The following is a 144,179-nucleotide window of genomic DNA, read 5'->3' as shown; positions in this document are numbered from 1 at the left end:
AAGATAAAAAAATTAAGGGATGAATGAAACACTAAGATAAATTAATAGAGTATTGTATATACTAAATTTAATTAAAAATTGAAAACTGAACCGTATGTATGTACCTTGAACTCTGGAACCTTGAATCAATATAAGATAAAAAAAAGGTAAGTAAGAAAAGGGAAAACAAATAATAGGGGAAGATAAAATTTCAGTAAACGTTTACTTGTTTCTGCTTCAAACCTGATCCAGCGACGTAGTTGCCAAGCTCAGTGCTTCAGAAGGATACCACTTCCAGAGAGACGTACTGGAAAAAGTCTGTCAGAAAAAGCAAGCCAGAAAAATGCTTCGTAGAAAAATCCTCGTATAAAAGAAAAATCCTGGTCCAAAAAAAAGTTCTGGTCTCAAAGCCTGGTCTTAAAAGCCTGGTCCAAAAAAAAAAGCCCTTGCTGGGCTTCACAAAAAATCTAGTTTTTTTTCTAATAGATGGATGTTCAAATTGCTGGATTCAGAAAGCAGAAATTACTGGAACAGGTGGTGGTTTTAAGTTCCTCTTCCCAAGAAAATCGACGATGACAAAGAAATAAATCAAAAGGCTTTCCCAGCCACGAGCAGATTAAAATCCCGTATAAAACGGCTCAGAGATACTTTTAAAAGGTAAGGTACAACTCAAACAGCAAAAGTATCCCTTATAGTTCTAGTCAGTGATTATCCCCAACAAACGGGTAAAACAGGAAAATTCCAACAAATTACACTGAGTAAAACACCTGCTTTGAAGCTGAAGGGAAAAATGGGAAACCTACATCGATCAGATAGAGTTCCGCTCCGAAGAAATTTGACTTATACTGCAAAGTTGCAATTTAATATTCTGGGAATTTAGAAACATTGCCAAAATAAACATTACTTAGAATTAAAAGTAAATTCCGATAACCATTCAAACACAAACATACCAAACCTTATGCCGGTGACGATGCATACACAATATTACGGAAAGGATGTCGATTATGCAATCAATAATTATCAGAAAATACAAACATCAGAACCTAAAGGAAGTACTGCCCAACCTGACAACAGCGTGTGTGCGCCGAATTCACGCATCTCAACTGATCTGAGCAATTAAAATATAAATGACATTATTAATAATAATTGTTAACCCTACAATTTGCAGAAAATAAACAAATGATAAATTTCAAAAAATATGCAGGTAAATAACTTCATTTTGAGCTCTATAATGAAATATATGATCAAATAATATTTTAGAGACAATCCACACTTGATAGGAAATCTTCTAAGATAATACAAGGGCAAGCAGTACCGCAGAACTACTAGAAATTACGGCAAATAGGCTAACATTCAGAAACATAAACAAGTCCAGAAATTAAAGGTAATATTTTGGTGAATTTGATTATATTAGCATTAGATAATAAATTTTAATTATATTTTAGATTACTGATTGATTACTGACTTGAGATATGGCATGGAAAGCAAAATAAATTAAGCAAAGGAGAGTAAGAAAGATAATGAAATATAGCTGTAATGAATATTTGTTTATAAAAATTAAATGCAATAAATTTATTTATCAGCATAAATAAGAGTTTGATCTAACTTGTAAGAAAAATTGGTATATATTTTTAAACCTAGTTAAAGCTAAATTTGGACTGTTACAAATGTTTCCTATTTTTTGCATACCGTTTCCATTTTGTGTCAAGAAACAGAGACAGGATTATTAGAAAGATTACCTAAAATGTGTCCAAAAATGCTACTTGGGTGACCCGTCTTTTTCTCCGCTACTTTCATTTAAACACCCTGTACTACAAGATGTCATAAAAGATAACAGCTTTTATTTTTGAATTTCGATTCAGAGAGAAGCACATCGTGTACTCAAAACCAATATTTATTGAATAATTTACAGTGTTTTGGAAATAAAACAGTGACCTGCTTTTCCTTTTTTTACTAGTAGGCGTTGGTCATTAAAATTCACATATTTTTAGGCAAAAAAAGAATTTGTTAAAGGCTTAATTTTACAATAAACTTCTCACATGGCCAATTTATGCAGGTATACGATTTATTCGGGTTTCAATTAAAATCCATCATTACTGTTATACAAATCGATTTTAAATATTTAATAGTTATGGTAAAACTACTTTCATTTTAATCAAAAATACAGGGTGTTTTAAGAACCAAGTTAAAAACAACCAAGAGAAAAACAGCATCAAGTTTTCAGTTTCCACAAGTTATACAATATGGATTTTTTTGTATTATCTAGTTTTAAAAACGCCGTTATTCTAAAATATATAGATTATTAATAAAGAAGTGAACTATCAGAAAAAATGAAGTTGTAAATATAGAAATTGCTGCTTTCTCATTTTGGGAGAGCTAAAAATTTAAAATATGCCAAAAATTCAGTATAAAGTGGTCTTATTTCAAAAAGTGCTCAGTATAGATTACCCACGTCTAGTTTGCTTGGAAATGACGGTCGATGACAGTCCCCCTATGATTTAATATATAAATTAAGAGTCATCTTTATTTCCAAGCCATCTCTCATGCCATTTTTTTAATCATATTTTTTTTTTGGTTCTGAATTTATGGCAAATCCACTCAAGGAAAGAATATGCACGATGGTCCTAATTGTATTAGGGAAACTTCGACAGAATATTCTGCAGATAAAAATAAGTAAAAAAGTTCGTATAAATTTTTGTCCTAAAATGCTTCATTTTGGAGATACAGAATATTTGGATAATGATGACAGGTACTGATAAATGTGATTCCAAATAGATCTACAACCATTACTTGGAGCGATTTTTACCAATAGACCTTTTTTTACCTAAAGAACGTTGTAAATGTATATTTGTTTACTCAGTAGTTTTATGCAGGTACGGACGAAAAGTTATTACTCTACCAAACCAAAAAAAATCAAATTTCTCATGCCAAAAAACTACTAGACACCAATTTTCATCCAAATATCGACGTTAGTTCAGAAATTATACATAAAAAAATCGTGAAAAAATCTAGATAAAATGAAACTTCTAAACCCTGTATAACTCAAATTACTGCAGAATATGCTGCCGACCCTGTATACAACAACTATTAAAAAAAAATCAATGTTGGTTTAAACGATATTTGAATTTTATTGTATATTTGTGATTTTTTTAATGAATTCATATATCCTAGAAATGATTGGAATGAGAATTTCAAATAGATGATATGTCATTTTTTTTTGGAATACTCGAGGGAATACTGGTTCTTGTTAAATTTTCGTTTCTTTTTATTTTTTTTAATCAGCAAATACAATCCGTTAAAACATTAATGGCAAGTATATTGTTCATTCTGATATATGTTCAAGATTACAGTGGAATGGAGAAAATTTTAGGTAAATGAAAGGTATAGGTACTTACCGAAAAATAATAATATATTATAAACAAATACACAACGCCAAAGTTTAATACACTAAACTAGTTTGCTAATTTTTTTATAACTAAATAAATGCAATCACTGACAATCTCCTTTTATACTTTACTTCTTATAAAATTTTTGTAACTATTTATAGCTTTATTTACTGGAAAAATAATCATTTTTGCAAGAATGTTTGTTTATAGGAACAGATATGACATTATTAATAATACCAACAAAGCGTTTGTTTGTGCAAAAGAAAACGTTTAATTACATTTAAATGTAGGTTTTTAATTTGGTATTTCTAAGTCTGTTATCTTCCTGGGTTTTTTCAGTTACAAAATCAAATATAACGCTCTTGGAATAGCTTCGTGTTATGGATTTTTTGATTTGTTGCGGTAATATGAATTAAGATTAAACAATAAAATCTTTATGACAAATATGAAAAATTATAACGAGTAATGGGGGGGCATAATTGAATTAATCTACGACAATGTCATTATGACACATTTAAAATTGTCATTTGGATGTCATTATGGCTTTCATAATAGCACTAGTGCTATTATGAATTCATAATAACACGCAAATTTTAAAATAAGAAACAAGCAAAAAAAGGTACCTAAACACGTTTATTTATTGTAAACATTAATTATAATATCAGTACAATTGGTTAAATTAATTCCAGACGATGACAGGTGAGTTGAATTTTTAGAAAGTAAATTTATTGAGTGCTTGAACTTGTTGTATATAAATATATACTTGTTGTATATAAAATATACTGAGTGCTTGAACTTGTTGAAGACCCATCATTGCCAGAAATGTTACCCAAAATATTACATGACACTTTTTTCTTATTTTCTTTGGAATTTTCTATATAGCTCTCTGCCACTGTAATAGAGCGCCAACCACCATGTCTTTTAACAGTTAATAAATCCACTCCTGAATCTGCAAGCAACGACGCAGAAGATCTACGGAAACAATGTCCAGTGTATTGTTGTGGATTTGGAAGACTTAGGAACAATGCTACTTTATACGGCATTTTCCCTAAAGTATTAGTGCCAACGGGTTGCTTAACACATTTTCCATTTCTGTACCCCACAAAAAATCGAGTATGCTCTGTGTTGCTTGGCCGCATAGCTATATATCTTCGAACCATTTCCACCATATTTATTCCGTTCGTTATAAAAAAAATCTCGTGATATTTTTGTTCATAAATGGAATAATGACATGAATTTCATTGTCCTTCATCTTTAACATTTTGCAGCTGCAGATTTGTCAACTCGATAAGTCGGCAGGCTCCCGCAAGTCCCACTATCAATGAAACTTTTGTCAGGAAATAAGTTTTATCATCGCCTTCCAACAAAAAACGAGTTATGTCTTATTTTCTTAAAATTCTCGATTTTTTTGAGCGAAATCCTTCCGAATCCCGATTTTCTTTTTAGAAATGCAATTAAACACTTACTAATATCTGTATTTTTCTTCACTGATATAACTGAACGTAGCATGGAATAATATACCCAATAGCCTTCCTATGTTTTGAAAGATGTTCAAAATATGCCAGGAGAACCTTTTCATTACTACTATTCTTGATTGATTCTTCCTTTCCCTTTACACCAGTCTTCAAGTTTTACATAGGCTTGCTCGTACGTTTATCTTGATTTTTCGGGAAGTAGGGAATCGACAACGTTTTGCGCAATGCCTTCAATATCCGAAGAGACACTTTCAGAATCAGAATCACCCATATTAATATTATTTTTTTGCTTTTTGCTAAAACTGAACATTTAACACAAAATTGAACATAAATAATTATTTACTCAATTGAGTTGTCAAAGTCAAAATAGAAACAATCAACAAGCACGGTTGCCACGGCGTCGACTAATATGGGCACCTGATAATTTTGAATTTTAATTTTTATGTATATCCAAATCTCTTATCCAAATCTCTTTGGGTCGTCCCTCGTGTCGCGTCGTAGATTAAATTTTGAATAATACACGTTCGATACGAAGGCGTTTCATTATGATGTTCGTATCGAACTTGTATCATTAATAACTATTATAGAACTGTAGTGTAAACAAATATGCGTGTATCTGACAGATGTTTAAACAATCAAAGCATAATACAACACATTATACCTAATCAAATTAGTAGTAGGTAACACTATAATGAAGAAAATTCACTCGGTTAATTCAATTAGCATATCTTGTAGAACTTTTGGGGTGCTATTCAGAACTCTATTCGGAACTATTCTTTATTTTTTTTACTTAGAAAATAAATTTTGACTGCGCAGGATGTAACTTGATTTTTGTGCCTTAACTTGGTTAATATAATCTGGGGACAGGGAAGCGCCCCCCGGCAAGTCGAGCACAGCCGTACCATCCTTTTCCCGATGACATTAGCGGCCCTTTTCACCACCCTGTAAGTTTGTCGTGGATAAAGCATGAATATTAATTTTTACTAAACATGAGGACATATTACAGCTGGTTGTAATAAACCAAAATTTCCTTATTTCCGACATTATCATCAATTCTTTCACAAAAAGTTGAGAGATCTCACGTGTCAGTTTATTTTATTTAGTTTCTATTTAAGCACTTATTAAACAATTTTGTTATAAATTCTTAGTATCAATATTAGATATTTTTATTTCTGTAATAATTATAATGACTTAGCAATTGCACGATATTATATTCTACTAATTAAAAAAATATTCTGCAGTGACACTGTTTAGATTTACTTAGTAATCGTACACAGGGTGGCCCATCGAAAACGTTCCGCACGGCATAACGGCTAGGGTATTCTTTTTTCAAAAAATCCCAAAAAACACGTCGATTTTGTATGTGAGGGGGACAAATTTTGCCCCAAAAATGATTGCAAAATCATTTTTCGCCTCGTTTTTGAAAATCGGTCCAGTCATTGAGAAAATATGAAGGATTGAAATTAGAAAAGTTTATTTAAACATTTATCAGAGTAAATGATAAGGATAAATTCCTTCTACCAATTTGAGTTTTTTTCTTATTATTTCTAGATGTTTACGCATTTTTTCACTTGCCACAAGGTTGAACGATCAAGTGCGGTACTTGCTAGATAGCTGTTCTGTGATTTGTGCGTTGAAGTTCTTACTTGAAGCTCTTAATACTGACCTACAATAGAATTTCCAAAAATACCAGCCCACACGTTCAATTTCTGAGGGTTTTGTGTGTGCATCTCGTTAAATAACCTGGGGTTGTCCTCAGCCCAGTACCGACAGTTGTGCCGATTAACTACATCGTTCAAAAACAAAGTACACTCATCCGAAAAACACACATTAAATAGGATATTATTATCATTCGCCACTCGTTCACTCATAGTTTCACAAAATTGCAAGCGACGATCAAAATTGTCTTCGTTGAGCTCTTGTACCAACTGAATTTTGTACGTGTGGAACTTGTGTTTTTTTAATATCCTTTGGACGATTCACGCCGGTCTTATTGGCTAATTTTCTTGTACTCAGCGTACTATCCATGGCAACTTGGCCCAATACGAATACCTCCATAGCTTCATTTACTACAGTACTACCCTTATTTCAATCCTTCATATTTTCTCAATGACTCGACCGATTTTCAAAAACGAAGCCGGAAAGTATAGAGAATAGAAAGCCCTTTTCATTGCGGTATCACTTGACCCCCTTTCCATTTGAAAAAAATTGGGGGATGCCACCCTCGCTTAGAGGGTTGAAGATTTTGCAATCATTTTTGGGCCAAAAATTGTCCCCGTCACAAGCAAAATTGACGTGTTTTTGAATTTTCTGAAAAAAATTACCCTGGCCGTTATGCCTTGCGGAACGTTTTGATGGGCCACCCTGTATTTATTATACAGGGTCGCTTTTATGTATGGAAACGGTCGATTATTAGGTAAAATATAGGAGGTAAATTAAGGTAAAATATAGGAGGTAATTAAAAATAAGGACAGAAAAATGTATAAGGGTGAGTTTCCTAGGATGTTCTCTATTGGTATCTCGGAAACTACTGGAGATAGAGAGTCGGTTAAATGGGGAAAAGAATTGCAGTTTTGTGGGATCATAAATATGCGCCTTTCAGATTTTTGAAAAAATTCATGGCTTACTAGATATTTCGAAAGAAACAAATTTCGGCTATTTTAAAAATTGTCCCTAATTCCATTATAAGCTATTTTAGACAAAAAGTTTTCAGATAAAAGTTGTAGATAATCATATCTTTAATGAGCCTGTATCCTCCGTTTTTTCTAAAGCCTGTCATTTTTGACATATGACACAAACATATGTTTTTTTAAATGGAAACCATAGTTGGCTATGACTTCATAAAAAGCGCCATTTTTTAGGCTTTTTAGTGATATAAGCAACAATATCGCTTCTTCGAAAAATTACTGTTATAGCCAATTCTTATCATTTTTGAACAATTTCACTTAGTTAGCCATGGAAACAAGTTCAATCGCCGTTGCTCTCAGAAATGTGAAGCTGTAACATCCAAACTTATTTATGTTATAATTATACAAACGCAGGGATTGAGATAGAGGTAGACTAATTGCATGGGCCTCCTCGATCACCTGACCCCTCAATTTTAGAATTTTTTATGCGGTATAGTTAACAATAAGGTTTCCAAAAGAAATTATGAATTAAGAGTGGCACTCGAAGTAGCGGTACGAGAAAAATTTAATCCTTGTCTATAAGGGGTTAATTAAGTCGACCGGTCCTTCTGTGAGACTAGGTAGTAATTCAGTTTTAAAAAGATTCAACTTAAAACAATGGCGGATTTTTGAACATTTTCTAAAATATCTTAAAGTGTATGTAGTGATATTATTTTTTTAAGTTTTATTTTGTGTAATGTAAATTGTAAAGAACCGTTTAGTAATATATTCTAATTTAAGTTATAAATCACAACAGAACAAGAATACCATGCAAATCTAAGTGAAATTAGCCAAGAAAGATAAGAATCGGCTATAAAGAAATGTAGTTTTTCTAACAAGTCTTGAAAACCGTTTTCTAAAAAACGTAACATTCATCGGTCAACGTATCCTCGAAAATGTATGGCCAAGAAAAGTTGAACCAATAATTCTACACGCTTTTCTTCATTTGAAAAATTCATATTTACAATTTTTGTTTATTTTAATTTACAAAGTTTGGATTTGACAGCTTCACATTTATGAGAGCAAAGACGATTAAACTTGTTTCCATGGCTAACTAAGTGAAATTGTTTAAAAATGATAAGAATTGGCTTTAACTCGGTAATTTTTCGAAGAAAACGTTTTATAGCTTATATCGCTGAAAAGCTTAAAAAATGGCGCTTTTTATGAAGTCATGGCCAACTATAGTTTCTATTTAAAAAAAAAACATATGTTTGTGTCATATGTCAAAAATGACAGGCTTTAGAAAAAAACGGAGGAAACAGTCTCATTAAGGATGTGATTGTCTACAACTTTTATCTGAAAACTTTTTGTCTAAAATAGCTTACAACGGAATTAGGGACAATTTTTAAAATACCCCACAATACTGCGATTCTTTCCCCATTTAACCGATTCTCTATAGTAAGTTTCCGAGATACCCATAGAGAACATCGTAAGAAACTCACCCTGTATAGAGTGCAAATAGCCATACCTACCATAATGACCTAGACGCAGAATTTATCACATTATTGTCTTTTTCTGCTTTCTGTTATCTGAAATACATTGGTACTTTAAAACGTCTTTAAAAAAAATAAGGTGTGTTTTTCGGCTCGGAAACATCTGGGTTAAAAGATAAACGCTTCTTCGGCATCATCGGCAGGTCAGATCGGTTCCCACAGACGGCAACTTTCACTTCCACATGACATTTTCGTGACTGTGCCGTCCCGTTTTCACCATTCAGTCTTCTTTTTTCCGATGGACTTCTCATCAATGAATTTATAAAATGTGGAGTTTGAAGCAGAGTGCAAAAAAATCGTTTAACCCTTAACTGGCGTGGTGAATGTTTCTAACGCTTATGGCGTGGTCGGACGGACCCCAATTTTTTTTAGTTTAAAATACATGATGAAGAAATTTTATAAAAAGCTTGTTATTTTAACACTGTTTACAATATATTCAAACTTGTGAACAAACAATTTTTAATTAATTTTCAACAAATTAATGAGAACAGACACAAAAATAAAGTAAAACGCATTTTTTAGGAATTTTTGACAACAGAAATATAACTTGGCTAAGAAACCCATAGAAATTAAAAACATATATTTTATGATTTTACCGTGTTATTAAAAGTATAAACAACTGAAATGTTAAGCTAAAGTAATAAACATAAATTATTTTCAACAAAACTGCAAACCTTGAATGTACATAACTTTTTCAAATACAGTTCATGCTAATATAGGATCTGCATTTGCCGCATATGGATCGTGCACATTTGATTCATTAGGTTTTGGTTTTTTGTCATTTGTTCATTGACATATGGTTGCCATATACCACATCTCTTTCTTTTCTGGTATTGATTATTCAATTTTCTCTCTTCTATAAGTAAGAGATTCAGAATCGTAGTTATGGTTACTCTTCGGAGAAAAATCAATGTCTCGATGGTCTTCATCTCACTTAAGCCTGTTTAAGTTCATCAAACCACTCAATTAATGTTTCCTCAAAATTAGCCTCCCAGTGAGGCCCACTTTTTAGACTACCCACCATCCTAATAATGTAACATTCTTGGCGTGGTGGTGCCACACAGACCCCAATGAAACTTTAGCCCCCGCTGGTAGGAACAATACTTGATAAAATCAAGTGCGCCTTTAACAGTTGCATATTGGTACCCTAAGTTAAAGGTAAATGGCGCGGCGAGGCCTAATTCTTAAACGCAAACATTTTACAGAGGTTCAAATAGTATTTGGGGTCCGCTGGACCCCACCACGCCAGTTGAGGGTTAAAAAAACAAACAAAATGAAAATCGATTTTTTATGTTAATCAGATTTTTTCTGTTTTAATCGGATTTTTTTTAATTTAATCAATTTTCTATTTAAAGTCCTATCCTAATTGGCTAAATCTTCGTAAATCTGCCAAATATTAATAATATTAACATTTCTACGGCGCGTGTCTTTTTTCCACATCGGTTACCGATATATTTTATTTTGTAAGCTTTGCCGATGTCTCTATTACTGTAAAAAAAATCGACCGCTTATATCAAACGGATTTTTTTGGACATAGTCATGACTGTCTTAACCTTCATAAGACACCGTTAATTTTTCAAACTAGAAAGACACCCTGGGGTCATGCAGACCCATGCAGATTATTTATAGGTTTTGGAGGTCAAAAAATATATCCTAAAAAAGTATGTATTAGATAACACCTTAACTAACAAAAAACAACAATTTCTTATATTTTTAAATCCAACATTATTTTTTTTAGACTTTTATTCCAGTGGTGTTTTCACGCTGCGAGCCTGTCCTTTAGGACCTGGCATAATGGATACAATATTCCTTGTTGGACGTCTTCCTCTACTTTCATGATGTTCAGTTCTCCATTCATAGCCATTTTTACCTTTCAGTATTGCAGATCTATTCGTAGAAGGCTGTTTTTCTTGCATATCCATATCACTTGACTCACTTCCTGATTCCAGCTGCTCTTCCTCTAGAGGCTGTTCTACTTGCATTTCTTCATCACTCTGCTCACTATCTGACACCTACTGTTCTTTCAAATAATCTGAATCCTCGTCCGTGTAATTGTCACCAAAAAAAAATCATCCTCTTCGTTTTCCTCTTCTAAAAGAACTTTATTCATTTCTTCCTCGAGCTCTTTTTCTGTCATAGGGCGCTTGCTGCCAAAAGAACTGCTGGCTTGATCCATGTTATTTTTTTTTCTGAGATATAGCCAAGTAATAAATAACAATCACGAAAACTGATGAAAAGTACTCACCAAATAGAAATTATGTAAAGTAGTAACAACTTTCACTACTAATAAATATGTAACGTCAAAGACACCTTGGGGTCAAGCGGACCCCACAGACATTTTATCTTACTGTTGAAAGTCAACTAATTCAAATATCAACGAACGCTGCCGGCGGCATGTGGATAACATGCAAACTTAAATTTACACGAGAGGGCAGCACATTTTGTCGCTTTATTTCAAATTTGTTTACAGTAATATAAAGCCTGGGGTATATGCGACCCCACAGTGTCTTACGAAGGTTAAGTTGAGAATAAAATTAGTAACATCTAATGTTCAAAGTGCAAAGTACTTATTGTAGAACAAATTGGCGGTAGAAATTTGGAAAGAAGTAGAAGATAAATTAGGGAAAGCAGAAGCTAGCTTGACCAACATTCAGCTGTTTCAAAAAAGATATATGCCCACTTGCACCGTTTGTATAAACTTTGTTTAAAGGCTAAACAGTGATTAACTATACATATTTTATTATAGTTAATCACTGTTTAGCCTTTAAACAAAGTTTATACAAACGGTGCAAGTGGGCAATAGTCTGTCCAACGACAAGATCCTTGACAGTGATAGATGTGTCTGTCATTTTATTTTCAAATTAGTTTATTTTATTTTACAAAGAATTAAGTTGGTACAATTGGAACGCATAGCAGAAAATTAATATATTTAAAATTTGAGTGACAAGTGATTACCCAACTAGCAAATATAGTTCCCAGTCCTTTTTAAAATGTCACTGCCCCTAAAGTATAGTTCCTAGACCCAATCTGCCACTTAAAATGTTACTCTATAAGGAATAGTCACTTTGAAGTATATTTCGAGAGTGACCGGTTAGTCCCTACCTACCATAAAAGTGGAAAATAAACACCCCTGATTGCAATCGCAAACATGTAATTTAAAGAAGTGGTTGGAACTACCCGAATCTTCGAATATGACACCATAAAAGACCAAAAACTTTATAGTAACTTTTCAAAGTAGGGGTTACCAACAAGTGCTACCATAATGCCTCCATTAAGTTTTTGTTACTTTATAGTAACAATTTAAGTTACGGGGTAGTCGCGGCCACAACACCTAGTTACTTCTAATTTATAGTAGCATTGAAAGTAGCAAAATGGTTACTGCTACCTTCCTAGGTCACTATAAAGTAGCCGTCGCACATCCATTGCCACTAAAAAGTCACGGGGGTCAAAAACGGCTACTTTATAGTGACCGTAACTTAATATACCCTAATAAATATAATTGCGTCAGATTGCATAGTGTGCTGCTCTGTTTTAATGTTTTCTTTTACTTGCTTTTAAGCTGTATTAAAATTTTGTAAAATCCCTAAGGTGAATAAAAAGAAATTTAGAATATCTAGTACTTTCTATCGAAGAATTAAACAAAATGAATCACTGCGAGCCGATGCATCAACATCAGAAACAAAAACTACATCTTTCTATAGTCCTACTGATGAACATCATAAATCAGTTAGTGACTGAGACATTTTTGAAGCTGTTTCTGTAGATGAGTGTAGTGTTAGTTCATCTGAAACTGAATCTCAGAGGAGAACTAATTTGAGAACCAATAACAATATGAAACAAGAGCTAAAAGAGTGGGCGTTAAAATACTCTATACCTCTTGTAGCTCTGAATAATATAGAAACACTTATAATAGAAAATGCACAATAAATAAAAAATAACTTCAAAGGACAAGGCGGAACGTTATAGTGGCACCAATGGAATGTATAGTCGCCACCACCACGATCAGTGTAGCAACGCTCCAATTAAGTGGTAATTTGGTGGCGCAGGGAACATTCTTGGAAAAATCACTTTATGGTTCCAAAGAATCGTTGACCATGTAGTTCCAAAAAAGTTATTGTTTCTATAAAGTCGCCTTTGGATAGCTACAATTGTCACTTTATCAATCCGAAGATTTTAAAGGTTCAAACGGGTAGGGTTGGCCTAATATGTTATTGTTCCCGGTACTTTGTGGAAGCATATGGGACTATACAGTATTTTTCGGATTAAACGGCCATATTTTTTTCATGAATTTTTAGACGAACAGCCAAATGGCTCAAACATTATGCGTTTTTAAGCTAAATATACCTAGATTAAAGCTTTTTTCTTTAGTTATTTTGTTATTTCTGACGGTGGACTAATATTTTAAAATTTGACCCCGGTTTCAAGCAAATTATTATTATTTTTTAATTACAAACATGAGTTTTTATTGCAAATAATATAATAATTTGAAATATTTTGAGAGGCGCTCGAAAATTTTGTTATATAAACCCACTATTTTATTCAGTAAAGTTGATTGCGTTCTAGAATTTACCTAAAAAAGGCGTTAAAATCGCACGGTAAATAACAAATTAAATAACGAAAAAATAATAATGGCTTCCATAATTATTTTCCATCATGACATTTATTTTTATGAAATGTGAAATTGCATGAAGAGGTCGCTGCGAATAAAGTTCAACAGTTTAACGAAAGTTCCACATGTCGGTGGCTAACACTTGGCTGCCACGAACCCGCGACTAGGCAGTTTCGTAACGGATAAGTCGCATTCACCAGTAGGCTACTTTATAGTAACACATCATAGTAACTCTTTAGTGGCAAAACTACCCAAGACACTACCCGGCTACTCAAAATCTTTCCCCATTTTGGTCGCAGTTACTTAGCCGCTACGAATATACGACGTAGCCGCCGATGGTAACCGCCCACTTTGTAGTGGCTTTGATAGTGGCAGTTACGTATCTGCCACTATAAATGCTAGTTGGGTACTTCAAAATATTGTGAAAAAAACTGTATAAAATTGAAAAAAATATAATCGAGTTATTTTATTAAAAACAATTAAGGAGGGAACGCACTAGGCGGTCGCGGTCTTGGCCGAGCTAAGCTGAGCTGGTCTCGATCTAAACAAAAATTAGTCGCATTTCGTAGTTCCAACAGCTCTGCTCACGGTCACTTTTGTTTATACAAAATGAGTTCTATGGAAGAGGTCTTTTTTTGGCTCTTCTGTTTGAAGAAGATTGTCTTTTCTTTGCTGATTGGCCAAACTAAACCAAATCACCATGCACACAAAACGAATGAAAAACTAAAAACAGTCTCGGGATCGTACAGGTTAATGTAGGCACAATGTTGCCGAATATAGACGATAGCATGGTACGCGATCAAAGAAAAACGCGCATTTGGCGTTCCCGACCACGTCTCGATCGTATCGCAGTCTCCCGAGATTCTTTCAAAAAGATCGGAGAAGAGCGCGTTGCGAGCGAGGCTAGCCTCCGAACACCAAGTACAAATGCATGTGTTATAAAGCAAAGAAAATATTGTTACGGATTCCGTGGGTCCACTAATTTAAACTCACGATAAAATACTTAACGAATTTATTTTCTCACTTTATACACAATTACTAACTTATAACACACAACAAACTAACTATTTATAAGATTCCTTCACCAAATTGTCCGATTTTCAATTTCCACGCGGTATATTCAAACCTCAAAAACTGTCTCAGTTGTCGATGGCTCCGGCTTATATACTCTATTGACTGCTTCTCGAAATTTCCCCAATTCTCGGAAAGCGTACTTCTTCATACCAGACAATTCTATTGTCTGATTCCCTTACTTCTCGACTTGACTAAAAGATGGCGCCTGAAAAGTCTTTTTAATTTCTGGCGGATACGTTGCGGTTGTGCAGGCAACCAGTAATACATTTTTAATTTCTGGCGGATAGGCCATTTTTCTTGACATTGCCCCTTCTCAAATTTGATCGTCCCGATCAAGGTTTCCTGTCTGATATCTCTTCAATCGATCAGATGAACTACTTTCATCTTACTTCTAGGGCTGCGTTGAATCCGGTACACAACATCATTTATCCTCTTGATGACTGTATAAGGACCTTCCCATGCTGGAGTTAACTTTGGGGACCTCCCTTTCTTGCGCTGTGGGTTATATAACCATACCATATCGTCCTGTTGAAATCCCGTAGAATTAGCTCTGAGGTCGTAACGAGCTTTCATCCGGTCACTGGCTAGCGTAATCTTACTTCTCACGGCCTTATGAATTCCCAATAACCTTTCCTTCAGTTCATCCGCGTAGTCCTCTACGTTCGTGGTGCTGTCGTCTGGTGATCCGAACACCAAGTCACAAGGCAACCGTAATTCTCGACCAAATAAAATCTTCGATGGTGAAAGTCCGGTGGTGTTGTGAACTGCACTTCTATATGCCATTAGGAATAGTGGTATATGCTGATCCCAATCTCTTTGATGTTCATCCACCATTTTCGAAGATGTTCTTCAATGGTCTTATTGAATTTCTCGACCATCCCATCAGACTGCGGATGTAAAGCTGTTGTCCTAGTCTTGTGAATACCAAGCAGACCACACATCTTCTGGAACAGTTTTGACTCGAAGTTCCTTCCTTGGTCAGTGTGAAGCTCTAAAGGAATTCCAAATCTACTGAAGACATTATTGACCAATACCTCAGCTACAGTCGATGCTTCTTGGTTTGGAATGGCAAAAACTTCTGGCCATTTACTGAAATAATCCATCGCCACTAAAACGTACTTGTTGCCCTTGTTGCCCGTGGGCCTGCAATGTAAACAGCGATTCTTTCGAATGGCAGTCCAACATTATATTGTTTCATTTTTCCCCTAGATCGAGTGCTTGGTCCTTGGCTGGCTGCACAAATTTTACATTGTCGACACTATTTCTTGACATCTTCGCAATAATCCACCCAGTAAAAGCGATCTCTCAGCTTGCTCAAGGTCTTGTTTACCCCAAGATGGGCTCCAGATTTACCACCGTGAATTTCTTCCAATACCTGGGTAACTTTCTTCCTTGGTACCAGTAACTGAGTTGTTACTGTGCTGCCATCCGCACTTTCCCATGTGCGCTTTAACAATCCATTCTCAATAACCAGTGAATTCCACTGAGCCCAGAGAGCTTTGAAAACGAGCCCTCTGTTTGAATATCCTGCCACGGTGGTCTCTCGCCGTTACCTTCCTTGAGCCGTAGTATTGCTCCGATGTCTGGATCTTCCATTTGATCTTTCCTCAATTGTGTCGTCGTCCACTGTTCATCGGTTCCAAGTTTAAAACTCCTTATCATGACAGTGCCTTCACGTTGTTCCGTTTTACAGCAGTGCTTACAATCGGTTTGACAGGGTCTTCTGGATAAACCGTCTGCGTTACCATGCATTTTTCCAGCACGATGTTGGATGGTAAAGTGATACTGTTGGAGCTTCTCGAGCCATCGTGCTATTTGACCTTCAGGTTGTTTCATCTCCATAAGCCACTTGAGAGCCGCATGATCTGTCCTAATTAAAAATTCTTGGCCGTACAGATATTTATGAAAATGATCAACTGCCTTCACAATTGCTAGCAGCTCCTTCCGGGTAACGCAGTAATTCCTTTCTGGTTTGGATAGAACTCGACTGTAATATTCTATCACTCGTTCTTCGCCATCTTGCACTTGTGATAGCACTGCACCTATGCCGATATTGCTGGCGTCGGTATCCAGGATATACCTCCCTTGTTGTTGCGGGTAGGCTAAATAGGACTTGAACATAAAGCCGCCTTAAGTCTTCCAAAGGCTACATCACAATCGGTGTTCCATTCGTAGCCGACTTCATCACCTGTAAGTCTATGTAAGGGTGCAGCTATATTGGCAAATCCCTTGACAAATCTTCTGTAATAGGTGCATAAACCCAGAAAACTTCTAAGTTCATGTTTGTCGCGAGGTTTAGGCCAATCCTTGATCGCAGCGATTTTCTTCTGGTCGGTGTAAATTCCGTCTGCCGAGACTACATGACCCAAGAATTCCACTTGTCGCTGGAATAAGCTACACTTCTTCGGGTTCAAGTACAGGTGAGCATTCCGTATGCGGCCAAAGACTTCTTCTAAATTTCGCAAATGCTCCTCAAAATTCTTCCCATAACCAATACATCGTCGAGGTAAACCAAGCACGTTTTCCAAGTTAATCCTCTTAACACCACCTCCATGAGACGTTCGAAAGTGGCTGGAGCATTGCATAATCCAAACGGCATGACCTTGAATTGGTATAGTCCGTTTCCTGTAGAAAAAGCCGTCTTTTCTTTGTCTTCCTCGTCCAGACCAACTTGCCAGTATCCACTCTTTAAGTCGAGAGTGGAGAACCAGCACGAACCTGCCAGTGTGGTTAACGTGTCGTCTATACGTGGCAGTGGGTAGCTGTCCTTCTTAGTGACGTCATTGAGCTTCCGATAGTCCACGCAGAATCGTGTACTACCATCTTTCTTCGTCACCAAAACAACAGGAGATGACCATGGACTCGATGATTCTTCGATAACTCCATCTTCTAGCATCTTATCTACCATTGTCTCCATTTCTTGTTGTTTGGAAAGGGGCACCCTTCTAGGACGTTGTCGAATCGGCTGAGCATGACCAGTATTAATCCGGTGCTTCACAAAATCCGTTCTTCCACTGTTGTTCTTCTCAAAAAATACCGCCATGCTTTAGCAGGAACTGCTTGGCCTTCTGTTTCTCCTCAGGTGTTAGGTGATCCCATGGCTGTTCTAGATGTTTTAGTGTTTCTTGGGATGCCTTTTGTGTAACAGCTGACGAAACTTCATCACATCGGGTGACACTTCTTACAGGTTCGCAGATGGCTATCTTGTCACCTTTTTGAATCTTGACACAATTCGGGAAAACATTCGCAATTCTGATCGGTATATTCTTGTCAGTGTTCACCAACGACTTTCCTACTAAGTACCTATCTTGTTTGTTGTCGCTACTTTGTACCAGTCCAACACAGCACCCAGCGATTTTCTCCACTTTACCGAATACGATTTTCTCGGTATTACCAGGTATCACCACAGTTTCCGCTGATCTTACATCCATTCTTCCTGGTCCTCGTCTGGAGATAACATGAACTCTTCATTTCCAATATTTAAGATATTTCTCTGGTGATCGAACGAAAATCCATGTTGACGAATCACATCCATGCCCAAGATGAAGTCATCTTCAATATCTGCCACTAAAACGCTATGCTGGAACTTCAAATTTCCTAACTTCAGTTCGACGATAGCCTCTCCGTACAACGGCCATTTCCCCCGTAACTGTACGTAAACACACTCTTCTTCTCAGAGGCACCAGCTTCAATCCTTGCACTGAGTTAGCCCGCACCAACGAAACCATAGCGCCAGTGTCCACTGTCATTCGGATTCCCTTTCCATTGACTTTCCCGTCGATCACCAAACTGTCAGCGGTTCTTCCTAGATTTCTAATGGAAAAAATCCTTGGGGCTCTGTTCTCCCCAGTCAATACTCGCCCCTTAGTATTGACTGATTTTAGTTTTCCTGGTGCCTACGTTCTCTGGATGGTGAACGGGATCGCATTTGAACGCGGCAATACCGTTTAATGTGGCCATTCCTGCCACCTCTAAAGCACCTTATGTCCTGGAATCTTCTCTGGTTTTCTGTCTGGGTGTTGCTGACTCCCTTGTTTATTAGTAGCTCACATAGTTTGTCGACTTTCTTACACATCTCCTCCAAACCTCTGTGAGTGTTTTCGGGCTGTTCCTCGACCGCTACCGATCTTATCTTCGGTCTAGGGATGGCGCTAAAAGCAGCTTCGATTTCCAGCGCCCTGACCAGTGCTTCGCTGCTGGTAGAAAATCGGGATATTTGCAGCGCCCTCTCTAATTCGTTGTCCCTCAGTCCGCTGATAAAGCACTGAGCAGCGAGTTCCTCCCTAAATCCTTCCGGTGCTTCTGGATATGCCAGGTGTACCAGCCGACGTAAGTCTGCTTCAAATTCCTGCAGACTCTCTCCGGACCTCTGCAGGCGTGTCTTGATCTGGGCCTGGTAAAGTTGGCGTCGATGTTGGTCGCCATATCTTCTGTCCAGTGCAGCAACCAATGTTTCGTATTCCTGCTGTTGGGCTGCAGGAATAGTTTGTAGCAATTCCAGGGCAGGGCCACGCAGCGCGATGACGAGTGCCGCTGCTGTTGGGCTGCAGGAATAGTTTGTAGCAATTCAGGGCAGGGCCACGCAGCGCGATGACGAGTGCCGCTGCTTTCTCCTGGTCAGTCCATCCATTGGCAGCAGCCGCTGCTTCAAACTGGCGGTGGTACATCGTCCAGGTGGTTTGTCCATCGTAGGTCGGGGCCTTGAGGTTCGCAGTTCCATGAACGCCAGGTGTCCTTACTTGTACCTTGGTTTTCTGTAGGTCCATCTCCAATCTTTCTATCTTCTGCTGAAGGCGTTCCTCAAGATCTTCTACGGTTTCTTGAAGGTGGATTTCTTGCCTTCTTTCTAGTTCTTCAAAGTTCTTCTTAAGACGGTTTTGATCTTCTTGTCTTTCTTTCTGGCGGTGTGTCTCTATATCTTCTAAAATTCCCTCCATTCATTCTTCAGACGGATTTCTAAATTGCCTAAAATTTCTCAAGCCGGCCCTGCTCTTCTTGTTTTTCTTGTTGTCGTTGTAATTTTTCCTCTTCCTTATCTTTACGTAGTCTTTCTTGTTCTTCTTGTTTTCTTTGTTGTCGTTGAATTTTCAAATCTTCAAAATTTTTGTCAAGCCGGTCCTGTTCTTCTTGACGGCGTAATTTTTCTACTTCTTTTTCTTCTGCTTTCTCTCTTCTCATATTCTCCATAAAATCGCCCAATAATTTGCTTACTTCTTCCATTTTCCTCGCTTGTTCTCTCGTACCAACCATAAAAATACTCTGATTCGGTCTAAAAATCTTCCAATCCACTTAATTTCTCCTTAAAATCCTCTTGAATCCCACTTCTGACACCAATTGTTACGGATTCCGTGGGTCCACTAATTTAAACTCACGATAAAATACTTAACGAATTTATTTTCTCACTTTATACACAATTACTAACTTATAACACACAACAAACTAACTATTTATAAGATTCCTTCACCAAATTGTCCGATTTTCAATTTCCACGCGGTATATTCAAACCTCAAAACTGTCTCAGTTGTCGATGGCTCCGGCTTATATACTCTATTGACTGCTTCTCGAAATTTCCCAATTCTCGGAAAGCGTACTTCTTCATACCAGACAATTCTATTGTCTGATTCCCTTACTTCTCGACTTGACTAAAAGATGGCGCCTGAAAAAGTCTTTTAATTTCTGGCGGATACGTTGCGGTTGTGCAGGCAACCAGTAATACATTTTTAATTTCTGGCGGATAGGCCATTTTTCTTGACAATATCTTCACTGAGCGCGATCGCGACTAGCTCGGTCTGCGATGGGACGCGACCGCGACCGCCTAGTGCGTTCCCTCCTTTAGAGTATGTGTTGATACAAAACGAGCAAGGGTTTATTTAAAAAACAAATACCACATACCAAAAAAGACATAAAAAAGATTTCCGGTTTTCAAGCTCAAGCAACTTGCTGCATTTATTCTTACATTTATCAATATAATTATTCGATGTGATTATTATTTACCTATCCTGTGTATTTTACAGACACTCCAGTGTTACATTTTACAGACACTCCAGTTTTTGGTATCATATACAAGATATTATACAAACTCTATTTGTGGCTAATACATCTCTCTGGCCATAATCTCTGTCAAACTGTCTCTGGCGGTCTCTGGGCACCGAATATTAACTGAAAACTGTGGCCTGGGTCAACACTTAATTAGTATTAAGAAAACACGAAACACACATAATAACACAGTCCAAAATGTAAAATATTTATCATTTCTGTTTGACATAATTTGACACAAAATTATAACCTAAAAATTGGCAAGAGTTTGACAACTCTCAAAAATCTTAAGACGAGTTCACAAGCATCGGCGTCCATTTGTCGTTCATCTTTCTGTCAAACCAATAATATTGAAATATGATGTGTCATTTTTGAAATAAACCAATAAAAGTGGTTAAAAACAAGAGATAACGCATGACGGATTTATATATAAACCCATCGATAGTTAATTTAAAAAATATTAGAAACTTTTTTAGTTAAATAAATGGATTGTTATGGACGTCATCTTCTTTTTTTCTGTCATCGTCTGTCGAAATCTCACCTTAGAAAAAAAAACAGAGTATACCTATAAAACAGTCTTAACACCATCATATTTTTGCCATTGATTATATATAGTCCTCGGGAATAAAAATATAACCTGACATCAGAAGAAACTAGTTCTCCACTTTGTAATGAAATGTATTCGAATACCGGCGCTCTGACACTTCACAATTTAAAAATAAATCTCTGTCATTTAGAAGAATGGATTCACACGAAATAACTTCAAAAATCGGTCCAACATTTTAATAGATGAATAGGGGGCATTCCATGGGAATGGGACAATTAGGTTAACTGGACTGTAATACAAAAATAATATTGAAATCCTAACTATCTGGTATAGTTTAGAACAAATAATAGGAAGTTTTATTTAGGACCATATTTGTTAAAACGAAAGGAAAAGATATTACCCATTTTTTTCACCATTTTTTGGCAAGAATCTCAACTCCGAAGCTGCCATCAGCCACGTTTTTACAGCAGTAATTATATGTTATGCTTAAATTTTAAATTGTACATAATTGTCAATAAGAGTAATAAAAAATAAATACTTTCTTATATATTTACACTCACAAAATAGTTTAAAACAAGCTATTGTACATATAGAAAATTTAGCTAGAAATTTGCCACCGAGCTTTGTGGTCAACACCGAGGCACTTCAAAAAAGCCGTTAAAGACATCAAATGCAGGCAAACCCCACTTTTTTACACCTGTAAGAAAGAAGCGATTCAATCAGTTGATATAGATTTGCTAATGGAAGAGCACGTTTCTTAGTCCCAAAATATTTTGTGTAACGTTCTGTGGTTAAAAAGGTAGGCGTATGTTTAATGATAATCAACACCGAGTCTCATATTAAAAACACACTTTTTAAAATTAATTCAAGTTTATTGTCTCCATATGCATACATATAACATGTAGATAATCACCTATATTTGTAATAGATATATCATTTAGAATATAATATTTATAATTCGAAAAGTATTAAAATATCAACTCCGAGGCATTCAACTCCGAGTCTCAGAGTATCTCGGAGTTGACTGGTGTTCTCGGAGTTGATGAAATCGACTTTAAATTAAGCTTTTGCGCTCGCTGAATTTTAAAAATGTGTATTTTTAATCAGTTAAAAAAAAGAAACGCATCAAACCGAAGAAGAAAAACGGAAACGAAAATTGGAGCTACAGCGACTTCCTCGGATAAAAATAAAGCATAATGTAGAAGAACAAGTTGAAGATAAATTAAAGACAAAGATGGAAGAAAAGAGTAGAATTGGGCAAAAATTATAAAACTAGCAATCTTTCAAGAAGGGACCAGAAAGCTAAAACAGTTCTTTGGGTATAAAGTTCAAAAAAATATATAGAAAAAATAGTAAAGCGAAATGCAGAAGAACGCCGTTTTATGGAAGAAATATACAAATGTATAGACAAAAAAATTGGATCTAACTCCTATATTTTGAAGAAGAAACGATCGATGTATTGGAAATGGTTAATGAAAACGGAAGTTGTTTTAATTGGCGGGAAAGAAAAGTTATGTAAAAGAATACAAAATCTGAAGTGTCTAAGAAAGAATTTCTATCTTCCCTTATCTGTGTTGAGTTGCCTAAATTCTTTCCCAGCTCACTTATGGCTCTTACATGGTCTTACTTGGAGAACAACTTACTCCTCAGAACATGACATAAAATAGGATTATTTTTACAGGCAACAAAGGTTACGGGTAAACATATCAGAAGGCAGGTCAACTCCGAAGTCGACCCGGTGTTGACTATTATTTTACTGTTCGTTTATTTGATTACATTTTAGTCATTCTAAATTCTAACTACTAAAATTTCATTATAAAAACGTATTTTAAATAAAATATACATAATATTTAATTTTACGAGTAATAAACAAGCAGTTGTCAACTCCGAGGCAAGCCAACTTTTTTATGTCAAAGTTTTAAAAAAATATTAGTAATTGATCGCTGCTGAATAGTACACCATGTCATTAAGGGTCACATCTATCATACGAGTGAATTTAAGAATTATTATTTGTTTCTTTTTTTTAATTTTGCTCTGACTTGAAATTGTCCCATATCTGTGGATTGCCCCATAGGTATTAAGTGGATATATGTGTTATATGTTATATCTTCCACAATTATTATTTTTTTAATTTTTCAATTTATTAAAGTATTTAAACGTTACAACAGCAAGTGCAACTTTGTATTTGATGAATAGATATAGAGTATATTAATTTTGAACCTTGGTACGTCTGATGTCGAGGATGGAGAGCTGGCCTCTGTGGAGCCGTCTCAGATACTGGCTTTTCTTAATGCCCTGAGACTGTATGATGAGTTATAACTCGCTATAACTCAAGAAAGGGGAACACACAATAGATCTATAAGGTCGCGTAATTAACTCCCCTCCTAAACATTCTACATTCTACATATTTAATTTTTTATAGGAATACTTTTCTATAGCTTTATAGGAAAAGTTTTTTTATAACTTTTACAGTTATTTTTCGATGTATCATAAGTTTTTAAACAAGTTGATTTTTTTTATTTAAATCCATGATTAAAATAAAAAAATCCGTTGATTTAAATTACGATTTAAATCATTGCACCCTGGTTTGAATACCCTTCTTGCTTTGAACTTATTAAAATTGTACATATTTTTTTAATTTTAGGAATCTATTTTTTCCGCAGTATTAGCATTCCAATACTGGCCAACTAAAATTCCAAATAAAATATCTCGAATAAAAACGCAGAAGCCGATATGGATAAATAATTGACTTGTCAATAACCATTGATTTGTGTTGACCAAACTTATAAAAGCAAAATGATTTGGGTTATCTAAAAAATGTTTGGTTTGGTTTGGTTTTATTTAGATAAACCGACCAGACCAAACCACACACAGACTTAATATAATCCGGTTTCAAGATCTGTCGACATCATTGTTGTATTTTCATGATCTATATAGGGTGCTACAAATTCGAGGTACGAGCATTGGTATCCCTTAATAGATACGAAGATAGTTAAATTGGGGCAAAGTTGCGCCTGGGATGTTCACAAAGATGCTATCAAGAAAGTTTTAAAAATTTCAAGAATTGCTGAGTTTTTTGGAAAAAAACGGATTTTTTTGAAAATCAATTTTTACTTTTTCCTATCGTTACTTTTTAGAAAATCAAAAGACTAATTGCACATTCTCATAGCCACTTTATTAGGGCTATCTGATAGTATTTTTATATTTTCAAATTAGCTGATAATTTGTGAGATACTCAGATCAACTTAATTTTTTTAAATACCGACCTGCATTTTTTATATCAAGTTTTGAAAGAACTCTGTCTCCTGAGTACAATGATATGTCATACTTTATACTTGTTTTTGTTTTGGGTACCTTAACAAAACTATTTAATTTTAATTTCAAGTCCGGCTCTGTTTTTTTAAATTATTTGATCTGATTATATTCATCGCAACAATATTGATTAGCGCTAATTAATATTGAATAAGGAAATCGAGCCATCTGAAAGATTCAAATAAATAATATCCAGGTCAGCAATTTAAAGATATTATTTTTAACTTTTTTTACTGTGAATTTGAAATCTGAGCATAATATTAATCGTGGTTATTATAAATAAATGAACTTCTATAAACTAGTTTCTAATGCTCTACTTGTTCGAAATGGTTACCACCCTTCCTATATTGCACATATTTATTATTCGTTCAATTTTATTTATAGCTCTTTGAATATATCTTCTTCTTATACTTCCGAATGCATTATTACTCTTTATTGTAAATGTTGAAAAATATTGATTTCACTTTTACAAATGACATCACTGCACTAATAGTCACATAAAGCGCACGTAATTAATAAAACAATGACTAAATAATGCACAATTTACATCCACGAGTACACCGAAAAGGAAAAAATTGACCAGACAGGTAAGTATACTTTCGGATAATGTCGGTTTAGTAGATAAGTGACATTGTAACGATTAAAATTTTGAATAATATAGTGCGTCGCACATTGGTTCAGATTCAAAAAAATCGACGCATAGGGATCAAGAAAAAAATTTGGAAAATTTCAACAATGATATTATTTTCAACAGATGATGGGTCCATTTATTCAAATTTATCACGGTCCACTTTTTAATCGTAATAAAAAAGCGTACAGGAATGTTGTTTTCGTTAGATTTTGTAGTTTAAATATATCAGTTATTTGCTGATAATGGTTTAGTGTTGCTAATATATTTTGGTTCTTAGTTCAGAGACTTGGAAATAAATTAAATTATGATGGTTTTTGAAGATCAAGGTAAGGTACTTTTCAAGAGAATTTTATTAACTTAAATATTTTTTTATGAAGCTAGTAGTTATCTCAAACATAGCAGAGCGTTATTTTGAAAAAAGTTAAACTTTGAAATTGCGTATCTTTAGAACTCCGCAGATCTCCGCTTTCGTATTTTATAATTTTTAAAAGGTATTATACCAAGTTTAATTTACCACAAGTATCTTACCCCAAGAGACCTCGAGGTAGATGATATATAAATTAGAATTTTAAATTGACGGATAGTCTGATTTTTGTTCCATAGATAATATCTTAAATTATTATACTAATATTTTTTGGGTAACTCTGGAGTGGCAAAAGTGTAACTATAGAGACTCACATGTTCCTCCCGTACTCAATTCCTTTTATTTTTAGGAACAATAAGCCGCAGATAAATATGTGAGAGGTATTTGAAAATGGGTTTTAATAATATGTCAGAAGCGGATATTATTGATGAAATTATTTCATTTTTGTGTAATAATAATATTCCTAACATATTATCGAAAAAAAAGCAGACTGAAAATTTTGTTTAAAAATGGTCAGAAAAGTGGAGGAAATGTAATTATACTTGGAGCAGTTTTATTTCCAACAATTGTCTCTGGCTGAATAAAAATTTACTTCAAATGGAAGAGAATCAATCTTTTCATGACCCTAGCCCTTCAAGAAGAATTTTTTTTCAGAATTGTCCCAAAAAAAATAAAGAGACCAAAGGTATATTGCCAAGGAATTAATTTATAATATCTTACACAAAAAAAAACATGTTTTTTTATCTACATAATGCTGCAAATATTGCAGTATTGCTTTTAATTAATGGCATAGATTAAAAATCAATCTATTTCTAGAAGTTAGAGATTCTTACACCTCGGAAGTTCTGGCATATGCTACAGTTTCTAATTTAAGGAAGGAACATAAAAATGAGACGGCAAAAGCAGTCCAACTAGGGTTTGAATTTCCAGAGAAAGTAGTCGCCACTAAAAATAGGTGAAGATTTACCCGCAGATGGCACTCATATGGCAACAGAATATTATTGTCAATCAGATAGTGAAGAAGACCTAGAATAAAGTGGTGGACAATCATGTCATGAAGAAAATGAGTTTGAAGACTCCATTTAACGCATATTGCAATTTATGTTTTTTTCTTTAATTTAGACCAGATAACCTAATGGGTGTTCTTTTTTTGACTAGGTTCGAAGCATTTTTCAAACCTTCTTAAAACTATAATTTTTGAATAATATTCATAGAAAATCCCCTTTTTTTAATATTTTTATACTAAACAAACATAGTCTGAAATATATTTTGTTTGTTCCTTGGACTATCTTTGTCATGTTAATATAAATCCGCCATTAAACCTAATTAGTCTAGAATTTGTAATAAAATTAAAAATATCCTATGCGCCACTTTTTGGCAATCTGAGCCACTGTGCGTCGGGCATCTGTAGCTCCTAGAATAAAAAACTTGAGAATTTTGTTTAAGTGCAAACCTAAAGTACGTACTAATATGTATTTCAGAATAATATTTTAACTGGGTGATTCAAAAAAGTGTGGATCGGATGACTTTTTTTTAAATGGAACACCGGTTTTATATACCATTGAAACAGCCATATGAAATAAGACTGTGTGTATCTGCAAAACCGTTAAAAATTTTGAAATTCTTTAAATACAAAAAAATGTTCATTTTTTATCTCTCCATCTAATAAAAAAATAATATACAAGGTGTTCCAGAAAGCAAAATTATTTTATATTTTAAAAAGTTTGGTGTATAATTTTAAACACCCTGTATGATTCACGATTAACATAATTAGAGAAAAGTTAAGCCATAGACCCTCAAAAGTAAATACCTGATATACTCTTGGTTTTAGGATAGTTCTTGTATTATTAATAATTTTTTTAAAGAAAGGCTGAAAAATATATATTTTTTATTTATTTATTAATATCTCTGAAACTATCGAAATACATTTACTCATATCGTAGGATTATATAAAGTGGCCTGAAAAGAAGCCAAAAATGTAATATTATACAGGGTGTTCCATTTAAAATAATAATTCCGATCCACTCACACTTTTTTGAGCCACCCTATATAAGTTAAAATGTTTTCCTAAAATACATCCTCGTGCATACTTTAGGTTTGGAGTTAAACAAAATTTTCTAGGAGATACAGATGCACGATGCACTATTGGCGGACTATTAACCACTCCGGGTACCTACAAAATCCGGATATATCCGGGTAAATCCGGACGTATGAAAACTGTAAGCACAAATAATATAATAAAATAAAACTTTTTTAATAGATTAGACCGAGTAAATTAATAAAATGACAGTTATATTAAATGTAGGGTTACATCAATTAATCCACGGAATAATGGGACACCCCGTATAATGTATACATTAAATTTTTCGAATACATTTTTCTTCAGCTTAACAATGCAATACAATGTATTATAAGGTGTCTGATTTGTTTACTTCATGCTAAATACCAAAGTTATTCACTCGGTCAAGACCGCGTTCTTGAACTTGTCTTGATTTCTCTCTTCGTTTCATTCAGATGCGGATATTAAATCCAATATGACCGACCCCAACACAACTCTTTATATGATTTCTCTCTGTTGGATTCTCTCCTTCTACAGCCTGTGCGTCCGTCGCCTCACCTCGAAAATTCTTTATAAATCTAACTCGTTTTCTCCTTCGACCTTTGGTAAGTAGCTAATGTCCTAAATTACGTACGTGGGTAATTTGCATTTGAAGAACTTATAAATTCTTTTACTGATTAAGGTTATCGAAAATAGATATAAAGTTTTGGAAGATTTTACTTTAACTTAATTGAGTTGAAAATACTGTGTCCTTTCGTGTGTTTTGTTGGGTCTCTCTTTTATATTAACTTAACTATTTTTTTATGAAATATCGTTTTAAAACTGTATTATTTTATTTATTTTAATTTAACCAGACAAATTTGCTTCCCATCTTGTTTTCCTAATAACCTACAATGAAAATGAATTTGTAGAGTTTAGATAACACAAAAAAAGTCTGCTAAAATGTAGGGGGTCAGAAAATGCAACAATTTCAAATTTGTCCTATGTCTATTTCAGAAACTAAGAGGGCTAGGACAAATCTGTGTGTAGCATCTTTTATTTCCTAAAAAAGTAACGCCGTGATGTAAAAACGCATCTTTGTATCGCTACTCTTAAGGGAGTAACCCCGTAAAACACACGAAAGTGAGACACCCTGCACACTGTAGTATAACTATGTTACACGGTAAGATTGAACAGGAATTTAATATCTAATAATAAAATATAGTCATTATTCTAAATTACATACAAAATTCGCATATCTGTAAATCAATGGTTTATATCTTTTCATTTTATCACACCATTGAATATGTTAAGGTATGATACATTTATACTACTTTAAATTATCCTTAAAGTCATATTGTAATATGTTTAGATCAATATCTTGTGACATAATTGCCACAAATTAACACTCTGTTAAAGCCCCATACTCACACTTCGCTACTTCCTCGCCTTACTTCCTCGCATTACTTCGTCCAAAAATCTTATATTTACTATGGGAAATGTAGATTTTATGCGACTGTGTGTTCCTTCGTTCCTTGGCAAAACGCTCCTTCGTCCGTTTACTTCCTCGAAACGCTCCTTCCCCGTACTGTCGGTTTTTGGACAAAGTAGCAAAGGAATTATCACGAACACAAAAAAATATTAAAATATATAAATCGATATTGGATTTCATTCGTAGTTGATTTCTTGATTTGGCAGTACGTCTGTACAGGGTGTCCCATTTTCGTGTGTTTTGCAGGGTTTCTCGTTTATGAGTCGAGATACAAAGATGCGGTTTTCACATTACGCTGTTACTTTTTTATGAAACTAAAGATGCTACATACAGATATGTCCCAGCTCTCTTACTTCCTAAAATAAAGGGCGAATCTGAAATTATTGCATTTTTCGATGCCCTTTGTATCATAACTTATCGAAAAGGTGAAAACGGTCTCCCGTACAGTTTTTCACGTAGAATGCAGTGACGTAACTATTTCTTCGTTGGAATCTGTCTTTTTTTAAATTGACTAAAACCGAGACTAAAACTTATATGTTTTTTTAAATAGGATATTTTGTATATTATTTTATTTTCCTTGTTACGAGCTTTCTAAAATACTTATTTTCATAAACGGGGTAAAAATGCATTATTTAACTTTATTACATAGTCGGCCGGTTTAAATTAGGTAATCAAAACAATCAACTAATTTATTCGATGTAAAATGTTGGTTATTGGCATGTTATTTAAAAGCAGCACAAGTTCAGTTTCAGTGTAGTTTATCAAAATATCACGATGCAAAGCAACATTATCTGGTAAAATTAAGTTAAATAAAATAAGAGCCGTTTAGCAGTTTAGCAGTACCTAAATAAATAAATATAGAGTATATTATAACAAAAAGGCAAATAAAATAAAAAATAATATATAGAGTGTCCTGTTTAAAAAAAAAAGATTATAAGTTTGAGTCATTTTTCGAAATAGACAGCTCCCAACGAAGAACCATTTTCGTCACTGCCATTCTACCTGAAAAACGAGACACGGGCGGTGGGTAAGTACTCAATAGATAGAGCAAAACAAAATCAGGGTATCCGGTATATACCTGTACATTTAGATTAACAGTCTAATTTTATAAAAGGTATTTCCAACGACCGCATAGTAAATACTTGGTATAATACCAGTAATATCAGAAATACGAGTATATCTACAATATTTCTTATATATATTGTAGATATTATATATTGGTATATTTCTATTCCCGGTATTATAAAGGGTATTTACTATGCTGTCGTCGGAAACTTCTTTTATTAAAATTAGGATGTTGATCTAAATCTACAGGTATATACATATATAACCAGATTTTATTTATCTACAAATTGGGTACTTACCCATTGCCCATTACTGACCCTTTTCACCTTTTCGATAAGTTATAAGATAATCGAGATACAAAGGTTATCGGAAAATGCAAAAATTTCTACTAATTGAAAAATAAAAAGTAAAAGAAAGAAATAAGAAATAACTTTGAACTAAGAAGGCTAGAATAAATATGTGTGTAGCATATTTAGTTTCATAATAAGTAGAACAATGATGTGAAAACAGCATCTTTATATCTCAACTCATAAACCAGAAACCCCATAAAACACACAAAAATGGGACAGCCTGTACATCTAGCAATCGCCAGTCGATATAAAAATAATTCACACACAATAGTCTAAAAAATGCATGAAAAAAACAATATTGTCTTCATATTTGTGAAAAAATGCATGTCCATATTTATGTAATCGTAGCGACAAAAATAAAAAATAGAAATAGTGTGCATGATGCCTTTACAAAAATATCTGAAGAAATGGGGATTGACATCATTAACGTTTAATTAGTATGTCATATTTCATGGTTTCGATATAAATTACATAATAAACCTTACTCTATTGTTGACTCGCCTTGTACATTAATACTGATATACCTTGTACATGACACTGAAATATTCGGATTTATTAAAAAAAATATATATTATTAAAATTCAATTTTTATTTTTGACACGACAAAGAATTCCAGTTTTATGAAATAAAAATTATGCGCCTTTCGGATTTTTTAAAAATTTTAGAGGTTACTAGATATTTCGTATTAAACATGTAGCTGCTATATTAAAAATATTTTGTGGCGTGTTGTTGCGTAATTGACTAATTTCCAAGCATCGAATGGACGAAGGAAGGAAGCGAAGGGACGAAGGAACGCGAGGAAGTAACGCGAGGAAGTAAGGCGAGGAAGGAGCGAAGTGTGAGTATGGGGCTTTAAAGATTTTAGCTCTGAAATGTAATATCTATATAATTATATTATAGCTTTATTAACTTTTTTTATATACTGTTTTCTTAACGTTCTATTTAATAGTTTAAAATAATATACCGGGTGTGTCTCAAAAGTGGCTCACCCCTATAACTTCTTTATTCATTGAGATAAAAAAAAACGAGATTTGGTATGTTAATATATATGACATAAATTAGGATTGATTGACGTATTGAAATGTTTTCAGTCACTTCCTGCTTCAGTGGAAATAACTACAACTTTTGATTTTTAAATGACACCCTCGTTATTTTTTTACTTTATTTGATAGAAAATGACACTCTGGATAGAATGACATATCATAATAATATGTCAACTTTTGACATATTCGCATATGATTTATTCTTGGATTTATTTGAAACTGTAACATTTAGTTCATAACGACAAATTGACTCGAAATACCAAGTGTGTGGTACCAAATTGTTCGTAAAAAAATGCTTTTTCTAAATATGCTAATGAGCCACCCTCGTTTCATTTGAAAAAATTGAGATATGACTAAAAATACGATTTGGGCATTTTTAATCAGCCAGGGTAAAACACTAAAAACATTAGACGATCAAATCTATTTTTACAAGGCTCCTTGATTACAAATTAGTGTTTTTAATACAATCATGGCACTCTAAATTGAAATTTAAAATACAATTTTTTTAAACAAAATTGTCAAAATTTTACATACGAGATATCATTCTATTCAAAGTGTCATTTTCTATCGAATAAATTAGAAATATACCGAGGGTGCCATTTAAAAATCAAAAGTTGTAGTCATTTCCGATGAAACAGGAAGTGACCAACTACAATTGAATGCGTCAATCAATCCTAATTTATGTCATATACTAACATACCAAATCTCGTTTTTTTATCTGAAAAAATAAAAGTATAGTTAAGTTATAGGGGTGATCCACTTATTAGACGCACCCGGTGTACCTACTATTAACGGCCAGTAATAAAGTATATTTTAAAAGAATTATTTCTTTCATCCTGTAACCGATAACTGGGTAACTGAATAGGTCATAATTAATATCATACGAGAAAAAAAAATATTTTAACTGACGAGGCCGTGTTTTGGCATTTAGGCATAACTTTTAATTCTAAACAACTTTTCCTAACTTCCGACAGTTTGCTGATTTTTTTGAAATAAGGGTACTTTACTCTTGTGCAATTTTTATATTTTTTGTCCTACCTTGTATACTATTTGACTTTTAACCATTATAAATCCACCTAATATGATTATCGAACATGCACCAACTTTTCGCAATATTAGAATTTTTGTAGTGCAATAAATAAAAAAATCCCATATTTTGCACACTAAAATGACCACACATAATAAATGTTAAACATAGTGGAGATTGATCAACTCTGTACAAAAGTAAAACCGTCGTGAAAATTCTGAAAAAAATCATTTCACTCGACCTACGTCGTTAAAGATCCGACCAAAGTATACCAGAAAGAGTTGCAAGAAAGACAAGAAGAAAAAACTGGTCAGTGATGATCTCTCCACTTTCTCCGAGCCGAAGACAGGTGATAAAATCCTGTATGTATGTCGTCACAATTGGAGGTTATCGGCTACGCGCACCAGTCAACCTAAATAGATCTTGGCGAGATGATATTTTTTTAGATAAGTGAGATCGCTGATGATCTTATATTATTTTTATGTCAGTCTATTAAAATAAAGACAAATTGGATGTTCTGACATAGATCTATTCAAAAAGGGAAACAAAAATGTAGAAATATGTGTAACGCTCAGTAATCAGCTTAAATAAAGCTGAAACTATTGTCTATACCTCTGTGGCGTGTTTATTTCTTGACAAAAGCCTAGATAATTCGCACACAGAAATATAATTTAAAAAATAAAACCATTATATTATATGTCTCCGCTTGTCATTTTCTTTTTAATCGTATTAAATTTATTTTACCAACAAAAAACGCGTATTGTTTCACAGTGTATGTACTCTATAAAACCCCCGTCGTTCCTTAAACATTTTACATTCTACCACACAATAGATAAAAAAATTCGGCTCAACTTTCGTTTAGCTGAAATCTGTTATATAAAAAATGACTTTATATATATATACAGGGTGTTTCAAAACAAATGCGAAAAACTTTAGGGTTAGCTTATTCCTTGTTCAAAATAAAGGGTAGTTTGCTTTATAAACGTTGGCTCAAAAGTCAACCATTAGGGAGATATCGCGGTACAAAGATGGCGGAAAAATAATGTTTTTATTTTTTATCTTGAAAACGAAAAGAGATAGACTAATGAAATTTTATGGAACCATTACTGTTATGAAAATACACTTTCTGGTAATTTTTTCACTTTTTTAAAATGAGTGGAAGGGGATGAAATTAACTACCCCTATCATTCTTGTTAACGAAATTTAAAGAAAAATCTTATCAAACACATGCAAACGCTTTAATTTGGATAGTTTAGTTTGTTTAGAAACTTTTTTATCTGTTGTGTTCTTTTGATAAAACTCGCCGATTTGAAATTAAAAAATAAAATGTAAAGCATTACATGTCAGGACAAAGAACATTTTTAGATTAAGAATCTAGTGATAATAACGATAATAATAATCATCTAGATAATAACGTATTGCAGTAGAGTAATGTCAAATAAAATAATATTAGGAACATCCTAAAAAGTAACAGCGGCCGACTAGATTCTTTATCAGAAAATGTTTTTTGTCCTGACATGTAATGCTTTACATTTTATTTTTTGATTTCAAATCGGTGAGTTTTATCAAAAAAATACAAGAGATAAAAAAGTTTCTAAACAAACTAAACTATCCAAATTAATTTTCTTGCATGTGTTTAATAAGATTTTTCTTTAAATTTCGTTAACAAGAATGATAGGGGTAGTTTATTTCAACCCCTTCCACTCATTTTAAAAAAGTGAAAAAATGACTAGAAAGTGTGTTTTCATAACAGTAATGCTTCCATAAAATTTTATTAGTCTATCTCTTTTCGTTTTCAAGATAAAAAATAAAAACATTATTTTTCCGCCATCTTTGTACCGCGATATCTCCCTAATGGTTGACTTTTGACCCAACATTTATGAAGCAAACTACCCTTTATTTTGAACAAGGAATCGCCCCCTGAAGTTTTTCGCATTTGTTTTGAAACACCCTGTATATGTATATGCGTTCTAGAAGGCGTTAGGAGTACAAATATACAAAAATTTTCCTGCGGAAATGCGTCATTTTCATTTTTCGGACTTTAGTATAGCCGAAATCTGTTACATCAAAACTAGTTTTCGGGGTGTATTTTTGACATTTTTCTAAACATAAAAACACAAAAATGTGTCTGCAGAAATTTTTTATTTTTATTTTACATATAAAATTGCGTTGACTTTAGAATAGCCGAAATCAGTTACATGAAAAATGAACTTATATTTGTTTTACACGAGCCTTTACGAGCAAAGAAATACAAAAAAATTCCTCCGGAAATGTGTCAATGTCATTTTGTGCACTTTGTTTTTCATATATTTTTCAGTTTAGAAGCTTACGGGACATGGTTTAGAAGCTTACGGGATGAGGAATAACAATTCTCGTAGAATAGATAATATGGGTTCCTCTAAGTAAATAATGTTGCATTTATACTTGTTTTTTATTAAAGCTTTACGTAAATAGGGCTGATTCAAAAGAAAGAATCATTGGATCACGCAGTTTTCTTTTATATTTTAATAATTAACTGTGATTTTGCAAAAAATATTAGATTGGTTAGCATTTGGGTTGCTTTGATTAGCTTTTCTTTGTGGAGGGTGTTAATCTGTGGGTTTTATATTTTAAAAATTAACTGTGATTTTGTAAAAATATTATTAGATTGGTTAGCATTTTAGACAATTTTAAATGATTTTTTTTTGGTTCAAAAGTGCTTCATCCTAGGATTTTTTTCTTTTAAACTGTTCTATAAGCATACGACTGTCTGCCAAAAAACTGTGCCAACCTCCCCGGCTATTCCGCACATTATTTCTTTTGGTGTTTTTATGGTGGAAAATATGTCTAAAATTCAACAGAACAACTAGCGTAAATGTAGCTGATTTCGGCTATTCTAAAGTCAGAACATTTTTTATATAAAATGAAAATAAAAAGTTTCCCCACATTTTTTTTATGTTTTTATAATCGGCAATAGGTATGTCTAAAATTTAATACAAACATTGATATAAATGTAACAGATTTCGGCTATTCTAAAGTCAGAGCATTTTTTCTAAACAGTGCATATTCTAAAGTCTATTAAATTTCCTCAGAAAATGGATACAGTTTATTTCCGCATGAAAATTTTCAATTCGCGTATGCTTCTAAAAGGCAAAAATATATTTATTTTTTATATTACTGATTTCACCTATTCTAAAGTCTAATAAATTTCCTTAGAAAATGAAAATTTTTGTGTTTATATGTTCAGAAAAATTTTAAGAATAAAACGCAAAATGTATTTTTTTATAGCAGATTTCAGTTATTCTAAAGTGCGAAATTTGGAAATTACGCATTTCCGCAGGAAAATTTGTGTTTTCCGTGGTTCACAGTAGCTTTTTAAAGACAATTTTTTTTTCTAATAACTGATTTCAGCTAAACGAAAGTTGACCTAAAAATTCTAAAAGCCTTAGTTTTTTTTCTTAAATTTATATAGATGCCTGTGACATATTAGTCAATAATACCAATTTAGATCTTTTTGTATGAAAATATAATTAAATTGATTCTCTATATAATAAAGATAGAAGTAAATAATATTTTATAAAACTTTATCTGCTGTGTTTGTTCATATCCTTTACAATTAAGAATCTTCTAAATTGTTGAACTCGTTTGATCCAATTTGACAAATTTATTATCTTTAACCTCTGTATCTCTCGTAGTTTCCGATATTGTAATCATTACCATGGAATTTGGGATTCCCTGTTTGCTCATAATTGGACGTTACTTGAGAGTTTCAGACATTAATAATGATATTTAAAATACAATACATACATAAAATAATGAACACTTACTTATTAAACTATTGTAGGTAAATCTAAGTAAACTGTTATAAATAATAATATCCATAAACTAATGTCGACTTTGAAAATAGTTACTAACTGTCACTAGAAAATTGCCATGGCGACACCAGCCATCTTGATTGCAATTTTATTTAAAAATCGCTTTTTATTCAAAATCTGAGCTAGATAGGTATAGGACACCCTAATATAGTTTGAAAGAGCATTTGAATTTGCTTCTGTTTATTTTAATAAATATAATAATTTAACATTTAAAATCACGAGGTTTTATATAAAATAAATCCTTAAAATAGATCAGCAATGTTTGATACCCCTGTATAAATTTAAGGAAGCAATGCCATTTTTCAGTAAAGCTTATTTCTTTACGTTTAAACTCAGCACAAGGATTAATTCTGAAAAGTAGTGTACAGGGTATTAATAATCTATTCTATTGTAGCATGCAAATTTAATTATCTTTAAATATCTCAAAAACCAAAGATTTTAAACATATTTAACACTTATGTTATATTGCCACCCTGGATATATGTCTTTTACATGTTTTCACATTAACAACAACATGGTAATTAGAATTATCTATATTAATCTAAAAATATAAATATAAGCGATACCAATTAAACTTTTACCCCCGGTGTTTTCAGGTATAGATAGCGCGTTATAATCCGTCAGATATATTTTATTTGATGGATAGCAGAAAAAAGTGTATCTTCACCTATAGATGCCAATATCTATTAGATAAAATAACCTTAACCATCAGATACCTTATTTAGGACCTGAACTGCCAAATATCGCTTTATTTGTCGGATAAAAATTTGACACATGAGGAGATTTTGATTTAATTTAATAAAATTGCTTAACATATCCTAAGACATTGTTACTATTGTAGTTTTCGTTTGTTTCAATAAATTCGATTTTAGATTATTTCGAAAAGATTTGGTGCAAAAAACTATTGTTGCTGGTGCCGGACTTTATAGGGACTGTTACAAAATAAAAAGAGCCTCTGTTAGAGCATCAGAACGAAGAGAATGCATTAAGTCAGGATAATAGTGATGAAATATGTACAATTACCGAGTAAAAATATAACTCAACGGCAATTTATACAAAATAAATTATTTTACTTAAATCGCTTCAATTAAAAACCATTACGTATTTAATAAAGCTCTAAAGTAGGTAAAAAATAAATGAAACTTTTTAAATCAAACTATTTATTTCATTTTTAATTCTCATATCTTAATTCATTAATATTACAACAGGAACCTTAGAAAACCTGTTATTCAATTCACATTTGCTTTTATTTCTTTTGTGTTACAATTTTAAGTTAATTTCTTGCACTATGTACCTTATACTTTATAAATCTCTTCTTCATGCTGTTTTTAAGTAACTCTCTAGCTAAACCTTTTTGAAACACCTCCTTTGAATACCAGTTAGTTCAACTTTTTTACTGTTAAAAGATTTATTAATATCAACTTTGTTTACACAATATTTTTCCTTTATTTTTTCCTGTTTTTTTTTGAAGTTCCATCACTTTGAGTTCTTAAAAATAAAAGTAATATGACAAAATTGTTTTATATTTTTTTTTTTTTAATTTATAAAATTATTATAATGTGCTCTTAATTTATTATTAATCAAGACAAAAGTATATCTAAAATCATCTACATATACAAAATGCTAATGTTTATCTGTGTCGTCTCTACTGAAGTATCGACTTGCTCTAGAAAGTTGTTTTTTACTAAAAGATAGCTAATTGGCTCTTCTAAAAACTGTCGTCGCCGGATTTTTTGTTTTTCATTTAATTAAAAAAAAATAACAAGTATTCTTTTTCCTGTTGTCGCTGTCGTGGCGGATGCGCCAGGCTTCAACTAGTACACCAATAAATGAGGAAATAAAACCGCAGTACTGGTCTTTGGGGTTATATACTTATTCTCAATCTTGCTTTTCTAAAGAAAAATAATATAAGTACATTTATCTATTTTATAAAATAAAAACTCACCGTAATTACTATCATCGATGCTATCCTACCTATTTCTTTATTATGAGAAGCCCTACAACAATACATATTTGTTATTACAACAGCCTTATGCTATTTTTTACAACAACCTTATGCAATTTTTTTACCAGATTTTGGTTTTAGGATTTATCTATAAATCTCGATCTGCTTGCACTTCACCAGTTTCTTCCATATTTTCTATTATCAATTTATTGTACTAAAATGTTAATATAATAAATATAACAGTAATATCATATAATTAAATTATAAATTAAGTACTTACACATACTTTTTTTCTTGTTTTAATTTCTTATAAACCGCATTCCATCAACAGATCTATTTCACAACTACTGTTGAAACTGATTACCTTTTTCCATAAAGGTAAAATTAATTAACGTATACCATAATAGAACTGGTCAGAGTTGAACAAAAAATATATTTTAGTTGAAATTTATTGTTTTTATTTTCATTGTGACGATCTTTTGACAACTGAATAATAACCTCACTTTTTAATCTAACGATTTGAAATTCCCAGTTTTTGTCTCTGTTTGTTGCATAAACTTTTCATATATAACCATCTCAATTTCAGAGATCTTATATTGGCAACACTTTCTCTACGGAGTGTCTAACGGTCCGTAGGCGGCCCGTCCTCCAAATTGTTATCTTTTGGATTATTTTGTATGAAGATACCCAAATGTTATATCCTATAGATAGCAGGCTCTAGATTGTTTATCTTTTAGATAGTTATTTGTTAGATAAAAGCTATTTATCTATAACTGAAAACACCGAGCCTTAGTTACGTAATCGAGGGCGCGATTTTTGAAATTTATTGTTTTGGTTTGCGCTAAACTTAGCGCTTCTTCCTTATCCAAACATAGTAAAACGTAGTAGAGAAGTCCTCTAAAACTTTGCTATTTAAATATGTCCTTTATTTTTATTAAACATGATCAAAATGTTGAAAAATACACGTTTATAATTAATAATCCATATACATACATATACATATATAAAAGCTCAAAGGTTTTTTTTGTTACATCCATCCCGCCAAAACCACTTCACTAATCTTGATGATTCTTTTTTAAATGGAAGGTATATATGTCTAGATTTGTTATGAAGTATTATTAAATTGTTTAATGGCTAATTCTTTGTGTAAAACGACTAAATACTAAAACATACCTCAAAAACACCTACACACAATACCTCCAAAAATAAATTATTTGTCATTGTCATTGGTGTGTCAGTTAGATTATACATATATCAAGTGTTTAGAAATTTTAGCGGTCAGTTATACAGCCAGCTTTAGATATATACATAAATATTAGCACAAAGGTTTTCGTTTTAATGACATTAGTGATTAGTGAATTAGTTATGCAAAGCGATTTTAGGAAATTCATTAGATTGAAGAATTATGTCGAACAATTTTTTGTATGAAAATTCCTTACTATCTTGTCTAGAAGAATGAAATTCTACAAAAAGAATTAGAAGAGATTTTTGAAATCCATCAACAAAATGGGTAAAGTTAGTAAGTAAAAATTTATATAAACTATATACCTTTGTGACCTCTGGATTATACACATAAAAATTTGCACAAAGGATCATTAAAAAGACATGAGTTAATTATTTGGGCATAGCGAGTTTATAAAATTCATACCCTTATGGAGTAGAATAGGGAATGAAAGTTTACTGTACGAAAATGCATTAATATAGTTCTTCATCTAGAAGTATAAAACTTTATACAAGGGTTTATTTAGTGACATCAATAACATGATCAAAATATTTTTTCTACAAACCATCCTTCTAGGAATAAGAAATAACGTATAAAGAAAGTATTAGTGCTCTGGAAAAATTAAAAAAATCATGGGAGTATATCAAGAAAAGTGGCAATTGAAAATTTCAAATATTCAATTGAAAACTTTATATTAAAAACTTTAAGCTATTTATTTTAGTAATACAGTTTATATGGGACCATAAATAGGGTTCTATCCATAGATAATTATTCTATCCATAGGTAAATAGCCATTTCACCATTTATTATTTTCGAGAAATTTCCTTTTTTCAGATTTTGCAAAATTTCGACTTTTGTTCGAGTTCTAAAACACCCTATACATAACTAAGAAATAACAAACCGCCACAGAAGACCGCCATCCATTCTCTATCCAAACATAATTAGTTTCAGTCAATGGAAGTAGTTGAATGAGTGAAGCCAATGTAAATTTGAAAAAAAGCGTTAAAAAACAAGATTTCAAAATCATTTTGGGGCCAAAATTGAACTTTTTTGAAATATTTTGATTTCAATAACTTCTTAGTCATATACAGTGGATGAAAAAATAAAAAACGGTTTTTAAATTTTCGGATCTTTTAAATGCATAATAATATTTAAAGAGAATTAAAATGCTCTTGAAATTGGCCTATTGACGGCTCTTTATAAATTTTAAGTAAAAAATGTGTAATAAGTCAAAAATAACAATATCGATTTTTTTGAAAGGATATACAGGGCGAGTCTTAAATAAGTGCAAATATTTTTAGCGGTAGTATATTTTGACTCCAGAAACACGATTTTTTCGCGAAATTTTTTTTTGCAAATTTGGAAATTTTTGAAAAAAATTTTGGATTTTTTTTAGCTTTTAGTTCCCGAAAAGATATATAAGCAAGATATATAAGCTTTTTTTAATTTTTAAAGTAAAATAACTCTTTTTTTTTTGGAGTTATTTGAAAAACGGTAAAAAGGAAATATGTTTCTTTTATCGAGATCTACCAGCCCCGAAAATATTTGCACTTATTCAAGACTCGCCCTTTATAATATCCAAAAAATTGACAATTGCTAACTTTCGTATGAAATACGAGTAGCTCTAAAACTCTTAAAAACTTAGTTTAAATAGTTTCGAAAGGCTCTCACTAGCTCCATCTATAAAGAGGTAAGCAATCAATTAAATCAATGCATGAACGATTCGAGATGGAACGCGAACGTAGTCGCGGGAAAAAACTAGTATATAATAATACTTCTTACAAAAAATTACTTATAAAAAAGTTATAGAGAATTTCTGTACGAGAAAAAAATAAAATAATTAAATATATTCGGAAAATATTGGGAAAAAATATTTGATGAAATGTTTGAACAGTGACAGTCATTTTAATTCAATACCTAGTATTTGTTTTTACTATTATTTTTTATCTTTTTGTTCAAATTCCTTTCTCTCTTTGTATGGACACTCTACAGGGTGGGTCTTAAATAAGTGTAAATATTTTTAGGGGTGGTATATTTTGACCCCAGAAACACTCATGTGAAATTGTATATAATTGTAAAATAAAAACACTAAATCAACACAATACACCAAAACACTTTTACTTTTACATTGGACGCGCGTTTCGCTAACCATGTTAGCATCATCAGCAAATTATTAGAAACTATTATATATATATATATATATATATATATATATATATATATATATATATATATATATATATATATATATAGTTTATAATCATCTGCTGATGATGCTAACATGGTTAGCGAAAGGCACGTCCAGTGTAAAAGTAAAAGTGTTTTGGTGTATTGTGGTGATTTAGTGTTTTTATTTTGCTGTGTAACACAAAAGGTTCCAACCCTCAACTGTAATATATAATTGTATATATTTTTTTTTAATTTTCAGTTAGAAAAACATACTAACTTCATAATAATATAACGAGGAGGTATTAGGCAGTAGGTTAATTTTACAAGAAAGAAACCCCAGAAAAAATCGAGTGGTTCTCAAAATTTAGCTAAAATTGTATAATTGTATATATTTTTTTTTAATTTTCAGTCGTAAGTTAATTTTACAAGAAAGAAAACCCAGGAAAAATTGAGTGGTTCCCAAAATTTAGCTAAAAAAATATTATTTTTTTAATTTTCAAACTATAATAACTCTTTTGAAGTTATTTTGAACTTATTTGAAAATCAGTAAATAGTATATTATAATTAAATTAACTAGGTATATGTTTTTTTATAGAGATCCATCAATAATGAAAATATTTGCCCTTATTTTAGACTCACCCTGTAAACATTTTATCAATATTTAAAGTAAGATTCTTATAATAAAAAACTATTTGCAAATTTTTCAAAACAGGTTTCTGAAACATTTTTTTAATACATGTGTTGCTATGGAAGTCCCGAACGGAAATAATATTTCTACGGCAATTTCTAAAATTTAATTATAACTTAAGAATCAGACATGTTTGTTATGAAAAAAATATTTCCATTCCTGCCATCTTCTTGTATGACTACTTCTTAATATTATTCAGTTTTGAACATCTACCTATTATAGCATCTCCTCAATCTATCATCTACTATTATTACAGGTAATTTATTTTCTCTAAAAAATTTATTAATTATTAATATTATAATTTATATAAATTATTAACTACTTCTAAACATCCTTATAATACTCTTATCTTATTTTAACTAGAAATTTTTATATACTTTATATATTTGTAGTACGTAAAAACTATGTATTTTTTCTAATTTACAAACTTAACTCTACAGGATGTTTCTTAATAACATACTAAATATTCAAAAGGGTAATTCTTGTACATATTTTAAGAAAAAAACTTCATTTTGATGAATGTCCTAAACATGTTGTCTGTTGTTAGGATGGAAAATATAATAACTTTGGTAGGAGAGTTTTATAGAGACGAAAAAAAGACATATATAAAGATCTTTTAGTAAGATGCTATAGGGTGTTCAAAATATATTTCTCAACTGTTATTTATAATTAAAAAATGTATATATCTTAACCTTTCCTATAACTTTTATTTTTAACATTTTATTACAAACTTTGAAACAAATGAGATAGTGGACTTTACCCTATAGTTGACTCACTCTGTACATCAAAAAGGCATTTTTGATTCATAGAAGACGTGAATTAAAGTGTTATAAAGATATCTAAAATATCATCCTAATCATGAAATAAAATAAAATGACATACATTCATACAGGGTGAGTTTTCTACGATGTTCTCTATGGCTATCTCGGAAACTATTGGAGATAGAGAGTCGGTTAAATGGGGAAAGAATTGCAGTTTTATGGGGTCATAAATATGCGCCTTCCAGATTTTTGGAAAAGTTCATGGCTTACTAGATATTTCGAAGAAAACAAATTTTGGCTATTTTAAAAATCGTCCCTAATTCCATTATAATCTATTTTAGACAAAAAGTTTTCAGATAAAAGTTGTAGATAATCACATCCCTAATGAGTTTTTATTCTCTGATTTTCTCTAAAGCCTGTCATTTTTGACATATGACACAAATATATGTTTTTTTAAATGGAAACCATAGTTGGCCATGACTTCATAAAAAGCGCCATTTTTTAAGCTTTTCAGCGATATAGGCTATAATATGTTTTTTTTCAAAAAATTACTGAGTTATAGCCAATTCTTATCTTTCTTGCCTAATTTCACTTAGTTGCCATGGTGTTCTTATTTTGTTATGATTTATAACTTATAAAAAGACAAAATATATTATTAAACGGCTCTTTAAAATTTACATTACACCAACTAAAACTTATAAAAATAATATCACTACATACACTTTAAGTTATTTTACATAAATGCATCTTTTTAAAACTGAATTTGTAGCTATTTTCACAGAACGACCGGTCGACTTAATTAAACTTTTCCTGTACCGCCTCTTCGAGTGCTTCCCTTAATTCATAAGTTCTTTTGTAAACCTTGTTGTTAACCATACCACATAAAAAAATCTAAAATGGATATGTCAGGTGATCGAGGAGGCCTATGCAATTGATATACCTCACCTTATCCCTGAGTTTGCATAATTATGATATAAACAATTTTTTAACATTTCTTTCATTGTGGGGTGGGGAGGGGGTCATAATAAAGGGAAAGACATGTTGAAACCACTCCATTAATGCGCGAGTATCTAAATTTAACGTTTCACATGTCTTGAAAACCATTCTCTAAAAAACGTAAGTAACGTTCACCGGCAACGTATCCTCGAAACTGTATGGCCCAGAAAAGTTGAACCAATAATATTACACGCTTTTCTTCATTTGAAAAATTCATATTTAGAATTTTTGTTTATTTTAATTTACAAAGATTGGATGTGACAGTTTTACATTTCTGAGAGCGACGATTGAACTTGTTTCCATGACTAACTAAATGAAATTAGTCAAGAAAGATAATAATTGGCTATAACTCAGTAATTTTGTGAAAAAAAAACATATTATAGCTTATATCGCCGAAAAAAAAATGGCGCTTTTTATGAAGTCATAGCCAATTATGGATTCCATTTAAAAAAAAATATGTTTGTGTCATATGTCAAAAATAACAGGCATTAGGAAAAATCGGAGAACGCAAACTCATTAGGGATGTGATTATCTACAACTTTTATCTGAAAACCTTTTGTCTAAAATAGATTTTGATGGAATTAGGGACAATTTTATAAATAGCCAAAATTTGTTTTTTTCGAAATATCTAGTAAGCCAAGAATATTTTTAAAAATCTGAAAGGCGCATATTTACGACCTCAAAAAACTACAATTCTTTTCCCATTTAACCGTCTCTCTATCTCCAGTAGTTTTCGAAATACCCATAGAGAACATCGTAGGAAACTCACCCTGTGTGTAATATTTTTCATAGGATAGGCCCAAGAACCATTCCCTTAAATATTAACGTCAAGTCATTAAGGAACACCCTCGATTATATTTACTATAGTAATTAACTGTTATACTATTACGTTTCGTATATAACGTTGGCATTTGCATCCGCAGGTAGCTGTGCTCTATAGGTTATCGTTTGGGGTTCCTGGCTCAAACTCCTGTGCCAACCTCCTCCACCTCCACCTCCACCACCATATCCCCCTCCACCACTTGACGGATGTTTGCCGTAGTCACCTCCCCCGCCGCTGCTGGTGGCGTAGATGATTTTGATTTTTTTCTCTCCTTTATCGTCGCCTTTATCTCCGCCTCCCATCTTCATCTTCTTCAGGATCATGATGGCAGATAGGAGCAAAGACATCTTGGACATCATCATGGCTGCCATTGCCATAACACCCATCTAAATTGTGGAAAAATTATATGATTTTTATTCGATATTCACACTCTTACCCAAGTAGCAAATTTTATTTTATAAAGGCTGTATAAACAGCTATGTGATCATTTTTATAGGATATCTCAATTCATATAACGTGCTATAAGACCGTAATATGATAGCTTTACAACCAAAAAAGGCCCATTTTTATACAACCGTTTAGTAGTATAGAAGTTCTATAAAAAAGATATACAACTCTTATGCAACTATTTTACACAGCCTCATATAACTATTATAAAACTAGTTTTATTGTGTATTACGTGGTCACATCTAAGAAACAGAACAATAAAAACATTTGATTATTTAGCGAGGTAAAAGAGAATTTTATTTTTTACCGAAGAATATTAGGAGCAAATTATATTTCAAGCCTGTCGTAAAATGAATCTAGAGGATGTAGATTGTTAAAAAGGAGACTTTACTCGACAATGAAAATAGCGGGTAGAGCCAGAAGGTACAACAAATATGTAATATAAAAAATCATTAATAGGGTTTGAAAAGTAGGGACAATTTTTGTTGCGCCGAAAATTTTACTGGTAGATTATAGGTATGTATTTGGCAAAAAGTTAAAGCGCTTTAATTTCGATTAAGGTTTACGTATAAACAATAAAACAATAAAATAAAATAAAATTTTCAAAAATTCTTGTTTTTAATTTAATTAAACACTTTATTACTGTATGTGGGAATCTTATCACAAAATAGTTCTCAAAAATAACATTTTAAAATTTATTTTGATGTTTTTAATTTTGCTTCATATAATGGCGGCCATAGGCCACACAAAAATTCTGCCTTAAACATGGCGAATTATAATGCAACCATTTTATTATAAATGAATCCCTTAAATAAATCTTTGTTATAAAATAAAACGGTATAGGATAAATATCTATGATTACGCAGAATTTCCAGGCACTATAGAACTATTTTGGACATATTCAGATTTGTGACAAATAGATATTGCCAAATCTCATTTGATTAGTATTTAAACTAACAAACATGATTAGATTTTCATGGATTCATGCATGCCCGACGAGTGAGTGGCAACCTAAGGACTTTGAAAATCAACAATAAAACATTACTACAGTAAAACTTTTACATCAACTTGGCAACAATGTTTTGAAGAAGCCAGACAACCCGAGATATTTTGGCTTTTGGGAACCCAGGGAATTCTCAGGATTATTTGCCGTAATTTCGAGGAGTTTTTTCTTACATGCTCTTTATAACTACCACTGCGTTTGTTAACTTTTTTCCAACTTTGTCCAGAATTCATAATAGCTGTGATTGATTAAACTCGTACGTAGATATTACTACAACAATAACAAAATAAATAATTAGGTAGACCATTTAATTTAAAATGAGGTTATATTATACATTACCAGTTCTATAATACAGATATTACAGCGAATTTATTTTGTTAATCACATTTTATCATATAAGGCTATATAACTGGTGTTGTATACAGCACCGTAGTTTAACGCAATAAAACATTCTATCATACAACGTAATACAACTTTAATAAGACAAGTTTAAGTAACTATTATATGATCTTGTGACTACTAGTTATATGAATATTATAGAACTCTTTCATGGTGGGTATAAGAGTCTAATAAAATAATATGTTTGTTATCATATAGCATTGCCTTATTAAGTGTTATATCACACTAAAAGAAATTATCGTTTAATGCGGTATAGGATACGTTGTAAAAACCACTAGAAAATAGTTTAATATGACAACTTTTACTAAAAAGCAGAATGGTCGAAACCAAACGCTTAATAAAATCAAGCAGTCCTTAAGACAACGCTATTCGACTGTTATAAAATAATTCAATCCGTTTAGAATTTCTTTTTGCTACTTGGGTAGTTACAGTATTTTCAATGTTAGTTGGAGTGGGTTGGGACTTTTAGTTTCGGCGCTGCCCTTGTAGGCGCCATCATTATAACATATTATGATGAGAAACGGCAACATAAATACATTAAAAAGCGAATGAAAAAAAGACTCAAAGTCTCGGTCTCGGCATTTATATTAAACTAAACTATGAACTATGTCAAGTGTTTCGCTGATACGAGCATCAACAGACAAAAATACAATTAACAAAATACAAGTAACACCACACACGTTCACATTTTATATATTAAAACATCAAACTTACATATTAAACCCATCCAACACCACATTTTACATATTAAAACACCACCCAGGTGTTTTTTTTTCACTAAGTAAAATGTGAACGTGTGTGGTGCGACTTTAATTGTATTTTTGTCTGATGATGCTCGTATGAGCGAAACACGTGTTTTAAAAATCTTTGTGATGTTTTTATGATCTTCTATGCTTTAAATGCTTTATGATAATTTTCAATGCAGTAATAAATATAAAAGATCGATAATATAAAAAAATTGGTCAAGTGCGAGTCGGACTCGCACACCAATGGTTCCGTACCATTCATTATCTATACAACATTAGACACTATATTATTATAAGCTTTTTTTCCGATTTAGCTGAAATTTCGAATGTGCGTATAACTAATTTTAAAAAGAATGAAGAAACACCCCAAGTAGCAAAATGAAATTCTATAAGGATTGAATTATTTTATAACAGTCGAATAGCGTTGTCTTAAGGACTGCTTGATTTTATTAAGCGTTTGCTTTCGACCATTCTGTTTTTAAATAAAAGTTGTCATATTAAACTATTTTCTAGTGGTTTTTACAACGTATCCTATAACGCATTAAACGATAATTTCTTTTAGTATGTTATAACACTTAATAAGACAATGTTATATGATAACAAACATATTATTTTATTAGACTCTTATACCCAATATTCATAACTAGTAGTCACAAGATCATATAATAGTTACTTAAACTTCTCTTATTAAAGTTGTATTACGTTGTCTGATAGAATGTTTTATTGCGTTAAACTACGGTGCTGTATACAACACCAGTTATATAGCCTTATATGATAAAATTGTGATTAACAAAATAAATTCGCTGTAATATCTGCATTATAAAACTGGTAATGTATAAAATAACCTCATTTTAAATTAAATGGTTAGTTATTTATTTTGTTATTGTTGTTGTTGCAAAAGTAATATCTACGTATGAGTATAATCAGTCACAGCTATTATGAATGGACAAAGCTGGACAAAGTTGGAAAAAAGTTAACAAACGCATTGGTAGTTATAAAGAGCATGTAAGAAAAAACTCCTCGAAATTACTGAACCCTGAAATAATCCCGAGAATTCCCTGGGTTCTCAAAAGCCAAAATCTCTCGGGTTGTCTGGGTTTTTCAAAGCATTGTTGCCAAGTCTTTAGGTTGCCGCTCACTCGTCGGGCACGCATGCAATGCATTGCGTGCATGAATCCATGAAAATCTGATCATGTTTGTTAGTTTAAATACTAATCAAATGAGATTTGGCAACATCTATTTGTCACAAATCTCAATATGTCCAAAATAGTTCTATAGTGCCTGGAAATTCTGCGTAATGATAGATATTTATTCTATACCGTTTTATTTTACAACAAAGACTTATTTAAGGGATTCATTTATAATAAAATGGTTGCATTATAATTCGCCATGTTTAAGGCAGAATTTTTGTATGGCCTATGGCCGCCATTATATGAAGCAAAATTAAAAACATCAAAATAAATTGTAAAATGTTATTTTTGAGAACTATTTTGTAATAAGATTCCCACATACAGTAATAAAGTGTTTAATTAAATTAAAACAAAATTTTTAAAAATTTTATTTTATTTTATTGTTTAAATTTATATGTAAACCTTAATCGAAATTAAAGCGCTTTTAATTTTTGCCAAATACATACCTATAATCTACCAGTAAAATTTTCGGCGCAATAAAATTGTCCCTACTTTTCAAACCCTATTAATGATTTTTTATATTACATATTTGTTGTACCTTCTGGCTCTACCCGCCATTTTTACCGTCGAGTAAAGTCTCATTTTTAACAATCCACATCCTCTAGATTCATTTTACGACAGGCTTAAAATATAATTTGCTCCTAATATTCTTCGGTAAAAAATAAAATACTCTTGTACCTCGCTAAATGATCAAATGTTTTTATTGTTCTGTTTCTTAGATGTGACCACGTAATACACAATAAAACTAGTTTTATAATAGTCATATAATGCTGTGTAAGATAGTTGCATAAGAGTTGTATACCCTTTTTATAGAACTTCTATACTACTAAACGGTTGTATAAAAATGGGCCTTTTTTGGTTGTAAAGCTATCATATTACGGTCATATAGGACGTTATATGAATTGAGGTATCCTATAAAAATTATCACATAGCTGTTTATACAACCTTTATAAAATAAAATTTGCTACTTGGGTAGTTTCGGCGCTGCCCTTGTAGGTGCCATCATTATAACATATTATGATGAGAAACGGCAACATAAATACATTAAAAACGGAATGAAAAAAAGACTCAAAGTCTCGGTCTCGGCATTTATATTAAACTAAACTATGAACTATGTCAAGTGTTTCGCTCATACGAGCATCATCAGACAAAAATACAATTAACAAAATACAAGTAACACCACACACGTTCACATTTTATATATTAAAACATCAAACTTACATATTAAACTCATCCAACACCACATTTTACATATTAAAAGAGCACCCAGGTGCTTTTTCTTCATTAAGTAAAATGTGAACGTGTGTAGTGCGACTTTAATTGTATTTTTGTCCGATGATGCTCGTATGAGCGAAACACGTGTATTAAAAATCTTTGTGATGCTTTTATGATCTTCTATGCTTTAAATGCTTTATGATAATTTTCAATGCAGTAATAAATATAAAAGATCGATAATATGAAAAAATTGGTCAAGTGCGAGTCGGACTCGCGCACCAATGGTTCCGTACCATTCATTATCTATACAGCATTAGACACTATATTATTATAAACTTTTTTTCCGATTTAGCTGAAATTTCGAATGTGCGTGTAACTAATTTTAAAAAGAATGAAGAAACACATTACTAAAAATTGTATTAATCAATAATAAATATGTAAAAAGTAAAAATAAATATGGAAAATTAAAAAAAAACGATTAAAAAAAGTCGCCGTGACTAGGATTCGAACCTGCCTTAAAGCGGCTCCAACGTTATAGCAGCGTAAAGTCTTAACGCTTTAACCACGCGGCCACCGAGAACTTGAAAGATTCTATGTAAAAATCTTACTTAAAAGATAATGTTTAGTGAAAGTACTTTCTTATTTATAAACATTTATTTAATTCTGTTTTTAGTATTTGTTCTTCTAGCGGCAACATAGATACATTATTTATATATTGTGAGAATTTCAACTGTCTAGCTATAGCGGTTCATAAGATAGACCTTTGTGACAGACGGACGGACAAACGGACAGCGAAGTCTTAGTAATAGGGTTCTCGTTTTTACCCTTTGGGTACGGAACCCTAAAAACTGTAAAAATTATTTAATAATATTTAAATAGCTGTTATTTACCTTCCCCATCATCATTCCTGCTCCAACACAAGCTGCAGCTGCCATCATTAACATTCCCTTTTTGCCTCCACCTCCTCCTCCTCCTCCTCCTCCGCCTCCACCACCTCCACCACCTCCTCCACCTTTTTTCCTTCCTAAAAACAATTAACAATTAAAAATTACACTTTAAAATATTTAAGTAGGAATTGATAATTAGCAAAGTATAATCTTTGAAGCAACACATTCACTTTTGAAGAAACAAAGTCAACTCAGTAACCATCAGTTCGAAATTGGTCAAAGATTACGTAGAGCAGCTGAACAAATTAGATATAGAAAATAAAGTCCTCCTACTCTGGGAGCCAGGCCACGAAGAGATAGAATGCAATAAAAAAAAGCTAACGATCTATCTAGATATGGAGCGACCACTCCACTAACTGAACCCTGAATTGTTCTGCTTCCCAAGTGGAAAACAACTTAAAGAGAAAGAAACTCAAGAGCCTGGAAAATTCTATCTGTAACTTGGAATGGCAATCCTTCAAAGGTTTAAGACACTCAAAAATTTCTCGGAACCTGTGACAGGGAGAAATAAAGATTCTTCTTGATTTAAGTAAGAACAATCTTCGGATTGTCACGGGATTTTTAACATGACACTGTCTCCTCAATGAACACTTCTGTAGATTGAAGCTAAAAAACAACGGCAAATGCATCTGTGGGGAAAATGGGGAACATCAGAACACATCTTCACTGAGTGCGCCGAGACGACAACCATTCATGCCATAAACTTTGGTACTACTGATATCTAAGCTGGAGAACCAAGCTCTGGAAAACCGTCTCAGAGGGTGAGTTAATCACCACGATCTTATAGATCTATTGCGCCCCCCTTTCTTGAGCCGTAACTCATCATAAAGTCTTAGGGCTTTCACAAAAGCCCGTATCTGGGACGGTATAATAGGGGTTAGTTCTCCATCTTCGATCAGTCGTACCAAACTTTATGGTTGTCATCTGTCACACAGTTATAAGGTTTTTTGGTGGTGTTTCCTCATTTCTCCCCAGAATCTGCATTCGCTGTTGTTTCTTAGCTTCGATCTACAGAGGTGTGCCCTGAGGAGACTCATAGGTGTCTTCATTGTACTCAAGAAAAACCTTTGAATTTTCTCGGTCGTAAGTCCTGAGAAATTTCTCCGAGTATCTTAAACTGTTGGAGGATCTTCATTCCAGATTACGGGTGGAGGTTCACGGTCCTTGAGTTCCGTTTTAAGTTGGTTTTCTCTTGGGAAGCAAACCAGAACCATCTGGTCGGTTAGTATCCTCAAATACGTGTATGTATTAAGTTAAATTTATAAAAACATTGATAGGAAAAATTAACAGCAAGCATTATTTTTAAAAATCGAACTAAAGAAAGCGCTTGTTATCGTAACTATGTAGTTTAGTATTGACACAAACAAAAGTTTGACAGAAGTAAATTTATGAGCTTAATGTTTTTAAAAACTACGAAAAAATTCAAAAAGAAAATCTTGATATTCCTGTAGCAATTTTTGAGGAAGCTCAAGAAGCAGCTACCCATTTACTGCCTGCAAAGTGTAGAGAACATTACGAAAAAGTGTTCCACTAGTTAATAGTTAAGTAAGTTATTTTATACCATTAGCTGATACAATGTCACTTTAAACACTTAATATGAGTGTATAAGTCGTATCTGAGCAAGAGAAGTCAACTTGTGAGGGTGGATACCACGTTGTCTTCTAGCAAGTCAATAGAATGTGGAGTACCTCAAAGCTCAGTACTAAGCCCTATTTTGTTTCTTCTTTTTATTAACGACATTGCTAACATAAACATCAATGGTAAAATATGTCTTTTCGCGGACGACACTAGCTTCACTTGGAGCAACAAGGACGTCACGGCACTTCATAGGATTATATCAAATGACTTAATCACCATTAAATCTTGGTGCGATTCGAACCTCCTGAGTCTCAACATTTCTAAAACTCAAGCTTTGTCGTATAAAAACTCGCTGCAGCGAAGTTTTTTTTTTTACTTACAACACCACCATTGACGTCGTAAAATCTGCAAAATTCTTAGGGCTTGTTGTAGACAATTCTATATAAAAATATAAAAAATATCGACGCTTTGTCGAAAAAATTAAGCTCTGCCTGTTTTGCATTAAGATCTGTTTCTAAGGAGCTTAACTTGTCAGTGGCTAGAACTCTTTATTATGCACTTTTTGAGTCGCACCTCAGATATGACCTTCCATTCTGGGGTACGTGTTGTGCGACTCAATTTGACCGCATTTTCAAGCTCCAGAAGAGAGCTGTTTGATATTCACTGGGACTAAACAGCAGAACTCATTGCCAGGACTTTTTTAAAAAATTAAAAATTTTAACTCTTCCTTCCTTATTTATATTTAAATCCGTTTGCCTAATACGTAAGCATGTATCAGCTTCTCAAGAAAGGCCATCTCACACTTATCCACTCAGGAACACGGAACAAGATCTTTCTCTGCCTACCCCACGCTAAAAGTTCAATATTATACAACTCGAAAAAAGTGCACAAATACCTGCCATTTGAAATCAAATCCTTAACATCATTTTCTTCATTTCGTAAAGCATTGAAATCTTATTTACTAGACAAGGCTTTCTACGCTGTAAATGACTTATATTTTGATAATCGAATTTAATCTTGTAAACACTGGTCTAATGTTTGCTATTACTATATTTACCAATGACATCGAAATGGATTTATCTAGAGGTCATTGATATTTAGTATAAACTTACTAAATATTTTTGAATCTTATTTTTATTATTTTTTTTATTTTTTTATTCTTTGACGTTTATAAATGTTTATTTTAAACAATAAGACTGACAATGTTATTTGTATAATGTTTTGTATTCTCGTCTCTCTTTTGTTTGTTTGTTCGTCTACAAATTGCAAAAATTTTTGACAATAAAGGGATTTATTTATAAAACTGTACATTTAACAAATAAACGTAATGTAATTAAAATTAATTAATTAATAATCCAAAATTATCCATATTTAATTACACTGTCTATAAAACGGCATGAGCTTCTTTTATAATTGCAATTGATGGAATTATTACATAATTTTAGTAATTTGAGGCTCTTTTTTAAATTATACGAAATATGTTTTAAAAAAGGGAGAGTACCGTGAGGGACTACATAATTAATAAACCTTACATAATGTCATAAATATATACATACCTTCAACAGCATCATCAACATTAAACTTTATCGTCCGGGATTTCCAGAATTCTTCAAGCCGTTCCAACAACGCATCACTAAGATTGATACTTCTTTTACTAACGCCTCTGGATGTAGCGTTAGTTGAAGTTGTGTTCCAGTTGTAATCGCGATTTTTTTCAATTTGAATAAACCCAATTTGAATCGATTCATCCGCGAATATCGTTTCATTCATAGCATTCAAAAGACGCTCCTTGAAACAAACTGACGGAACTCTTTTAGCTAGACAGTCTCTAAATATGACAACTACTTTGTAGAACTCCGTTACACTATCGGTTTTGACGTACACTTGCGTTATCGTGATGAGGAAAATGACGGAACTTACTGTAATATGCATTTTTTCTCTTAAAAGCTTTACCTCTACTAAGCGGAGGCAATGGAAGAATTGTTTTTTATGCTGTTATGAGTTTGGCTAGCGTAACGTTTTAATCGCTAGGTATGGCACTGAGAGATATTATGTGATTTAGGCTTAAAGAATGTTAGATAACTGATCTCTGGTAATTACAATTATGAAGTAAATTTACGAGGGACTTCAAAGGAGTTTTAGATTTTTGTTAGTTAGTAAAGCCGGGTTGACACGGTCATACTGTACCTGGACCAAGTTAACCGGAAGTTGTTCCTAGCATCCAAGTAAGCTGGAAGGCAGCCTACTTAATTTGATGTTAAAAAGTCTTCCAACTCGACTTTGATATTTGGCGATTTTAGATTAAGCGGGTCTCAAAAGCTGGGGAAATGTGATAATATTTTCGTATATTTAGTATTAAACGCCAGCAGTTGTTTTCAATTGTATGTGTACTGTAAGCATCAATGGCATGGAAAATATACTATAGTACGTAGACTCTGACACAGAGTTTTTTTATATTATAGGTCATTTGGGATACAAAAGTTTTCGAGGTATTTGAGTAACCCATGGTTTGGAAAATTTTTAACAGATTCTACATTTTCTATCGGCTGATGATTTATATATAGTTTTATTTTTGATTTTAAATAAGTTGTTTTTTTTTGGAACCAAATAGTATTGTTTTTGGCTTAGTTGGATTTAAACGCAAATTATGTTTTCTAGCAAAATCATGGACACTCTTTAAATTTGCATTAATGTCTACGACTGTTTATTCATATCTTTTACACTTAAATTGACTGTACCTTTATGGGTCATAGGCAAAACATTTTATGTAAGATGTCTTTATTATTTAAAACAAATCCTCATCTGGAACTGATGGGCTTACTCTCAAAATGTTCTCTGAACTTTCGGAATTCACGTTAATCTATCTTACTACTTTAATTAACCAGTTATTCCAAAAAGGAGTTTTTCCAAACTGCCTTAAGACAGCAATAATTATTCCTTTGCATAAAGGGGGAGATAAAGATCAAGCTTCGAACTATCGCACAATTGCTCTCCTGTCCACATTATCTAAGATCATGAAGAAAGATTGGTTAAAAAAAGGCTTCTCCTCTTTTCCCCTTAAATACTTACTACCCATCAATTTTTATTTCTAAGTAACAGTTGCACAAATGATGCTATGTTCGACCTTTTTAATAATGTATACTCTAGCCTGAATAACCATCACTCTACAGCTACAATTTTCTGGGATTTCTCTAAGGCTTTCGACTGTGTAAATCATAATATCTTAATTAACAAATTGCAATACTATGGATTCAGGGGAGTGCCGCTCAAATGGTCAATTAAGTCATATCTTGAAGGCAGCTTGTGAGGATTGATACGTCTATGTCTTCTTTTAAGCCTATAGAATGTGGTGTCCCTCAGGGTTCAGTACTTGACCCTATTTTTTTTCTGGCGTTTATCAACGACATTGCAATTCTAGACATTAGCGGTAAAATCTGTCTCTTTGCGGACGATACTAGTTTCACTTGGAGCGGCCCAGATGTTACGGCACTATATAATAATATATCCAGTGACTTACGCACCATTAAATCTTGGTGCGATTCTAATCTCCTATGCCACAACCTTTGAAACACTGAAGTTTTGTCATATAAAAGTACTATACAACCCTTTGTACTTAATAACATGACTATTGCCGTCATGGACTTTGAGAAATTCTTAGGACTTGTTGGAGACAACTCGTTAAAATGGGACTTGTACATCGAAGCTTTATCAAAGAAACTAAGCGTTGCCTGTTTTGCGCTAAGATCAGTTTCTAAGGAACTTAACTCATCAACCTCTAGAATGGTCTATTATGCCCTTTTTGAGTCGTATCTTTGTTATGCCCTTCCATTCTGAGGTACTTGCTGCGCGACAAAATTTGATCGTATTTTCAAACTTCAAAAGAGAGCAGTTCGATACTTATTGGGACTGAACAATAGAACTCACTACCAGAATTTCTTTAAAAAATTTAAAATACTGACTCATCCTTCCTTATTCATTTTTGAATTCGTTTACTTCGAATGCGCATAACACATATCTGCTATTCCGTAAAGGCCATCTCACAACTATCCACTTAGAAATGCGAGCACGATCTTTACCCCGAGCTCAGAACTAGTTAAGGGCTCAATAATGTACAATGCCAAAAAAATTTACAATCATTTGCCTTTGAATATCAAGTCACTTTCATTCTTTCCCGCTTTCCGCAAAGCTTTGAAATCATATTTACTGGAGAGAGCCCTATATGCGGTAAACAACTTTTTTGTTGATGTTTAATCATGAACAATTTTGAATTTTAAAATTTTGATCATCTAACACTCTGGCTAAAAGTCTAGTAGTTAATTTTTAATAGTTTATAACTCTTAGCAGAGTGTAAACCAAATACAATAATGGAACCAATACTGAGCCCTGAGGGACACCAGAGAATATTTATAGTAATTCTGTAGCTTCGATCTTCCAAGTCGGATTTTGTAAAATTTGCCGAAATATTGTCAGAACCAATATATTTACATTTTTCCACCAACAACGCATGATTCACAAGTTATTAGTCTTTTTGAAAAAAAAGGATATGAATTACATTCAATCAATATCTTATCAAATCAATCTGAATAATTTCTATATGAAATTATTATTAAAAGAGCAATTCCAAAATATTTTTCATATACAGGGTGGTCCGAACTGAATTCCGGAAACTTCGGCAGCATATTCTGCAGATAAAAATAAGTAAAAAACGGTCGTATAAATGTATGTCCTAAATTGCTTAGTTTCGGAAATAGTGGTGTAGAAGTTCTGAAGTGTACGATTCCGAAGTAACGCCAATATTTGGATAAAAATCGGTGTATGGGAGGTTTTTGCCATGAAAAATGTTATTTTGAGGTTAATACGACTCCTATTTGTAGGGGGCGCCATCTACATGTGTTGTTTTTTTTTGTCTGTTTGCTTATTTTCCGTACCTATCAAAATTTGCCGAGTGAAAAATAAAAATAAAAAATGTCTCTTGGAAAAAATCGCTACGAGTAACCGTTTTAAAGATATTTAAAATGGAAATGGTCATTACATGTTATTATTGACAAAAAATAAACATGTTGAGTAGATAGTTATTTGACCAAAATGATAAATTTGGGCAATTTTTATTTTTTCAATTAATCATAAACTTTTTTCGAAAAAATGATGATAAAACAATTTCTGTTTAACTTTTGACCTAAAATAATTTCAAATTTATAATTGCAGTCTAATAAATATTTAGTCAAGGTGTTTAATTTATGTCAATGATGACCGGTATTGATAATTTCGATTCCAAATATCTCGACAATCATTACATGTACCTAGCGATTTTTACCAAGAGATCTTTTTTACGTAAAAAACGCCGTAAATGTATATTTTTTTACTCAGTAGTTTTATACAAGTGCGGACGGAAAGTTATTTTCGTCAAATCAGTTAAAAAATATGTAGGTAGAGCCCAAGGAGTCATATTGACATCAAAATCAAATTTCTCATGTCAAAAAACTCCCAGACACCAATTTTCATCTAAATATTGATGTTACTTCAGAAATTATTTGGAAAAAATCGAAATAAAAATATCATTTCTACACCCTGTATATCCGAAACTAAGCATTTTAGGATATACCTTTATACGAACTTTTTTAATTATTTTTATCTGCAGAATATGCTGCCGAAGTTTCCGGAATACAGTTCGGACCGCCCTGTATTTTATGATGAGCCCTCGTATACTAAAATATAGCCCAGTTAATGTCATACTCTGTTTCGTTTTGTTTTATTTTGTAGTACTATTTTTCGGTTGAGTTCAAAACAATTTATCTAATTTTATCTAAATCTAAAAAATCTTTGATTGAAACATTGTATTCTGATTTTATTACTATTATTAAGCATTAATATGTGCCGATTAGGGCATGAAATAGCGTACAACATTTTTTAATTATTTATTTAGATTATTACAGCTAGGCAATAGTTTTTGTTCTGGGATAGTAGCATTATGTTTCATATAATGTTGATATTGCATGTTATGGAGCCAAGAAAATGTAGAGAATTTTATCAATATTCAGATAAAAATCCGATTATAAAAAGGTTTAAAAATCTAAATAATTTTTAAATACAATTCATTGGGTTTAAAATTTACTTAATTGTTCTGCATTTGCTATGAGTGTGAGGACGATTTCGAAATAAGCCTAAGAATAATAGTTCAGTTCGAACCCCCATTAAGGTTGATTTTAAAACTCTTTTTTAACGTTTTCACGCATCCAAAATTGTCTGCCAATTTATTGGTTAATTTTATATTGGTTGATTTGTTAGATGTTAAATAATTTTAGTAGTATTCATGTTGATTAAGTTAAATAATTTTAGTAGTATTCATGTTGATTAAATTGATCGGATTTTAAATAAATCACTTTAAAGCTGCCAGTGTCACTCTCAGAAACTTCAACAATAAACATAATATACAGGGTTGTTCAACCTCATACGACACGGGGTATTGTAGCTAAACGATTAAGTTTTTACAAATTGTAAGTTTTGGATTCGTTGAAGGACTATTAGAGCTACAATTTAAAAATATTTTTACAAGATACAGAGTGACCCAAATAAATAAAAAATAATATACTTTTATTTCTTTAAATGGAACACCCTGTATATTATTATATTTTTAGATTCTACGATTGAAATAAAGGAAAATTTTATTAAGGTTTATCACACTTAAACCTTACCGTTTTTGAAATATTTTCCATTTTATGAAATTGCAGTAAAGATTTTAAGATTTCATTTCTCCAAGGGCCAAGGGTATGTGAAATTGCAGTAAAAAATGTAAGGTTTTATTTCTCCAAGGGTATTAAATAATAGGTTTAATACTAAATATTTACTGAAATTTATTTATTGATCAGGCTTTGTGTTGCAATAATAAATAAAATACTACCTTATACAGAGTGTCTAAAAATTTATATTAAATAATTACTAGCTTTAAACGGCAATAACTTGTTTAATTTAAATGGAACACCCTGTATATTTTACGAGGATCAGATGCATAATTTGTACACAGATGCACAACTGATGATGAATGAATAAACGCTCCCAGAGACAAACTTATTTTCAAAAACATATATTTTCATGTAACATATACTCTGTTTTTTTTCTCAGGTAAGATTTCGACAGACGATGACAGAAGAAAAGCAGATGACGTCCCATACCAATCTATTTATGTTACTAAAAAAAGTTTCTAATAATTTTTAAGTTATCTATGGATGGGTTTAAATATAAATCCGTCATACGTCGTATCTTGTTGTTTTTAACCAGTTTTATTGGTTTATTTAAAAAATGACAGATCGTATTTCAATTTTATTGGTTTGACGGAACGATGAACGACAAACGGACGCCGATGCGTATGAACTCGCCTTTAGATTTTTGTCATTTTTGACGCTTGTCAGTCTTGCCAAATTATAGGTTATAATTTTGTGTCAACTTTTGTTAAATACCCTGCGTTTTGGAAGATGATGCATTTTGATTCGTATTATTACGTGTGTTTTGTGTCTTTTGAAGTCAAGTGGAGGAAAAATCGAGTGAAAATTAACTGTAGACCCAGGCAGAAAGTCTTACACCAATGAAGTTGCCATCGATAAAGTTTGTATACCATTCGTCGTAGATAAGTGCATCTCGTATATGGTAGAAGGATCAAACTAAACACATACTAAAAACTGGAGTAGATGTAAAAGATCGACATCACACGATAGGTAAATAATGGATCTTAGTACTGCAGAAAAATAATGTCAAAAGGTACTGGTTTAAAAAAATTAAGATTAAAGTTAATTAATCAACCTTTAAGGTATAAAATGTGGTAGGTGTTATTATTAATAAAATAGTTTGTTTTATTTACCTATGTTGTTTTATTTATTCCTGTGGAATATTACAAATTTGTATTTGTACATAAGTTATATTGATAAATATAATTATAAATGCGGGTAGTTTTATAAAGCTTGAAAGTAAATAATAGTTCTTTTTTATATTTTTTTGGTATGTAGTGTCTTGTTCTTGTTTGTTTTGATACATACACATACCGTTTTTATTAAATAAAATAACTCGATTACATTTTTTCAGTTTTATACAGTTTTTTTCACAATATTTTGAAGTAACCACTTGTCATCTTGTCAATAAAATTTTAAATATATCCTGCTATGCGTTCCAGTTGTACCAACTTATTTCTTTGTAAAATACAATAAACTACTTTGAAATTAAAATGACAGACACATCTATCACTGTCAAGGATTTTCTCGTTGGACAGACTATACTTAAAAATAATGTTTACTCAATATAAAAATAAAATAAAGCCTTATTCTAAAGTCTAACTGAGAGTAAGCTCCATAAAAAAAATAGGAAGAATACGGGCCAAGTAAATAACATCATTATTATTGATTGTCATTCTCAGCCCTCCTTGACGCCGTTTTTTTTTTCTATCGCATGGTATTTTACAGTACAACTGAGCAAAAACCTGAATTGACTAAAATTGATTTACCTACACTACATTTTTACTGTTTTACGGTAAACGTTCTGTTATAAATTAAGTCGAACATTTTGTTCACAATTTTTTTATTTTTCTGATAAATCTGAATTAGATAATTAGTAAATCAAAGTCAGGAGCAACAGTATTTATAGAAAAATGTATTTAATATATTTCTGAATCTAATGAAACAAGTTTAATAATAGTTTATGTCTGTTTCCGTTGGAAGCATGTATCTAGAATCTAGATATATATATTTTTATATTTCCTATGAGTAACGTTAGCATAGTTTAGTAGATTGCAGCTGGTTGGATTACTTAGTAAATTATTAGTCTGCAAAGCCTATTTTCATAAAATGGCATTCTCTTTCAGTAGATTTTTAGCCGACCATACCAACAGGTAGGTATGGTAGCCTATTAAGATCGGCAAAAAAAAGTTTTTTTAATTTCATTCAAAATGAGTTATTTGGGTCATAAATGACCTAAATACAGAATATTTTCATGGTGTCTGTCTGTATGTCTGTCTACCTGTATGTCTGTCTGTCCGTCTGTCCGTCTGTAACAAGAATACTGTGGCACCCGAGAATCTGGCCATTAGTTTTTGGTTGGGGGGGGGTTGTTAAGGGGGTATGGGAGGGGGTTAAAAATTTAAAAAAATCGTAACTCCAAAATTACAGTAGATAGCGAAACACGGTTTTCAATTTAAGATTAGGAATAATATTTGCAACAAAATTTGTAATAACATCAAAATCAGTCAAAGTCGCAGTTTTTGAAATATTCCGTGTTTCCGTAGTCCGTTTTTGAAAAACTCCAAACTCCCATCGGACGCGACCCCAGGTGGCAGATAGAGGAAATAACCGCTGACCAAAATTGGAAAAATTCCTTTACTTTGAAACTAAAAGAACTGCCTACCAACTTTTTATTAACATATTTTAGTATAGGCGGCTATACGTGCGTCCCGGCGCCAATTTTTATTTATCAAAGTCAAAAATCATTTTTATTATCACATTTTAGAAAAAAAAATGTTATGCGATATGAATTCATAGAGAACATAGATATTTTGGAATTTGATATTTTTCAATAGATTGACATCTAACCCAATTTATTACATGTTCAAGAGCTCAAACGCACTGACGACCAGGTCGCAGCGACCAGCATTTGATTCAATGTCATTACTGGTCGCAGCTGCGTTTCCTAATAACATTTAATCAAATGGTGGTCGCTGCGGCCTGGTCGTAAGTGCCTTTGAGCTCTAAATCGCAGTTGAAATATCACATCTCTCCAAAAAAATCGAAAAAGTGCCATGTTTTTTCTAACATTATTTTAGTGAACATGAGTATATACAGGGTGGTCCGAATTGTATTCCGCAAACTTCGGAAGCATATTCTGCAGATAAAAATAAGTAAAAAAGTTCGTATAAATGTAGGTCCTAAAATGCTTAGTTTCGGAGATACAGGGTGTAGAAGTTTCATTTTTATTTCGATTTTTTCCAAATAATTTCTGAAGTAACATCTATATTTCAATGAAAATTGGTGTCTGGGAGTTTTTTGACATGAGAAATTTGATTTTGATGTTAATATGACTCCTACTAGTAGACTCCTACTAGTAGCGCCACCTACATATTTTTTAACCGGTTTGAAGTGTAATAACTTTTCGTCCGTACCTGTATAAAACTACCGAGCGAAAAAATATACGTCTCTGTGACTTTTTACGTAAAAAATTTCTCTTTGTAAAAATCGCTACGAACAACCGTTCTTAAGATATTTAGAATGGAAATAGTCAATGCATGTCATTATTGACGAAAAATAAACACGTTGAGTAGATGTATTTCACTGAAATAATAAATTTGGGAAATTTTTATTTTTTTTAAATTAATCATAAATTTTTCTGCAAAAATGATCATAAAAAAGTTTCTGTTGAACTTTTGGCACAAAAACATTTCAAATTTTTGCGATTACGGTCTAATAAGTATTTAGTCAACATGTTTAATTAATGTCAATAAAGACAGGTATTGATAATTTCGATTTCAAATATCTCGAAAACAATTACTCGTAGCGATTTTTACAAAAAGACCTTTTTTACGTAAAAAACGTCGCAAATGTATATTTTTTTACTCAGTAGTTTTACACAGGTACGGACGAAAAGTTATTACTCTTCAAACCGGTTAAAAAATATGTAGGTGGCGCCCTCTACTTGTAGGAGCCATATTGACGTCAAAATCAAATTTCTCATGTCAAAAAACTCCCAGGCACCAATTTTCATTCAAATATTGATGTTACTTCAGAAATTATTTGGAAAAAATCGAAATAAAAATGAAACTTCTACACCCTGTATCTCAAAAACTAAGCATTTTAGGACATACATTTATACGAATTTTTTTTAATTATTTTTATCTGCAGAATGTGCTGCCAAAGTTTCCGGAATACAGTTCGGACCACCCTGTATAAAGTACCTATTATTTTATTGCACAAAATAAAAAAGTAAAACTAAATTAATAATTATTAATGTATTTTCTTCCTTATTCTATTTAATAATAATAATAATAATAATAATATTTATTTATTTCCAAATTATGTTACAAAATAAACATAAAGAGAAATATCGTCAAACATCAAAATAAATATTCCAAAAAGCATATTACACATATTTTACAAAGATTAGATAAGTCTACTTACATAAACGGGAAAATATATAGAAAAATATACACCAAAATAAAAAAAATACACCTAAAATTTACAATATTGGATATAATTCAACAATATTTCCTTAATCCTAATTAACCATTGAAATTAAAAAATTCTGGCAAGCTATAAGGCTCTATATTTAATAAATACTTTTTTTAACTTAAATTTAAATTCGCTTAACTTTCCACAGAGTCTAAGTGTTAAGGGCAGTTCATTATAAAACTTTAAACACATATACAAAGGGCTTTTTTCCATTTTGACGTAATCGCAAGTTTATGAGCGGGATAGTTTAGTAAATTCTTTCTAGTATTGTACTGATGTATTATGTTACTCTCAAAACATTCTCTATTGATGTAAAAATATACTAAACATTTATAAATATATAATGCATATACTGTCATAATTTTTTCACTCTTAAAGATCCCTCTACACGATTCGTTGAAATTCATTTTTCTTACAGTGCGTATTACCCTTTTTTGTGTTACAAACAGTCGTTGTATTTTGCTGTTGCTGCCCCAAAATATTATCCCATAGCTCATGACGGACTGAAAATTGGAATAATACAGTGTTTTTAGTGTTCTCTCATCCATATATTTGCTTATTACCCTAATTGCATAGCACACTGAACCCAGCTTTTTCAAAAGATATTCTATATGATTACTCCAATCTAAATGCTCATCAATTATTATTCCTAAAAATTTCGTGTGGTCAGATATTAATATATTTTTAGTCGAATCATATATAAGTGGTCTATTTGTTCGTGACAATTTTGTTCGAAAAATGATGACATTTGTTTTATCGGAATTCAGAATTAAATTATTTTCATTGAACCATCTATATACATTATCGAATAAAATTTTGCTCTCGTCAATTAATTCGGGTAGGTGTTTTTTTCCAATTAACAGATTGGTATCATCAGCATAATTAATTATGCTTTGGTTTTGTCCATTTACTGCCAGATTTAAGTCATTTAGGAATAATAAAAACAAAACTGGACCCAATATACTACCCTGAGCTATACCGATGTTATTTGTGCGTATCTGGGATTTATATATTTTACCTTCATTGGTAATAGAAACTTGTTGTTTTCTGTTATTAAGATATGACTGTAGCCACTCGAGAGACTTCCCTCTAAATCCGTATCGTTCCAATTTTCTTAAGAGCAATTCTCGGTCAAGACAGTCGTAGGCTTTAGAGAGATCCAAAAATATCCCTAGTGCCAATTCCCCCACCTCCATAATAACAAATAATGTACAAAATTGTAAAAGATCAATATTAATTTAAGTGTAATGTTTTTTTTATCTGTGAGTATTTTGCCTCATAATTAATCGATCCTTATCTTAAGAAACCACTTAAAAAAACTTAAATTAACAATTATTTCTGATTATTAGATAACAATATTTACAAATTTTTATCTGACCTAAATCTTTGGTTATTGAATGTAAAATTAAGAACAAAATAAACATCAGGTCGTTTCAGTTTTTGCATGTTTCTCGTCTTCACTCCAAACAAAGTTTCGGCCAGTTTTTTGCTGTTTCTCCTCGCTGGATCTATCAAAAGTATCTGGTAGAGAACCATATAGTTTGAACTGGTCCATGGGAGCATCATTCAAGCCTCTGTATTGCAATTGTTCTTGAGGAATATATTCTTCATTATAAACTCTAAAAGAGTTAAGAAATAAATTGTAAATTCTCAAGAACTTAAACCTAATAAAATCAAACTACACTGAATCAAATCAATGAATTGGATAATAGTACGTTCACACTTAGAGACGTCGTCCGTAACTCCAGAGACAATAAATTACGACTCTTTTAAATTTCAAACGGAATTTCAGTCGAATCGAATAGTGTTCATTGGTACGTTTGTTAGAGTAAAATATGTAAACTAAAAACATAAACCATCTCTATTATGTGTACAGTGTGTCTTATTTTTGACTCTATGTGTATACCGGGTGTTGCATCGTCGGACGGGACATAGGAAATCCCATGTAAATTTTAATGGGGTCAATTATTGACTTCCCTAATTATTTTAGAGAATAATTCTATTTAGGTTTATTGAAGAGCACTAAAACCCACATTCAAAAGAATAAGTTTAGATATTTTTGATTAGCTCGTTTACGAGTTATCGCCGATTTCATTTTAAATATTTCTCCTTTCTTATGGCCCTGTATTTACTTATGAGCATCAGTCAAGGTAAAAGATAACTGTCAAATGAAGTTGTCATTTCAGAAATTTGCTGTATGATTTAGGCCAATAACGTTTCCGTTAAAACTATTGTCTAAATATTCCCGAACAGCCAGGGTACTATGTGCCGGGCAGCCATCCATTTGGTACCAAACGTCCTGATTTTCCCTAGCGGCATCATGTAAAGCAGGTAAAATATGATTTTCGAGTAGTTCCAAATAATATTCTGCATTTAAATTTCGCGTAAGAAATAATGGCCCGATAATATTGTGTCCGAATATCCCTACCCAAACATTTACTTTCTGTGGATATTGCGTCCTTGTTTCGACAAACCTGTGTTGGTTTTCTTTGTTCCAAAATCGATAATTTTAAACATTGGGTTCATTATTTAAGGTAAACGTGAATTCGTCAGTGAAACATATGTTTTTTAAAAATTCCCTATCCGTGTTTGCTCTTTCCATCATATCAAAACAAAACGCCTGCCGCCGTATTTCGTCCCCATCTCGTAGCTCGTGGTGCTTTTCATATTTGAAGGAATAGTATTTATGTCGTTTCAAAATTCGAAACGCTATAGTGTGATCTATTCCTATTTCATCCTCAAGTTTCCTTGTGCTGATCTTTCCATCGTTCTCTTCCACGCACAATAAAACTTCCAAGTCGGTATCATTTCTTGCATCTTCTCTTTGTTCCTGCCTTGCTTCACATCTGCAGTTATTTATTATGGTACCGTTGGTCTCAAATCTTTGGATATTTCTTGCGATTGTAGATTTTCCAGGTATCGGTCTATTCGCATACAGAGCAGCAAACATGTCCGACACCTTTTGATAACTATTTCCTTGATAATACCATTTAATCATCAATACTTTTTCTTTGGTAGTGTAATTCATGGCTAATATTTTCGATGTAGGTATGAGTTTTTAATAATAATAATAAAGCACTAAATAGATAAATTTCTGAAATGACAACTTCATTTGACAGTTATCTTTTACCTTGACTGGTGCTCATAAGTAAATACAGGGCCATAAGAAAGGGGAAATATTTAAAAAGAAATCGGCGATAACTCATAAACGGGCTAATCAAAAATATCTAAAGTTATTTTTTTGAATGTGGGTTTTAGTGCTCTTCAATAAACCTAAATAGAATTATTCTCTAAAATAATTAGGGAAGCCAATAATTGACCCCATTAAAATTTACATGGGATTTCCTATGTCCCGCTCGACGATGCAACACCCGGTATATTAATAGAGTAGATTTCAAAATTTATATTAACAAATTTTTATTCCTGCAACAACAAATTCTACAGTATTCTTACCCTTTGTAGTGGCTTCCAAACGTTGTCGGATGGTACTGAGCTCCGTTATGGTAATACTGTTCTGACGTTCCTCCCCCATAGCTATTTCCATAATTGAATAAAAGCGACCCTAGTCCCAAAGCACTACTAACAATCAAGGCAATTTTACTTAGAAGCACAGCTTTTTTGGCAATTAGAACTAGAGTTCCGAAAATGATGGGAAGTAATGTGCCTATATTGAATTTAAAACCAAGCAGCAGGGGAACCAGAAATTGCCTTGCAAGTAGTCTACCTATAAAAATAATTAAAAACAATGTATAAACATTATTTAAAATTAATATTAGTAGGTATTTTTATTTATTGAAGACTTTAATTAAAATAGGTAACTTAATAAATAAAGATTTTTTTTTAAAATTCACTATTTTATAAAAAATTTTAAGTTTTTTGCCATTTTTGGCATTTACTCTAGCAGAAATGGTTTTAAGTCTAGAAGTAGATGGTAGAACTAGGTAGTAAATCTCTACCATGTTCAATTTAAGCAACAATAACCTATACAATCTCTGGACTTAACACCATTTCTGCTAGACTTACTTTTAACAAAAATAATATGACATTTAATCTTGCATTTAATAATAGTGACATTGCAAAAACGATAAAGCATTTCACAGGTGTAATGAGAACTAAAAGCAAAGCCATTCTTTGCTAAATCGATATTAATTGTCACAGTTTTCTTCAAAAGGGAATATCTCCAAAGAAGAAGAAGAAGAAGAAGAAGAAATTTAGGTTTCAAGCCGGCATCAGCATCAAAGGCTATTGACCAGCGTATCACCTGCTATTTTAGTACGGTACAATATTTGACATTTTAGTAAACAACACGATTATAGACAGATTGTATATGTTAAGAGTACAGACATTGATTTCGTACACATAAAAAGTAAATGGTACAGACAACATAGAATAAATCAAAAAAACGTAAAAATATGCTTTAAACCAAAATGTAACTTTTTGGATACCTATGTTTTAGATATATATCCCGATCTTTCCAGAAAATCAAAAAGTTTTGGTTGCTCACTTGTAGAAAAAATAACTGACATGTCTGACGAAAGATTGCAGGCCTCTCTTAAGTTAATTAGCTGACTACATTTCTTAAAGATATGTTTGACAATTAAAGGATTATTGCATTTATCACATAGAGGTGGTGGTGGCAAAAATTGATGAGAAAACCTATGATGTCCTAACATGAGTCTGTTAATTACTACAGCATGGCGACGATCATAACTCGATGTGGAGAAACCACAGAAGAATGTCTTTTTGACATTCCAGAGTTTGTTAGGTTCTTCCAGAAGATCCCTCTCCAGTTGAACCAGGGATTTGCACAGTCGGGCGTTTTTTTTCGATTTTTTTGAAGAGACAACCCGTGGAATAAACTGATAACCTATCTGTATCGTTTAGACGTGCATTTTTAGCGTAATGATCAGCACTTTCATTACCGGTAATGCCCACATGGCTAGGGATCCACAATATAGATATATTGGAGCCTAGGCTAGTTGCCTTATGTTGCAAATCCATTATATGTGCTTCCAAAGGGTGTTGGGGTAAAGTTTTTCTATACATAGTAGAGCAGATTATGAATCCGAGCATATCAGCCAAGAAGCCCGAGGACAAGAAACAATCTCCAAAGATCTGTTGAGATTTGTTGTATCAAAAAACACACAATTGAGAAAATATAAAGAATTCACATAAGGTGTCTCAAACTATCCCCAAAATAACATCATTTTGATTTCTCTCGTATATTAGACAGATGGAAACTTAATAAAATAATACTAATTTAAAAAGGGCTAGAAAATCAAATCATTTTGCTACAAATTGCTTAAAAAATCATCGAAATCGGGCAACAAGAACAATAAATATTTAACTTTAAAAATACTTAAAAACGTTAAGGCGTTAGTTTATTTTTTTTTATAAAATCTATAAATTAAACCAAATGACTAAATTTATTTAACATTATTATTCTATGACCCACTTTGAAACAGGTATCTTCTAAATAGACATTTTTAAATAACAAAATATATCTTTGGAGATATTATTAATTTAATAATATTTAAACATTTTGAATCGTCAGGGAATTCATAAGACATATTTTTACCTAGATTAATATATTTTGTGAATTACACTTATTTATTTTTGCAATAAAGTATACTCGTAAATAGTAAACATATTCTTTCCACCTGCAATATTTTTTCTAAATTTTACACCGCCATCTACCTCTAACGTCCTATACTAAATGTATTTAGCAAGACAGGAAATTGCGTCTTCAAGTTCAAGGAAAATATCTCACTGCCGTCTTAAGAAATCTGATGAAAGTCATGGGTTCGACCTGCTGAAGAACAGCAGGAAATTCTTAAACGTCAAACCCAACTTTCTTGGAGTGTTCATAGATGGCAGTTAAGACATAAGAATTTAAATCGAACTTTTATAAAGCTAAATGTGGAATAAATTTCTGTACCTATGTTTTATTTAATTCATGAATGTTATTTTTTTATTCTTCTTTTAATGGTAGGAACAATTTATTTTATTAACTGTAATATAATTTTATTGTTATTTTGTCTATATAATTAATAGTAAATTAGTTTTTTATTGAAAACTATAATTGTTATCTTCTTCTATTTTACATACCGGGTGTATATTTTTGTTAAAGATTAAAAAATAAAACAAGAACAATAAGTATAAAAGCAATTATTTAATGTAGGGAAAAAAATATTTTTGTTACAAAAATTACGATATATAATATTAAATAGTTTTTTACGATATAGAGCATGGTTTGTGTGATGACAGAAATTTTATAGGAATTTACATTAGAATTTATGTTAACCGTCAAACTGAAAGAAAATTCCGTTACAATACGGACATAGATTGAGGTTTTGTGATTACAGAGATATACCGGGTGCGTCTCAAAAGTGGCTCACCCCTATAACTTTTTCACTTTTTCAGTTATAAAACCGAGATTTGGTATGTTAGTATATGACATAAATTAGGAATGATTGACGTATTCAATTGTTTTCGATCACTTCCTGTTTCACCGGAAATTACTACAACTTTTGATTTTGAAATGGCACCCTCGGTATTTCTTTTCCTTTATTCGATAGAAAATAACACTCTGAATAGAATGACATATCATATGTTAACTTTTAACATTTTCGCAAATGGTTTATTTGAAATTATAGCATGCGGTTCATAACAAAAATTTGACTGAAGTAGCAAGTGTTTGGTATCAAATTATTTGTAAAAAAATACCCTTTCCAGATATGCTAATGAGCCACCCTCGTTCCATTTGAAAAAATTGAGATATGATTAAAAATACAATTTGGGCATCTTTTAACCGGTCAGGACAAGACAGTAAAAACATTAGACTATCAAATCTAGTTTTCCAAACTCCTTGATAAAAAATTAGTGATTTTAACATAGCTATGGCCTCTAGGTTGAAACTTAAAATACGATTTTTTACGAGGGGGCAACCGCGATGGCAATATGGTGTACAAATCCGTGGCATTAGTGGCAATAATTGGCAATATTTGGCATTAGTTTTACATACTTACGTGTATTTTTGGCATTAGTATTGGCAGTACTATGGCACTTTTGGCATTAGTTTTGGCACTAATTGGCAGTATTTGGCATTAGTCCCATTTATTCGTATGTATTTTATGGCATTAATATTGGCATTAGTTTGGCATTAGTTTGGCATTAGTTTGGCATTAGTTTGGAATTAGTTAAATATATTTGCTGCATTAAAAATCAATTTTCAGATAAGTTCGTTTGTAAAAACAGATTTTAATACATAATTATAATTAATATATTAAATATACTTGTGTAAGGTGAAAGGTTAGTCAAAAATAAAATTAATAATCGTGTGCACCCTTATAATTTAATATAATGAAAATCTGACAACGGCGCATTATTCAATGTGATTTACATGCAATGCAGATTTTTGTAATCTGATGTTATTGTTTTTTTAATTAGACAATTATTAAGTGAAACATAATCAAAGTAAAGGCGAGAGTAAAGGAAACTTTGGTAAAGGAAAGTCGTTGTAATAATAAGTAGGTGTGTATACAGAGTATCCCAGGCTGAGTGTACATTAGAAGTTTCTAGAAAACTACAACATCTAGATCGGAGATTTTTTGCACATCATTGTTTCATCACGAGAGCTATCGATTAAAAATATTTTCAATATGGCGGCACTTCCGAAAATGCCGAAAGATGACGACAACTTTCTTATTTTAAATGGGTGCCCCCATTTTTTATTACATACTTAAATTCTCTGTAAAATTTTAGGAATTTTGATATTAAACTCTATACGTAGCATTAACCGTTTTTGAGAAAAAAAATATTTAAAATTTTTAGACGAAAAAAACTGCCTGACAAAAATATGTGTATAGCCTAAACGTCAAATTTAGTGATTACCACAGCCACTGTCCCATAAAGAGAGGATATGTGGCTATCTATTTCAAAAATTAAATTGTTCGAATATCATATAATAATGGCCATGCAGCTGTCATGGAATTGAGCGATTAAAAAATTATCATAAATATTTTTTTTTCAAATGGAAACCCACTTTTTTATTTCACTGGTGAAAAGGCTTTTCAATTCGTTTACAAACATGTTCTTATATCTAAAATAAATCGTTTTTAAATTATTTAAGACTTAGTTTTAAAGCGTATATTTTTCTTGATTTTAACCGGTAGCCTATGACTTTAAACGTCAAGTGATGTAAATCAATAGATTAGGCCATGTCCAAGAACAGTTAACCTAATAGTCCTGCTCATTCAGCCAAAAGTGTCCGCAAGGTGCATGCGAAAACTACTCGCTTTGTGACGTCATTGTAGCCCTTGTCATGGTTATTAGTCCTTATCCGGCAACCAATGATACATACACGTGCATTATTGGTTGCCGAATGCAAAACGTTCATTATTTAGTTTATTTATTTAAACACCTTATATGTATGCAGTATAGAAAATTAACTGTATAAATCGTATTAAATACTCTTTTAAGAACAGCAGTTCCCAGCATCACCTTTTGCAAGCATTCTTTTTAGAGTACTTCAATATTTTGCTTTAAAATAATTAATAAACAATATCGTATGCACTTAGTAAGCACTTTGTCACAATCCACAACACAAAATGAACGTATTTATGGTGACGCATTTTCAAAAATCTGAAAGGCGCATATTTATGATCCCACAAAACTGCAATTCTTTCCCCATTTAACCGAATCTCTATATAGTAGTTTCCAAGATACCCATAGAGAACATCGTAGGAAACTCACCCTGTACATGTTTTGTAACATGTTTTGTGTGTTTCTTTCCCCATTTAACCGACTCTCTATCTCCAGTAGTTTCCAAGATACCCATAGAGAACATCGTAGGAAACTCACCCTGTACATGTTTTGTAACATGTTTTGTGACTAAAACAATTGAATACGTCAATCAATCCTAATTTATGTCATATAGTAACATACAAAATCTCATTTGTTTATCTGAAAAAATAAAAAAAATATAGGGGTGAGCCACTTTTGAGACGCACCCGGTATAATTTATACAGGGTGAGTTTCCTACGATGTTCTCTATGGGTATCTCGGAAACTACTGGAGATAGAGAGTCGGTTAAAGAATTGCAGTTTTGTGGGGTCATAAATATGCGCCTTTCAAGTTTTTGAAAAAGTTCATGGCTTACTAGATATTTCGAAAAAAACAAATTTCGGCTATTTTAAAAATTGTTCGTAATTCCATTATAAGCTGTTTTAGACAAAACGTTTTCAGATAAAAGTAGTAGATAATCACATCCTTAATGAGATTGTGTCCTCTCCGTTTTTCTCTAAAGCTTGTCATTTTTGACATATGACACAAACATATGTTTTTTTTTAATGGAAGCCTTGACTTCATAAAAAGCGCCATTTTTAAGCTTTTCGGCGATATAAGCTATAATATATTTTCTTCGAAACATTACTGAGTTATAGCTAAATCTTATAATTTTTAAACAATTTCACTTAGTTAGCCATGGAAACAAGTTCAATCGTCGTTGCTTTAAGAAATATTAAACTGTCACATCCAAACTTTGTAACTTAAAATAAACAAAAATTCTCAATATCAATTTTTCAACTGAAAAAAAGCGTGTAGGATTATTATTGGTTTAATTTTTCTTGACCATACATTTTCGAGGATACGCTGACCGGTGAATGTTGCGTTTTTTAGAGAAAGGTTTTCAAGACATATTAGAAAAGTTAAATTAGTTATAGCCAATTCTTATCTTTCTTGACTAATTTCACTTAGATTGCGTGGTATTCTTATTCTGTTATGATTTATAACTTAAACGGTTCTTTACAATTTACATTACACGAACTAAAACTTAAAAAAATAATATCACTACATACACTTCAAGTTATTTTAGAAACTGTTCAAAAAATCCGCCATTGTTTTTAGTTGCATCTTTTTAAAACTGAATTACTACCGATTCTCACAGAAGGACCGATCGACTTAATTAAACTTTTCTCGTACCGACATGCCACTTCGAGTGCCACTCTTAATTCATAAGTTCTTTTGTAAACCTTATTGTAATCTATACCGCATAAAAAATTCTAAATTGGATAGGTCAGGTGATCGAGGAGGCCCATGCAAATAGTCCACCTCTTCCTATCCCTGAGTCTAAATAATTATGATATAAATAATGTTTAACATTTCTTTCGTTTTAGTAGGGGGGGGGGTCATAATAAAAGTCATGTTGGAACCACTCTATTGATGCGCGAGTATCTACACGCTTTTCTTCATTTAAAAAATTCATATTTACAATTTTTGTTTATTTTAATTTACAAAGTTTGGATGTGACAGCTTCACATTTCTGAGAGCAACGGCGACTGAACTTGCTTCCATGGCTAACTAAGTGAAATTGTTTAAAAATTATAAGAATTAGCTATAACTCAGTAATTTTTCGAAGAAAACATATTATAGCTTATATCGCTGAAAAGCTTAAAAATTGGCGCTTTTTATGAAGTCATAGCCATCTATGGTTTCCATTTAAAAAAACATATGTTTGTATCATATGTCAAAAATGACAAGCTTTAGAAAAAACGAAGGACACAGTCTCATTAGGAATGTGATTATCTACAACTTTTATCTGAAAACGTTTTGTCTAAAATAGATTATAATGGAATTAGGGACAATTTTCAAAATAGCCGAAATTTGTTTTTTTTTGAAATATCTAGTAAGCCATGCAATTTTTCAAAAATCTGAAAGGCGTAGGCTTTCCCCATTTAACCGACTCTCTATCTCCAGTAGTTTCCAAGATACCCATAGAGAACATCGAAGGAAACTCACCCTGTATATGTTTTGTAACAAATTGCTCGCTATTTTATGGCAAATGCTGAAGCTCTGGAAAACCTGTGTTTGGAATTTTGGATGCGGCTTAACACGACAGGATTGGGCTAAGCCTTAGGCAGATTTCTGAAATATAATATATGTATTTCCTTCGGCCACACACCCGCTTTAACGGACCCCTGAGATCGACTAAACAGTACAGCGTAATAGACTCTTAAGATTGTGAACAAGATATTCCGAGATATTTAGTGCGATACTTGCAGGTTTACCTCTTGGAATTAATATTAATTTTTAAATGTAGGCATTGTAGGTAGCTGGTTTTAAAAATAAAAAGACGATTAGAAAGTCAAGTTTTTTTTTAATAAAATACAGTATATATTTTAAGTTATTTTTGGAAAAGTTTTTTTCTTTTTAAATTTTAATATATTTTGTTTGTCTATATTTGCTTGAACCATTTTCTAAATATTTTCGGTTTAATCAATGCAACTTCTACAGCGCATAAAAAAGATAGGGAGTATTATTTATATAGTCCCCAAAGTAACACTATGCATTTTGGTCCATTAAAAAAAATAATTTTAATTTTAAAGTTTTTACTAGGTACATCTAGTAGAGAATCTTCTTCTTCGTCGTCTCTTCATGTCTGAAGAATCGTGACATTATGGCTATGTGCAGTTGGTGATTTTGATCTTCCATCGTTGGCGATCTTCCGCCTCTCGGAGATTTGATTGAAATGGCTGACCTGTAATATTTGCTATTTGGTCAAGCCATCTCGATGGTGAACGTCCTCTGGGATCAGATAAAAATAATTACGTCAATGCAGACAAGATAAAAATAATTACGTAAAGAAAATCTGCAGTGAAATTGAAGAACACCAAAATTCAAACCAAACACCAGATTTATACAAGAAAGTATGGGAACTCACTCGGAAATTCAAACCTAGAACAACTGCTATCGAGAACGAAAATGGAGAAGTACTGTGGAACAACGAGGACATATTGCAACGACGGAAAAAATATTGCGAAGAACTATACAACGAAGAAGTAGACGTAGTAAACGAAGTTCAAGTACCTCACATAATAAACGAACTGGAACCAAATATATTGAAGAGCGAAGTGGAAGAGGCCATAACTCACCTCAAATTAAACAAAACCCCAGGAACAGACGGTGTCTCGGCTGAAATGATAAAGTTGATAGGGGAGGAAGGTGTGAAAATAGTACATAACATCTGCAATAAAGTATGGCAGACTCGACAATGGCCTAAAGATTGGACTAATTCTGCTTTCATCCCAATTCACAAAAAAGGATCCACACAAAAATGCCAGAATTATCGAACAATATCCCTAACGTCACAAGAGAAGACTTCAGAGGTACTTAACGCCTGAAATACCTCCTGAACAAGCCGGATTCGTGAAAGGAAGAGGCACAAGAGATCAAATATTTAACATACGTCAACACTATGGAGGGTTCTGAGCGAAATGGGAGTTCTGAATCATCTAGTGGCTCTTATTAACAATTTATATGACAATAATACGGCAATTGTCAACCTAGATAACAAAACGTCGGAACCTTTCAAACCTAGAAAAGGGGTACGCCAGGGCTGTATACTGTCACCGAGATTGTTTATGCCTATGGTGAATACATCATGAGACGTGCTTTGGAGGGCGAGGAAGGAGGAATCCTAGTCAATGGTAAAACCCTAAACAACCTCAGGTACGCGGACGATACCACCCTGATAGCGAAAAGTGAGGAAGAAATGGCCCGGTTGCTGGAAAGAGTTACCATCGAAAGCAATAATCTTGGTCTAGAAATAAACATTGATAAAACCAAACTCATGCTGATTGATAGAAGTGGTGCAGTTCGATTACACAACCTCCTCCCTAATATAGAAAGAGTAGATCAATTTATATACTAAGGGTCTTTAATAATAAATAATGGGGGCTGCGAAGCAGAGATAAGAAGGCGTATAGCTATGGCACGGACGGCTATGATGAGCCTAAGAAAAATATGGACAGATAGGAGCATTACTAAAAACATCAAAAAAACCCTTGTTCGATCTTTGGTGTTCTCCATATTCCTATACGGGTCTGAGTCATGGACCGCCAAGAGCGCTGATAGACACCGTATAGATGCATTTGAGATGTGGTGCTGGAGGAGAATGCTGCGTATCCCATGGACAGCTTGAAGAACGAATCAGTCAATTCTTAATGAACTCGGCATCACAGATCGATTATCCACCATCTGCCGTAGACGCATCCTGCAATACTTCGGTCATATCACTCGCAGAGGTGAAGACAACCTTGAAAAAATCATAGTACAAGGCAAAGTAGAAGGTCTAGTAGAGAATAGTATCTCTGAAAACCATAAACTTACATACATACATACATACATACTGCCATTACTCGCTGACGAGTATTTGACACGCATAAGAAGATGGTCACGCAAGGCGTTTTCTTTCATGAGCTTTTCTGTGACTAAAAAGCCCGATACGTGATGTTATCTGTCTACCGCACTCGAGACATTCAAAAATCTCATTGCTTTGTTGCTTCTTTATTTTTGGTTGTCGTTGTTAACTGATTTTACAATTCCTCTCCATTTCGTTCTATTATGAGCTGCTTCTTCCAACTCATTCTGCTTGTTAACTCCCTTTTTTTCCGTGGTTTTCGTAGAAAATCTAATATCGATCATAAAATATCCTTGTACCTTTTGAGTTGTCCACCCGGCCTCTTCTTACTGTCTACAAGCTCACCGTAAAGCAGAGATTTTGGTATGCGGTTTTCTTGCATTCTGCATACGTGACCAGCCCATCTTAAGCGGCACTTTGTAATCATGACTTTAATACTCTCGCAGTTAGCATTTTCAAGGACAGATACGTTTGAGACATGATGGAACCATTTTATTCTTAAGAGTTGTCTAAGATGTCTCTGCTGCAACTTGTTTAATGCGTTCATATGTCGGCGGTACGGCACCAAGGTTTCGCTTCCATATAACGTGGTGGGAATTATTATTGCTTGGTACACTGCAAGTTTTTTTTTTGTGCTCAAGTCATGATTATAGAAAACCCTGTCTTTTAATTTTCAGAATGCTCTTGAATTTCAGAGTCAATATTGGCCTTTTCCAAAATCGAACTGCCGAGGTAATTGAATTCCGCTGCATATTCCAATAGTTCTTCTCCGATTTTTATAGCATTGTTGTGATCTTCCGGGGGAGCGCAAATGATTTTGGTTTTATCGATGTTCAGCTTAAGTCCCAGAGCCTCGTATGCCCATGTATATGTATATGTGTTCAACGTTTCTTGCAATTGCTGTAACGTATCTGCAACTCGAGCACAATCATCAGCGTGTTGAAGTTCTGTGATGATTTTTGTACGTGTTTTTGCCTTGAGTCTTTTTATGTTGTTTGAACAAGCCGCCGCGCCGTTATATCTGTATCTAATGCCCAAACCTCTCCCCTGCAGTTTGCTGTCCACTATAATGGAGAGCGCTGCCATAAAAATATTGAATAGGAGAGGCGCTAAGACATATCCCTGTCTAACGCCTGTGTTTGTTAGAAAGGGATCGCTCAGTGATTCATGATAATGACACTCTTGATTTGTTGTTGTTATGGAGGCTTTTACACACTGTAAGAAATTTGTTGCATCAAATATCTTACTATATCAATTACTATATCAATATCAAAGTGCATCTCTGTTCACAGAGTTGAAGGCTTTAACCTACTGCTGCTCTTTTACTTTTTCCTGTAGTTGGCGGATGGAGAATATGGAATATGGTTGGTTTGGTTTGGTTGGTTTGGTTAATAATCCCGTTAATTATTTCACTACGGTAGTATTTATTACCCTTAGCATGTCAATTATTAATTTATAAGTTTGAATTTAACTTTAGATTATTACTTAAGGGGAAAAACCATAGATCCTGGTATATCCTACTATATCCTATACAGGGTTGTTCACCACATACGACACGGAGTATTGTAGCTAAACGATTAGATTTTTACAAATTTTAAGTTTTGGGTTCGTTGAAGGACTATTAGAGCTACAATTTAGAAATAATTTTACAAGATACAGAGTGTCCCAAATAAAGTAAAAAATGCTATAGTTGTATTTTTTTAAATTGAACACCCTGTATATTATTCTATTTTTAGATTCTACGATTGAAATAAAGGTAAATTTTATTAAGGTTTATCAGACTTAAACCTTACCGTTTTTGAAATATTTTCAATTTTGTGAAATTGCAGTAAAAATTTTAAGGCTTCATTTTGGAGAAATGAAGCCTTAAAATTCTGGGTATCAAAGTTTTTAATACTAAATATTTACTGAAGTTTATTTATTGATCAGCTATTGTGTTGCAATAATAAAATTATACTACCTTGTAGAGAGTGTCTAAAATTTTATTTTAAATAATTACTAGCTTTAAACGGCAATAACTTGTTTAATTTAAATGGAACGCCCTATATATTTTAGGAGAATCAGATGCATAATTTAATTGTCTATCAAATTGTATTATACCACTTTTTACCTATCCCTTCAAATTTTCGTAAAAAATGCATTTTCTTATAATTTAGACCTCATTTATCAATATACCCATGGAATATTGACATTTTAGATTGTTTTTAAAGCAACAAATGTACAAAATGTACAGGCTAGTAATATTATCTTTTTCAGCAAAATGATAATATTACTAGCCCATTTGTATGCAAAAAGAAAACTATTTAAATCTTCATAAAAGAGTATACCATTAATTAAATATACCACCATTATTTCCGCCCAAATACTAATTAATTACATACTTAATTATGTTCGTGAATAAATTATTCTAAATAACTGTGGATTTGATCAGAAATCAATATAATAATAAGTTATAAAAGTGAATGTCTCTGTTGTTACAAATAAGCATTTGTCAAAAAATTAAATATCATTTTTAAGGTGTTACTTTTTACCACACTGTCTAATACACACAAAAAATTCAGTTTTTTAGTTTTTGGTGCAATTATTATTAATCAACGCAAACAGTCAATTAATGTACTTTGAATATTGGAATCATATTAATTGGTCCTCTTTAACAAATATTTAAACAGTTCTTTTTATTTTTTAATGAAATAAACAAACTATATCAACAATATAGTATCTGTACTCTTTAAAAATTTGGTACATCTTTAAAAATAGTCTAAAATGTCAGTATTCCATGGGTATATTGATAAATGAATTTAAAATTACAAGAAAATGCATTTTCTACGGAAACTTGAAGCTATAGGTAAAAAATGGTATAATACAGTTTGATAGACAATTAAATTGTGCATCTGATTCTCATAAAATATACAGGGTGTTTCGTTTAAATTAAACAAGTTATTGCCGTTTAAAGCTAGTAGTTATTTAAAATAAAATTTTAGACAATCTGTATAAGGTAGTATAATTTTTATTATTGCAACACACTAACTGATCAATAAATAAACTTCAGTAAATATTTAGTATTAAAAACTTTGATACCCTGAAGGAGAAATGAAGCCTTAAAATTTTGACTGCAATTTCACAAAATTGAAAATATTTCAAAAACGGTAAGGTTGTAAGTGTAATAAACCTTTATCAAATTTACCTTTATTTTAATCGTAGAAACTAAAAATGTAATAATATACAGGGTGTTCCATTTAAAAAAATACAACTTTGATATTTTTTATTTATTTGGGACACTCTGTATCTTGTAAATATATTTTTAAATTGTAGCTCTAGTAGTCCTTCAACGAACCCAAAACTTACAATTTGTAAAAATCTAATCGTTTAGCTACAATACTCCGCGTCGTATGTGGTGAACAACCCTGTATATTAAAATAACAATAGGTATATATTTTTCTTCTTTATTAAACAAAAATAAAATTTGAAACGCAATACTTAAAAAGTGTGTCTATATCAAATATAGACAAGAGCGAATTTGATTATTTCTTATTGATATGCCCAATAAACCTCTATAGAGTATTTCTACTCAAATAAAATATCGTAAAAGCAACATTTCCTTTAAATAAACTGTATCCGTCGATCTAAGTTAATTTACTAATGAAGTCAATCACGAAAGCTCAGTCGTGGAAAAGGTAGATATATAAAGAATCAGAAAGTAAAACGTTGAGTCAACAAGCAAAGAGAAACATTTACTTAATTAAAAAGATGTGCTTTTTGATTTTTTTTTCATACGACCTGAATATTTTATAAGCATTTTTTTGAAATTTGCCGATTTCGTAAAAAATCAAGTCAAATTGTTTTCGTCATTATTATTTGTTCTCAAACAAATTTTAATAAGCTTGTTAACTAGAAATTGATGAGGTGTGTAAAATAAGAGATATTTTCACATTTATAATAATATATCTACTAGATACTACGAGTAGATAAGGTTATGTTTTTGAGATGGCTAATGAACGAAGAGAGAGAAATTTTTCAAAAATATATCTCATAAATTTTAGTTCAGCTGAAATAACATCATTAGAGCAAAATTTGGATAACTCAATATTTTTTTTGGAACAAATCTACCATGTAGGAAACTTTATAATATTTACATACACATTATTATTGTTTTTGCTATCTTAAATTTATTGCTAAAATACCAAGGAGATACTTTACCTGTTCCTGCTTCTTTAATTCGATGTACATTTAATGCTTCCCTATTGGAGTCTAAGACAAATTCTAGCATGCCTGTAGGTGAGAATGATGGGGCTACGCGCATTGTCAGGCCGGGATAAATAAAGCTCATGTCCCATTTCATAGCCCGCTTCCCAAATACATGATCAAAAGTGCCAACAATGCTCCTAAAAAGAATTATATTTATCAACTTTGGTCTCTAGACAAGGAAACATAATTTTAATGCTTGTTTTTTTACCAGCTGCATACGGTCTATTACTAAACCAAAGTTTGAATCTTTGTAGGTGTAATTGTAGTACGGTCTTCAATTACTACATGGCTAAATTTTTTGAGACCTAGGTATTTGTTTTTAGTTTGCTGCGGATCGGGAATCAATTCTTTTAAATTACCTATTTTTATACAGACTGAGTCTTAAATAGGCGTGGTGTATTTCGACCCCAGAAACACGGTCAAAAATACGTCTATGAGTTTTTTTCGCGATGTTTTTTGAAAATTTAGAATTTTTATTTAAAAAACATAATATCTTCATAATATGGCCACATAGGTAGGAGAATAAATTCACAAGAAAGAAACCCTACAAAAGATCCCGAAGTAAAATATCTCGTTTATTTTGGACTTATTAGAAAAACGGCAAAGAGGAAATATGTTTCTTTCATCCAGATTTACCACCCCTGAAAAAAAATTAAACTCGCCCTGTATAACCCTAAATACAAATCAGAATAAGAAAATCGTGGCTATTCCTGGAAATGGCGGTAATATATTTTAAATATTTAGCAAAAAATAACTGCCTAAATTTCCCTAGAGTTTCATCTCCAATCTGAATCTCTCTTTCCATTTATATTACTACGTTTTCTCCATTAATTAATCCAGATTTAAACTTTCATGAATGATTTCATTAGAAAATTAACTTACCTCTGACAATATTAAACCAGTCAGGAATTTCAGATAAATTTTAGAAACGATGAAAGGAACACTTTTAGAATAATTATTATATAATAAATTTTTCGTAAAAGGCGTCAAGTTACAAAACACGCCTTATCCATTTAAAAAAAATGGCCTAATGATAAAGATTAATAGTAGACGGCTATGTATTATGGATTCATTACAAATGCTTGCCTAATTTTAATCAAACAGCAAACGGAAAACGTGATTCTTTAACAACAGCAAAAAATATGACGTTAATCAAAGTTAATAATAACGTCTGTAAGGACAATCCGCAAACATACTGTAATCTTCATTTAAAGTCTATTTATAATATTATGTACCTACAAATTTTTGAACGGAACCCTAGGTTGGCGAGTATCTCGATCCGCACTCGGTTTTTTTAATAGGGGAGATCGGGGCATGATGACGAACGGGGCAAGATGACAAAGTACCGATTTAAAGAAAACTGTACACCCTAAAAATCCCATTTATATTTCTATAAATTCCTTTAGTCGTATTATCGTCGTATTCGTCGTATTCGTCGTATTCGTCGTATTATTCATAATACGTCGGGTTACACATAGATGGCGCTATCATTTTTGCATCGGGTTTAAAAAATCATAACCGCTTTTCACACCTGTTGGATGTAAACATCCAGCTCCAGAAAATAAGCAATTTCGCAGGTTTAAAGAAAAATAGAAGCCCCTTTTATAGTTAATTTTGATTATTGTGAACATTTTAAATATTAGAAGGTAGGATACAACCTAATTTCACTTAATTAATAATTTATTTTTTGCTGGTTCTTAAAAAATGTTTCCTGGGGCAAGTTGACGGAGGCAACATGACGAATTCGTCAACTTACCCCACCTTCTATAAAATTAGTTAAATTCATTTTTTGATGTTTTTTAGATGGTGAGAACTTATAAACACCGTACAGATAGACGCTCTTGGTCAGAAGATGTGCTAATTGCCGCGTTGCACTTTATTTTGCGCGACCATAAGTCAGTTAAAGCTGCCAGCATTGAGCATGGAATCCCGGAAGCAACATTAAGACGTTATATAAAAAAACAAAATAACAACGAACCAATTCCTCTTAGTGGTAGGAGATTCAGAAGAACGTTTTTTGATGCTCAGGAAACTCAGTCTGTGACTTACCTCACTGACCTGAGTATTAGAGCATTGTTAATTAGAAGCAGAATAGCTTGTTAATTTAATTCTCGCAGGACCCTCAGGATTGAATAAAATGGATTCTGAAAAGAATAAAAACTATGACACCAGATGCTGAACCCCCATTGCTTTCCAAGAAAAATCAGCCGGCAAGGTCAATGAATTTGTCCCTTCCTGGACCTTCAGGCCTACAACAAAAAAAATCTGCAAAAAACAATGAAGCACAAGCTCTTGGTACTATAAGTTCATCTAGCTCTAGTCAAACAATCTCTAATGTTGATAGTCGAGTAACGCTACTTGAAATGAAACCCTTTCCCAAATATACACGTCCCATAAAAAAACTACAAAAAGAATTAAACAAAGGGCTTCTGTCATCACCTCAACACCCAACAAAGAAGAAGAGGAAAGGAAAAACAATGAAAAAAAACTTAAGGGAAATTAAAAGAAGGAAGGTTGATTCTGTCAAAGTCAAAAGAAATGTATTTCAAGAAAATCGTGAAAAGCAGGTAGGAAAGAAGAAGAAAACTAATGACATTTTTTGTCCTGGCTGCCAGGAATTCTATATTGGGCCTCCTACAGAAGACTGGATTCAATGTAACACGTGCGAGAGTTGGTGGCACGAGTCGTACACACTCTACGAAAAAGATGGCACATATACCTGCGACATTTGTTTATAATCGTCATCTTGCCCCAATAGGCTCGTCATCTTACCCCGGTACTGGGTCAAGTTGACGAAAATGCACTTTTTTGTTTTTTTAATTATATTTTTTCAAGAGTACACTTTTATTTTATTTTTTATGTTTTATTATGTACCTGAATAAATGTACTAACAGATGAAATGGGATCTTTTTTTTTAAACCCGTTAGTTCGTGTTTTGGAGCCTTTTGTATTTTACTTCGCCAACTTGCCCCGATCTCCCCTAACATTATCATCTTAAAAAATGTCTATTCCTATGTGGCCTTTTCATTATTCATCTCTCCAAAAAAAACTTTCACAAATCTAAGATTTGTCAACATTCATTCAACACAGAGCACAGAATAGATTTTAACAACGCCAAAATTATAATGAAAGAAGCGATAGCTCTGGAGATAGCCTCTAAAATAAAAATAAAAGAGGTGGAGTTTTTTAATACAATCTAATAAAAATAAATGTATTGCTCATGCATCTGTAGATGTTAGTAACGTATGGCAATCGCTTCTTTGACTTTAAAGAACATAACATAAATAATCATAACATACGTAAAAATCAAAAACAAATTAATGAAAATAATCATACAGAAAGTTTGAAGCTTTTTGGTTTTACCTTATAACTAATTGTTAACAGGTAGTAATAGTTAATTTTGAAGTTTAACATGATATAATGTCATTTTAACAGAACGTCAACGGTTTTTGTAGACGTATCTGTTTAAAAAAAACTAAAGTGTTCTCGAATAGTTGCATTTAAATATATTAAATAGTTTTTTTTCTTTATTCTTTATATTTTTTTGCTTCCGACGACGGAAAGAGATAAACTTTCCGAAACGTTAAGCATTTTTTTGTTCGTTAGGCAAATTTGTTTATCAGTAAACCTAATTGCTGACAAGTAGTTTTTGTTGGATTAACGCATCAGTGTTTACAAAAAATAACTATTTTATTTTGCAGATTTTCTTGCAGTGGCGAAATACCCACATAGGATTTTTTTGGAGAGATGAATCCGCCACATAGGTATGACATTTTTTAACATTGTCATCTTAGTCAAAATTCTCCTATTTTAAACTAACCTCAAATCTGACGGATCCTGATCAGCATAATTATATGTACCATCTCTGTATTCCTGAGTAGCATCTCTGGAAAACGTAAGCCCATCCACCAAATCAAACTCAGGATTGCTGTCTATAGTTTGCAGTCGACTTATTGCTGTTAATCCCACACATTTCCCCAGATCACTTGAAGGCTGGTAAGATATCAGACATTGCTTGAACGTATCACTTAAAGTTGATTGTCCTGGCATTGATAATGTAGATGTTCCAACAAGTAAAGTTGATAATAATAAGAACAAATTGAATAAAGGATGCATTGTATTACGTTTTGAACTTGATTTGAGTAAGAATTATCGCATTTTCACAGTGATTTTTCTCGTTGCACAATTGGTATTACACTGAACAAAACAAGAACTGTTTTCTATGAGCTGTTATTGTTACTACCGATGTCAGGAATGTCTTAAATCGAAATCCTGGGAAAATGGACGGGTTTTATTTTTATATATGGAGGAAAATAACAATGGCAAAGGCAGTGAATTGCGAATTTTTAGTGAAAGTGAGCGAGTGCTTTCGCTAATTGGGTGTTTTTATTTCCAAATTACCGACGAGTCCTTTGTCTCGCTGGGTGGCGATACGGTTCAAGAAGCAGGAAAAGAAGAGTTGTGCTACGGGTATATATGTTTTGCATGAACAAAGCTGGGATTGACGGACGGATAAGTGAGGAGACAATGACGAGAAAATGTTTTCTTTTAATTAGAATTTTATATTCGAGCAAAATTTTGAGTATAAAATTGAAATGTATATGTTTTTGGTTACGGTTTGAAAAGGCGTTAAAAGTTGAGTTATATGGTATTCTATTTATTATTTATTTTCTTTATCATTAAATGATACTTTCTACAAACGTTAGGTATAAACAACAAATAAATAAAACATATACAAAGAACTTTTGTTACATATAAAATACAGGGTGTTTTGCCATTAGATGCTAATAATTGGGGGGGTAATTCTTCCACCTATTCTAAAAAAAATATATGAATGTGTGTCCTAAACATTCTAACTTTTGAGATACAGGGTGGTATATATATTACTCGGTTTAAAACGTTTTTCGTTTATGTCTGTTTACTGAAGTTTACTGTTCTGGTCTATTCCAATCATTTGTTGAGAGGTTTGTACGTTTTTTTGCAAATCTAGTTTTGGTATTCCCTCTTTCTTTTTTTTTGTCTATTGGTTGCCAATTTCATTATTCTCTTGGGCCATCTTGGATTTTTCTTTCGCTCTACACTCTACATGTTCATACCAGATCAGCTGATTTCTCTCTATACTTTGCGTTATTGTGCCATATATATACATAAACGGGATTTGGTTTAAGAATTTAATACTGATTTCCAACTACAGCCTATTGTTGCCATTCTGTGAGTTCACTGATAGATGGCTACGAGAATTGCATCGTGGGTCTTTCAAAAATTTGAATTCTAATTAAGTGGTACAATCGCAAGGACGGTAAATTTATTAGGTTAATAATTCTTATTAGTGAATAGTTTTTTTTTGAGAAATAGATTTGTGTGTCTGCAAACGTTCTATCATTTTTTAATTTTTCTATAATTAGTATTGATTTTTGATTAAGTTTTATGTCATTTTTTAGAAAATGACTTCTAGAAATTTACCTCGCCAAAATTATCATCGATTTTCATTCCCCAGCCTTCTTCGACGAAATATTTAAAGCACTTTTATAAAATGTACGAAATGCGGCAAATTACAGTATTTTTTATTTAAGCAATGTATGCCAGCAAAGGTACGCACAAGAATTATAGTGTCGTGCCTTATCTCCTCCAATTTAAAATTAACTTTAATATTCAGCAGTATATCTTACGTTTTTCCAAACAAAATTCTCATAAACAATTTTTTTAACCAACGGTATACCTTTCACCATCCCATAATACGGTAAAAGTAAGAAACCATCCTATTAAATCGTCTTTCATATTCATAGAGGTTCCATAAATCTCAAAAGGTAAGGTTTAAATTTGTATACCGGGTGCGTCTCAATAGTGGCTCACCCCTATAACTTTTTTATTGTTTCAGTTAAAAAAACGAGATTTGGTATGTTAGTATATGACATAAATTAGGATTGATTGACGTATTCAATTGTTTACGGTCACTTCCTGTTTTATCGGAAATGATTACAACTTTTGATTTTTAAATGGCACCCTCGGTATTTTTTACTTTATTCGAAAGAAAATAACACTCCGAATAGAATGACATATCATATGTGAACTTTTGACATTTTTGCATATGGTTTATTTGAAATTATAACTTGGGGTTCGTAACGAAAATTTGACTCGAAATACCAAATGTGTGGTATCAAATTACTTGTAAAAAAATGATTTTTCCAAATATGCTAATGAGCCACCCTCGTTCTATTTGAGAAAATTGAGATATGATTAAAAATACGATTTGATTATTTTCTAACTGGCCAGGACAAGACACTAATAACATTAAACTATCAAATCTATTTTTCTAAGGCTCCTTGATTAAGAATTAGTGTTTTTAACATAGCCATGGCACTCTAGATTGAATTTTGAAATACGATTTTTTGTTAAGCGAGAATGTCAAAAGTTGACATATGATATGTCATTCTATTCAGAATATAATTTTCTATCCAATAGAGTAAAAAAATACCGAGGGTGCCATTTAAAAATCAAAAGTTGTAGTCATTTCCGGTGAAACCGGAAGTGACCAAAAACAATTGAATACGTCAATCAATCCTAATTTATGTCATATACTAACATACCAAATCTCGTTTTTTTTTATCTGAAGAAATAAAAAAGTTATAGGGGGTGAGCCACTTTTGAGACGCACCCGGTATAAGCAAAAATAAGCATCTTTACGTACATCATCTTAATGTTATTATCTGTTAAGTTTTTGGAGACAGGAAACAAAAGAAAATGCTTATTTAATTTTATAAAGCAGGTCTTTATTCAGTTCAGTTAAAGCACATAGTGAAACAGAAAAAACAGGTTGTAAAATTGAGTTTAATAGATTTTAACAGGTAGAGCTAGATATATTTTTATGTGTGTATCATAAGATCATATAAGAACAAACAAAAAACCATAACAAAATTAAATTAACATAGAAATAATGTCGATAGAAACTAATTGAACACTCAAAATAAAATAAATATATGTATAATCAACATTGACCAGAATGGACATCATTGTAAAACATAAAAATTAAAGCTAATTAAATAAATATTCTACATACTACTTATTTACAATGTGCAATTTTTGTATTATTGGGAACCTACACCAGCGTTTCATGACGATATAAAAATAACAAAATAAATAATAATTGTACAAATAAATATATACCACAACCAGCATAATATCACTAACAAATAAATATATTTTTAACTAAAAATTTACTTAAATATTTTTATATTGTTTTATATTTATCTCTCAAGATTTTATATTTTTGTCATATAAATAAAAACAATTCTTAAATTTTAAAACCTTTTCATTAGACTTCTACAATTTAAGTATACCTTATTCTGTGCCTTAGAAACAAACCATGTTAAGTCCAAAATTGACATATTTATGGTATATACGTCAAGTTATTTAACTTTTTATGTTCTACCCTTTGCTCTTTCCCGTTTTACCCTATCCCTATCGTTAGACCCTAAGTCACGTAAAAGCAGTTTGGCTCAAACATCTTTGGTTGGTTTAGTATGTTATGTCCACGGGTTCACAGTGACGAAAATTTTGACAGTTTTGCTATTATAGGGTAGTTAATTTAAACTTATTAAATATTTCTCAAAGTTTTACAATTTTCTGTTAAATATTTTTTTATTATGTCAGTAATATACTTTTATTTGGACTTAATATGGTTTTGTTTTAATAATTTTGGCTAGGTTAAGCTCTGTAAATATTTTTTTACACAACTCATGTTAAGTCACTCAAAAACATGTTGGTATGATTTATTTAAAAACTGTTTTACATTTCATTTAATATATATACCAAATAGTACAATCATAGGTTTAAAAATAACTGAGTAATTAGAAAATAACTTTAAATTCATTTTTCTCAAAACTATGTTTTGTGACTTAATAAGTTTGCTTCTGGGGTACATAAGAGGTACCTCTATGGTATATTGAAAGATAAATATATTTTATTATTCTAGAGATCATTATATAAATATTATATAAATACATTATTTTAAAACTAATAAAATAATTCTATTTTACCCTCATTTTCTTCCCTAAGTATACCATTAATATCTTTATTGGTTTACACTAAGATTATTATGAATTTTCTAAAGTCCAACAAATAGTTTATAGATATTTCACCTACAAATTTTATTTTCAAAAACATTTTATAAATAAAATACTAACCCGTACGTTAAAAAACATAATAAAATGAATAAGAAATAATAAATAAAAAGTGATCTTATAATACACAACTAGAATATATGAAATATCAATATGTAGAACACGATAGAGGAAATTCGTTCTGCATTTCCCTGATCTGCAATATCCTTTTGCAGGAATATTCTTTGAAATATATTTCCGCCATCTTAATAAATTGGCACCCATACATATCCTTTTTCGTCGAGATATATAGTCTGGCGTACAAAATATACTATCTTAGGTTTTGGCATGAATTTTCGAAATTTTTCTCAATTTTCAGAACGGTGTATTATTTTGAGAAGAAGAAGGATATGAAAATTATGCAGATCTGTTTGAAAAATTATGATTAAAAGTATTTTTAGACGTAGCAATAAATTTTATAGAATTTTTATTTGTTGAATACTTAGGTACACAGAGAATACAGAAATCAGATATTAAATTATCTAGCCATGAAGTTCAAATGCAAAATATAAGATTTTTTAATAAATTTCAGCATATGAAAGAATATAAATAATTTAAAAATAATATTAATTAAAGGATATTAAAAATATAGACAAAAAGACCACAAAGAACACATGAGAAGAATAAGTTATTAATTAATATTTGAATGAAACACAGGAAATTAATATCTCCGTACGTGAGTGTTTCATAATTGTATAATGTTCAAATCAATTTTTTTTTGTAATGAGAACAGTATAAATACTTCTATATATGGCAAGGTGGTAAATATAAAGTATTTGTAAGCTATATACTATCTATACTACCGATCAAAACTAGTTTAAGAGAATAATTAATAAGAATAATTAAGATTCACTTATAAAGTCAGTTTTAAGTATAATCTTTTTGCGACATATTCTTTAATTTCTAACTTTATAAACCCGATCTATTCTGAATTGATTTTATTCTAACAGAACTCCCAAAGTGGAGTTGTAAGACTTTGAAACCACCAAAATTTACAGCTAATTTGCACCCAATATAATCTAAACCCTTCATGTACTTATTTATGGTTGACAATACAAAAAGGATACCAATATTATTTCTTCTATAAAAATATATACTTATGACAAAGTATATATTTGAATATTGTTATACATGTATAAAATCGTATTTTTATTAATATGGACACAATTTTGTGTTAAATTCAGTTTCCAAAGATATTAACTAAAGCTTTGTAACTATGGGTTTCTTTTTACATCTCATAGTTTTTATTTAGCAGGGGTTCCTAAATTATTTTTTTCTCGTAGACCATTTTTTTACTGGTTTACTGGTTTACTTTGGGAATCACTTATTTAGCTTCTGACAAATAATAAAGCTATTTATTCGATTTACAGATGATAATGCAGAAAATCTAATACAACTGGGGATTAATTAATTATAAAAAAAAGTTTTGAAGGTTTTTAGACTATTATTAAAATAAATGAGTTTAACTTGAAGACTAGAAACAGAATATTTAGATCAGTAGTACCATCTCTTATTGAAGTAATATCAGTGGAAAACAGCAATAAATAAATAAGTTAAATAAATTAAATAAACCAGTTAACTGGATGAATTAAAATCTGTTTCTAGCAGCTCCTTCGTAGCCTTTATAGGCCAACTGATCCTGAGTGAAGGCTCTGTCATAGTGACCGACTTCTTCGTGATGTGGATGAGTGGCAACAATCTCGTACGTTGAAGAATGATGCTTGTGCTCAAGCAGCTTCTTCAGAGCGATAATTGAGGATATCGTTAGGGCTACCTTGGCTACTAGCAGTGCTTTGAAAGCGAGTAATCCGATGGCTTTCAGGGCTAGGGCACCGAGGATGGCCGCTTTCATCATCATCATCATCATCATGCCCTTCATTTTTTCTCCACCGCCCCCTCCTTTTTTACCACCTCCACCGCCGCCTTTTCCTCTGCCTGAAAAGAATAGCAAGAAAATTATTTTTTAGTTAAATGCTACAATTTAATTTTATCAAAATTTACATGTTGGACAATTTTTTTTAACAGTAGATAGGGATAACTTATTGTAAAAAGACAATTTTATTTTTGCAATATAGTATTAATAGCTCTACGTATAAAGCTACGCAAAAAAAATCGTATGTATTTCAATTTTATTTTTGAAATTATCGATTTTTTTTAAATTACCCATCTTATGACATCTATCCTTCTCATAGATTTCTACCTAGTCGTGGTGAGAGGGCGTAGTAACCTTAAATATCCATGAAGCGACGCCGGCGGTAATGTACTGGTAGGGCCTTGTCGGTAAGATCTCGATGGATGAAGGTGAAAGCATTTAGGAATCAAAAATGGCAGCTATTTTTTCATAATCGATCAGAAGCAGAGGTCAAATGGACCAGAATGGTTGTGAAACGAACAACAAACGGCGCAGTGGTAACTATAAAACCGGCGTTTGTACACCAGAAAACAAGGGGAAATTACTGCACTATTCTTCCTTAGAAAAACAATCATGGTGAAAACAAATACGACCGCCCCCAGTCCGCGGCAGACCTTCAATGGTCAGGGGGTGCTAAGAATCCCCGCGAGGAACAATATGTCGGAGAACTGTTCGCACCGGAAATTCCTAGATTTTGCAACATCAAAAATGGATTTGAAGAGGCACCTGATCTTAATTTCAGAAGTAGAGAGAGCTATAAAAAATAGTAAAGTAAGAAAAGCCTGCGGCCCAGAAGAACTGCATGAATTGATAAATAAGGAAAACATCCCTATGTTAACTAGACTGTTAAACCAAATCTACAAAAGCAGAGTTCCCACAAGATTGGCTAAAGTCAATTTTTGTCCCTATTCCAAAAAAAAAAATAACACCGCGAAAAACACTTCAAGCTAATGAGCCATGTTTTAAAAATACTACTTAAAATAATTCAACACAGAATATTCCAAAAATATGAAATTGAATTAGATGATGGCCAAATTGGCTTTTGAGAAGGAATGGGGACCATTGAAGCAATGTTTGGCCTGTCTCTTCTCTTACAGAAATGTAGAGATCAACAAAAAGACGTACCTATACATTTTTTCATCGACAACGGAAAGGCCTTTGATAAAGTAAAACACAGAGTGCTGTTTAACATCTTGCAAGAAAAAGGACTAGACAAGAACGATATTTAATTCTTAAAAAAACTATATTGGAATCAGAGAGCATACATAAGGTTAGAGCAAGGCGAAATAGACGAAAAGCAGTACAACGTGGAGTTCGATAGGGATGTGTGCTGTCTCCCTAATTATTTAATATATACTCAGAATATACAGACCGGATCACCGTAGTAGTAACATAGGCACAACTTGGACGAATTAGCGTATACCTGTCCGCCGGATAAAAAGCAGGCGAAAAAATGCGATAAAATAAAAATAGATAGATATGTGATAAGAATGTTTCACAATTTGAATTTATTCGTGTTTTAATAGTCAAAACGAATACATAGATTCTCGCGACAGCTCTCGTGTAAAATTTATTTTTTAAGTAAAATAATGGATGTTTACGAAGTTCATGAGAAAATTAAAATTGTAAAATGATATGTAATGTAATTGTAATGGATACCGATCGTATAAAGCGCGCAAAACTGCAGAAATTTTCCATGAAGACCAATTTCGGCATTATGGCGTTTTGTGAATCTGTAATGGAAAAGGCCAATTTAGATGAAAAATTTATTCGGTGTATAGTTTTCACCGACGAATCAAGTTTTCCTTTATTGAGTTGTCATAACCCTACACAAGTACGATATTGGTCTCGGGAAAATTTGCACAGATATTTTGAGATATGCACGCAATATCCTCAAAAGCTAAATGTTTGGGATGGTTTTGTAGGGGAGCACATGATTGGTCCATTTTTTATAAAGAGTAATTTAACTGTGGCAAAGTAATTTGTAAAAAATTACAGTAGCAGATTATCCCTAGAATTCGTGAGTTATTGGGAGAAAGATTCCACAATGTCTGGTTTCAACAAGATGGTTGTCCTGCTCACAATACCCGTATTGTTCAAAAATATTTGAACAATACTTTTCCCAACCATTTAATTAGTGGATATGGAACTATTTTGTGGCCCGCTAGATCACCAGATCTTTCTCCCAATGATTTCTTTTTGATTTTACTAGGGCTAATAATCTGGATGAGCTTCAAGTAAAAATACAAGAGGCTTTCCAAACTATTAGCCCTAATATGTTAGCCAATGTCAGACGGGGATTTTACGACCGCCTAGGCTTCTGTCTAGCACAAGAAGGTGGTCTTTTTGAACACTTGTTATAACTGGAAATGAGTTTTGGGTTTAGAGAATCTATTTATTTTAAGTTTTAGTTTGTAAACATACTCAAATAATAAATATTTAAGTATTTTTATTTTAACTGTTACCTTAAGTGAAGGTAAACATTTAAAATGAAAATAATAAATACTCGGCAATCATCTAGCCGGCAGTGAATCTCAATCTCGAGTATGAACGTAATCGGGTAAAGGCAAATTCGTCTGGCAACCTGCTATAATACTAGTAGCCTGGTTTTCTGTGTATATTCGATAAGGCCCCATTAACAAGATAAAGGCACTGGCATAAAAATAAATGGCGTCCAATTAACAACCTTAGGTTAATGGGGGTAAATCTTGTCGTGCAAAATTATAATAATTATATATAATATTAGTTTAATATATTAAACTAAGACACAACTACACTCCCTTTAGTAACCTCCCCTTAGTAACATAAAATTTAACTCACTTCCACATAAGATACACTCGTTTATATAAATTATATGAATTAAAACACTTAAAACTTATACAGACTTAAAACGAACAGCCTGAAATAATATCCTTCCTCATCTAAATCAATTTATACAGAGCTTAAAAGTTAAGCGGCCGAACTATCTCCAAATGAGTTTTAACGAACTGCTGTGTAGCTTAATGTCGACTTTTACAGCGTAAAAGTCGTGCTTTAGTGGCATTTTAAAACTTTTAACAGACAATAAGTTTCCTTAAAAAGGAAACAAGGTCGTAGTAGATAAGAAAGCAAGCTATGTCCGTGTAGTTAAAACAATTTGTTGAAGTTGTAAGATAGTTTGCGAAGAGTAAGAGAGAATTATAGAAATAGTTAGAATTCAAGAGCGTAGAAAACACCAGATCTGAAAAGTAAAACTATAATAAATTTAATTTCAGGGCTAACGAAGTTACTTCTTTACATAAATAATGACGTATACATGTATTGCTAATAAAATCATATAGAAATTTAACGAAAGTGTCCATTTTTCTGAAAGATACAAGATAGATAGATGAGTAAATTAAAAAAAAAGAAAAAAGACTCAAAGTTTCGGTATCATACATTTATATTAAAACTAGACTATGTGACACGTGTTTCGCTCATACGAGTATCATCAGACAAATAGTTATTTTTTATGCAAGACGATAAAATGGCATTTTGCGATAATGCAATTTTATCGTCGTGTATAAAACAATATTTTTTTCCATAACGAGTTACGTTTTAAAAAATATTCAGAAATTATTATTTCAAGGAATTTACGAGTAGAAAAAATATTGTGCTGAGTTGGCTAGGTAGTTGGTTTCTATGTAATTTGACAAATAAATAAAGCTGTCTCTTTAGCTGCCAGTTTTGAGTCAACACTTTTTAATTCTCTTTCGTGTCAATTGCTGATTGAATTGGAGCCAGAAATGGCTTAACACGAAATAAGTAAATTACCAAAAGATATTCAGGCTGAGGCGACAAACGCCATATACAAACTACTTCCATTTAAATCCCGAATAACTTATGAAAAGGAATACAAAAATTTTCAAAAATGGAAGCAATTAAAAAACGTGCGAGAAGAAATAAAGTTTTTAACCTATCCCTCGCTGTTAAAGTATCATTATCTAATCTCCCTTGAGGTTAAAATACTATTTTATCTACTATTTTTGATAGATATAAGGCAATTTTGCTATGGAACAAAATAAACTTAAAACCACACATGTTCATATTTTACATATTTAAACAACTGTTTATTTAATATGGTTAATTTTATATAGGTATATTTTGTATACTTATTAAAATAAGGTATAATACAATATATTCCCGGATTGTCTTTACAAGACGAAGTTTTTTATTATTGAAATTTTGAAAAAAATGCAATGCGTCATGTTGTCTTCAAATATAAATTAGAAAACTGTACTTTAATGTCTTTTGCACCGTCTGGCGATGCGGAAGAAACTAAATTTGTAGTTCTATAAAATTACCATTGAGTATCTAGGGCCTGATAATAACCATCTATCATAGAATGAAATCCAATTGATATAAATGCTTTTTGATTTTTAGAACTCATATTTTCATGTTTTTCTTAATTTTCTCTAAAACGGTATGGAAATTTGGAAAAGTATTAACGAGATTAACCATTTTAGATTAAGCATTTTTTTTATAAAAAGTGCATCTTTCTCAAAATGCCAATAATAAAAAAGTTTTTCCTTTTATAAAGACCGGAGAAATCCGGAGACATAATATGTATAGGTGGGGTGGTATTTGGGATTATGGTATTTTATTATTATTATTACTGATTTGCAAAAATGTACAACAGGATACGCTAACAAATAAATTTTGAGAGCACTTGAAACCAAAATAAAACGTAAATATAATGTCTGTCACTAAATCTGTGATAATCTCTAATAAACAAAACAACGAGTTATATTGATTATACAACTTATCGCTTGGTGGCCATATTGTAATTGTCATTTTTTAAAATATTAATTCAAAAGTCATTTCTGTCAGTTCCACAAAATATCCCTCAATTCTTAATACAAAATGGCGAAATAAGAAATATATATGTACTTTATTTCGTTGTATAATCTTTTGAATATAACTCGATGTTTCGGAATTACCTAATATAGTACGAGAGCTAGAAACGTCGGGAAAACAAGTATTTTAAGACGTCTGGCTCTTTGATATATCTTTTATTATGCTCTCTTTAACAGCATGCGGCCCGTCTGGCTGCCGATACCCGTTGCGTTTACTACTGCGCATCCAAAGAAGATCCTCCATTTTTTACTTAGCGCTTTAAATTCTACTATTGAATAAAAATCGAACAAGTCTCCATTAGCTCGGCGCGTAGAGCTTTCGCCTATGACGCGAAGGTCAATGGTTCGATACCGGCTGGGGGTGTAACTTTTTTATTTTTTTTTCGTTTATATTCTGATAGTAAAGTACTAAATATTTGCTTTTTTTATCACCAAAACGGATGGCGCTTATGGGTTTATGATCCGTAGTGGGTATAACTAGAATTTGATACTTTCATTTGTTTTGAAGGATTATTGTAGTAATTAATTATTAGGCAGGTTTAGGATGGTCTGGCTGCCGCGCCGGTAGGTTGCGTTCATTACTGCGCATCACATGTGTACAGGGCGTCCCATTTTTGTGCGTTTTTTGGGATTTCTCGTTTATAATTTTATTTTAAAGATTTAAACATAATATATAAAAATTAAGATTTTAATGCTTTATTAAGGTAATTTCTGCCTGTCTTTCTTCAAAATATTTTTTTCAGCTGTTGTTTATTATTTTAATAATACTTTTTTTAACAGATTGTTATCTAAAAGCTACACAAGTTTATTTTCAGTTCAGTTTGTTAAGATAACGATGGAAAACAAAATTATCTGGTTAAATTAAATTAAATAAAATAATAATACTTTCTAAACAAGATTGATTAATGTTAATGTGTAGAAAATGCACAAATCTAGGGGTAAAATATTTAGTTACATAAAAAACTGGCAAAGTAATGTGAAAAAAAAACGCATCATTGTATCTCCACTCATAAACGAGAAATCCCAGATATCACAAATCCCAAAAAACGTACGAAAATGAGACACCCTGTACCCATGCGCAGTAGTGAACGCCACCTACCGGTGCGGCAGCCAGACCATCCTAAACCTATCTAATAATTAATTACCACAATAATCCTTCAAAACAAATGAAAGTATCAAATTCTACTTATATACACTACGGATCATAAACCCATAAACGCTATCCGTTCTGGTGATAAAAAAGCAAATATTTAATACTTTACTATCAGAATATAAACGAAAAAAAAAATAAAAAAGTTGCAGCTCCAGCCGGAATCGAACCACTAACCTTCGCTTCATAGGCAAAAGCTCTACGCGCCGAGCTAATGGAGACTTGCTCGGTTTTTATTCAATACTAGAATTTAAAGCGCTAAGTAAAAAATAGAGGATCTTCTTTGGATGCGCAGTAGTGAACGCAACGTGTATCGGCAGCCAGACGGCCTGCACGCTGTTCCAGAGAGCATAATAAAAGATATATCAAAGAGCCTGACGTCTTGAAATACTTTCTCGAAAACGTTGCTAGCTCTTAGACTAATACTTTTACGTGACACTCAATGCGATACCGGCAACACTACTCCTCCTTCGGAATCGTAGTGTTGCCGGGTACCTAACGCATTTCGTGTCAGGTAAAAGTATTATTCGGTAATCCCGAAACATCTTGTGGTATGAAATTTGATAAGTCTATTCGCATCAAATTTAAAATTACGAAAATAAATAAACTTTAAACAATTTTTTAATTGTGATAACTGATATTTTTATCAGTCAGTAACTTGATGCTCTAATATATGCATAATTCATCTGACCATGATTAACATTTTCATTTATCTCAAAAAAATACGTTTACGTCATACGGTATTTAATACCAGCGAGATACATATCAACTTTTTAGTCATTATTTAAGTGTATTAACAAAAACAAGAATATTTTTAGACAACAACACAAAGTCCACAAACACGTGTAACAGACCAGTTTTAATATAAATGTATGGGACCGAGATGTTCAGTCCTTTTCTTTCATCTTCAGGGAAATAGATAACCATTATTAAGTCTTAGACTACAGTAAGAACTGTCATAACAACAAAAACAATATCGGGAAAATCGTAACAATGGATCAGATACCTTGTGAGTTGGAAATCATAGAAAAAAATCGTCCTCTAAACGTACGACCTAATAAACAAAAAAAACATACTCAAAGAGTTGAAATAATGGATGGTGTGGTCCATCGGGTGTTTTAAAGTTAGGGTAACAAAACAACCCCTCGATTAACCCTGTATAATATACCAAATACTAAAGTTTATAAGAAACTTCGTTTACGAATTAAAGTTGATATAATTACATACTGCTTACTAAAAAAATCACGAAAACAGGGATAAAATAATAAAAATATAACACTTTAAATTTGAACAAATATTTCTCCGTTCCGTTTTTTTTTGCCTCTGAGTGTATACAGGGTGGTCCAAACTGTATTCCGGAAACTTCGGCAGATAAAATTAAGTAAAAAAGTTCGTACAAATGTATGTCCTAAAATCCACCGGTGTGAACTTAGCAGCCACAAGTTGGCAGCCAAAGAGCCGAGAGTTCCCGAATGCGAAATCGTATCTCAGGTAGAGTTTTCGCACATACGAAATATTATATATACTAAGGTATTTTGTCAATTTATTAACCCTTAGAATATAAAAAAAATAAACCAAACTGAACCAAATCAACAAAAGGGTTTAGTTTGTATAGTAGCCGAATAATATTTGTAACAGTTCTTAAAATTAATGATAAACATTTGCAAAGGTAAAACATTAACATAATATTAGAAGCAATCAGATAATTATTTTTATTTTTTCAGTAAACACCTTTAAATTTAATATACTAAAGAGAAATTATACCTTTTCGAAACCCCTCGTATTCAAATTTTCTTGCAAATCCTTGCGAGGGTAGTAATGGGGGTAAATTAAAAAAAATATTTTGTATTCATACTTTATCTGAAAAGTGCACACATCAAAATGCTGTGTACGTACCGTAGTTTTCCGTACCCCCGCTGTAAAATTATACTTGCAAAAACGTACGGGGGTAGTTATAAGGTTAAATTTAAAAAAAATCTAATTTCATATTCCGACTTAATTTGAGAAGAATACCCCTCTAAATTATGTGTATTAAAAGGAATTTGTATGCTTTACACACTTTCGCTTTCAAACTTACTTGCAAACTACCGTCAAATTTAACTACCCTCAAATGTTATAATTAACTACCCTCGTACGGGTTTGCAAGTAAGTTTGAAAACGGAAGAATGAAAAGCATACATATTCCTTTTAATACACAAAATTTAGAGGTGTGATCTTCTCAAATTAAGTCGGAATGCGTAATTAGATTTTTTTTAAATTTAACCCTTTAACTACCTCCGTACGGGTTTGCAAGTAAATTTGAAAACGGAAGTATGAAAAGCATAAATATTCCTTTTAATACACAAAATTTAGAGGTGTATTCTTCTCAAATTAAGTCGGGATGCGTAATTAGATTTTTTTAAATTTAACCCTTTAACTACCCTCGTACGGGTTTGCAAGTAAATTTGAAAACGGAAGTATGAAAAGCATAAATATTCCTTTTAATACACAAAATTTAGAGGTGTATTCATCTCAAATTAAGTCGGAATGCGTAGTTAGATTTTTTTAAATTTAACCCTTTAACTACCCCCGTAAGGGTTTGCAAGTAAATTTGAAAACGGAAGTATGAAAGGCATAAATATTCCTTTTAATACACAAAATTTAGAGGTGTATTCTACTCAAATTAAGTCGGAATGCGTAATTAGATTTTTTAAATTTAACCCTTTAACTACCCTCGTACGGGTTTGCAAGTAAATTTGAAAACGGAAGTATGAAAAGCATAAATATTCCTTTTAATACACAAAATTCAGAGGTGTATTCTTCTCAAATTAAGTGGGAATGCGTAGTTAGATTTTTTTAAATTTAACCGTTTAACTACCCCTGTAAAGGTTTGCAAGTAAATTTGAAAACGGAAGTATGAAAAGCATAAATATTCCTTTTAATACACAAAATTCAGGGGTGTATTTTTCTCAAATTAAGTCGGAATGCGTAGTTAGATTTTTTTAAATTTAACCCTTTAACTACCCCCGTAAGGGTTTGCAAGTAAATTTGAAAACGGAAGTATGAAAAGCATAAATATTCGTTTTAATACACAAAATTTAGAGGTGTATTCTTCTCAAATTAAGTCGGAATACGTAATTACTTTTTTTTTAATTCAAGGGTTTGGAAGTAAATTGTATACATTCCAATATAGAACGATATCAGTCGCACGAAACACGTTAATTTAGAGGTGTGTACTTTTTTGGCCTTTTTGAAATGAATCGGAATAATTCTATGATTATTTCAAATATTGTGTTAATGTAGGTACCCTTGAATATACTTCTCATTAATTTTAAGATGTGTTTCCAATATTATTCAAATTAAACCCTTCTGTTGGATATATTCCAAGGGCTATAATAGATTGACACAATAACGTCATATATAATATTCCGCATGTGCGAAAACTCCACCTCAGATACAATTTTGCGTTCGGGATCTCTCGGCTATTTTGCTGCCAATTCGCGGCTGCCAAGTTCACACCGGTCTAAAATCCTTAGTTCCGGAGCTAGTGGTTGTAGAAGTTTCATTTTTATTTCGATTTTTTCCAAATATTTTCTGAAGTAATGTCAATATTTGGATAAAAATTGGTATCGGGGAGTTTTTTGACATGATAAATTTGATTTTAATGTCAATATGACTACTACTTGTAGAGGGCGCCACCGAGGGCGCCACCTACATATTTTTTAACTAGTTTGAAGAGTAATAACTTTCCGCCGGTACCTGTATAGAACTAATCTAAATATATATGTATTTACTACTAATATATAACTGTATAAAAAAATATACATTTACGACATTTTTTACGTAAATAGGTATCTTGGTAAAAATCGCTACGTGTAATGGTCCTCGAGATATTTAGAATCGAAAATATCAACACCTGTCATCATTGACATAAATTAAACATCGACTTAGACTGAAATCATAAATTTGGAAAGTTTTACCCAAAGTCCAACAGAATTTGTTTTATCATCATTTTTTCGAAGAAACATTTATCATTAATTTAAAAAAATAAAAATTTTCCAAATTTCAGCCTTCTCTATCTACCTAATCAACATGTTTATTTTTTGTCAATAATGACATGTATTGACTATTTCCATTCTAAATATTTTGAGAACGGTTGCTTGTAGCGATCTTAACTAAGAGTCATTTTTTACGTAAAAAATCACGGAAATGTATATTTTTTCACTCAGTAGTTTTATACAGGTATGGACGAAAAGTTATTGCTCTTCAGAACAGTTAAAACATATGTAGGTGACGCCCCCTAAAAAATAGGAGTCATATTGATATCAAAATCAAATTTCTCATGTCAAAAAACACTCCGTCGCCAATTTTCATCCAAATATTGACGTTAATTTAGAAGTTATTTGGAAAAAATCAGAATAAAAATAAAACATCTACACCCTGTATCTCCGAAATTAAGCATTTTAGGACATACATTTATATGAACTTTTTTACATATTTTTATCTGTAGAATATGCTGCCGAAATTTCCGGAATACAGTTCGGACCACCCTGTATTTCGAATAAAGAAGAGATATTCGAAGACTGTTAAGAATGTTCGAATATTTCTATTAAATATCTACTTGAATAATATTTTAAATTCGTATTTTTTTAATCAAATAATAAATAAACAATATGACAATTCATGTTCATCGTGTAAACAACCGTTAGCTGCTAAAGGTACAAAAATACCAATGTCACTTTAGCCCTATGTTTCTCCAAACCTTCTTGAAAACAATTAAAGATACCAAATGACAGCAACATTATTTCATAAATATTGCTGTTTTTATTAGTTGTATTAGGTTGATTAAAGTAGGATTATCAAACAGCTAAATTATAACTAGAAAAACTTTTTTAAGAAAATTAATAGTTTTTTACCTTCTTCCACAGACTTCTTCATATCGTGAACTGTATTAGAAGGCATCTTCAGCTCGATCACATGAGTGCTAAGGTAATCGGAGATGCGATCCCAAAGGATATTCTCCACGGCACTTTCCCTTGCTTTCGGTTCATCCGGCAAAGCCTCTCTTTGCATTCTTTTGGACACTCGACCATTTGATTTGATTTTGACACCCACTCCAACATCCAACTCGTTTGGTAGTGTGTCAATGTACCTCAAAGCGCGTTCCTGAAAATAAATGTCAATTTAGTAAAACCATTTACTTCAAAACTTTTTTGAAAGCTATGTTGCGTTGTAATGTTATGTAGGAGATTATACAGGATGAGTTTTAAATAAGTGCAAATATTTTTCCTTACTTATATTTCAACCCCAGAATATGAGGTTTTTCTCGCGAAAAATAAAATAAATAAAAAAGTAAAGTAGGGGCTTTAATATTTATTACTTTGATATTCCACTACTTTCGTTTGCTTACTTTAAACTATTCAATGGAATGTTACATACAGGGTCGCTGATATGTATGGGAAGGGCTGATTATTAGGTAAAATATAAGAGGCACCGCAAAAAGTACAACACCCTGTATATTATTGAACATTTCGGTTCTTTCTTCAATTCTAAGCAAAAATCGAGATACACACTATGTACCTCAAACCAACCGTTTTCGAGTTATTGACTTTTGAAAATATCACTTAAAATATTCTATTTAATTAATTTCGATATGTTCGGTTTCATTTAACGATGCCAATCTGCGCAAATATTTGACATTAGTTTTCAAGTTACCATTTATATTGTTTAAGTGATATTTTTAAAAGTCAATAACTCGCAAACGATTGGTTTGAGGTACATTGTGTGTATTTCAATTTTTGCTTAGAATTGAAGGAAGAACTGAAATATGCAATAATATACTGGGGGTTCAATTTAAAAAAATGAAACTTTGTTGTACCACGACTTTATAACCGACCCTGTATACTTTAATCTATTACCCACTATATAATACTTGAAAAACCCTATAACTTTTATATTTAACTTTAGCGGTACCCCTTATATTTTACCTAATAATCGACCGTTCCCATACATATCAGCGACCCTGTATATATTTTCGTAAAAATAATAGCATTTTTTACCTCGTACAATTGATAACTCGATAGGGACTTCAATTTTTGTTTTGGAAAGGGAATAAAAAGTCAAATAAATTAACTATAAATTGCATAAAAAAAATCATCAACATCGACATACTAGAACATAATGTATTTATCTTTAAAATACATGAAAATTTAAAGTCCATTTTTCATACTAGTCAGTTTTTTTACAATTATGACGGTACGCTAATCATCAGTAACTAAATAGTCGTGTAAATAAATCTCTAACTATGTTACTGAATTGTAAAAAACTGTCGAAGAAAAGTATTTACGATGTTTTTATTACAGCGTAAAATAGCTAATATAACCAACCCAACAATATCGACATGTTTATTGCCACAAACCGGAAAATTTTTGCACCTCATATAGCAATTTTAAATTAAGTTGTGCCGGTTATAAGGTGTATCTACTGCCGCACCATAAATTTACGGCCGTTGTTAGGTCAAACAATTTTAAATTGTTGGAAATAAATTGAATTTGAGAATATGGAACAACTTCGTGCACAGTTAAAAATGTGTAGTAGGTCTTAAACACTTTATTTTAATTGGTGTTTCTTAAAAACCTACTTTCTTTCTCAACCTACTAAGTTTCTTTCTACCCCTGGAAAGTCAATTTATTTTTTTGTTCTAGTAATTATGAGTACAAGTATAATCAAAAACATACCCACCAAGCCAAAAACATTACATTTGCAACATTGCAGTCAATCCCCAAACAGTTTGCATTGTAATGTTGATTTCTAAACGTTATGTCGTGATTGATGTAATCTTGCTAGAGAAACATTGTTTTTGAACGATGATTAAAACGTTTTTCTGCAACATTGCAAAGATTCAAATGAAGGATCCGCGCAAGTTAATAATAATTAATAATATAACAAATACACCATAAGATAAAAAAACGGCGTCTAGTTGGCTTGGAAATGAATATCGATGACATTTCCCCATATAATTTGACATATAAAATGACAGCGATTTTCTTTTCATAGCCATCGCTGACGCTTTTTTCGATCAAATGGTATAAGTTAGGTTAGGTTAACGGACTTGTTTTTTTTTACGTTTTTGGTATCACGTTTTATGCTTTTCGAATGAGATTTTAATGAATGTAAATATATGTATGTTTTAATAATGTTAAGCCATAAATAAGTATCTATAGCAAATTTTGTTTAGTTTATTTTTAAGCTAGATTTTATGTTTTAGGTTAGCTTTTAGCCAACTGAAGATTGAAGTAGATAAAACCAGGATACAAATATATCATTATATTATCAATCTAATGATAAAATCACAAATAATATTCAGTATTAATTATTATTCTCAATAATATTTTTTAATGTTATCATTTGAGATTTTTAAAATAAGGACATAAAGGGGCCTCAAAGATTACCGTACAAGAGGTAAGTTTCTCATTATTTTATTTATTAAAACTGATTGTTTTTATTTTTACTACCTTAGAAATGATTGGATATAGATGTCAAAACTTTACCGAAGGGGAATTTGAAACTGTGAACAAGTCAATGCAACATGCGAAGACAAAATATGAAAGATCCAAAAAATTAATTAAAATATAAGTTTGCTTTTCCTTGTACATATACTTAAAGTTATACTTTCCGTTTTTATTTTTGAATAAAAAATATATAATAATGTTTATAATGTACCTATATATTTTGTATTATTTCAGACATTCAACTTTGACTCAGAGGTCAACTCGACTCAGAGATCAAAGTTGAGTAATTCCTTATTTAATGAGCAGCCGAAAAAATCAATAAGTCCTCAGTACTTGACAGTATTTTTGATATTTTTGAAACAAGTAAGTGATAAATTTCTAATTTTTATTTGTTTTCTTCAATTTGTTTGAGAACTTCGACTTTCTTGGTAGGGATATATTTACTGATTTTTAATTTTTCTAAGTCAATGGATATAGAGACATGCATATTTTTATCAATATTGTTTATGTTTTTCGTCAATAAAATATTAGTAAAAGTATATTATAGGTACCTATTTGAATTTTTTTTTCATCACCTTTCAGAGTTCTTGGAGAGATAGCCGGGTTATTAACCAAGGCAGTCTCTAGTTCGCGTAAAGGAACGATCTGACTATGCGTGCAGTTCCCAGAATTACAGCTTTTTGAGCGGTGGATAAAACATTTGGCGATAGTCCCAAATCTTTAGTATGTCGCACAGTTTGCTGATGTATTAAGCCATTGACGGATATCACTAGAGGTAAGATTTTTGTTTGTTTTAATTTGTATAACTGTCTAAGTTCATATGCTAGTTCTTCGTATTTTTGTTTCTTTTCTAGATATGCTTTTTGGACGTTTTCGTCTAATGGTGTTATAAAATCTATTATTGTGGCTTCCTCCACTTTCTTCTTAAAAAGCACCATATCAGGGCGATTATGCTGGACAGATCGATCTGTAATAATTGTGATGTTCCAGTACAATTTATATTCAGCATTCTCTAGAATATCATTTGGGTTATACCTGTACCATTCTATTCCTTCCTGCATTAGCCCAGTTCCCAGTGCTATAGCTTGATGGTATATTTTTCCCATTTCATCATGGCGTGCCAGATACTGCCTTGGAGCTAAAATAGAACACCCTGCTGTTATATGTTGGATGCTCTCAGCTGCACGCTTGCATTTCCTACACAGATCACTTTCAACTCTCTCCTTCAAGACATATTTCCTATGGTTCAGTGTCGGGACAACTTGATCTTGTATTGCCAGTATACTTCCTTCGGTTTCTGGGAACAGGTAACCCGCTTTTAGGTAAATATTTGAATCCAGCATACTAATTGTGGTATTTTTTAAATTTGCTCTATACCTGCCATGGAGAGTTTTACTGGCCCACTCTTCTTCCATTTCCGTCCAATTTCGTAGAGTTGGGCTGTTGGGGTTCATCAAGTCAAGAGGGGTCAATATCTCGGAGGGTACAGTGAAGCGGTAAGTTGTTACTCAAGAAGTAGTTCCTCAGTTTCTGAACTTGTGTATTGTGGCAATTTTCTACATTTAGAAGGCCTCTTCCGCCTCTTGACCTGGGTATATATACGCGGTTCACACTGGACTTTGGGTGGTGGTATCGATATTTTGTTAACAGGGTCCTGATTTTTATGTCAATGCCCCTCAGGTCTGTTGGGGTCCATTTCAAAACACCAAATGAGTACACAATACTAGGTATAGTCCAGGTGTTTAGTGCCGTAAATAAATTCTTTGATGTGAGTTTAGATGCCAATATGATTCTGACATGTTTTATCAGTTCGTTCTTAAACTGTTCCTTGGTATCCTTTTGGCTGATACCCAGTGATTGGTGAAAACCGAGATATTTATACCCTTCCTCCTGTTTTATTGCTTTGAATGTTGTTCCATCCATCAGTACGGTGCTCAGCTCGTGGTTTACCACTCCTTTTTTTACATGCATTACTGAACATTTTTCTAGTCTCTTTTCCATCTTGATTGCCGAGCTGAAGGATTTGACAACTTCTAGCTGGCTTTGTAGTTTTTCGGGATTGGGTGCATACAACTAACAATATTGTTTATGTTTTCGTCAATACAATATTAGAAAAAGTATATTATAGGTACCTATTTGAAAGTCTACAATTTAATACCCATTAATGTTTCTGTTGATTATACTGCTAACAATATTACTGATGTATTATTGTTAACATAAAATTGCTAATGTTCGCAAGAAAAACTGTTTCATTAATTATTGATAAGTAAATATTAAAAATAATTTTTATATTTACTCTCCGATGAATGATATAGTTTATTATTGTGAACATTATCTATTTTTTTCTATGCTATTTTAGCAATAGGTCAGTTAATTAGTTATAACAAAATAGAAAGTTTAATGGACAATAAGTTTTGAAACATAGGTACAATATAATTTTACCAATATTGTATTGACGTAAAATTAACAATATTGCTAACAGATCTCAAATTAGTACTTTCTTGAACGTTACAGTAGCAACGTTTTTATAATAATGTGAAATGTTCTCACGAGGTTATGACAAGGTTTCAATAAACTTGCATCAACATTATTTTTTTCAATCTTGCACTGCAATGTTATTTGGCGGAAGAATAAGCTATCCTGCCACCTTGCATAAACCGCCCTACAATGAAAAAAGTATGTTACACCTTGCTTTGCGAAGTTTTGGCAATGTTCCAACAATAAATTTTGCTTGTTGGGTATAATACATATAATATTTTGAACGTTAAAATGATAAAGATGGAATTTTTAAAAGTCTAAATAGGAATATGTACAAGAAGATTATTAAGCTGGATTTATAAACTCGGCATTTTTTTTAATCGCATAAATTAAATACCATAAACCGCAAAATATCAATTACAAGTACGTCTGAAGCATGCATATGACACAGAGTTGATTTGTTAATTTCTGGCTCCGCGAATGTAGGAGGAATATGACGATGACGGATGACTCTATGGATAGAGAAACATATATTCCAAAGATGTCTAAGACATATCTGGGATTTGCTCCACAACTATATAAGTGCATTGATTAATTAAATATCTAATATAGTTTACTAAGACTTAGAAACAGAGGTTCATTGGTATATACTATGTAAGGAGTCAACTAATAAAAAAAAATATATTTTTTATATAATTTATATGGAGACAGGATTGAGGTAAAAATGGCAAATTTAAAATATCATATTCGTACACACTGCATCTAATAGTATCTATTAATTCGTAGACTTGCTAATTTTTTGTATATTTTATTTATTAATGCCTCTAAATTAATAAGTTTAGTATGCAATCCGTATAAATATTTACTATTTCTGTTTACATAGTTTCCTTTCTGAGACCAAACCAAACATATCCCCCCAGTATTAATTATGTCGCAAATTATAAAAAAAACTGCTGTATCTATTTCTTTAAGATTGAGCATTAATTCAATAATCATTAATAAACCAAAAGTTTAGCATGCAGATATTTAATCAGTATTATTAACTATACAGGGTGGTGACAATTTCGATGCTCAACATTGCCATCTCAGAAACTACGAGAGATACGAATTCGGTTAAATGGCACAAAAGTTGCCTAATTAAAAGTTTGCCAAATACCTATCAAGAGAACCCCAGTATCCTGATTAGTTTCGGATTTATGTCAAAAAAAAAATGAAAAAAATACGTTTATTTTAAATGACAATATCTTCAGAACTGTTGTATCTTGTATCTATTGCAACGTAAGTTGGTAATTTTATATTTTTGATCTGGGCCAATTAAAAGCCGTTTTCAGAAAATTTCTAAGCCTTCTAGATTTCGCATAACAACAGTCAAGTTTTTGTTTTCTTATGACCGCAATTTTGAATTTTTATCCTATTAGATATAGCAAAAAATAATCTATACGTTGGTATCCAGTTCTTATTCATTATTATGTAAATTCACTAAAAAATTAGATTTTTTTAAAATTCGCTCAAAAGATCAAGTCTGCTTTGGAAATCCAATTAATTGACACTTTGTATGACAGCAAGTTATTTTTTGTTTATTCTATAAGTATCAAATCTGGACGCAATCTGATACATTTAGTATCAGAATTTGTAAATTAAGATTCATCCGTCCATAATATTTTTCTAGAAAAAAGAGGACACTTTACCGAAACCATTTGCAAAATTGTAATCTTCTCTCGTGATCACCAGCATGTAAAAAATGTAAATTTGGTACACATTTATATTTAAAGTTGTGATATTTGTGTTTTTTTATAATTTTCCCTACATAAGAATCACTCATACAACACTCGCGACTTATTTTACGGCTAAAAGTTGCCGGATTAATATCAGTCTGAGCTGGCACATTAATAACATTAAGCCTTTTAAAATTTTGCCCTCTTGTTTATAAAGCTCCCAGCAACTGCTAAATTTGTTGAAATCCTTGCGAAAATAGTACGATGAGGCTGTGTCCTCTCAGGATACAATGTTCTATAACTTGCGCATGACACTTAATAGAGTAAACAAAAATTAACTTGCTGTCATATAAAGTGTCAATTGGAATTCCAAGGCAGACTTGATCTTTTGAGCGAATTTTTAAAAAATCTAATTTTTTTAGTGAATTTACATAATAATGAATAAGAATTAGATACCATCCATAGATTTAGTAAGAACAGATATCACATTGTGCATTTTAACCCGATCAAACAATCGGAGGTTGACTACGCATTGTAAAAACCAACTGAGATAGAGAAGGCGACATTGCCACATCTCAAATTTGCGCCTATCTACTTAGTTTGATTTGCAAAAAAGGTGACTTTAAAACCTTCACCGGATATCAATAAATCTCAATTTCTTAATAAAATTAATAGTTTATTTTTAAAGAAGTATGCGTAATAATATGTTATTAACCAGAGGATATATGCGTTACTATTAAAGGACGTGTTTACTGTTTAAAGCGCTGAAACGTCTAGAACTATTGGCAACGTCGCTGCTAGTCTTCCAGAATGAAATGAGCCGTCCGTCCCACCACCCCTCGCGATAGCCATTGGTCCGTTATAGCGTACTACGTTTAGCTTACGGTGTGTTTGAAGTCGGAATCAAGTCCGAAGTGAACTTTTCAGTGGTTTTCAGTAGTTTTTGATTTTGTTTAACATACTTTTGAATCTGCGAATTTTCAATATGGTAGGACAGTGTCAAATGTGTGGAAAAATAAGCTCAAATTACCCGAATTTGTCTTTTCACAGGTAGGTATTGTTTCCGCCGTAATCGTACATAGGCGTCCCACAAGGGAGCCTCTCACAATTAAAATAATTTCTAATTATATTTGTTGAATTTTGATCTATTAAAACAAGAACGTAGTAGCCGGTAATTGAATTATAATTCGTCTCAATTACTACCTAACTGTTGTAGATCATAACAAATTTGAATATAAACGTTGCATATATTTGAAATTTTATTATATGCCAGAAAGTGACATTTTATTTTAAATTGCGTCATATTTTGGTCATTATATACGATATTTTAAAGGATTTTTCTCAACAAATAAACAAAGGTGTTTACCCGTCCATTTTTACATTTTATTGCTTTATTATATCTTATATCTGCCCCTTCGGTCTTGTTTAGACAAGTTTTTACCACCGTACAATACAAATACCTCTTCCTAGAGTTATTTTTACGGTGTGTTTACCTTTTTTTAGAATGGGACGAACTGTAAATAATTCTTAGGCTACTAGTTTTGTACATAGCTATATACAGAGTGACCCAGGCCTCCAAAAAAGCTTTTTACCTATTACGTTTTTGGTTTCTGATTTTTATTTCAATCTTTGCATAAGATCGGGGCCATTGTAACGCACATTTTCAAAATATTTTTGTCAACATACAGGGTGATTCAAACCGCAATACATATGCTTAATAAAGTTCATGAAGAATGGGACGTTTAACTAAAATTTGATTGTCTGATTAAGCTACCTAAGTAATGGATTTGTAAACGTAATATTCATTATTATGCGACAGAAATCCCATACTGTAGCACACAGATTTGATACTTTTAATGATAAATGCCCTCTATTGAGAGACTAAAAGGTAATTGCCTCGTATCAGAGCCATTATAATACGAGAAGAAGACCGAAAGTCAAATATTGTCTTATATTTTCAAAAAAACACAATTTTCTCATTAAAATAAATATTGATTTTAAGTATAGGAAGTTATTAATAATACAAGATTAAACAACTATTACACAGTACTTCACAGGAAGCTATCGATTGCGAACTAACTAAATCGTTACTAATTACTAATTTTGAAAAGTTCTTTTTAAGATAAAAAAAGGTAAAACTAAAACCTAAACTATCATTTGAGATTAAACGGGAAGTTCTAAATAATGTTGCCTATTCTAAACAAGAAAAATTTATTTATAAGTTTTGTAACACCTCTAATTAAATTTGGACGAAAAGAATATTTCTGTTTGCTGTAGGTAATTTTCTCAGAGATTAAACGGGAAGTTCTAAGTTCTCTTCTTCTCCCAGGGAAAATACGCAATTAAAAATGACTTTTTAAGTCAAAAAAAGTCAAAAGGACAAGTTATTCCCAAAAAGGACTGCCCTTTTCAAAAAAGGACAGGTGGCAACCCTAGGTATTTCTGGAATGGAAATTTAATGGCAAATCTGCAACTTTAGTTTGAAAATATGTTTCGGCCACCAATGATTACAAAAATGTCTAAAATACGCTTTACTATTGCCTCCATATTCTAAAAAACAAATTGAAAGAAAAGTCACCAACCACAAACCTAATATAGAACTGTTTCGGAAGCCTGAGTCACCCTGTAAATATTCAAAAGTAACTGAAAGTTTATATAGAAGTAACTGAAAGTTTAAATTGAATATCGACGTTGGAGCGATTTTCGAAAACTACCTACTAACGTTTCAACATAAGTATATGTGGGATATTAATTATATTATTATATTAGACCTTATACCAAAACTCATCTAACGAAAAAGTGTTAATGTAGTATATTAATATGGAATAAAAATTTTACTAATTACTTTACTTTTACTTTACTAATTAAATTCGTTCCAAAAAACGATACGCCACTGGCCATTAAAACAATCCAAATGCGCCTAGTTGCCGGCTCGTTTGCCGGGGTCGGAAATTTTAGACTTCTCTGTCTCTTCTGTCTTTGTTTGACACATTGGAATGTTTGATACACTACCAACGAGTATTTATGAATGAGATGTTCGGTCTATCTTTATAATGTCTTTGATACCATCGTATAGATTATTTTTTGCTCTATCTAATAGGATAAAAATTCAAAATGGCGGCCATAAGAAAACAAAAACTTGACTGTTGTTATGCGAATTCTAGAAGGCTCAAAAATATAAAACTATCAACTTACGTTGCAATACATACAATAGTTCTTAAGATATTGACATTTAAAATAAACGTATTATTTTCATTTTAAATCCGAAACTAATCAAGATACCGGGGTTTTTTCATAGGTGTTTGTCAGACTTCTAATTGCGCAACTTTTGTCCCGTTTAACCGAATTCGTATCTCTCGCAGTTTCTGAGATGGCAATCTTGAGCATCGAAATTGTTACCACCCTATATACTACCAGAAATCAACAGAAAAATTAAGTTAGCATGGAGTACTTGTGGAAGAAATTAAATCGTATTTAAATTTAGAATGCAATGTGCAGGACCTGACAAGAAGCCTTTTATTGCTAAAATACTTAGTTATTAATTATTGTTACAGACTTCTTCAAAAGCGAGTATCCAAAATAACAAAAAATATTGTTGAAAAGATGCCCCTTGGTGATACAGTTCTTATAATGATATTATAATATAGAGATGGGAATTTTAATTTTTAATTTTAAGAAATGTTAAAACTTAAATAATATAGCTGCAAATTGCTTGCAATCAAAATTGGCCGACTAAAGCAAAATAAAATGAAATAAATGCCTTTATTGCCAAAAAAATTTACAATTTGTAGACAAAGGTAAAGTAAACAAACAAAAGAGAATACAAAACAAGTATACAAATTACATTGTCAGTCTTATTGTTTAAAATATACATTTATAAATGTTTACAATGTCAAAGAATAAAAAAATATAAACAAGATTCAAAAATATTTACTATATTTATAGTAAATATAGTAATAGTAAATATTAGATCGGTGTTTACAAGATCAAATTCGATCATCAAAATATAAGTCATTTACCTTGTCTAGTAAATAAGATTTCAATGCTTTGCAAAATGAAGAAAATTATGTTATGGATTTGACTTCAAATGGCAGGTGATTATGCATTTTTTTCGAGTTGTATAATATTTAACTTTTAACTAACTCTGAGCGTGGGGTAGGTAGATAAAGAGCTTGCTCCGCATTCCTGAGTGGATAAGTCTGAGATGGCCTTTCTTGAGAAGCTGATACATGCTTACGTATTAAGCAAACGGATTCATAAATAAATAAGGAAGGAAGAGTTAATATTTTTAATTTTTTAACAAAGTCCTGGCAATGAGTTCTGCTGTTTAGTCCCAGTGAATATCGAACAGCTCTCTTTTGGAGCTTGAAAATGCAGTCAAATTGAGTGGCACAACACGTACCTCAGAATGGAGGGGCATATTTGAGGCGCGACTCAAAAAGTGCATAATAAACATTTCTAGCCACTGACAAGTTAAGCTCCTTAGAAACAGATTTTAATGCCGAAACAGGCAGAGCTAAATTTTTTCGACAAAGCGTTGATATACATGTCCCATTTCAGAGAATTGTCTACAACAAGCCCTAAAAATTTTACAGATTTTACGACGTCAGTGGTGGAGCAGTTAAGTACAAAAGGCTGCAGCGAGTTTATATACGACAAAGCTTTAGTTTAAGAAATTTTGAGACTAAAGAGGTTCGAATCGCACCAAGATTTAATGGTGATTAAGTCATTTGATATAATCCTATGAAGTGCCGTGACGTTCTTGTTGCTCCATGTGAAGCTAGTGTCGCGTCGTCCGCAAAAACACATATTTTACCACTGATGTTTATGTTAGCAATATCGTTAATAAAAAGAAGAAACAAAACAGGGCCTAGTACTGAGCCTTGTGGTACTCCACATTCTATTAGCTTGTTAGAAGACAACGTGGTATCCACCCTCACAAGATGACTTCTGTTGCTCAGAAACGACTTAAACCATTCGAGAGATGTTCTCCAGAACCCATAGTGCTGCAGTTTATTAATTAGGATCTTATGATTTACACAGTCGAACGCCTTAGAAAAATCACAGAAAATTGTTGCTGTTGAATTATGGTTATTTAGGCTGGAGTAAACTTTATTAAGGAGGGTCAACATAGCGTCATTTGTGGACTTGTTGCTTAGTAATCCAAATTGATGTTCAGTAAGTATTTTGTACTTAAACAGAAAAGATTTGTGCCTACTTTTAACCAACCTTTCTACGATCTTAGATAGCGTTGGAAGGAGTGCAATTGGGCGGTAATTAGAAGCTTGATCTTTGTTTCCTCCCTTATACAGAGGAATGATTATTGCCGTCTTCAGACATTTTGGAAAAATACCATTTTGGAATGACATGTTTATTAAAGTAGTTAGGTGATTCAGAGTGCTTTCTGGCAGATTCGAAAACATTTTTAAAGTTAGCCCGTCGGTCCCAGATGAGGATGAGAATTTATTTCTAATGGTATTAATTGTACTGTGAACCTTTTCTAAAACTACGGGTGAAAAAAAGAAACTGTGTAAGTTTACATTATCATTAGAGATATATGAAAATGGATCATGAGAAGGATATAATATGGAGTTAGTTAAATTTTTGGCTACATTTACAAAGTAATCGTAATATATTAACTTGTAACTATTTTTCGTGCCAGTTCGTGTATCTATTTCTTAATTTTAAAAGTATTTCAAACAACAAACATGTAAATATTTATTTACAAGAAAGTAAATTAATAGTATTTATTTCATATTAGATAAAATCAACAGAGGTACTTGCACATAAACGTTACGAAGTGTTTATTCGTTAACAAGATAAAATCGATTAACTGGACGTGCCGCATTTCTAGTTATCGAAATAAACCTACATTGAGTAGAAAACAGTCAATTTAAAATCGGTCAATTTCTCCTTAGAGAGACTTGATTTATTTTATTGCCTTATGAGAGCAATTCCTACCTCCTTGGCCCACATATTTAGACTAGTTTAGGTGTATATGTAAACATAAATAATTAATTGGATTAGTGAAATTCCGTGATAAAATTTTCATTACTATTGATATGGAGCGATCAACAATGATTGAAATAGGTGACAATACTATGTTAGAGATGTTATAATATAAATATTTAAAAATGGAAATATATTTATAATTTTATGTTTGATTTGGAATTAAAATGGAATTCAGGTTTTTCTTGTTAAAGCTATTTATCTTGTAAATAGCACGCAGTTTAATATAGACCGTCTTTGAATAAAGAGTTGTGAGTTTTATTTTCATATATTGCAAATTCAATACATAACAGTGGCGACGAGGATATTAAGAAATTAGAGACATCGTTAAATTAATTATAATGGCTAATATTTTTGGATCTTTAAGCATTTTTGATCCAAAAACATCAGTGTTCTCGGTATTTAGTGAACGTTTAAAACTGGTATATGAATTTGGTTTAAAACTGGTGTATGAACAGGGTGGTCCGAATTGTAGTCCGGAAACTTCGGCAGCATATTCTGCAGATAAAAATAGGTAAAAAAATTCGTATAAATGTAAGTCCTAAAATGCTTAGTTTCGGAGATACAGGGTGTAGAAGTTTCATTTTTATTTCGATTTTTTCTAAATAATTTCTGAAGTAACGTCAATATTTAGATGAAAATTGGTGTCTGAGAGCTTTTTGACATGAGAAATTTGATTCTGATGTCAATATGACTCCTACTGGTAGAGGGCGCCACCTACTTGTGTTTAAACTGTTTTGAAGCGTAATAACTTTTTGTCCGTACCTGTATAAAACTACCGAGGGAAAAATATAAATCTCTGTGATTTTTTACGTAAAAAATATCTCTTTGTAAAAACCGCTAAGAGTAACGGTTTTCAAGATATTTAGAATGGAAATAGTGAATACATGCCATTATTGACGAAAAATAAACACGTTGAGTAGATAGTTATTTCACTGAAATAATAAATTTGTGAAATTTTTATTTTTTTAAATTAATCATATTTTTTCTGCAAAAAAATGATGACAGTTTTTGTTCAACTTTTGGTACAATAATATTTCAAATTTATGATCTCAGTATAATAACTATTTAGTCAACATGTTTAATTTGTCAGTGATGACAGATATTGATAATTTCGATTCCAAATATCTCGAAAATCATTACTCGTAACGATTTTTACCAAGAGACTTCTTTTGCGTAAAAAGCATCGTAAATGAATATTTTTTACTCAGTAGTTTTATACAGGTACGGACGAAAAGTTATTACTCTTCAAACCAGTTAAAAAATATGTGGGTGGCACCCTCTACTAGTCGGAATCATATTGACATCAAAATCAAATTTCTCATGTCAAAAAACTCCCAGACGCTAATTTTAATACAAATATTAACGTTATTGCAGAAATTATTTAGAAAAAATCGAAATAAAAATGAAACTTCTACACCCTGTATCTCCGAAACTAAGCATTTTTAGACATACATCTATACGAACATTTTTACTTATTTTAATCTGCAGAATATGCTGCCGAAGTTTCCGGAATACAGTTCGGACCACCCTGTATATGCTTCGTCTCCAATGAATTCTTCGTCGTCGACATCTTAATTTTTTTTTTGCCAGAAAAGACTGGTTCAAATAATGATAAGACTCAAAAAAAATAAGATTAGTACAGAACATGATACTATAATATCACGAAGATTGATGAGATCCAGTTAACTCGGATAAGTCATAACAAACAAGGGGGTGTGATGAAGGAATGGTTTGGCAAAACGTCTTGGTGTATTCTGGTGAATTATTGTTTTATTTTGCTGTTGAAGCAACAAAGGTTCCAACCCCAAATTTTAATCTAAAAATTTATAAAAAAAATTTTCTTACAAATATTCTCAAATGTATTTAATTTAGATACTTATGTTGCCATATTATCAACAAATTATGTTTTTTAACTAAGAAATAAAAGAAATTCCAACAATTTTTTTTCTTTTCGCGAAAAAAAAACTCAGAATCGTGTTTCTGGGGTTGAAATATACTACCCCTAAAATATTTGTACTTAAAAACTCACCCTGTATAATCTAGTGACATTATATCGGCTGATCGATAGTGAACGGTTTAGGGGGCCCATATTCCCTAATTTTGGGGATTACCGGACCCCCCAAAGAGTACTTTTTCTCGGACGAGACGTTTCTAGGAGAATCAGCGATGGCTCAAATGTATGTTATTGTATAGTTATTGTATAATGGATACCCTCTTACATGTAATTTTTTAGAATAGTTTATAATATCTTAATGCGTTTTAATGTCAAAATGTATTACGTGCACGTAACTTAACCTATATTTTTTATTAAACTAATATTCGAATCGTTTTTATTGTTTCTTGGCTTTAGTTGTCATTTAAAATAAATGCCACATCATTAATGTCACTTTTTCCCTTTATAGGATGGTGGTACTAGATGCCAAACCCGAAGTGTTGTTTCTGGACTTTGCACATTTAGCCAAAATAAAATGTATATTTTACTGTAAATGTCCGAAATGCGGTAAAACCTAGGATAAGCGCGCTAAACCTAGGATTTACCAAAAGCATGTGGTAAAAGCCCGAAAACTATTTATTTTGCTTCCATTTTGGACTTTTACCAGACCTAAACAGTAAATCTTAGGATTTACCACACCGCATTGGTAAAAGTACGAATAAGCAAGTGGTAGTAAAAACCAACCAACCCCGCCAAATAACCACCTAACCAATGCATTAGCACCCTTCAAATAACCAGGCTAACCAATGCATTAACACCCTCCAAATAACCACCTAACCAATGCATTAACACTCTTTAAATAACCAGGTAAACCTAATTAGTTAATGCTTTTGGTAAATCCTATAGATTTACCGCGCTTATCCTAGGTTTTACCGCATTTCGGACATTTACAGTAACAAATATCAGACTATCCAAAAAAATCCTTTATGGGTATTTCGCCACTGCACTGCAAGAAAAATCTACAAAATAAAATAGTTATTTTTTGTAACACTTCTGCGTTAAACCTAAACGGACGCTGCTTGTCAGAAGTTGAGTTTACAGTTATAAAAATTTGCCTAACAAAGAAAAAAAATTCTTAACGTTTCGGAAAGTTTTCTCTTTCCGTCGTCGGAAGGAAAAAAATATAAAGAATCAAGAAAAAAACTATTTCAAATATTTAAATTGAACTATTCGAGAACACTTCACTTTTTAAAACAGATACGTCTACAAGAAGTAGTTGACGTTCTGTTAAAATGACATTATATTTTTTAGTTAAACTTCAAAATTAACAATTACTACCTGATAACAATTACTTAATAAGGTAAAACTTTCTGTATGATTATTTTTAAATTTTACGTATGTTATGTTTATTTATGTTATGTTCTTTAAAATCAAAGAAGCGATTGCCATACATTACTAACATCTAAAGATGCATGAGCAATACATTTATTTTTATTAGATTGAATTAAAAAAGCCTCTTTTATTTTTTTTAGAGACTATCGCTTCTTTCATTATAATTTTGGCGTTATTGAAATTTATTCTGTGCCCTGTGTCCCATGAATGCTGACAAATCTTAGATTTGTGAAAATCTCCCTTTCTTAAATAATCTTTATGTTCTTTAATTCTAACATTTAAGGGTCTAGATGTTTCACCAATGTTAAATTTATCGCATTCACAGGGTATTTGGTATATTACATTTTTTGTTTGTTGTTCTGTATTTATTGGTTTAGTATGTGATAAAATGGATCTAAGTGTATTTTGTGTTTTGAAAGATTTTCGTATGTTATATTGTTTTCCTATCCTTCTTATTTTTTCCGAAACGCCTCGTATGTATGGAATTGTAAGTTGTATATATTGTGTATTGGTATCATTGTGTCTATGATTTGGGGTTTGTATGTATTGCTCATGCATCTGTAGATGTTAGTAATGTATGGCAATCGCTTCTTTGATTTTAAAGAACATAACAAAAATAAACATAACAAACGTAAAATTTAAAAATAATCATACAGAAAGTTTGGGCTTTTTGGTTTTACCTTATTCAGTAATAATTGTTATCAGGTAGTAATTGTTAATTTTATATAATGTCATTTTAACAGAACGTCAACGATTTCTTGTAGACGTATCTGTTTTAAAAAGTAAAGTGTTCTCGAATCGTTCAATTTAAATATTTTAAATATTTTTTTTCTTGATTCTTCATATTTTTTTGCTTCCGACGACGGAAAGAGAAAACTTTCCGAAACGTTAAGAATTATTTTTCTTTGTTAGGCAAATTTTTATAACTGTAAACACAGCTTCTTTCACAACTGGTTTAACGCTGAAGTGTTTACAAAAAATAACTATTTTATTTTGTAGATTTTTCTAGCAGTGCAGTGGCGAAATACCCAAAAAGAATTTTTTTGGATAGATGAATTCGCCACATAGGTATAGACATTTTTTACAAATATAAGACTGATACGTTACAAAAATCGATATCGTGAAACGATAATCGTTAAAATTTCAATGCCTAAGTAAACAAAAACAGATATGTTTTTGTATATCGACATCCGCATACCGACATATACTACTAGAGTAGCTGTAAAATATCGACATCACACGATAGGTAAATAATGGATTTTAGTACTACAGAAAAATAATGTCAAAAGGTACTGGTTTAAGAAAATAGGATTAAAGTTAATTAATCAATCTTTAAGGCATAAGATTTGGTAAGTGTTATTATTAATAAAATAATTTGGTAAGTGTTTTATTTATGTTGTTTTATTTATTCCTGTGGAATATTACAAATTTGTATTTGTACATATATTATATTGATAAAGATAATAATAAATGCGATTGTTTTGATGCGATTTTGACGCGAAGATAATAATAAATGCGAAGTTTCTTGAAGCTTGATAGTAAGAAATAATTATTTTTTATGTTTTTTTGGTATATGGTGTTTTGTTCTTGTTTGTTATTATTAACACATACCGTTTTTTTAATAAAATAACTCGATTACATTTTTTCAGTTTTATGCAGTTTTTTTTTCACAATATTTTGAAGTAATCACTTGGCAGTCAGATTTTAAATATATTAATTTCCTGCTATGCGTTCCAGTTGTACCAACTTATTTCTTTGTAAAATAAAATAAACTACTTTGAAATTAAAATGACAGACACATCTATCACTGTCAAGGATCTTGTCGTTGGACAGACTATATATTAATTTTCTGCTATGTGTTCCAATTGTACCCACTTATTTCTATGTAAAATAAAATAAACGGCTTTGAAAATAAAATAGCAGACACATCTATCACTGTCCAGGATCTTATCGTTGGTCAGACTATACAATTTTAAGCTCACAGTCCTTCTTTTCGGCACTCACCTTCAAGCACAACGAAAACTCCTTTTTGCCGCATTCGCGCAGAAACTCGAACGCAGCCTTGTATATCCTTAACTCCTCTTTGGAACCGTCGTCTTCTTCACCCCGAACCACCGTCCTAGCACTACCAACCACCAAGAAGAAGAACAACGACACCGACAGGATAAATCTCGAAAAGCTGATGATGGTAGTGCCCATGGCGAAGCTGTGGCGCGGTACTACTGCGGCCCAAACGGCGGCTCGTCACCGTTTTATCGTAAGGGAGGAGCGGAGGGTACCTATATTTTTCAAACGACCCGATCGAGACTAGGATGGTGGTACCGGACTGGTTCTAAAGTGGAGTTAAATAGAATCGTTACAGTGGGTTAAACGAGATCGCCGTCCGTCTGTCTTGTTTATCTATGTGTTTACGCGATGAAAAACGACTTTGTGGAAAATTTCATTCAGCCTCGAAACCTCCTTCGGTTTGGTTTTTTGTCATTTCCGCCGTTTTTCATACGGGTTGGAATTTTCGTATATGAGAGAAAATCTAATGGGAGAATATTCATGTTAATTCTGTTTATTCGATCACGCTCTCGCTGCAGTTATTAAGTTGCAAAAATTATAATGAAAACCGTCATATGAGAAGCTGTAGTTAGTGAAAATGATATTTTACCATCTTGGTATACTCTGAAATATAATTATTGTATAGTCGGTCCAACAACAAGATCCTTGACAGTGACAGATGTGTCTGTCATTTTAATTTCGAAGTAGTTTATTTTATTTTACAAAGAAATAAGTTATAAAAAAAGTACATATATATATATATATATATATATATATATATATATATATATATATATATATATATATATATATATATATATATATATATATATATATATATATATATATATATATATATATATATATATATATATATATATATATATATATATAAATAAGTACAATTGGAAAGCCTAGCAGAAAATTAATATATTTAAAATTTGACTAACAAGTGATTACTTCAAAATATTGCGAAAAAAATTGTATCAAACTAAAAAAATGTAATCGAGTTATTTTATTAAAAAAAAAATTGGCGCCGGGAGGCACATATAGCCGCCCATACTAAAATATGTTATAAAAGTTGGTAGGCAGTTCTTTTAGTTTCAATTATCTCAAAAACTGCGACTTTGACTGATTTTGATGTTATTAGAAATTTTGTTGCAAATATTACTCCTAATCTTAAAATGAATACCGCGTTTCGCTAGCTGCGGTAATTTTGAAGTTACGATTTTTTAAAATTTTAACCTCCTCCCATACCCCCTTACCAACCCCCCACCCCCACCAAAAACTAATGGTCAGATTCTCGGGTGCCACAGTATTTTTGTGCCAACTTTGGTTAAAATCGGTTTAGCCGTTTTTGAGTTATCGTGTTACAGACAGACGGACAGACGGACAGACGGACAGATAGACAGACAGACACCATGAAAATATTTTGTATTTAGGTCATTTATGACGCAAATAACCCATTTTGAGTGGAATTAGAAAAACTTCATCTTGCCGATCTTAAGAGCCTACGATACCTGTTGGTATGGTAGGCTAAAATTGGTATGTGTTAATATGAAACAAACAGGAACAAAACACCACATACCAAAAAAACTATACAAAAGAACTATTTCTTACTTTCAAGCTTCAAGAAACTTCCCGCATTTATTATTATACCAGCGTGTACCAGCGACTTCGTTTGCGTCGAATTAATCATTTGTAATGGTGATGATAAAGCAAAGCAAGAATTTCCATTAACATACAAACTGGATAAAATTTTCTCACATTTATGTCAGCATGAGAAAAAACAATATGGCGATATTATTATATAACTTGGTAATATATGAGGGGTAGTTTCATCTCGTTGAAATTTGACTTTCAAAAAATCCTTTTGCCAAAAGTAAGCTTTTTACGTCAAGTAGTTTAAGCAGAATCGTGGTAAAGAAATTAGGTACCCAACTTTTTGGAACACCCTGTATGATTTTTTAAAAAAATTCAAAATATGTAAAAAACCAAATAAATTATGCTTGTCCAAGAGTTTTCCCGAAAGACTAACCGTTTTTTAAATAACAAATATTGTAATATTTAAGGGGCGTTTTCACCCGCTTGGAATTTGAGATTCGAGAAACCCCTCCTTATCGAACCTCTACACCCCAGAGTCAATCTGTTTGCTAAAAATCAGCTTTAAACGTCAAGCAGTTTAAGCAGAATAGTGATTACTCAATGGTCATAATAGATCGTGATTAATCAATGACCAGATTTTTCGAAACACCCTGTATACATTTTTAAAAAATCTTAAAATATGTGAAAAAACAAAATAAAATATACGTGTTTAAGCGTTTTTTTGGCAACTTGGCAAAATTTGAGTGGTTGTTTCGCCCCCTTAGAACTGGAATTTCGAAAAATTCCTTCTTATCGAACCTCTACACCCTAGAATCAACCTGTATGCCAAAATTGAGCTTCTTACGTTGTGTGGTTTGAGCAGGATCGTGATTAATCAGTATGTCAGTCACTTAAGGATTTTATATATTAGTATAGATTTATCAATATAACTTATGTACAAATACAAATTTTTAATATTCCACAGGAATAAATAAAACAAACTATCTTATTAATAATAACACTTACCAAATTTTATACCTTAAAGGTTGATTAATTAACTTTAGTCTTAATTTTTTTAAACCAGTTACTGTGGGGCGGTCCTATGACAAAAATTAAAAAACGCGAATCTAATATTTTTTGCTATATTTCATTTTATGTTTATTTTGACATTCGAAACTGTCTCACAAGCGTTATAGATTACCAAACATGATTATCTAGAAGGCTGAGAAAATTAACAAAATAAATGATTTGTTTACTTTAATGCCATAATTGTGTTCCGAATTGATTTGGTGACAAGTTTGTGTATTTCTCACAGAGTCTACTTTTTGTTTTAGGTATGGAAATTCGGAAAATAGGTAAGATAGCTTCATATTTTTTATATTTTAATCAGGGTTCGGCTCAATACATGCTCTAAGAACGGTAAAAAAACAAACTGTTCATTTCGTCGTTTTTTTTTGCAAAATGAGAACCTGTATAGTTTTAAATAGCATCCTTCTCAGTCCTTTTCACGAATTACAGGAATACAAAGATTACGGTTTCCAGTTTTAATCGTTATTAGAATTATATCCTACTTTGTCCAACTTTTTGAGAAATTGCAATTTTAAAAACTTCTTGCAAAAGGATGATTTTAAAACAAAGCTTTTTGAAACATGATTTGAGTGGCTTACCAAGCATTTAACTAATTCCGTGGTCTTCCGGCTGCGAAAAATACTTGGTTAATCATTCTGGCAGATACTGTTCATTTGATTTTTTTTATTTAGGTTCTCGATTTTATGCAGCGTTTAAGAAACAATTTGTGTTGTGTAAAAAATGGCTTCTTCAGTCAGAGCCAAACAGAAATTCAAAGGTTGTGGAAGGTATCAAGAGGTCAATAAATTATGAACAAAAAGAGAATTTGGATTTTGAAAAATTTAGAGAAACCTACACTTTATAATGTTAATTGAATTATTAAATTATAATTAATATATTAATAATCCATATAGTTTTGGTACAGATTCGTTTCGCTTGTTATTAATGTTTATTATAACTAAGTGTACCCGTGTCGTTTTTCTGAGTTAAGTTCATACATTTTTATTTTATAATCATGATATATAAAAATATTATTTACAGATTTCCATTTTTAGAAAGCATTTTTTATTACTTGGATAATTATAAGGTACCCAGTTACATAAAAAAATACACGCCACTGAATTTAAAATAACGAATCAAAATGTTTTGCATAGTAAATACTACTGGCGGATCTTTTCAAAGCTAAATTTGTTCAAATTTTGGATAGAAACTCATATTCACCGATGTGGCGATTTTTGACTAGGTATCTATGGCCGGCGAACCACTGTGCAGTACCTTTTGACATTATTTTTCTGCATTACTAAAAATCATTATTTATATACCTATCGTGTGATGTCGATATTTTACAGCTACTCCAGTTTTTAGTATATGTTTAGTACGATCCCAGCGAGTATTAAACTGTGCTCTGGGTCTACAGTTAATTTTTCCTCGATTTTTCCTCCACTTGACTTCAAAACACAAAACACACGTAATAACACGAATCAAAATGCATCATTTTCCAAAACGCAGAATATTTGACATAAGTTGACACGAAATTATAACCTATATTTTGGCAAGACTTTAACAAACCCGAGGACAAACCTTCAAAATCTAAAGGCGAGTTCATACGCATCCGCGTCCGTTTGTCGTTTATCTTTCCGTCAAACCAATAAAATTGAAATATGACCTGTCATTTTTTAAATAAACCAATAAAAATGGTTAAAAACAACAAGAAATGACGAATAACGGATTTATATTTAAACCCATACATAGTTAACTTTTTTTAAAAATGTTAAGAAACTTTTTTTAGTAAAATAAATAGATTTGCATGGGACGTTTATCTGCTTTTCTCGTGTCATCGTCTGTCGAAATATTACCTGAGAAAAAAAAAACAGAGTATAGTAGCAATACGTATCCGAAAAATTGCTCGAAAACAAATGGTCGAAGGAAAATTTACCTAAAGCATATTACCGAAAGGAAGATTGTCCTAATGGAAAATTGCCCGAACAGATATTTCCCCCCCAAAAAAATTACCAGACCAAACCAGAAAGTTACATGAAAAAAGAAGGTCATTGTTATTGACCAATTTCTTTCAAATTATATTTATTGTGCTTATCATTATTAGAGTATAAACAAGTAGAGTGGCAGTCAAATTTATATTCAGTGAAAAGGAAAAACAGAAACTGATACTCCAGAGTTATTTGTATCAAAAGATAATGGTGAAGAAATAGTTTATTGGAAATATATGACAATTAATATAATATACATTTGTTTAATATTTATGTTCTTGGTTTGGTTTGGCTTTTATTAACTGGTCCGTGTTTAAATGTCCTGTTTTAGAGCAATTTTTTACCAAAGATCGCCATTTCCGGAAGCTTTTATTTCACCCAATTACAATTCGTTAATATTTCTTTTCGGGTAATTTCCTTTTGGCTCAATTGTTTTCGGGCAATTCTTCTTCGGTCAATTGTTAATCGGGGAACTTTTCAATATCCGTTGAAGTATGTTGAATCAATCCATCAAAATTTGGAATTCGTAATCATCTTTAGCCAGCAATTTTCTGAATAAAATAAAAGTTTTCAAATAAGAAGAACTCAAAACAAAGAAAAATTTTCCTTAAATGCAAGTCCTTCTATTTAAAATCCACCACCAACTAACCAAACTTTGATAATATGTTTTACTTATTTGGGACACTCTGTATCTTGTAAAATTATTTTTAAATTGTAGCAAAATAATCATTCAACAAACCCAAAACTTGCAATTTGTAAAAATCTAATCATTTAGCTACAATACTCCCTGTTGTATGTGGTGAACAACCCTGTATATTTCAGTGGAAGGGTTATCCCCCCTCGAGTCTGTTCATAAATTGCCTTGGCTAGATATGATACATTAGGGGAAATAACATTTAAAAAAAATATTACCAAACTAAAACAGGCGTACTACAGCGTACCAAAGTTTATGGCACGAATGGTTGTCGTCCCGGTTTTAGCCCTTCAATCGACAAAATTTGACTGTAAAATCCTTCATATTGAAGGAAATACTTCAATTCTGGCAACACTGCCAGAAAGTGAAAATATTTTTCAAAGGAACTGCACTTGGAAGTATAGCCGTAATTTGAAACATTCATATTTGAAACTAAATTAAATATCAAAAATGTTCTAATGAACCAGGTGCCTTGGATAAACATGTAGAACAGATAATTTTATAAGTCTTTCGAATATTAAATTTTATTAGATTCATTTAGCGAATAACAACTTTCCTGTCCTAATTTTACTGTGGCAAACTAAACCACAAAATACTCAAAACTGATGCTAGCAACACTATAAGCTAGCTATAAAATTACCTCTGAATGACTGTTTACGTTTGAGCGCAATCTGTAGTAAACAACTAACTAGGTTATAATATGACGCTCTTCATTTAAGAAAAAAAAATTAAGTATAATTTATAGCTGACATAATTATTGTCAAGGCACTTTAATAACAGCAAATTTCTTGTATACTTCTAAGAAATTGAGTGAGATGAAAATATTAATTAAAACGTGTAATATAAGGCAATTTCATTCTAAAGAAATTGATCAAGAAGAACTGAAATGAGGACATTTCATTCATATATCTTAAAACATTTAGTGTGTATTTTAACTAAACTTTCGATTAACCTGGTATACTGATAGAACAGAAGCTGGACTATTTAAGGAATATCTAAAGGCAAGCTTATTCTTTTCTATTCTTTCATATTCCAGGCAAAAATCTTCGCTATTCCATAATGCGCGAGAAAAATTAACTGGCCGATCAAACTGGCAAACTGAAACACTTAGGCGGCGCTCAATTCCCCCGATGTAAATATGCTACGTTTACACATTGTAGTTCAACACGTATGCACAAAGGTTAAACATCCGCCTCACAATGTAGCCACAGTATAGCATTTACGTATACACAAAGTAAGGGATACACAGTGTGCCGTAGGATACACAGTGCTTGTGTATTACGTTTAAACTATGTTTACACATTGCAGTTGTGACTACCGCGTGTATACGTATGTATTTTGCTTCGTATATACATCTTGTGCTAGATAAAACTACTTCTTATGAACGAATTTAGGAAATAATACAAGTTTTGATGCCTAAATTTTCGTTCTTTTTAAGAAATATTTATTCAATGATGCCAATTATATCTTTTTAGAACGAAAATTAGGAAGGCAAAACTTTGTATTTTCCAAAAGTATCTGGATCGTAAGCTCAAGAGAAGTGGCCTTAAAATTGTTCCATTTTGGTTTTGTATTAAATGTACCACTTTTCTTCCATAACATGGATTAAGTGGTTAAAAAATAAAATTCTTATATTTCTTTATTATCATGGAATGCAATAGCGCAAATAACACAATAATAATAATTATTTACACTGCAGAAACCAGAAGTAAGAAAACACTGTAAAATAACAGAATTTGTATCAAAATGTATTAAAAATATAAGTACCTAGTAAAACAACATACTAAAATGGTAAACACTGGTATATCGCCACGATTTGGTGGACCTCGTTTAGTCATTTTTTTCTCCTCTTTTCCCTCCAAGCAGTTGGTTTATTAGCATACTCATTCATCAAGCACTCTGTTGGACTTTGTTGTATTTTATTTCCAGATTAACAATCTCACCCTTAAATTTTATATGAAACTGATTATTGAATATTAAACATATCTGTATATTGATCCATCAATAACTTACCGAATATCAGTGTAAGAAGTTATTTGAAGTGTTTAAATCTTTCTTTCTCTGGTCCATTTAGATTTTTATTATTTCCAAATTAAAAAAAAAATATATTGCAGAGCCAACTCAGCTAACCTCTTTATCATTATACGAGAATATTTGGAGTTTTCATTCATTGGAGTCAAAATTTGGTAAATTGGGTATCGAGTAAGGGAAGAGTCGCTGCTATAATATTAATAATACTCTTAGGAAGGTGTAACAAGGTAATTAAAAACTTGTACTTACCTTAAAATCTCTTTTAAACTACACACAAACAGAACATTTATATAGAGCTTCCGAATGATAAAACAACAATGGCTGCTAAACACATACCACTAAAAAGAGAAAGGAAAGAGGACACATAAGATACACTTGGTCGGTGTATCTACGCTGAGGCTATCCGCGCATGCGCACACCTTCAGTTCATGCTAGAATGTAGACACAACAGTACACTATTACAAAGTCTATAGTGTCTATATAGATATTTATATTATGTGTATACGTCTATAGTGTCTATATAGATATTTATATTATGTGTATACGTCACATTTTTACAAGGTGTATATATACATATATAGTGTATATATATAATATATACATATAAAGGTGTATATATACATATATATATATATATATATATATATATATATATATATATATATATATATATATATATATATATATATATATATATATATATATATATATATATATATATATATATATATATATATATATATATATATATATATATATATATATATATATATATATATATATATATATATATATATATATATATATATATATATATATATATATATATATAGGCACAACTATGATACGAAGTATCACACATACATATGACTTATACATTGTATGTCTCATATACCGATGTCAGATTTTATCATTTTAATAATTATTTGTTACGTTACAAAAAACTCTTTAGAATCTTGAGTGCATACGATATTGAACTAGTAAACACTGTATCACACAATTCTATCAATATAAACCTGCGTGTATCTCATATGTATATGTTAGAACTAGATGAACACTTAGGTTCACTTTAACATATGTTGTTTGTCATGTGTCTCCCTTATAGAAACGTAATTTCATTTGGACGTGCTATATGGGAAAGCATTCATAAGTCCAAAGGTAAAATAAAAATAAAATAAATGCCTTTATTGTCAAAAAAAAATTACAATTTGTAGACAAAGGTAATGTAAACAAACAAACGAAAGAGAATACAAAACATTAGACAAATAACATTGTCAGTATTATTGTTTAAAATAAACATTTATAAATGTTTACAATGTCAAGGAACAAAAAAAAAAATAAAAATAAGATTCAAAAATATTTAGTAAGTTTATACCAAATATCAATGACCTCTAGATAAATTTACCTCGATGACAATTGTAAATATAGTAATAGCAAACATTAGACCAGTGTTTACCAGATCAAATTCGATTATCAAATTATAAGTCATTTACGGCGTAGAAAGCCTTGTCCAGCAAATAAGATTTCAATGCTTTGCGCAATGAAGAAAATGATGTTATTGATTTGATTTCAAATGGCCGGTGATTGTGCATTTTTTTCGAGTTCTATAATATTGAACTTTTAACTAACTCTGAGCATGGAGTAGGTAGATAAAGATCTTGCTCCGCGTTCCTGAGAGGATAAGTGTGAGATGGCCTTTCTTGAGAAGCTGATACATGCTTACGTATTAGGCAAACGGATTTATAAATAAATAAGGAAGGAAGAGTTAATATTTTTAATTTTTTAAAAAAGTCCTGGCAATGAGTTCTGCTGTTTAGTCCCAGTGAATATCGAACAGCTCTCTTCTGGAGCTTGAAAATGCGGTTAAATTGAGTTGCACAACGCGTGCCCCAGAATGGAAGGGCACATCTGAGGTGCGACTCAAAAAGTGCACAATAAACAGTTCTAGCCACTGACAAGTTAAGCTCCTTAGAAACAGATCTTAATGCAAAACAGTCAGAGCTTAATTTTTTCGACAAAGCGTCGATATGCATATCCCGTAGCAATGAAGTAAATAAATTTTGTGCTTCTTTAACATTTTAAAGCAGCAAAAATATGATGCTAATTAAAATTCTGTCTATAAAAATTAATCAAAGAATGAAAACGAAATTATATTACCATAGAAACGCCTTTTTATTTATAAGACGCCCTTATTTTTAAGACGACCATAATTTTTTTCTAAAAATTTTTAAGAAAATACCATAATTTTTTATGTTTTTTTTTAATTTTCTCTAAAACGGTATGGAAATTTGGAAAAGTATAATTTTAGAATACCTACTCAATTTTTTTCATGAAGAATGCATTTTTTTCAAAATGTCAATAATAAAAAGTTTTATCCTCTTGTAAAGGCAATCCGGGGACATACTGTATATCTTATATGTTTTTGGTTTGGTTTGGTAGCTATATACACCCTAAAAATTACCAAACTTTTCAATAATATACTATGTGTATTCAATTTTAAGCTTCTGATTTTATGCGCGACATATTTCTTATATTTATGATAATTAGTAATTTCAAATACTGCAATAATTACTCTCCCAGTCTTTTTATATAGATCTATCTAATGAAGCGGTAAAAGAAACTCGTCTAGAAATCGACAGATATAATTAAAAGGAGTTTTTATTCAAACTGTGAATTTTTCTCCGTTTTTAGTAAAACTAGTTTTACGAAGAGAAATGTAGCCGAAGAAAGAATAAGATCGCATTTATAATTAGTCTGTTACCCTACAAAGTTTTTACCGAGGTTTTTACTCAATTTTTTAACTTAGAAATACAGTAAAAGCTGGTTTTTAAATTGTTCTAAACATTATTATTTTATTTCGGATATTTCTACTGACTTTTTTTCTGAGTAAAACATTTTCTTAAACTCAACTGGCTCTAAAATCCACCGATATAAACCTATTATCTACTTTTTAGTTACATAGAATATTGTCTAACTAGATTGTCAGAATCTGCAAATCGCTTCAATTGGGAGAATATCATTGAGCTTGCAACGCCATCTTAGTGAACCAACTACAGATTGTTCTACTGAATGAATTGTTTCGCCTTTCGCTGACCTAGGGATTTTTCCACATTTCTGGATATTTTTAGGCCCCTCGGTGTAGTGTGGCCATTTTTCATATTGTTTTTTCATCACTTACAAAGGCTCTAGGCTTATGGATGGCATTGGTGCGCTTTATTTGGCTATTTTACCTGACTTGACTGAAACATTCCTACACTATCTCAATGTATGTAGAGTACTCACACAACACCGAGGGGCGTAGTTTAGAATTAATTAGGCCAACACTAGTTTAGAATTAACTTCTATGGAACCGAGTTCCTTTAGCGCTGCTTACCGATCTGTGAAGATAGCAACTGAACGATGTGTTCTTTGCAGTCCTGATTATTTCTGCTTAAAAAATGTGATATCCTTGGATAAACCTTGACAAGGACTAGGCTATCTGTTAAATAGAATCTTATATAACAATTTACCTCAGTATACAACAGTGACGAGGGGCCCTTAATTTCAAACAAAGGCCTTTTAATATCGATATTATGTCAATCTGTTTTGTACCTAAAAACAATTATAGCTTTTAGAATAATTAATGAAGTATACTTTAACCAAATGCATCGGAAATCTGATGATGCATTCAGGAGCAAAGGCCGTCCTCCAACCAGATGTCATGACGACTTAAGGCATATAACCACAGTAACTGGCTGCAAATAGCTCAAGATAGGGAGTTATGGAAGCAAACGAGGAAGACCTACGTCCACCAGTGGACTTCAGTGGCTGGTTGATGATGATGATGATGAACGGAAATTTATTTTTTACCTTTTTAGTCGATTGTAGGCAATGAATAAAGCTTCATTTACTGTTAAATCGGCGTTTTTTGATCCATCTTGGTAATGTCCTATATCTGGATTCGGTACTGTCGACCAATATATATGGCATTGTTCACAGGTATGTTTCCATAATGAAAAAAGATAAACAAAGAGTTTAAAACAAATCATCAAAATCGTTTCATATCTTAGAATGCAGCTCGTAAAAATTAATGACGTGGACAAAACGAATCCATAACACAGCACTGCATAGTTTGGTTAAATACATCTTCGATACGTACTGGCGCTGATCGGACACTTGTTTTGATAGATAGAACGTAAAATGTGTATGTAGCTTGTTTCTAGCTAACGGACGAGTTGTAGGAGTCAATTTATTGATTTGGCCAATTGAATGGATGATGATTCGATTTACTAAGAACAATTCGTAATGCCCTATCATATATGATAATAATCACCACCAAAGTATGTAAAAAATGTATATACCTATGTAACTGCATGCAAATAGATCAATGAATTTATTTTAGAAGTAGAGAGAGGTAATCGTTTGCCATTTCCTGATGTTTTAGTTTAAAAGTTTCAAAATAAACTAATTTTAGATGTTTACAGAAAACCCACAAACACAGATAGATACATAAATTTCAAATCTATTCACAGTATAATAAGTGTAAAAAAGGTGTTATAAAAAGTTTATATGATAGGGCAAAAATAATATGTACAGACGACATTTCACTAAATAGAGATATAAACCACATAAAAAATACATTAATAAATAACGACTATCCACCATATTTTATTGACAAAACATTAAACGAAATACAAACCTCAAATCATAGACCCAATGATAATAATACACAATATATTATACAACTTACAATTCCATACATACTAGGTGTTTCGGAAAAAATAAGGATAGGCAAACAATATAACAAACGAACATCTTTCAAAACACACTTAGATCCATTTTATCACATACTAAACCAATGAATACAGAACAACAAACGAAAGATGTAATATACCAAATACCATGTGAATGCGATAAATTTTACCTTGGTGAAACATCTGGACCCTTAAATGTTAGAATTAAAGAACATATAAAGATTATTTAAGAAAGGGAAATTTTCAGAAATCAAGATTTGTCAGCATTCATGGGATACATGGCACAGAATTAAAATTGATAACGCCAAAATTATAATGAAAGAAGTGATAGCCTCTAAAAGAAAAATAAAAGAGGCTTTTTTAATTCAATCTAATAAAAACAACTGTATTGATCATCATGCATCTGTAGATGTTAGTAATGTATGGCAATCACTTCTTTAATTTATAGAACATAACATAAATAAACATAACATACGTAAAATTTAAAAATAATCATACAGAAAGTTTTGTTTTTTTTTATTTTACCTTATTAAGTAATTGTTATCAGGTAGTAATCGTTAATTTTGAAGTTTAACTTGGATATAATGTAATTTTAACAGAACGTCAACGGTTTCTTGTAGACGTATCTGTTTTAAATAAGTAAAGTGTTCTCGAATAGTTGAATTTAAATATTTTTAATAGTTTTTTTCTTTATTCTTTGTAATTTTTTTGCTTCCGACGGCGGAAAGAGATAAACTTTCCGAAACGTTAACCTTTTTTTATTACGTTAGGCAAATTTGTATAACTGTACACATAACTTCTGACAAGCAGTGTCCGTTTAGGTTTAACGCAGAAGTGTTTACAAAAAGTAACTATTTTATTTTGTAGATTTTCTTGCAGTGCAGTGGCAAAATACCCATAAAATATTTTTTTGGAGACTAAAGTATGTAGTTATAAAAGGAAATAATATCTTTATCAAAAATTCGCTATTAATACAAATATTTTCCATAATCTGCGGGTAAACAACATGCCTCCCCCAAGCTCTTAGACCTAGTGGACTACTTCCTAAAACTGTTTAGACCGAGCATGCCGCACGGCGCGGCGCGTCGTGATATTTTCTCCTAGCAGATAGCATGCCATCTAGCACAATAACTTTAGACATCAAAACAAGAGAATGAGTGTGAATGCGGTAGTTTATTTAGTGCTCACCACTTGCTACAAAAACGTCCTAAAAATAACGACTTAACGAGCGAGAATTTTTAGAATTTAGAATAAGTGGGAGGGGGGTTAATCTCTGCGACCTTAGATATCTATTGTGTCCCCCTTTCTTGAGTTATAACTCATCATACAGTCCCAGAACTTCCTATGGAGACACGTGTCCTTCACAGTCGAGGAGCTACAACCCAGGCCGGGTAGACGAAACGGTAGCTTGTGTCGCCCGTTGGGTTTAGAGGTAGGAGGTAGGCTCCCGACCCTTGGAGGAGGTGGTAACTTGTATGCCACTTGCGGAGGATGGTCTCACGCAAGTGTCAGCCACCTCTCCTGTAGTTCTCTTTGGGTTTGGCCCCTTGGAACATTTATTGTTACTGTTCCCAGTGTTGCTAGGGGGTTTCCCCACAGCTTTACCGGTGATGTTTTTGTTACTATTATTAGCAGATCTCATAGTGTTCCCATGAGTCGCTAGGGACAGTCGGTCCACTTCTACAGAGCCCCGCATGTAGAAGTAAGGGGTAAAATACAATGGGGTGCCACCCGGTGCCCCAAGGTTCAGGCTGTCCGTAGCCCCGCCCGGTATCGTTATATGTCTTGGTGCAATTCCCTGGCCACGACACTACAGTCAGGGACAAGACGATGAGTGAGATGCTTCTTAGACCAAGCCAAGTGCTAGGGGGGATTCCCCCCAGCACCTGACCAGGAGCTTCCCCACCAACGACAAGGTCTTGCATCTCCTAGGGAAAGTGTGCTACAATATGGATATAGTATAATCTTTTATCTTTAATTTCCTTCTTCGTTTATGTAAAATTACCAAGCCAGTTTTACATAAAACGTTAAATGCCGAACGCTTATTTTGCTACTTTTTCAGATTAGTGAAATGGCCTCTTAAGAACCTGAGGAACCTGTTATTAACAAAATCTGCATTGTTAATCAAAACATGACATCTTCACTAGAAGACAGGACTTAAAGAAGAATAATTAAAAATATGGCGGGTTCAATAATCTCTTACTCTTTGGTTGTATGTGACTAGTAAGCTATTAAAAGTATAAATGGTGTTGCCAGTAAATTTATAAAGAGTTTGTTCGCCATCTTGGATCTATGTATTTGCTGATATACGCCTTTAACTAAAAATTCTTATTCGAATCAATGAAAATTGGAGTAAATAAGGCTCATCGTTATTTGTCATTCTTTCTTCGAATATCTTCTAAAACTACTGGACTATATATTATCTTCTCTTTTCGCTAGAGAGAACTACAAACCTAATGGAACCGATTCGCAAACGAGTTTGCCCGCAACGGTAAAGAGCATTCATTTCCTTGTTGAGACCGGATCGGACGATGTCTCCGCGCACTCTATATGGTAATCGATAGATATTTTTAATTCGGCGTTTGGGAAATGGGACAACGGCGTGTTTGCCTTTCAATATATAAATAGTAAGATTTACCATATATTTTGGTTTTGGTAACTTCACTAAGAGTGAGTGTCATGAGAAAAACCATCTACTGCAAGGACCTTTTGTTATCCAGTTATAATAACACTAGTCTGCACAAAAGAAAAAATAATATCGTCGGCAGTATAACGAAACGGTATCTCTATTTTTATTATATCTCGATTTTTGATACTTTTCCGGAGAGCAATTTAAAGAAAATCGCTTACTTTATTTGGCCAATAAATTATGTAGTCTTTAATTTTTTAATGTGTTTTTGTATTAACACTTAAATGGAGACCTTGAGGAAACTTTTTTTTCGAAAAAAAAAATATTTTTAGTTATTTAATAGCTATAGGCCTTATTGATTTAATACTCATCATTGAGTAATAAAAAAGGATTGGAAGAAAGAAACGCTTATTCAGCATATAAAAGACGTAGTATACTGATGCTTCCAAAACCAAAGAAGGGACAGGGATAGGACTATTTGGGCCGAAAACTAAATACTCCGAACCAATGGCCACCTACCCCAGTATCCTTCAGGCAGAAATTCACGCTATCGAAAGATACGTACAATTTATCTTAGATAGGAACTATCAACAATAGGAAATTGCCATCCTATCCGATAGTCAAGCAGCACTTAACGCGATCAACTCAGTAACCATCAATTCGAAGTTGGTCAAGGAATGCCTAAAAAAGCTCAACAAATTAGGCAAAGAAAATAAAGTCCTCCTAGTCTGAGTGCCTGCTCACCAAGGGATATAAGGCAATGAAAAAGCAAATGATCTAGCTAGGAAAGGAGCGAACACTCCACTAACTGGACCAGAACCGTTCTGTTTTCCAAACGTGAACCAACTGAAAGCGGAACTGAAGAATCTGGAAGACTCCATCCGTAACTTGGAGTGGGTGTCCTCCAACGGCCTAAGACACTCGAAAAAGTTCCTCAGAACTTACGACCGAAAAAATCAAAGGTTTTCCTTGATTTAAGTAAAAACAATCTTCGGATTGTCACGGGGTTTCTAACAGCATACTGTCTCCTCAACGAACACCTCAGTAGGCTGAAGCTGAGAAACAACGGCGAATGCAGATTTTGTGGGGAAAATGGGGAAACACCAGAACATCTTATCACTGAGTGCGCCGAGACGACGACCATTCGTGCCATGAACTTTGGTACGGCTGATATCGAGGATGGAGAGCTGGCCTCTGTGGAGCTGTCTCAGATATTGGCTTTTGATAAAGCCCTGAGACTGTATGATGAGTTATAACTCGTTATAACTCAAGAAAGGGGAACACACAATAGATCATTAAGGTCGCGGTGATTAGCTCCCCTCCTAAACATTCTACATTCTATTGATTTAATATAATACATTTATTACCGACTGAATAATATACACACGCCTATGTAAAATAATTTTCAAAATGATGATAAAGTGTTATTAATAAGGAAAAATAATGATACAATATTCACTTTAGATACATACCAGAAAAAAAAACTAGAAATCACCAAAATAACAGAAACAAATATGTTTAAATATTTTTATTTCCGTTGGATTAAATCAACTGAAAACAAAGACAATATTCATTCTACAGACAAAAATTAGTTAATTGTGGCAATGAATTAAATTAAAACATCTTCTGGTGATTTAATGACAGGTTTATCACCAGTGCAAAGGGGTTGTAGATCTTGATATTTATGTAATAACAGCTGATTGGGCATAAATAACTTGATCTACTAAAATTGTCCGAAAATAATTGACCAAAGGAGAATTACCCGAAAACAATTGATCGAAAAGAAAATTAACCAAAAAGATAGTTGTCCGAAAATAAAAATCATCAAATTACAATTGACAGAAATAATAATTCTTCCCCAAAATGGGCGTTTACATGAAACACGTTTCATGAATAATTTAATAAAAACCAAACTAAACAAAGACAAAACATGTTTCTTCATCCGTGCTTTTTTGATACAAATAACTGTGGAATAACAGTTTCTGTTTTCCCTGTTCAGTGATTACAAAGTCGACTTTCATTCTACGTGTTTTATGCCGGATGATGATAGGCACAATAAATACAATTTTCCAGAAATTGGCAGGGATGACAATGACAATGGCCTAATAATGATAATGAGTTGAGAATTATTGTATTTTTCGCGACACCTTTCTGGTTCGCTAAAATGTTTTTAGGGAAATTATAATTTAGGCCAATTTTCCATTAGGGCAATCTTCGTTTCGGTGATTTGCTTTTCGGCGGACAATTTTCTGGATACGCAATACAGCTATGTGCAGAGTCTGACCATATTTTGTGGCAACAAATCAGAGATTTATATACTTATTTCTTTCAAGTGTGTTGAATTAGCCGCACTGTAAAAGAGAGCTGCTGCCAGATAGGACTTTTATTTTGTCCCAAGCAATCATCAGAAAATAATTAGGCAGAATGTGTCATTTCATAACTTAAAACAAAGCACCAATCTCAAATTCCATCTTTGTTGTAGTATTACAACTGGTATAATAGTACACACAACCAAACTTATATGGAATCATCTATTATTTTTCATAATTTTCGAGACGTATGAAAACTTTGTGTTTATGAATAAACTCAGTCCTCACCAATGACTTTTAATGAAAAATAATCCATATAGCAATAAAAAAAAAAATAGTACCCAAAATAAACAAAATGGTATTTTTTTGGTTTCTGAAACGAAATTAAGATTAAAATTTTTAATGGCCAAAAAGCAAAAACAAAGAGAAAATTGATAATTTTAATATTCCTTGTTGCCACCTCTAGATTGCCTCTAGCCCTTATGCAAGCTTCTATTCGCGCTGGCATGCTTCTTATTAAAGTATCAACGTTGTCTTGGGGTATGTTTTCCCATTCTGCTAATGCTGCATCAATAAGCTGTGCAATATTTACTGGATTGTTTCGACGAGCTCTAACCCTTCTTTTGAGCTAGTCCCACAAGCGTTCGATGGGGTTTAGATACGGTGAACATGCAGGCCAGTCCAAAACTATGACACCTTCTATTTCAAGACATTCTCTAGTCATACTGCTGGTATGGGGAGGTGACCTATCATACAAGAAGTTAAAATTATAACCAATTCCAGCTCTCCAAAGACTAACGATTGGGTCTAGCACCAAGTCAACATATCTCCAACCCGTTAAAGTTTGTTGAAGTGGTAAAAATGGATTTTTTGCTCCCAGTATAATACCTCCCGGAACATTATAGTTCCTCCTTTATATATTGGTACAGATTTGGCAGCCTGAAGTCGCGCTCCTCTTTCTGGAGCTCTGAGAACCCGAATTCGATGGTTATCTGATCTTAGGCCAATTCTGGTCTCATTCGAAAAAAGAATATTTTGCCAATTCTCAGTTGTCCAGTTTTGATGTTGAAGGCATCAATTTAGCCGGTCAATTTTATTTTGGCGAGATAACTGTGGGATCCGTAACTCTCTCCTACTGTAAAATCCTCGAGCACGAAGCTTTTTGTTATGGTTTCAACTAAAATTTCAACTAAACGTTCACACTTGTAGCTGCCAGAAGTTGTCTTTGTAGCTCTGGATGAGAAACATTGGGCTTTATTCTAGCAATTTGGCCCACAAGGCGGTCTTGTTGTTCAGTTGTGACTCTTTGACCGACTTCGTCTGGGCTTATCCTTGCGTGTTCCTAATTCCATGTACCTTGCATATGTTTTCGATACAACACCCTGGGTAACATCTACTATCTCTGCTACGTCTCTTTGGAGCATTTCTTATTCGGTGAGAGCAATAATTCTTCCCCTATGTACACCTGCTAATCCAACATCAGGCATTTTTTTTATTTTTTTCGGATCGAACGAAAATTACCGGACAGTCGTGATCTTACAACTGAACACAAAATTAAAAAGAAAATAAATCGCAGCAGTCGTTTATTCTTTATTATCATGTTTATTTACAACAAAAAGCCTTACCTTAAAGTCGTATACCAATTTTTTTCCTTGCAAGAAATTTAATCAGAAATAAAGAGTGATTCCATATAAGTTTGGTTGTGTGTAGATATAACAAAGAGAGCCCTACCTCAACTTACTTCTCTTCGTCATAACGAAGAATTCTAATATGTGAGTTGGGGAAAATTTTTAAATGAATATAAAATGAGAAAGGTATGATATTAAGATGCGCAAATTGGCTATGTTAGAATATGACCCAATCGACATGTTATGACATTGACATCTCATAATCGCCAAAAATCGAGATACGCCTTTTCGTCATAAAGCCGACGATATATTCCTTTGAAAGCCTTGACCGAATGTGCCACGGGGCTAAATTTACGCTGTGTTTCTGGAGCTCTGAGAACCCGAATTCGATGGTTATCTGATCTTAGGCCAATTCTGGTCTCATTCGAAAAAAGAATATTTTGCCAATTCTCAGTTGTCCAGTTTTGATGTTGAAGGCATCAATTTAGCCGGTCAATTTTATTTTGCCGAGATAATTGTGGGATTCGTAACTCTCTCCTACTGTAAAATCCTCGAGCACGAAGCTTTTTGTTATGGTTTCAACTAAAACGTTCACACTTGTAGCTGCCAGAAGTTGCCTTTGTAGCTCTGGATGAGAAACATTGGGATTTATTCTAGCAATTTGGCCCACAAGGCGGTCTTGTTGTTCAGTTGTGACTCTTTGACCGACTTTGTCTGGGCCTATCCTTGCCTGTTCCTAATTCCATGTACCTTGCATATGTTTTCGATACAACACCCTGGGTAACGCCTACTATCTCTGCTACGTCTCTTTGGAGCATTCCTTATTCGGTGAGAGCAATAATTCTTCCCCTATGTACACCTGCTAATCCAACATAAGGCATTTTTTTATTTTTTTGGATCGAACGAAAATTACCGGACAGTCGTGATTTTACAACTGAACACAAAATTAAAAAGAAAATAAATCACAGCAGTCGTTTATTCTTTATTATCATGTTTATTTACAACAAAAAGCCTTACCTTAAAGTCGTATACCAATTTTTATCCTTGCAAGAAATTTAATCAGAAATAGAGAGTCATTCCATATAAGTTTGGTTGTGTGTAGATATAACAAAGAGAGCCCTATCTCAACTTACTTCTCTTCGTCATAACGAAGAATTCTAATATTTGAGTTGGGGAAAATTTTTAAATGAATATAAAATAAGAACGGTATGATATTAAGATGCGCAAATTGGCTATGTTAAAATATGAACCAATTGACATGTTATGACATTGACATCTCATAATCGCCAAAAATCGAGATACGCCTTTTCGTCATAAAGCCGACGATATATTCCTTTGAAAGCCTTGACCGAATGTGCCACGGGGCTAAATTCACGCTTCCGTTGCGTTAGGCAAAAAATTATAATTATAACTTAGTTACCCGCATTTTAAATAACTCCACTTAGATGAAATTTAATCTCAGAGTTTAACGTTTCCGAAACTCGATTATTTTCTGAAGTCTCAATTATTCCTGGTTATATTTTACTTAACGCTTCCAACTTCTGATATGAACTACATAATTGCGCGTGGGAGAGCCACTGTGCATTAATTGCTCACCCATTCATAATTGTGTTATCGTCAAAGTTTGTCTCTAAACAATATTTAAAAAAATAAACCATATTTTTACCCGTCAATCGCCATAAATCTCATTATTTATATACTACTATAATAGCATTAAGTTAAATTTGTTACAAATAACGACTTTATTTTCTAAATTTTACTTAGATTTAAGATTCAGTTTTAAGAGTCTATTAGGCTGAATTTTCGGGTCGCCCTCAGGGGTCGGGTAAAGCGGGCGTGTGGCCGAAGGAAATATAGTCTGTCCAACGAGAAGATCCTTTACAGTGATAGATGTGTCTGTCATTTTAATTTCAAAGTAGTTTATTTTATTTTACAAAAAAATAAGTTGGTACAACTGGAACGCATAGCAGAAAATTAATATATTTAAAATTTGACTGACAAAGTGATACTTCAAAATATTGTGAAAAAAACTGTATAAAACTGAAAAAATGTAATCGAGTTATTTTATTTAATAAAAAACGGTATGTGTTAATACAAAATAAACAAGAACAAGACACCACATACCAAAAAACAAATATAAAAAAGAACTATTTCTTACTTTCAAGCGTTATGAAACTTTCCGCAATTATGATTATATTTTATAAAAACAACATAAACAAATATTAAACAACATAAATAGAACACACTATTTTATTAATTATAACACTTACCAAATTTTATACCTTAAAGGTTGATTAATTAACTTTAATCTTAATTTCTCTAAACCAGTACCTTTTGACATTATTTTTCTGCAGTACTAAAATCCGTTATTATCGTGTGATGTCGATATTTTACAGCTACTCCAGTTTTTAGTATGTGTTTAGTATGGTCCTTCTACCATATTTGAGATGCACTTATCTACGACGAGATGGTATACGAACTTTATTGATGGTAACTTTATTGGTGTCTTTTTATTAAGACTTTCTGCCTGAGCAGCGAGTATTAACCATAAACTGTGCTCTGAGTCTACAGTTAATTTTTACTCGCTTTTCCCTCCACTTGACTTCAAAAGACACAAAACACACGTAATAACACGAATCAAAATGCATCATCTTCCAAAACGCAGAGTATTTGACAAAAGTTTTGACACAAAATTATAACCTATAATTTGGCAAGACTTTGACAAGCGTCAGAAATCTAAAGGCGAGTTCATACGTATCGGCGTCCGTTTGTTGTTCATCGTTCCGTCAAACCAATAAAATTGAAATACGATCTGTCATTTTTAAAATAAACCAATAAAACTGGTTAAAAACAACAAGAGACCACGCATGACGGATTTATATTTAAACCCATCCATAGTTAACTTGAAAATTTTTGGAAACTTTTTTTAGTAAAATAAATAGATTGGTATGGGACGTCATCTGCTTTTCTTCTGTCATCGTCTGTCGAAATCTTACCTGAGAAAAAAAACAGAGTATATATATTATATTTCAGAAATCTGCCTAAGGCTTAGCCCGATCTTGTCGTGCTTTGATTAAGACTTAATTAAGGTTTGCAGAGCTTCAGCATTTGCCATAAAATAGCGAGCAATTTGTTACAAAACCATCTAAATTATATATCACTGTAATCACAAAACTTCAATCTATTTCCGTATTGTAATAGAATTTTAAATTTTTATCTTCTTTATTTTCGAGAAAATTTTCCAAACATAAGGAATATTTTGTTGATGTTTGACCATCAAAATCTTAAAAATAAAGTATGTAGTTGTCTAAAAATGGGCTACAATACGGATATAATATAATCCTTTATCTTCAGTTTCCTTCTTCATTTGTGTAAAAATACCTAGCCAGCGTTCTGGATAAATTAAAAAAAAAACACGCTCTTAAAGCGTGATTTTTTTCAGTAGCCTATGATTTTAAACGTCAAGCGACGTAAAACAATATATCCGACCATATCATATTATGATACTTTGCCAAAAAATCAGTATGTCATCGACAGAGAGAAACTAATAACTAAAGTGAGAGGGCTTGTGGAATAGGGCATTTCGTAGACAAGTTTATTTTGTCACCGCGCATCCCAGACGCGCATAGCGTTTAGGCGGTCAAAAAAGGAAGTTTTCAACTTTGCAAGTTAAACATTTGACAGGATTAATTAGATTGTCAGTAGCTTTTTCTATTTCTTAGTTCTAGAAGGAGATAACTAAAATCTGTTGATAATCGGAACAAATCAGGGTAATAAATTGTTTTTGACTGAATGTGCCTGTTCTTTTAGCTTGCCAGAAGAGAAGATTATTGTCATTATTGATTATTTCAGATTCCACGATTATTCGGCATTTTTATAATTTTTGATTTGTGGTTGAGACCCAGATAAAACGTTTCCTTTAAAGGTAAGTTTTATCTCGGTAATTATTTTAACTTACCTAATAGTAATAGTGAGTGCACATAATAATCGTACATTTCTGATTTAATTTTTTTATTTTAAAACATCACATTCTTTTCTGATACCTATGGAACGACTAGGTATTATACCTGGTATTATTTCCAGTAATACAAATTATTTTCTTCAACTGCTAGGTTCTTGTTATCTAATAAAGACTATCAAAAACATTGAATACCTACGGGATACCTACTGATACTCTGTGCGAGCTCTCAACCGTGCTTCCCTGTTCACTCCCAACCAAGTTAAATAAAAAAGATACTGAAGATTGCAGCCTTGAGTTGGAGTATGGCAAGGAGTATGGAGTTAAATAAATTATTATGTTCCTACACAGTATTTTATTTATAGGTTTTAATGCTTTAAAGTCTAATAATAAATTTTCGTTGTCAACAAAATAATCTAAAAAAACTACGAAGATTTCTTATTATAAACTTGAAAGATTAAGATTCGGTTCAAATATACAAATTTTAAATTTTTGGCGCCAATATAAAGGTATGAATGCAACCTTCTATATCGATAATGCGCTCATAGTTCGGGTTAGACGCCAAAGGCCGCGCCACTAACACAGTCTTCAAAAATTAACGTTGATCGGTCTCTCTCACTTTAGTTATTAGTATTCTCTCTGGTCATCGATCGTCAATTCCAAGCAAACGTTGCACCGTTTTTTTCAGTCATACGGTATATTATTAATAATATCAACTATTAGGTATCACTAAAAAGCGAAAATACGAAACATTTTATTATAAATACACTTTGTGAAGTTTTAAGCCCAGCAGTATTTATAATATAAGATATTCATATATAATTAGTATTCTGACAGAAGGAAATAAATTGTCTGATTGTTCGACACTTAATGTCAAAGGAAGCTAGATAAAATCAAAAAAATATAGGCTTTAAAACTAAATCATAAATAACTTAAAAATGACATACTTTAAGTATAGGAACAAAAATTAAGGAATTGAGACACATTTTCACTAGTGAAATAAAAAAATGGGTGTCCATTTGAAAAAAAAAAGATTTATGATAATTTTAAAATCGCTCAATTCCATGACAACTACGACCATTCAATCTGTGACCATTACTCCTATAACATTCGAAAAATTTAATTTTTGAAGTAGATGTTTTTCTCTTTATGTCACAGTGACTGTGGTAATCACTAAATTTGACG

The 144,179-nt window shown here is 32.1% G+C and overlaps 3 protein-coding genes and 1 long non-coding RNA gene across 4 annotated transcripts; 1 reads left to right on the top strand and 3 right to left on the bottom strand.

Annotated features, from left to right (window-relative positions):
• The first annotated feature begins 59 nt into the window (after window positions 1–59).
• On the top strand, window positions 60–1,705 carry LOC115891694. Its single transcript, XR_004051891.1, has 3 exons — window positions 60–1,183; window positions 1,240–1,363; window positions 1,425–1,705. It is a non-coding gene; the product is annotated as an uncharacterized LOC115891694 (long non-coding RNA).
• Window positions 1,706–45,107: 43,402 nt separating this feature from the next.
• LOC115891712 (glycine-rich RNA-binding protein GRP2A-like) lies at window positions 45,108–54,502 on the bottom strand. The gene is made up of 3 exons (XM_030912254.1): window positions 54,127–54,502; window positions 50,936–51,069; window positions 45,108–45,431 (listed from the first exon to the last, which is right to left on the bottom strand). The coding sequence occupies exons 1-3, from the start codon at window positions 54,500–54,502 to the stop codon at window positions 45,108–45,110; spliced, it is 834 nt and encodes a 277-aa protein (XP_030768114.1).
• A 10,671-nt stretch (window positions 54,503–65,173) lies between these two features.
• LOC115891693 lies at window positions 65,174–85,466 on the bottom strand. Its single transcript, XM_030912234.1, has 4 exons — window positions 85,032–85,466; window positions 81,164–81,348; window positions 67,222–67,492; window positions 65,174–65,387 (listed from the first exon to the last, which is right to left on the bottom strand). Exons 1-4 carry the CDS (start codon window positions 85,325–85,327, stop codon window positions 65,192–65,194), a joined length of 948 nt encoding a protein of 315 aa, XP_030768094.1. The 5' UTR covers window positions 85,328–85,466; the 3' UTR covers window positions 65,174–65,191.
• A 3,740-nt stretch (window positions 85,467–89,206) lies between these two features.
• LOC115891691 lies at window positions 89,207–120,564 on the bottom strand. The gene is made up of 3 exons (XM_030912233.1): window positions 120,331–120,564; window positions 102,202–102,451; window positions 89,207–91,305 (listed from the first exon to the last, which is right to left on the bottom strand). The coding sequence occupies exons 1-3, from the start codon at window positions 120,523–120,525 to the stop codon at window positions 90,959–90,961; spliced, it is 792 nt and encodes a 263-aa protein (XP_030768093.1). The 5' UTR covers window positions 120,526–120,564; the 3' UTR covers window positions 89,207–90,958.
• Between the last annotated feature and the right edge of the window lie 23,615 nt (window positions 120,565–144,179).

The sequence above is a fragment of the Sitophilus oryzae genome, unplaced genomic scaffold (assembly GCF_002938485.1).
Source record: "Sitophilus oryzae breed Bouriz unplaced genomic scaffold, Soryzae_2.0 scaffold_1190_pilon_pilon, whole genome shotgun sequence".
NCBI lineage: Eukaryota > Metazoa > Arthropoda > Insecta > Coleoptera > Curculionidae > Sitophilus > Sitophilus oryzae.
The sequence above is the reverse complement of the archived record's forward strand: the minus strand, read 5'-3'. Positions and strand labels throughout refer to the sequence as shown.

Bases quoted from the DNA above. Each gene is read 5' to 3' on its own strand.
- LOC115891712 (XM_030912254.1), bottom strand. From the start codon at position 54,502: ATGCATATTACAGTAAGTTCCGTCATTTTCCTCATCACGATAACGCAA. The intron at 51,070-54,126 runs GTATGTATATAT...AATTGTTTTTAG, and splicing joins TGTTGATGATGCTGTTGAAG to GAAGGAAAAAAGGTGGAGGA. The intron at 45,432-50,935 runs GTAAATAACAGC...TCCACAATTTAG, and splicing joins CAGGAATGATGATGGGGAAG to ATGGGTGTTATGGCAATGGC.
- LOC115891693 (XM_030912234.1), bottom strand. From the start codon at position 85,327: ATGCATCCTTTATTCAATTTGTTCTTATTATTATCAACTTTACTTGTT. The intron at 81,349-85,031 runs GTTAGTTTAAAA...AATTCTTTTTAG, and splicing joins CAGGATCCGTCAGATTTGAG to GAGCATTGTTGGCACTTTTG. The intron at 67,493-81,163 runs GTAAAGTATCTC...TTATTTTTATAG, and splicing joins AATTAAAGAAGCAGGAACAG to GTAGACTACTTGCAAGGCAA.
- LOC115891691 (XM_030912233.1), bottom strand. From the start codon at position 120,525: ATGGGCACTACCATCATCAGCTTTTCGAGATTTATCCTGTCGGTGTCG. The intron at 102,452-120,330 runs GTGAGTGCCGAA...ATTTATTTTCAG, and splicing joins AGTTTTCGTTGTGCTTGAAG to GAACGCGCTTTGAGGTACAT. The intron at 91,306-102,201 runs GTAAAAAACTAT...TATTCTTTTCAG, and splicing joins GAAGAAGTCTGTGGAAGAAG to GCAGAGGAAAAGGCGGCGGT.